A 144,179-nucleotide genomic window follows, 5' to 3' on the forward strand; every position below is an offset into this window, starting at 1 on the left:
AAGCTGTCTTTAAATGTCTTGGCCCTGTCTTCTTACCTATGGAAACCATAAGGAATGTACATGGCCACCACAACAGGCATCATAACGATCTGCGCAACTCTACAAAAATGGTGCAAGGAACGCAAGAGGGGGGATGGCCAGGTAACAACCCCAGGCCAGCCCCTCTTATGATAAGACCTTCCTCTCCCAAAATGATTCGTTTTGGACCCTGCTGTAGTTCCCACTTATTTAACCTGGATCGGACATGGTAGCTGGCAAAAGAACCGCCGTAAAAGTAGTGTCAGGACAGCCAGGAGTTTCCCTCTCTGCTTCGGGTTTTCGGAAGAGCATTCGATCAAATAGGGATCGGGGTCGAATTCAAATGGGAACGACAGTCGTATAATCCGATTGGTGATTCATTTTATATCGTAGTGGGAATGTCCCCAGGGTGTTGAAAGTGCTTTGAATACACTTGCATCATTGACTCCATTTTTCTTCCAAGTGCTGACACGTGTGAGCAACAGAATTTGAAGAGATGCAGATAGATGCAGTTCCATAGTGTGAACAACAAACCCGGAGTGCATGAGTGAGATTATTCACACAGCCATGCTTTAAAAAGTGTAAATGACCTCCTTTGTAGTAAGTTTCCAAATGACTGGTTATGTCAGCCATGGCAGCAAAAGCAGAAGGAGAATAGACGTAACTGTGGTAGGAATTTGATCTGGGTCCAGGTTCCTATCTGAGGATGATACCCTGCTTGCAGCACTTCAAGTGCACTTTACTCCAAAGATGGACTCTCAGGTTCAACTTTGGCAACTTGGTGAAGGCCTACCTGGAGCACTGTTCCCCCTACTTCTATGAAAGGTATTAAAAAGTGATTAACTCTAAGTGTCAAATATGCTAGGTACACAACTAGTCCTTGGCACTGTCCCCTGCAACATCACCAGGCCTTAGATCTGGGCTGTGAAATTTCAGAGCCTGGCAATAACATATTACACATCCAGAGGTGAATGGAGCAAAATCTCACTTCTACCATTCTCTGTGTTTCTTCAGTAGCATCCCTAGACTATTACACACACCAATACAAAAAGCCTGGTTCAAAGCAGATGGGAAAGGAGCAGAGCAACTGACCCAGCTTTTCCACCAATTTGAAACATCTGCAAAGAGATTTGTTGCAAATATCCTCTCTCGATAATTGGACTGATGTCCACATTTGAAATCCACTTCCTCTCCTCTTCACAGATGCCTTCTCGGCCCTTCTGTTTCTTTCAAGGGATCAAAAAGAGTTTAGAAGAAGAAGACTTTCAGTAGCTTCAGCAGTCTGACTCCTGGTTCTCCTGTTGTAAAGAAAGTGCTTTCCTGAATGCACTATGAATAAAATTTTAAGTGCTTTTAAGTGCTTTTATCTTTCTTAACTGTATTTTATTCTTTTAACTGATCTGATTAAAAAACCAGTCTGTTTTAATATTAGAATAGTTTAATTCTATTCAATACTCTCTTTAGTATGTTTTAATTGTGCTGTTCTTTTAAATTGTAAGCCACTCTGAGTCCCATTTTTTTGGGGGGGAGTGAGATAACAACAACAACAATGATGAAAAACAGTATTTTAATTTCAATGTGAATAATCCCCTTCTCCCAGATCTGAGTAGGCTGGGTAAATCATATATCCACAAGCCTTCATTTGGTAGTTTAATGCACTTGGTTAATTCTCTGTCATCCCACTTTTTCTGCTGCTTTTAAAATGTCCCATTTCCTCTCTTCTTCTCCCATTTTCTTCCTTTGTTCTGTCTTATTTCAATTGCTGCAAGATGAATTCAGAGTTCAAAAGCAGTGTATACTCAACTCAGCAGGGAAAAGGAGAGGAGGGGGCTCAGGCAAAATCAAGCTGCTACATGTGTGTTCTTTTTTCTCAATAACTTTTGTCATCTCCGATCCATATAGGGAGAGGCGGGAAGATAGAAATAAAAATCATCATCATCATCATCATCGTCGTCCCCATACTCTGACATCACGTGTCCCATTTTTCACCTGTGAAATGTTGAAGGGTATGAGATATTCTGCCACTTGATCAAAGTTTGATCTTGTTATCATTTTGGCCCACAGTTCCCAGAATCCTCGAGTCAACATGACAAGTGACTATGCTGGATAGAGGAGTCAAGTAGTAGTAGATTTTAAACAGCACTATTTCCAAGCGGTGTCCTCAGTGATAAATGAGCCATTCATTTTTATGTGCTCTCACATACTGTTATGGAACATATGTTGTAAAAATGGGCTCGGAGCAATGACTGAGATTCCACCAAGAAAAAGAAAGGCATGAAAGGGCTTGAAAGTACTGAGAGATATGTTGTAGCTGGCATGTGGGCACAAATACACCTAACTTTACTTATGAAGACATGCAACAGCCTGGATGAGTTTTAGCTCCACTGGAATCTGTATTCCCATGAATCCCTTATTAGTTTAACAAAAACAAAAACAAACAAAGAAACAGAAACCCTATAAACGACCAAAACAATAAAGCCCTGGGTTATCATAAAGAATAAGAAGCATAGCATGTGCTGGATAATAGACTTCATCAAATATAACTAGTGATTACAGTTGTAAACCGCTTAGACACTGCTAGTTCGGTATGAAGCGGTATATAAATGAAGCTGTTTTTTGTTTGTGATTGTTGTTGTGTGCCTTCACGTAATTTCCAATGTATAGTGGCCCTAAGGCAAATCTATCATGGAGTTTTCTTGACAAGATTTATTCAGAGGTGATTTATCATTGCCTTCCCTTGAAGCTGAGAGCATGTGACTTGCCCAAGGTCCCTCAGTGGGTTTCTTGGCCAAGCTGAGAATTGAATGCTGATCTCCAGAGTCATAGTCTAACATTCAGACTTATGCCATGCTGCCTTACACTACTAATTAAATAGGCTATAAGTAAAAAAACACTCACACCTTAATAAATTGTTAGTTTTTTAGACACTGCAAGATTTTCAGTTGTTTTTGCTCTCCACCCAATAATGCTGCTGCTGCTACCCCCTGTTTACAGGCTGCCCTTGGCCTCTCCACAGTGCTACTCCCCCTTATTGCTTTCAACTGGGGTGGACTGCTCCCATTGCCCTATCCTTGATATGACATTGCATCTGCTGCTGTTGCTGGGAGTCAGTGGCATCAATGGAGGTGGTGCAGTCTGCACTGGGTGACACTCCTGAAAAGAGGTGACACTCAATCAGGTCCTCCTCCTGTGGGTAGAAAGGGGCAAGTGTGCCCCTCCTGACTTTGCTGTAGTGGTCAGACCTCTTCGGGAGTCTGCTTGCAAGTAAGTTGTGGGCCCTGTTCATGAGTAAGGGGATCAACTGGAGAGTAGGGCAGGGCTACTCGCAAACAAGAGGTCTACCCATGAATAAGGGGGGGTCTTCAAGTCAGGTGGGGTCTACTCATGAGTAAGAGGGGGTCTATTTGTGAGTAAGTCAGGGTCCTACCCATGAGTAAGTTGGGGTCCTGTTGCGAATAAGACAGGGGGTCTACTTGGAAGTAAAGTGGGGGGGGGGCTATTTGTGACCACCAAGGTGAAGGAGAAGGAATGAGCCACCCTTTTGGTCATCAGGTGACACAAGGTGTGGGGACGCCACCGCTGAAAATATCCCATTCAAATAAACAACAGACAAACCACCTGGACAGCATCTACACTGTAGAAATTCTGCAGTTTGATACTGCCTGAACTGCTTTGACTCCATCCTACAGAATCCTGGGATTTGTAGTTTGGTGAGGTACCAGCACTCTTTGGCAGAAAAAGCTAAAGACCTTGTAAAACTATAGAACCCATGATTTCATAGGCTGGCATTGCAGCACTTTGCCCTTTGATTCCAATAAGGTTCTATCTACTCCACTCCACCTCATATAGTATCTAATCAGTGATCTAGGGACAAAAGTGAGTGTTGAAAACAAAATAAAACAAACAAAGAATGCCATTCTACTCATTCTGTCCTAAATCATGCAAGTGCCCAAGAAATTATGATATAACCTATTGAAGTAAGCAAGATTTTGTCACGAGCCTGATTTTTAAACGTGAGCAGTTTGATTCATAATTTCACAGAATGGACTGAACTAGTCATGTATCCCTTCAACAACATTTCAAAACCCATTTTGGCAGATGCAGTTTACGTATGTTTCCATGAGACAGTATCCAGAGGATGCAAAGAATGTAAACCTCAGTTTCTGCCTGTGCTTATCAGGGTGAGGTTGATGGTAACCATCTGCCACAAGATGAGATTTAAAAACTTCTGCAGCAATAAGGACACTGCTGGCCTCCAAGGCTACAAGTATTGTGAAACATTTTTACTTACAGAAGGTTTTCTGGGTGTTTCTGAATGAGAGATAAACTGGAGAATAAATGCAGATTTTTGAAGGAAACCAAAAGGGTGCATCCAGAGTGCAGAAATAATTCAGTTTGACATCACTTTAACTACCATGGCTCAGTGCTATGGAGTTCTGGGATTTGTAGTTTGTTGTGCCACCAGAGCTCTCTGACGGAGGAGGTTAAATATTTCATGAAACTGCAAATCCCAGAATTCCATGGCATTGAACCATGGCAGTTAAAGCGGCATCAAACTGCATTATTTCTGCAGTGCAGATTAGACCTGAGTATTAAACAGGCATCCCACACTTTATTGGGCTCCTCAGTTGCAAAAAAATACAATTGAAGTACCACTTCAAAATGGTGTTTGTGTGTACAGTGGGCCCTCCGCATTCACTGGGGTTAGGGGTGCAGAACTCCTGTGAAAGTGGAAAAATCGCAAATAATAAAAACACATTTTTTTTTACTTGCAAGAACACCTCTCTAGGAATCTCTAGGACTAAGAGATTGTTTGGCTAAACAAACTTATTACAAATCATTGATCTCCGCCAATGAGAGGCGCCCGCAGCATTTGTTCTCCATCTTCAACTCGTTGCTTAAACTTCCCTCTCCTCCTGTCTCTCCATCATTCTCTCCTAATGACTTTGCTAATTATTTCGTCTCTAAGATTACCACCATTCGCTCTGAGATTGTCCCTCCTGATTCCTCTTCTGCTCATAATCTTCTTTCGCCCTCCCCTAAAAAATTTTCTGTGTTTCCTCCTGCTTCTTTGGATGAACTCTCTACACCTCTGAACTCTTGCAAACCTGCAACCTGTTCTCTTGATCCAATTCCTACTCTTCTTCTAATCTCTATCACTCCCTCTTTTCTCCCCTCGCTTCTCCATATCTTCAATCTCTCTCTCTCTAAAGGCTCCTTCCCTTCGGACTTCAAACATGCTCTCATTTCCCCAATTCTGAAAAAACCTTCCCTTGACCCCTCCTTTCTGTCTAGCTATCGTCCGATTTCTCTTCTTCCTTTTCTTTCTAAGGTTTTGGAACGGGTTGTTTATTCTCGCTGTCTTGAGTTTCTTGAAGCCAACTCCATCCTCGATCCCTTTCAGTCTGGTTTCCGCCCAAGGCATTCTACAGAGACAGCTGTCACTAAGATCTCCAATGACCTTTTACAAGCCAAGGCTAATGGCCTTTACTCTGTTCTCATCCTTCTTGATTTGTTTGCAGCCTTTGACACCGTTGATCACTGTCTCCTAGTTGACATACTCTCTGACCTTGGGTTCTCAGACTCTGTTCTTGACTGGTTTAGATCTTATTTGTCAGACAGATCTTTTGCAGTGATTGCAGGTGGTCAAACTTCATCTCCTGTTCCCTTATCTGTTGGAGTTTCCCAGGGCTCTGTTTTGGGTCCCCTTCTGTTTTCTCTCTACACACTGTCCTTAGGAAAACTCATCAGCTCTTTTGGTTTTTCCCACCATCTGTATGCCGATGACACCCAGCTGTATCTTTCCGCCCCTGACCTTTCTCCAAGGCTTGAACAGCAAGTCTCGTCTTGCCTCACAGCCGTCTCGTAGTGGATGCGTCATCGGCGTTTGAAGCTCAACATGTCCAAGACGGAGCTTCTTGTCTTTCCTCCTAAGCCCACCCTTCAACACTCCTTTTCTGTCTCTGTGGACAACATTTCTATTTAACCAGTCCAGCAAGCCCGCAGTCTTGGTTTTATCTTTGATTCTTCTCTGTCGTGTATTCCTCAGATCCAGACCACAGCCAAGGCTTGTAGATTCTTTTTGTACAATATTGCTAAAATCCGACCTTATCTTTCCTCCTCTACTTCCAAGATCCTGGTCCATGCCCTAGTGATCTCCCGACTTGATTACTGTAATGTCCTCCTGGCTGGGCTTCCTCTTTCTCACCTCCGTCCTTTAATTTCTGTCCAGCATTCAGCTGCACGCATTATCACATCTGCCCACCGCTGTGACCATATCTCTCCTGTGTTGGCATCCCTTCACTGGCTCCCCCTCCCTTTCCACATTCAGTATAAGCTCCTGCTGTCGACATTTAAAGCCCTCCATGGACTGGCCCCTCCTTACGTATCAGACTTTATTTCTCCTCACCTTTCCACTCGGGCCCTCCGTTCTGGTAGTCAAGATCTGCTGTCCCAGCCCAGGATTTCCTCTGCCCCATCTCAGATTCGCCCCTTTTCACTCGCTGCCCCTCACTCCTGGAACCTTCTTCCCCCGCGAACAAGAACCATCACTTCTTTAACCAGCTTCAAAACGGAGTTGAAGACCATCCTGTTCAGGGCAGCATTCCCAGGCATTGCATAATTGTCACTTGCTATTTAATGTTCTTTTGTTGCCTGTTTTATTGAATCATTTCCTATACTGCTATGTATTTTATATGTATTATCCTACTAGAGAGGCCCCTTCCCCACCACCACTCCCTTTGTGTTGTGTCTTTTTAGATTGTAAGCCTGAGGGCAGGGAACCGTCCAATTAAAAAGATTGTATGTACAGCGCTGTGTAAATTTACAGTGCTTTATAAATAAAGGTTAATAATAATAATAATAATAATAATAATAATAATAATAATAATAATAACCTCCAGCACAACTCTGTGGTCAACATCTGTCAAACGTTGACCCTAGAATTGCACTGGAGGACCTACAAAATGTCTCGAGAAATGTTGCCTCTAAGAATCTCTAGGTCTTCCAGCATGGCTTCTGGTGGACCTTGACCATAGCGTTGCACTGAAGGAACTAGATTCCTATAGAGAACATATTGATAAAATCTGTGAATAAATCAAATTCTCAAAAATCAAAGCCGCAAATGTGAAGGGCCAACTGTACTCACAAAGATTACAGATGCAGAAAGCAAGATAGGAAAGATATGAAAGTCTCTTGTGGTTGTAATAAGGATTAGCAGCATAATCCAGTTTAGGATGGGGCACAAACCCCTTCTCCTGCCCCCAGAACCCTTTTCTGCCAACTGATCTCAGAAAGCTGGCAGAATTGATGTGCTGGCAGAGAAGCCAAAAAAGGGGGCAGAGAAGGAGTGAGGTGAGGAAAGAGTTGAATTATGCTAGATCCAAGCCTCCTTTAGCTCAGGGATCCAGTCACAGAGGTGGCACAAACTTGTTTGTGAGTGAGTACACATGCACCTTCAAGTCAGCTTTGAAAGCTTTGAAATTATGAATTTTGTGCATTTTGCTTGGCCCCTTAAGGTACCACTGTTTGGTGATTTTTGGATGAAGTTAGGCCAGCAGGTTGGTAACTAAAAACATACAAGTCACAAGTTGAGTCAATGCATCATTTATTGCTGAGTCGAGTCCAAGTTGAGTACAGTGGTACCTCGGGATACGAAATACCCAGGTTACGAAATTTTCGGGATACGAAAAAATCCCATTGGAAATCATTGTTCCGGGTTACGAATGTTTTTTTGGGTTACGAAGAAAATTTTTGGTGCTTTTTTCGGCTTTTTCGCACGAAACGCGGCTTTTCCCCATTAGCGCCTATGGCAATTCGGCTTACGAAGGCTTTTCGGGTTACGAAAGCGGCCGCGGAACGAATTACTTTCGTAACCCGAGGCACCACTGTACCTGGAGTGACTTAAGACCAGTCAATTGACTCAGGTCTACATCACTTCCTATTATATGGTTTTCTTTGCAAGATTTGTCCAACAGGAATTTGTCTTTGTCTTTTTCTAAGGTTAAGAGAGTATGGCTTACCCAAGGTCACCCAGTGCAATTCCATGGCCGAACAGCAATTCAAACCCTGGTCTCGAGAGTCTTACTCTACACTATGGAGATTCTCCTGGTAATATATACTACTTTTGAATGTGGAGGTTCTATTATGATTAAAACCTCCAGTAGATTGTTTCCTCGTTAATTTCCTGGTTTCCAGGGTCTGAACAATTCACAGTGCAGCATTTGATGGGGGCTTTTAATCTCACTTGCTGTCATTGAATTAAAAGCGTTTGCTCCCTCCTTTTCATAAGCTTAAAGAGTAATTAGTGGGGAAAAGAACAACCAAGAAAACAGTGAAACTCAGTGTGCCATAAAAAAGGGTTGTGAGCCAAGATTGTATCCATCGCCACACGCAAGAAATCTTTGATACTGTCTGTGTAATTCTCTTCCATGTAATTACATACCTGACTTGAGTCCATGATTTAAAAGGATCAAACTACAGCTTTTGGCTAGGCTCTTAATGGGGTTTTTGTTGCAGTCTCGATCAGGCTGAGTTAATAAAGTTACTGGCTTGAACACTGAATACTTCAGTAAATTCCATTGGTGCATATTGGGAGGGGGGCTCTTAATTTGTTTTGGCAAAACTGGAACAGGGTGATCCCATGCAACCGGTTACTCAGAAGTAAATGATGCAAATTTCAGTGGAAATTAACATGGTAATAAATATGTTTAGGATTACATTCCTAGGAAGAAACTTTAATTTGGAAGCACACATAATACATATGAACTGCTGCTTGTTCTTAATTAATCTTCTTTCATTGTGCAAAATATATCTGGCAGGCTTTCATAACTCAAAATGCCTTGTTGTTCACCATCTTCTAAATGTGCTCAAAACTATAGCTGCTATTGTACAAAACAGGTGATTTAAGGACTCCTTAAGAAATTCGCATAAAATGCAATTATTTTTTCGTTACATATTTTATCCCAAAACTTCTTCAAATTAACATAGCCTTGGGAGCTTAAGCAACTGAACAATCCATCTGACTACCCCATAATAAGTCAGAGGAGACATGTAAAATGGCTGCATATATTTGGACAACATCTAACATATTCACAACAGACTGATGGATCTAATCCAAATGTGATCAGGCTTTCTTCTCCTACCTTTCTGACCTCCCAAAACTGGAGAGAATACCACACAACCCTTTTCTCCTGTGCTAGACATGGGATATAAACTTTAATAGGCTGATTTTATCGCACACCTCCGTGCCCAGGAAGAAGGCATCCCGTACTTGATCTGGGCATCTCCTGCACCTTACATTGTATGGGAAAATCCTGTTCTTTTCGAGTTTCCCGGTTTCTCTCTTTTCATCCCACTTTCCCACCTTGCCCACAGCTTGTTTCAATTGCTGCAAACTGAGTTCAAGGTACAAAAGTTGCTTGCACTTGATTAATTCATCAAGGGGGAAGGGAGAGAAGGAGGGCAAGATCTTGCCCTTTCCTGAAGGATGGGAACACATGTGTCAAAGCATCAGAATATGGACAAAGTTATGAATGAGCAAGAATCCACAAGCTAAGAGATGCTGCAGCAGTTTGCTTCTGCCTCAGCCTACAGGGAAGGAGAAGACTCCACCTTTCCTCTCCCCTCTATTGAATTAATTTAGTGCAAACTACTTTTGCACTTTGAACTAAGGGCCGAAATAGACAGGCCAAAATAAAGCTGCTTCGGATCACTTTGGAGGTATGTTGTTTAAATGATACAGGCATCTTAGGAGACCAGAAGCTATGCCCAAGTTGCGCTTTAGTCTTTAGGAGTGGAGTGTGGCTTTAACATGGCTTCCGGCCTCTTAGGACACATGCATCATTTAAACAGCATACTTCCAAGTCCAAAGTAATCCAAAACAGCTTTGCCGCGGTGCCAAGCAGCCTCCCCCTCCTCCCGGCCTGGGAGGAAGCCTAGGCCGGCTCCCAGGCCGGGAAGGGCGCGGGGAAGCAGGTGCCGGGCTTCCTCCCCCTCCTCCCGGCCTGAGAGGGAGGCTAGGCCGGCTCCCAGGCCGGGAAAGAGGCGGAGGCTGTTCCTCATCGCGGCGATCGCCGCGGTGGGAAGCGGCCTCCTCCTCCTCCCGGCCTGAGGAGAAGCCTCGGCCGGCTTCCAGGCCGGGAAGGAAGCGGGGGCCGCCCCTCATCGCAGCGATGGCCGCAGTGGGAAGCGGCCTTCTCCTCCTCCCTGGCCTCGCGGAGGCCTTGGAGGCCCCCGCGGCTGGAGCTACGACTGCGGAGGCGCCTCAAAGGCCTCGCTGGGGCCCGGGAGGGAGCGTCTCCGCGGCTGGAGCTCCAACCGCGGAGAGCCTTCCCAGGCCTCAGCAAGGCCTTGGAGCCGCCGCGGGGGCCGAGGTGGCCGCGGTGGGTGGGGCCATCCCGGTTTGGGCGCCAAACCGGACCGGGACCGGGACGGCACCGCCCAAACCAGGATTGTCCCGCCCCCCGGCGGGATATGGCAACCCTAAGTCCAACTCTCAAACCACTAAAATTAAAGAAACCAATAAATACAGGTATATAGTTGTTCCCTTGTGCCTGATGGGATAGAAGATAGTCCCTACCCTGTCCTATCATCGGCGCATCTTTTAAATGGATAGTAAATTGACTGAACCTTGGGAATGCCTAGTTTTAAGGCACACTAAAAATACTTAGAGGAAATCCCAAGGGAAGTGCTCTTGACCAGTACTTTTTCATTTCAGTAGGGGCTTGTGTTGGTTAATTTCTCAGTGAACTGAGTTCCATGGATTAGAATTGTTCTGTCTTTGGTTTGACTACCTTTAATGGACACTATGGGGATGTGGCTAAGAGGGAGAGGACAAAAAAGGGAAATTGCTCTCACCAAATAAGAATTCCGTCTTTGCAAATAAGATTTTCCTTCTGCCTCCAAATTTCTAGCATTGCAGAGAATGAGAAATTGAAAATCGTTTGTGTCTAGAACTGTGACTTAGCTGTGTTCGCATTCCCTTGGCGACTTTACTTGCCTCGTTTCTTTGGCCACCTAAATTATAAATGCTCAACTGAAATGTTAAATTATTACAATGCTAGAAATTGGGGGACTGGAATGGAAATTTAATGGGTGGCAGAATTCTTATTTGAGAAGGAATGCTTTCATCCCTTTCCCTTGTACCTTCACATTCTGCCTCATCTTACTTTATAGGCGGAATGCTGAAAAATAACTTTAACCATGCTGGGGACACTGGACCATGATTGCTACACATCATGTGTTTGTGTGTGTGTGTGTGTGTGTCATCTCTGGTATGGGGCAGTAGGATGCGTGCAGTCCAGAAGAACATGAGCTTTAAAATTTAATCTTGATTCAATCCTCTTTTTTTAAATTAACAAATAGTATTTAAAGATTTTTTAAAGTACTTCCTGGTTTTCTTGGGGTGGGCTTTCCACCTTTAAGTCCAAGAGACTCCTTCAATTTTCTCTAATTAAACTGTCATCTCAATAAAATCTTGGCGAGGCACCAGGATATGAGAATCCCTGGAAATTAATCTTTTTAGAGGATTAGGGCAGATCTAAGCTGCATTGTTAGATTTAAAACTTCAGCATACCTCCCAAGCAGCAAGAAACTTATCTGGTTTATTGAGAGAGCAGTGTTAAGCATTGTTAAGATTATTGCAAAGTTATAGGATTTCAGGAATTTTTCCAGAAATTGTAAAGAGATGGAAAGCCTTTTTTCTTTTCTTCTCTTTTTTCTCTTTCTTTCTTTCTTTTTTTGTAGTATGGATGACTAAAGGAACAGTTAGTATTATTGATATTGCCACTGTCACTGCTACCTCTGCCTCTGCCTTCCTCCAACTAAAATTTATCATTCTCTTGGCTTCAACATTTTAGTTGAGGTCATCAAATATAGCATCAGCCTCCCAAGGCTGCCAATTTTTGCCTGACAAAACAGTTTATCAAACGGGAGGAATTTCTCTTAAATTCGAATGAAAAGAAAGTGGGGCCAGAACGCATTCACTTAAAGTCGCTAGTTTAGCACAATTACGTGAATACGCATTGCGTTCAAACTGGCTCCCCATTGCCTGAAAATAGCATGTCATTGCCCGAATTTGCATGTGGCAGTCGTGAAACCACATGATTGCGTTCCGATTGCCATTGGATTATACTTCCAATTTCCCTTGTTTGATAAACTCCAAAGATTCTGTCCCTTTAACAGCCCTTCAGGCAGAAAAGTATCAGATACACATATACACAGAATGCTAAACCTTGTGTTTAGAAGTGAACAGTGATGTAAGAAAACCCTGGTCCGGGATTCTCTTTTGTCCAGGGACATTTGCATTAATTGTCCAACCATTCTCTACTTCCCTTCCCATTCTTTCCGCCTGGGAAATCCAATTTAGTCACAATTCTGCCCAAGGACAGATTTATATATATACTGTATTCCTGTTTAGGCACACTCAGTTTGGTTTCCCTTAAGGTCAGACCATCCCCATTTGTCTGTATCTCACTTGACTCCTCAGGTTGCTAGCCATGCCATGAACCTTAGGCAGCTTGCTGATCCACATTCACATCATGGTGTTCCTTAATTTGAGTTCCACTTCTAGATCGGTACAGTATTACCTTCTGCAACCTCTCAGTTTTGCTGCCTTCTACCACACACACACACACACACACACACACACAGAGAGAGAGAGAGAGAGAGAGAGAGAGAACTTTATTGCACACCTTTTTCCCACCGTTATGGGAACTGGAAGGGGACTCTCGGGGCCGTGCGCAACCTGCAAAAATGGATTTTATCGCACAGTGAATCGTCCTCAAAATAGCCCCGTTCTGTCCCCTGTCACCAAGCCGTCCCTGTTCAGTGCTGAGGGGCGCCATTTTCCTCGGTTGGAAGACATCCGACCAGAACATTTAACGCCCCTCAGCACTGAATGGGGAGGATGGCTTGACCTAGTGGAAACAAACAACATCTGCTGAAATTCTCTCTTTGTCACAAGCATCAAAGGTACAGGAACTCTCTCTAGTTTTCACTCTGGAAACCCTGTGTATTGATTTACAAATCCTACTGTCTTGAACCAGCATGCTTGCTGGCCATGCAAGCTGGAGATGATTCAGAGTTGTTGTGTAGTAGGTCTGCAAAACCCCTGGTTGGGATACAAGGAGGTGATCTGTTTGTATTTTCCTAGCTGAGCCCCCTGATCCCAATCTGGAATCAGGTTTCTCTTCACAAATGCGAATAATCTTTTGGACAATTGTGGTGGTCCTTGCCAGAGAAGGGAATGAAACCTTATTAAATCCCCCTTCCCCCCTCTTTTCTCTTTTCTCAGTTGCTGCAGAAACACCAGTGGGATCTCCATGGACCAGCCACTCTCTTCTCAGCTTCTCCTTCCTTATACATTTGCTGCAGAAGTATGGTAACATTTAACACTGATACTAGATTTTTAGAATATCACAAAGTTTATTAACAAAACTCCCCCTGCCCTTTCTGGAGAATATCCTTGATCCATAGGCAGACCTACTATTAAATTGTGTCCTGCAAGGCAATAATAAGTTTCCACTTCTTTCTCCCAATTGGCAAGGCCTGCAGGCAATGGAACTTTATAGCCACATTGTTTGGGTTTATATGGTGTTTAGAAGTCCTGTTAATTATCCACAAGCTGTTAAAATGCCCAACCCTTGAAAGACAAAGCTGGCCATGAATGGCCTGGGGACCACCTTTCTCTTCCTAAAAGGGATGTCTAAAAGTTTCCTCCTCTTCTGCTTTTTGAATCTTTTTTATTGTAAAGGGAGGCTCAACATTTTCACAACTCTGTAGTCTCCTTTGATCTTTCCTGGGACATTGGGCACAAAGACATAAAGGGAGTTTGACTAGTCTGTGATGAATATAAATTGGTTTTCTTGTATTGTGACTTTTTTTTTAAAGACATGAACTTTTTGGTGTGAGTGGGACAAATGCTGTCCAGAGGTTCCACCCTACATTGAGGACATGATTCAGAACATTCCATAAAGGAAAGGAACATGATACAACACTATCAGTATGAACATGTATGGCAAAACTACCTCCTATTTGTCCCAGTTTGGCAGGGACAGTCCAGATCAATCCTGTGTCATCCCAGTCTTTCAGCTGTTTTTACAAATCTCACTCTTTCTTCTCAGTGTACTTCAGTTGTTGCAAAACTAAGTATAAAGTGCAAAGGTAGTTTGCATTCATTTAACTAGGCAGAGAGAAAGGAAAGAAGGGTGCAGAATCTTTCCCTTCCCAGCAGGCTCAGGCAAAAGCAAATTGCTGCAGCCTTTCCTAGCTTGCCTGTTAGAATCACAGAATCATAGAGCAGGAAAGGCAACTGTTACATGGATTTGTAACTGGTTGACTGGCTGAACCCAAAGGGTGCTCAACAATGGCTCCTCTTCATCCTGGAGAGAAGTGACCAGTGGGGTCCCACAGGGGTCTGCCCTGGGCCCAGTGCTATTCAACATCTTTATCAATGACTTGGAGGACAAAATTGGGGGCATACTTATCAAATTTGCAGATGACACCAAATTAGGAGGAGTAGCTGTCCAGAGGACAGGAACAAAATTCAAAATGACTTGAATAGACTAGAAAGCTGGGCTAAAGCTAACAAAATGAAATTCAACATGGAGAAATGTAAGGTACTGCATTTAGGGTGGAAAAATGAAATGCACAGATATAGGATGGGCGACACCTGGCTGAATGAAACTACATGTGAAAGGGATCTAGGAGTCCAAGTAGACCACAAGTTGAACATGAGTCAACAGTGCGACGCGGCAGCTAACAAGGCCAATGCAATTTTAGGCTGCATCAATAAAAGTATAGTGTCTATATCAAGGGAAGTAATAGTGCCACTCTATTCTGCTCTGGTCAGGCCCCACCTGGAATATTGTGTCCAGTTCTAGGCACCACAATTTAAAAAGGATGTGGAGAAACTGGAGCATGTCCAAAGGAGAGTGACTAAAATGGTGAGGGTCTGGAAGCCATGCCCTATGAGGAATGACTAAGGGAGCTGGGGATGTTCAGCCTGGAGAAGAGAAGATTAAGAGGTGATATGATAGCCCTGTTTAAATATTTGAAGGGATGTCATATTGAGGAGGGAGCAAGCTTGTTTTCTGCTGCTCCAGAGACTAGGACCCGGAACAATGGATGCAAGCTACAGTAAAAGACATTCCATCTCAACATTAGGAAGAACTTCCTGACAGTAAGAGCTGTTTGACAGTGGAACAAACTTCCTTGGAGGCTAGTGAAGTCTCCTTCCTTGGAGGTCTTTAAGCAGAGGCTGGATGGCCATCTGTCGGGGATGCTTTGATTGTGATTTCCTGCATGGCAGGGGGTTGGACTGGATGGCCCTTGAGGTCTCTTCCAACTTTATGATTCTATAAGAGATCCCAAGGGCCACCGAGTCCTACCTCCTGCCATGCAAAAATAGAAAATCAAAGGACTTCCAACAGATGGCCAACCAATGCCATAAACTTGCCACCTACAAAAGACCTTGCTGTTATACTAAGCATCAGATAATGTAGAATCCAGCCATTTAAATTAAAAATATACTGTCAGTCATAAGCTTTCTGCAAGAGCATGCGACTTCCATGTACCCCTGTTTTGGACATAGATCCCCTAGTATTAAACCACAAGCCTTACAAATGAGCACTCACCTTTAACAAAGGTTCTTCCTGGTTTTCACCAGTCCTGAACCCCCAGAATATCTCTACACATCTCTGCTAATACAAAATATCTTACCTGAATCCTGATACCAGGGGCATCATTAGGGGTGTGTGGGCTGTACTCTGACGTGGGTGATATCACTACTCCCCAAATGTCTGCAGAAATGGGTATGGTATTTATGTTCAACCCCTTAAAATGCTGGAGCTCAGTGGAAGATATAGTGTGAGTGGGGCAAGGCTCAATGGAATAAATTCTTCTTTTAAAATTCTTTTAAATCTTTTAAATCACATCACATCGTACCACATTTTCACTTTAGTGCGATTCTAAAGCTGGTCCACTCATCTGATCTCAGGCTCACTTAGACCCTGCATACATTCTTCAAAATGTGGCCTGGAAGTACTTTTCAATGGCCAAGCCACAAAAGTCAACAGATACGGTTGCTTCAAGTGCATTTGATGAACATGAAGGTATTCTTAACTTTAAAAATTCTTTTTTTTGTTTTGTTTTGTTTATCTGATTTTGGAAAAGTTGAACAAAAATGCTGACGCACAAAATGATAGTCAGTCACAAAACATAAAATATAAAAGCATATACAGCACACAAAATACTGTATATAGTTATAAAATATTAATATACTTGCAATGTGCCGGATGCAGGGAGAGAAAAAACTTGAAATCTATTGTTCCAAAATGTTACTTCGAATTTGTATTGAGGAGATAATTAATTATTTGGTGGCCATCAGATAATAGGCTTTTTACACTGCTGTCTGCTATCAAAAGCCTCTTTCCACTCCCTTCCCAGAGAATAAAAGCATGATTTTTTTTTATCTTCCTTATGCTTGCTGAAAACTCAGTTTAGGTCACAGTTACATGCCTTTTCTTTTCCCAGAAAACACAACAGTCATGGGCCATGAATTAAGAGGTCAATTGTTTTGTCACTGGGGCTGAAAATCACTTCCCTGAGGCAAGGTATTTGAAACAGAGCCTTTAAAATGTTTTCAAGTCTCTGTAACATTAGGACTTTGAAAGGAATGTTTCTGATACTTATCAAGGAAGAACTATCAGTGGTGTGTTGAATTATTGCCATCAGTAGATGTTCTTTTTCCTGTTATTTGTTAAGCACAGGGACAGGTGTACTATGATCTTTATCTGCTAACCTAAGAAAGATTCAGACTTTTCAACCAAACCATGTTATGGTAAGAGATGCAAGAAATCTATACCTCCTCTAACCTCTTGAAAGACAGAATATATTTGCATTGTTACAGCTCTGGCCTACTATTTCTCAAAATGATAGAATATTTTCATTTGAACTGATAAAACAAAAGACTTTGTAAATATATACAAAGACAGGGATACACACTTTTTATTTAAAAACCCACTATTGTTATTTCATTGTGGTTTCTCAGAGTAGTGGATGGTTGGTTTGGAAGGCAACATTAAGCAGTTGCCATATATTTGCACTCCATGGGTTAATAAATGGCTCATGAGAGTACACATGCCTGGGGTACAAGGACTATTCATCCTGAACATCCCATATCAGGCGGTAGATTTCAAAGATACAGTTGTGTTAATCTGGGAAATCAGTGCGCAAAAGGATCTTGTAGCACCTTTGAGACTGAGTGAAAAAAGTGATAACATGTGTTTTCATATACTTGAGTCAACTTCCTCAATCTCCTGTATTCCTAAATGAGTGGGAGATTTCTACACAGTTATTAAGATTTACCCAAAGCTGAGCCCACCAAAACTGGAGAATTTGCACCCTTATCTCTTGCCTGGAGATGACACACAAAAACTAGAGACCACACATACAAAGGGTTCTCACTACTCAGAGTCAAAAGGCATTGCCCAACATTTCTTCTCTTGAATTTTATTAAACTTATTTATGTTTTAAAACATTTATATCCCACCCCCACTTTATTGTGGGATTTTAAGTCACAGTACAGATATAACAATAACTAATTTAAAACAATTCCGGGCTAAAACAATTAACCGCTCTAGCAAATGGGGAAAACATTGAACATGTCACCCTGTCAAAACAGCTGTAACTCCAACAAAAATTAAAACCATGTATATGTACATTTAAAGTAAATTAAGCCCTAAAGGGTTTAGTAAGACTTTTTCTTTGGTAAGCAAAAAGGCAGAAGAAACAAAGGGAAACACAGGGAGTAAGGATTCAACTTGAAAATGACAACATCTGTTCCTCTCATAAACTTCTATAACAGGCAAATGAGGCAGAGTGAATGCTGAGCAAAATTCCAGGAAGAAAGAACAGAACACAAAAGTGTAATGTTTCACCAGAAGCCCTTTCACTTTATACTTGGAGTAGAATCATAGCATTATAACTGTGTTGTGTGAATGGAAGAGTGTCAGTGGGGTGTAGTGGTTTGAGCATTGGATTCTGACTTTGGCGATCAGGATTTGAATCTCTACTCAGCCATGGAAACCCACTGGGTGACCTTAGGCAAGTTACGCTCTCTCAGCTTCAGAGGAGGACAAAGGCAAACCCCCCTCTGACAAGAAAACCCTATGAAAGGGGCAACTTTGATGGTGATGTTGACGATTAATAATGAAATATGTCTGATGAATGAGCAAAATATATATGCCCATTAGGAATATGAAAGTTGAGCTTTAAAAAAATGTTTCCCGTATCATAAATCAATGAACTTTTGCTTAAAAACAAATAAAAAAGTGTTAATTCCCCTACGTTTTTTAAAAAAGGTCACCCCCCAAATCAAAAACTCGTGTTAGAGTATTATTAGTGCATGTGAGGTATATTATGTAGTGTAGTATATATTGTATAACTGCCATTACATATCTCCTGCTAAAAAACAAGCACAATTCTTGGGCACCAATGGGTTGTTTTTCTTAAAGAAACTGTTTCCTTTTCATTCTATCTGGGAAGTAATATAGTCTTTCTCCAGATATAAAGGCAGTCATCTGTAGTCAAATGGATAACTCTTTTAATAAAGCCCTGGGATAAGATGCCTGTCTTCAAAACATGTAGAGCAAATCCTTTATTTATTTCCAAAAGGATTATCAGTGGTCATCCTATGTATAAGCTTTGGTTATTATGTTTAGATTAGATTCCAGCACTAGCATAGAAAACTTTGATCTTAAATTATCTGACCACTGAATCTATCTGCTATGCAGAGATTTGATACCGATTGAGTTTAGAAAAGTTACTTTTTTGGGCTATGGCTTCTAGAATCCCCCAGTGACCATGCTGGCTAGGTGACTCTATCTGGTGCCACACTGCAGAAATAAGGGAAGTTGATACCACTTTAACTTCCATGGCTCAATGCTATGGAATTCTGGGATTTGTAGTCTGATGGGGGCACCAGAGCTCTCTGACAGGGAAGGGTGAATATTGCAGAAAACTACAGATCCCAGTCGTGGAAGTTAAAGTGGTGTCAAAATAATATATGTTTTGCAGTGTGGCAGCAGGCTGTAGTCCAAAAAAGGATCTGTTCCAAACTCTGCTGATTATAGGTTTGTAACTGGGCCATCATTTGAAACTGGCCCACATGACTGGGTCACCCAGTGGCACCCCACTGATTCCAGTCTGTAGTTCCTTACAGTATTTGTGGCTCAATCAGGGATTGCGGTATAATAGAGAACAACAGGTGACAGAAGTGGTAGAAATGTGGGGTGAGCTGGTCAAAGTCATTGCAATCTGTTTGGCAATCTGTACCTTAAAGGCCCTGGATCTTGTCTTAGCAACTAAGCAGGCCAGCCCTGGTTAGTTCTTGGATGGGAGACTGCCAATGAATACCAGTTGTTGTAGGCTATGTACCGGAGGAAGGACCTGGCAAACCATCTCTGAGGATTCTTTGCCTAAGAAAACCCTATGAGATTCATGGGGTCATTGTAAGTCAAGAAGCAACTTGAAGGCACGTGCGCGCACACATGCACAGAGAGGAGGAGAGGTAGTCCTGGTGCAATGAACGAAGAAGAAGAAGAAGAAATGGGTGGAGGGAGTGCTGGGTCTCTGCCAAAAAAAATTGTTCAGTGTAAACACTTGAAGGCATCTTTAGAATGTCCTTATCGTAGAGAGCACTGAAGCTTTTGTATTCTGGAAGTTTTCAAGCCAGCAGCTGTCTAGCAGACAGGATGGCAGAGACTTTTTAATGTGGATGTTTAGTACAAAGAAAAATACAAGCAAGCTGACCAGAAAGACTGGAATTTCAGCTCCCAGCCCACCTCCTTGGATTTCTTCCTCTCCTGCTCTCTCTCTCTCTCTCTCTCTCTCTCTCATTTTGCAAGTCCTTCAAACCAGAGATTATTGGGTCAGTAACTCTCATTATCCTCCTCCAGCTAGTGTCTTCTTTTGCCAGAGCTACAGAAGGAATGCCATCACCTGTAAGTACTCTTTCCTTTATCTTCTTTCATACCTAACTTGATGTATGTATAGTGCATGGTGCAGAATCCATGCTTGTGCAATAATGTCATGCCATGGTCTGTGAATGCTGTAAGGGTTCCTAGTTCCAGGAAAGCTAGAGGTTTTTCTAAAGCATGAGCTCTGAGAGGTTGTTTAGGAGAGGGATTTATCTTTTTTATTTGTTTAATATGCTGCTTTTATCCCAGATTGGGACCCAAGGAAATATGATCCTAAGAGGTGACTAGGACAAAGCACTAAGTTCTGACAGTATCAGGAACATTGCAATTCTCTGTAGGTTTACTTAGAAGCAAGCCACATTGAGTTCATTATGTTTTATTCCCAGGTACATGACTATAGGATTGCAACCTAAAAAAATCAGTTAATTTTTGTTACTTGCTTGCATCATTTCCCTTCGTCAGAGGAAGGCAATGGCAAACCTTTTCAGAACAAATCTTGCCAAGAAAGCCCTTTGAAAGGTTCGCTTTAGGGTCCCCATAAATCAGAAACCACTTGAAGGCACACAACACACACACACACAGAAATACACATGCAGAATCCCTATTTGTATCAGTTTTTTGACCTAGCTTCTTCTGTCTTTATCACAAACTCTGGTCCACTATAGAAGTCCCAGAATCCCAGAAGAAGCAACATAAGGACTTGTTCTTCTCATACTGGATACATGGGTGAAATAAAGACAAGTATTTTGGAGTATCTAACACTGAGCAGCATTGTATCTATTGTTTTTGTTAAATGAAGTTTCAAAGAGAGCCAAAAATGCTTAGTAATCTTTTTAGGGCATACTGTATTTCTGTTTACTAGCAACAATTATTTAAATTACTGAGTGGTTTATTATCCCCCAAGGAGGTAGCGGAGGTGGGGAGAATGAGTAAAAACTACAAAAAACAGTGTAAGGAGGGTTTTTTTTATTAGTCAAGAGCAACGATCTCTTATTTTAGCAGTCACAGCCACTCTTGGAAGCATTGGACAGAACTAACAGCAAATGGATCTGTATGCAAAGGGATCTTGTAGCACCTTTGAGACTAACTGAAAGAAGGTAGGCCCTGTACAGATGGGCATGTTTTGGCGATATTAGGGTTCGATAGGGCTGGGCATCCAGACACACCCAGCCCTAGTGACATCATAGGTGCATGCGCCCATCCAAATGGCAGGCGTACAGACTGCCTCTCGGCAGAAGCGGCTTCATATGGCTGCATCACAGCCCTTATGATGCTGCAAAAAAAGAGCTGCCTAGAGGAGTGGCGTTTTGCCGCCTGTGTGTACCGGGCTGTAGTTGGTGGCATTAGCTTTCACAGACTTGAGTCTACTTTCTCAGAGTGGATCTTTAGGGATATGTATGTAACCCAACATGTGATATGTCTGAGAGGTTAAATTCACTCAGCTTAATCAATATGTCCTTTATTATCAAAACAAGAATGAGCATCAGTCCAGCATACAGACTGTTTAGTACTTCACTTTGCAATTCCAAAGCCATTTAGTATGGAGTGACCCATATTGAGTTCATTGTTGTATATCTTCAAGACATTTCTAACTTATAGGGACTGTACAAAAGTGAAACGTGGCTCCTATTTGCGTCCTAGAAGGGGCGCCATAAGGGCCGTGGTACGGCCTTATGACGCTCCTTGTACGCAGCACCATTTGGATGCTGCGCATGATGGACGTCATCATGGCATGAGATGTCTGAGTGGGCGCATGACAAGATGGTGCCTGGGCGGCGGACTAGGGTTTTTAAGTGTGTAAATACTCAGCCCTTATCTAGCCCTAGTCCATGTACAGGCTGGCATAAAGTGCCGGTCTGTACACCCCCATAGTAACCCTAAGGTGACCCTATCATGAGGTTTTCTTGACAAGATTTCTTCAGGGGTTGCCTTTACTCTCCTCTGAGTCTTGAGAGAGTTTGACTTGCCTAAGATTTCCATAGCCAAGGGGGAATTCAAACCCAGGTCTCCAGAGTCATAGTCCAGCACTCAAACCACTACACCATGCTGGGCCTCTCAGTAGGATTTACTTCTGAGTAAACCAGCTAAGGATTGCACTTCATTTCACCCAACCTAGGTAGAGTATTGCTATATCATAGTTCAGAAAAATTTTTGCCCATTTGGAAAGATCATTCATTGCTGTCAATTTACTTACTGTTGTTTTCTTACTTCATTTCCTCATTTTGGAAAAATGGGACCCTCCACAAAATTATAATATTTCCTAGATATATTGTACTGAGTAACAGAGCTTAGATTTTAGCAGAGCAACCTATGATTTACAGGGGCCATCTGGGGGTGAGACACAGAAACCTCTGCTTAATACATTATTTCTCTCTAACATATTAACTGGCTCCCAGATAAGTCATGCTCATTTAAATTCTCCAACATTTAGAAAGAGCAAACATTTAAATTAGCTTGTTAGGCAAAACTGGTTTTTCATTTGTATTTTTGTGGCTGCGATCCAAGATCCTCTCAGGGGTTCCCACAAAGATATCTGCCTTGAATCCCATTTTGGGAGAAAGGCGGGATATAAATCCAATGAATAAATAAATGCTACACCAGGTCTACACAGCTCCCATACAGAATAGAAACTTTGCATAACAAATGGCAATAACTGGGTGCCACTGTGAAATCCAAATGTACAGTGCGCCCGCATCATACTATATGCGGTTTTCAGCATATGCTGAATGCCGCTCGGGGTGCAAGGGGCGACGCGTCCACCACCACATGCACAAGCCCCATTACTTTCAATGGAGCTCGAGCATATGCACTTTTTTTAACGCGGGGGGGGGGGGGTCCAGAACGGATCCCCCTCGCCCTTTGTTCAATTCCCAATGCACAGTGTTGCTTTATGTGAACCCCTGCTTCTGACACTGTCAACAGAAAACTTACTTATTTACACATGCATATGTCATTGACAGGTTGCCAGCCATAACCCTGGTGGCACAGTGGTTAAATGCCTGTACTGCAGCCATTAACTCAAAACCACAAGGTTGCGAGTTCAAGACCAGCAAAAGGGCCCAAGCTTGACTCAGGCTTGCATCCTTCCGAGGTCACTAAAATGAGTACCCAGACTGTTGGGGGCAAATTAGCTTACTTGCTAATTAGCTTGCTTGCTGTTCACCGCTATGATCTTTGGAATAGCGGTATATAAATAAAACAAATTATTATTATTATTATAACAGAATTAACATTATGATTGTTTTCCAATTTCTGTGAGCATCTTGCTCTTTTCTTAAATAAATAATGAAATAGTTTATTAAATAACGAAAACAAAAGTATTTGCAAAGTTCTTTAAAAGACTGTGGCTTATCACTTTCTCTGGAGTTTGGTTCTGTAGATATTATATCAGAAACATCTTTGTATAGTCCTTTGTTTCTTCAGTAAAGCATAAGACTGACTAAATAAGAATGCAAGAGGCATTTAGTGAATAACATTGCCCCTGTCACAGTTTTGGGTTAGGATTCAATAAGAATTAATGTATTGAGTTCTGGGTTGGTTGAGAACTTGTATAGCTCAATAGTATTTACTAGAAGTATTTTCTTCTTTCTACAGGCCATCTTTATGGATTACTTGGACAGTCTCCAAAATCCTCCAAAGAAAATGAAAAAATAGAAACAGTATTTCTATTTTTTCATTTTCTTTGGAGGATTTTGGGGACTGTTGCAATGAGCACATGTGCAAACCAATCAATTCAGGACCCAGGCATCCCAAATACTTTGTCTTAAAAGCAGTGGTGCTCCTACCCCTGATGTCAACCGATGCAGAGGCAGGCTGCCAGTGGGAGGGTGGTGGCAGCCAAATGGGCATGCTTCGCTCTCTCCTCTGCCATGGCGGTGAAAGTCTCCTTATAAGAAGGCCTCTGCTGCAGCAGGAAAGGCAGGACAGGATGCTCAGTCCTCTCCTTCTCCACGGCAGCAAAGGTCACCTCATAAGGAGACTCCTGTGGCCATGGTGAAACCATGAGGGGTGCAGTGGGAGGAGGGCCCAACCAGATGTCACCCCTCTTCTGGGGTGTCACCTGGTGCAGGCAGCACTCCCCACACCCCCAATGACACCACTGCTTATAAGAGGCATGATTTGTATGTGACAGCAGTAAATTGTTACAGTACAATTGTGAGCACTGAAACTATTGATGACCTTGTCCCTGCTTATCAAAAAGTCCCGGAGCTTCAGCCTTTGTAGCCCTGGCTCAACTACAAAGCTAATTGGGAGGTATGCTCATAATCCCTAAATAATAATAATAATAATAATAATAATAATAATAATAATAATAATAATAATAATTTACTTATACCCTGCTCTTCAGCCAAAAGGCTATCAGAGCAGCTTAGAAATTGTTAATTAGACATTTCCCTGCCCTCAGGCTTACAATAGTTAATAAATGAGGTGAGTTGGGCCATCATTTCCTTAAGTGATCTACAAATGTCACATGTTGAATAATGAGTACATTTGGGAGAAACAAAGACCACAGTTGGCTTATATAAAAATATTTGCCTGATTGCAAACATGGCCATACACTGGAAATTTGTGGCTTTGCTTTACCACTGTCCTCTGTGTTTTTTTGCTCAATGTGCAGCATGACAACTCTCTTCTTTATCCACTCTCTTTCTTGTAGTCTTGATACTAGTAATGCAGTTAAGCTCCTCTAAGCAGAACTTGGTGGTAGAAATGCCTTCTCAAATGGCAACATGAGCAAAAGATCTTGTGGCCTATTGTTCGATGAAGTGAAATCTCTAAATAAGCAACATTCAAGAAGGTTTAAAAAAACCCACTTACTAATGAAACATCTTAGTGTAGGCTGCAACTGATGTTGCAACAATGCCTGCGGCAGCCTTTCAAAGCCTTCTGAAAGCTGGCTGTGAAGGTAAACTGTGCCTGTGTTTCCTCTGATCTTTAGATAAACCTTAACTGCCTGAGTACATGAGGCTGACATAGGCAAGATAAGGGGATCAGTGCTCTTTCACAAAAGTTGTGTATGTATAAAAAGCAAACACAGCCTTGACCTGTAAATGGATTGTAAATAATCCTTTTTTTCTTTTAGAAACATAACATTTATCATTTTTCAGAAGTTAATGAAAATGTCTAATAATAATAATAATAATAATAATAATAAGTTTATTTGTATTTTCCCACTTCTCCCAGTGGATCGAAGCAGGATTACAACCAGAAAAATCTCCATACAATGGCAATTATATCTAAAATACATATCATAAAAACATCAGACTATATAAAATTTTTATTATAACAACAACAAAGCATCGGTCGGATTATGATGTTATGAACTATAAAGGAGGTTATCTACAGTTCTTCACAGAAGGTCTGGTGGGAATGCCTGCCGGAAGTGATCCGTCTCTAGTGCCTTCTTAAAGGCATCTAAGGTCAAGATGAGGCGGATCTCTTCCAGCAGATTGTTCCATAACTTGGGGGCCATAGCTGTGCATGCTCTTTTGGAAGTAGCTGTTAATCTGACCTTTGGATAATCTAATAGGTTCTTCCCTGTTGTCCTGAGGGTGCGGGGCGGATTGTGTAGGGAGAGGAGTTCCCTCAAGTAACTCGGGCCCAAGCCATGTAGGGCTTTAAAGGTAATAACCAACACCTTGTATTGCACCTGGAAGCTAATCGGCAGCCAGTGTAAAGATTTTAAGACAGGTGTTATATGGTCTGACCTGTAAGTCCTAGTAATTAATCTGGCTGCTGCGTTTAAAATTAATTGAAGCTTCTGAACCTGGTTACAAAGGTAGCCCCATGTAGAGCACATTACAGAAATCTAAGCAAGAGATTACTAGTGCGTGTACCACCGTTTCAAGGTCCTTTCGGTCCAGATAGGGACGCAGTTGGCATATCAGCCTAAGCTTACCTTTTACTTGTTGTTGTTGTTGTTGTTGTGTGCCTTCAAGACGTTTTGAACTTATTGCAACCCTAAGGCAAACCAGTGTGGTGTAGTGGAGACCAGGGATAAATTCCCATTTTGGCCATGAAACCCAAGGGTGACCTTGAGCAAGTCATATGTTCTCAGGCTGAGGGGGAGGCAAACCTCCTCTGAACAAATCTTGCCAAGAAAACTCCATGATAGGTCCATAAGACAGAGGGCACACAACAAAACAAAAGTGAATCTATCATGGAGTGTTCTGGGTCTGGGAATGTGTGACTCGCCCAAAGTCACCCAATGGGTTTCCATGGCGAAGTGGAGAATTGAACCCTGATCTCTAGAGTCATAGTCCAATGGCCAAACCACTACACCACTCTGGCTCCTTTTACTTTTACTTTATTTTTAGTAACTTTTACATACTTTTAAAAAACTGAATGCAGCAGTAAGATGCACAGTGTATTCCTGTACCTGAACCATTTTACTTTACCTTCCTGCCTCGTAGAGAGGCCATACTCCTGTATGCATGGGGAGATCTGCTGCCAACAAAGGGAGGGAGGTAATGGTGCTCTGGTAGAGGAAGATACAGAAATGAGAGAGAGCTGCACCATCCTGGGGGAAGAGTTCCCAGTAGGATGTTGGTCACCTCTAAACTGAACCCCCTTCCAAATAATCTGGATAGCCATGGCTGCAGTCAACATGTGTTGAAAATGCTGCTGCTTGATGCTAGGTCAGTGAATGGTAAAAATGCCATTCAGGACTTTATCCTGGATGAAAATTTTGACCTGGCATGTATTACAGAGACCTGGTTTTATGTGGTTGTTGAGGTTAATCTTTCCCAGCTTTGCCCATTCTCTGTGCAGCAGCAAGCAATACCTGCACTGGGTCGGGGTGGAGTTGCAGTGGTCTTTTGGGATAATATCCCTTGGCCAGGTGCTGTATCCCTCAGTCATCAGGGTTTGTGTTTATTTGAAGATGAGTGGCCAAGACAGGTTAGGGATTCCCTTGGTTTACCGCCCACCCCGCTGCTCAACAGTCTCCATACCTGAGCTAGCCAGGTGGTCTCAGGGATAGTGTTGGAGTCCCCACGGCTGGGGGACTTCAACATTCATGCTGAGGCTATCCTTTCAGAAGTCTACATGGGTTTGTCCCAAGTGATATCTGTCTCATTCATGCTGTAGGGCACAGTCTAGACCTTGTTTTCTAATAATGATGATCTGGGAATGGAAGAGCTTTCTACTGTTGTTCTTTGTTAATTGTTGTTGTGCCCTGCCTCAATCCATGGGGAGAGGTGGGTAAGAAATAATAATAATTATAATGATAATGATAATCATTGTTATTTACTGTTCTATTGTCATGGACAATTCACCTCTTGGTCAGATTTAGTTTTACTGGATGTTGCAGCATGCTGATATGGATTTCCTATAATTGTGATGAGGACAACTAGTGATATGTTTTATTTCAGCAATTGAAATAAACTTTTTATTTCAACAACTCAATCACTTTATTCTCCAATTCAAAACCAGAATTCAAGGCAACAATTTCATTAACCTATGCAAATATAATTATACCACAGAGTGTGCTCAGTCTGTTGCTGCTGTTAGCTACAAGTATTGCTTAATGTTTCTAACTCAGTATTAAGTATCCTAGGAGAGCCAAAGGAGAGTGTGGAGGTATGGAACACACTGGGTGAAACCTCAGATAAGGATTGGTTGTTCACCATCCGTCCCAAGACACCTGCTGACCATTCCACCTTGCTAGCCAAGGCATCTTGGCCATCCATCGGCTGTGGCTACTGTTGGGGAGTGGAGTGTTGCTGCTGCCTGACAACCTCTTCTGGATCTAGCAGGGCTGCTGGACAGGCTGGGAAAGTGAGGTGCGGGTGACAACAGCAGTGACCATGAACTACTCCCCTTCCACAAGGAAAGGAATCTGTGGCCGCTCCTGCCACCATTGCATCCCTTTCTCACTTAGCAAGCAGCCCCACCAGACCCAGAAGGGGCTGCAGGGTGGCAGCAGCACCCCATCCAGAAGGTGCTGCTGCTTCTCAAAAGCCACTGGTGGGAAGGGTCTGGCCTCCAGGTCTGGTGGGGCTGTTGGCCAGTTAGGAGGCACCTCCCTTTCCAGCTTAGCCAGCAGCTCCCCCATACCTTAAGGGACTGTTGAGTGGCAGCAGCACCCCACCCGCATCATGGCAGAGGAGGCCTAGCTGGCAGAGGGGGCCAGCTGGGGTATGTGCCAGTCAGCCTGGGGATGACAGCTGAGTTACTGAACTGGGGCAACACCAGCTCTAGTAACACCACTGTAGTACCCCAACCTAACTTTTGTTATTTCCACATGTGGAACTAACTGGCCCAGATAGTTTTGCTGTTGAGTAGGGGATTGGACTTTGCCATCCTAATAATAATAAGATTTATTTATATGCCACTCAATCACTGGGAATCTGGGTGGCTTACAACAGAGGGGATAATAGACAGTTCCCTGCCCTCAGGCTTACAATCTAAAAAGACACAACACAAAAGGAGAAGGGAATGGTGGAGGGAAAGGGGATGAGGTCCAGTGGTTTTTCTTTCCCTCTGAGGCCTGGACCAAGGCAGATGGACTGGAGGGAGGGCTCTTTTCTTAATCGAGGCTGGGCCTGATGTCGTTGGGCCTGTCCTTTCACTCCCTCTAAGGCCAGAAGATGACAGTTGGAAGGAGGGAGGGGAGGGCTCTTCCAATGTAGGACATTACAAAGAATGAATTGCAACGTTGAAACACAAATGGATTAAAAGCAATTTAAAGCATAAGGAAAGTAGAAGCAATCAATTTCCAAAATCCAACCAAAATAAAATAAAATAACATATTGGCAGTGCTGTCACTAGGGTTGGCATCACCCAGTACAGTAACGCATGGTGTCACTCCCCCCATTGACCTGCTCCCATACCACACCATACAGAATTCTTAGGAATTTTTTTTTGTATTGATGTAACTCACAAATTGAAATTCCCATATTTCACTGACTTTAATGGTAATAGTTGTGACATAAAGAACTAGCAAAATTAAAATTATATCTTTAAATTACAAGATCATACACACAGCCTAAATGTGATTCAAGTGAAAAAAAATCAGTAAAATGTGATGTTTCTGAAAGAAAAAATTAATAGAATAAAAATGCTTTAAAATTTTAAGAATTTTAATTTTTAAAAATTAAATTTTAAGTAATAATAATAATAATAATAATAATAATAATAATAATGCCCTTGAACTTCCCTTTTCTCCTCCCACTGAGCTTCACCCCATTCATGCCATCTCTTCAGCATTTTAAAGAGGCACAGTCAAATGCCACAGCCTGTTTCTGCCAAAGGCAGATCGTACTGCAAAAGGAAATTTCTGGTCTTAAAGCTGTTATTGAAATGTTAGCAGGACTTGTAGAGCTTAGGATTTTGACAGTAGCCAAAGGCAGATGTTTGGGGAGCAGTGGGGTCACCCTCTCTTAGGGCGTCACCTGGTGTTATCCTCACTCCATGCATCCCCTTAATGATGCCACTGCATATTGCACTAATGATGGAAGAAAAAGGACATCCAGCTTCCTTTTAAAGCAAGTTCCATTGCCTGGGAACAATCCCATGCTAGCCTAGCTAAATAGGCTACCTGAAATAAAATACAGTTTGTGGGATGTCAAAGCAAATTGTTCACTTGTGAAAACTTTTCCTTCCTGCTCTGTCTCTGTTTTAACTCTCCTTGGTTTTTGGAGAAATGTATTGGTGGTTCCAAATGCTGGACTTGATCTTAAGCTGAGTCCTCTTTATCCACTTTTCATTATGCAGGACATGCTTAACAAAACATACAGGACACCATTGCCTGATGCCCTTGAATAGATGTTGAAGCTTCCCTTGCAAGGACAAAGAAGCCACCTCCCCTTCAACAAGGTTTTCTCCTCTGCTAAAATGATGGAGAACAGCAGGCTCCTTTTGCTCTTTGTACTTCATCTGAGAGGCATCTGCTCCTCCTTTGTCAATGTCAACCGTGGGATGAAAGTGATGAAGGGTCAGTCTGTCTTCCTGTCACAAGAGGACTTGCAGTTTTCCATCCCCAAGGAGAAGGATGCTTGCAAAGTAGAAGTTGTGATGAACGAGCCAATAATGCAGAGAGTTGGGAAGCTAACCCCACAGGTATGTGGATTTTAGAATTAAAATTTCATGGGATGGCCAGGATTCTCTCAAAAGACATTGATGTGAGAGGGAGACAAAGAAGGAGGAGTGCTATCTGAAAGGACAGTGTGGCAATTCTCAAGTACAGTGGAGCCTTGCCTTACATGGGGAATCCGTTTACTAGTGAGTCAATGGGTCTACTTGAGTTGGGAGGATCAATAGCATTTAAGCCAAGCTCTCCAGATGTTGTTCATCATCCAGGTCTCCAGATGGTTCCTAGTATCCTCACCTAAGCTGGCTAGAACTGCTGAGACTTGCAGCCCAACAATATATCGGAGGTTGCATGATTTCCACCCCTTAGGCCATTGTGAAGAAACCTTGACTGTTAGTTAAAACTGGATATAGGTCTGGGAAACCTATCCACTCAAACCAAAACAATTATTAAACTAAGAATAGAGTCTGATATACACATTGAAAACAGAATGGCCTTGTATCAGATTTTTCCCCTCCACTGTTGGTGAATGAAAGAGCACTTTACCCTCGAGTGCTTCTTTTAATCATTGGGGAATTTATTCTGTTTGGTTTGTTAAGAACTACCATGAAGTATACTGGCTTCTTGTTTATATACACTGTGGATAGCCAATGCCTCCAGGGCAACACATAGTTGTGTGGAGGCCTCTACTGTATGTAAGGGCTCCTTTTAATTACTGGCCTTGTGATAATGGCATGACTAAAAAAATATAAGCGCACAGCAGACCATGTTCAATTCCAAGAAAAACCAACAGATGATAAATATACAACAATCTTTATCTCTTTTGTTCTGCCATGTTGCAATAGACATGTTTCGCATATCACCTTTCCTCTTCCTTTTAGCCTAGTAAACTTCCCATCTGGGTTGACTTGTGGGAAACTATTAGAAGGAAGCACTATTTGACTGAAGTGGTTACAGTTAAAAGCAGACCTTATCATAATGATGTGGTTGTCTGGTTAGTGCTGAAAGCAACCACCTGGCACCTCTTCCTCCTTCTCCAGTCTGGTACAGAAAATAAAATGTGTGAGATGACATTGTACTCCTCAGAGTTTCCTTGCCTGCAGAACATGTTGTGCAAAGCCCACAATGTCTATTTTTGTCTTGAAATTGCTGTGAAGGGGAAAGTATGTTTCTGGTGATGTGGATACAATTTCCTGGACTTCATATAAAAGGCTAAATCTCATGCTGTCAGTTCCCAAGTGACAGGATTCAAAATGGCCTATGCATTATAACTGCTACATGTAAAAATGGTTCCATGTATTTTTGTAAGTGTATGTGTACATGTGTGCTTGAACAGTGGGCCATTGGTATCTGCTGGGATTTTATTCTAGGACTTCCCGTGGATACCAAAATTTGTGGATGTGCAAGTCCCATTAAAAGCAATGGCATATTGAAATGGTATCCCTTATATAAAATGGCAAAATCAAAATTTGCTATTTGGAATTTATACTTGTTGAAAATATATACAAGCCAAGGATGCTTGGGTTCTCCCATATCCCTACTCAACAGCTTTCTCAGACACTACAATCAAACATAGAAGAGCACAGAATCATAGAGTTGGAAGAGACCACAAGGGCCATCCAGTCCAACCCCCTGACATGCAGTCAAAGCACTCTCGACAGATGGCCATCCAATGGATTGGGGGGGATGGGGGACAGATGGATGGACAGACGGACTGTAGTTTACTGAGCCTTTAATTCAAAATAGTCACCCAGGCTTGTTACAGACTGCCAAAATAAAGCTGCTTCAGGTCTCTTTGGAGGCATGCTGTTTAAATGATGCATGCATCCGAAGAATCCAGAAGCTGCACCAAAGCTGCACTCCAGTTCCTCCGGGCTCTTAGGACCCATGCATCATTTAAATAGCATACCTCCGAAGAGACCCGAAGCAGCTTTATTTTGGCAGTCTGTAACAGGCCCCAGTTTTCCTAATTGTCTTTGTTTGTTTCACTTATTTATAGGCTGCCTTTAAAAGTACAAAGCTTCCCAAGCTCGCATCTAAACAAGAAAATGCTTGATTTTGCTTAATTCTCTATCAGGTTGGCAGCAGAGTAAAGCATATCCCAAAGGACAAGATTAAAATCAGTCATAACAAGACTTTCTAAGGACTTTAGGATCAGGAATAGGAATGTTAAGCCTTTCCAAAAACATCAAGAGAAGGGGTTTGGTGGCTGGACCTCAGGGAGCAGATTTCACAGCTGCAATGCCTCTTGCCTTCTGGCAGCTGCATGTCAGCTTGTGATCCAGGCTGAATTTGAAACATTTATGTAAAATAAAGTTAATCAGGATGGTGTATTAATACTTTATTCATTATGTTTCAGAAAGCAGAGGTCATCCTTTCAGCAAAATAATTTTCTTTATTAAGTTTCTTATTTTTGGCATTGTTTTCTTTTTTTCACTGTATATGGAAAATGCGAATTATGGCGAGTAAGGCTGAAAAAATAACTTTAATGGTTGAGTTGCAGAGTTTTGGGAGGCTCTAGCCATAAATGAGGGCAGGGCTGGTCCAATCATGAAGCCAAGAGGAAGACGATTGAGAAAAGGCAATAAAAATTGTACAGTGGGTTGCTTTATTTGCTTCCATGGGTGTGTTAGGAAGTTTCTAATTAGGGGATTGCTTAATTAACTCAAATTGCTGAGAGGGGGGTTAATAATGCCCTCGCAAGACCGTGTCCCTTATTGTATACCAAAGGGCAAAATAATCCCTTAAGAGATGACGCGGAGACAGACTTCTCCAATTGAAGTTCAAATATTTAATAAAGGGAAAACAAACATTCAGCAAAGGGCATACACACACAAGCACACACACTCAATGTTCAATGAAAGTAAAGGAGGGAAATGTGGGAATAGATTGAGAAAGGCAGTACTATGGGTGATACTTCTGAAGGCTTCTCCGGGAATCCCATGCAGATGTGGCTCATGAATGACATGGGGAATGTGGGGGGGAAATGGCCAAGGGATCTAAAATCAAAGTCCAGTCTAGTGTGGAGCCAAGCTCTATTCTGAAAGTAGCACACCTGATTGAGCAAATTTAAGGGTTTTTATAGGCGAAATCTAGCCTCTAGCGATGAGCTTAATGATTTGGCTGAAACTTAGACAAATGTGTTTAATCCCCTGGGCTTTGTTAAGCCGAGGTGTAGGATAGCCTGGTCAATGCAGTCAGGTCTTGACACAATCGGAGGAAGACCAACAGGTAAATGGGTGGGTCATTGATTTGATCCCTGGCCCATTAAGTGTGAGACTGAGAACAAACAGTCAGTATTGTGTTGGTTTTGGAGGTGCTGGCTCCCTCATTAATAACTCTCAAGCTACCTTTGGGGAATTTCCATGTGCTAGGGATCCTGCCTCTTCCCTGGCAAGCTGCCTCCATGGTCTTCTTGCTTCGGAGAAATGGCGGCTCTGCTAGGTGGTCAGTTTGAGCTCAGAGTGAGCTCCACACTCCAAAATTTTATAAAAATAGAGTTGTTCTAACAGGTGCCGGGAAGAGGAGGAGGCATTAAAAGGATTTTTGAACAACAATCATTTCTCTAAAACGCACAAAATAGTAACAGAATTAATAAGGAGTTTCTTGCACTGCTAAAAAAAACCCCAGTTTACCTCTCCTGAGTTGAAATCTAATTCAGGAGGCAGCCAGGTTCTATCGCATGTAATTTGTCGCTGAATTCGCCAGCAGAAAACAGCCCGGATGCAACCCAGCTCCCAGGAATGCTTGGGAAGTTGCTTTTCAAAGTCAGGAGTTTTCCGACTTTGAAAAGCGGCTTGCTGAGCGCTCCTGAGACCTGGGATGCATCCAGGCTGTATTTGGTGGCAAATTACGTGTGATAGGACCTGGTTGCCTTCTGAATTAGAATTCCACTTGGGAGAGGTAAACTGGATTTTTCTAGTGGTGCAATAAGGTCCTAAACTATATTACTCAACAAAAATAAATACTACTGTTTCTCCCCGCATATATGCCCTGATGGATATATGCCACTATTTTTCTACTTCCTCATATATAACAACATATTTATGGCTCTACAACCTACCAACACTTTTTGTTTTACAAAAACTAAAATTGATTTGTATCCCCATTGATATTGCAAATATATAATAGACAATTCCCAATTAAGATTTTTTCAAAGATTTCTCTTTGACGAACATTGTCAATTTGGTCATTTCAGCAAGTTTAGTTATCATCAAGAGCCAATCTTCTTGGCTTGGTATGTCGGTGTCCTTACTTCTCTGAGCACATGTTATTCTTGCTACTGAAATCATATATTGTAGTGCCCTTTTATATCCCCCCCCTTATTTTGATCAGTCAGTATTTCAAGCAGAAAAACATCTAGTTTCATATCTATCTTGATATGTCCTCTAGCACTGAATAAATTTGGGTCCAATATTTCTGTGCCTTAACATAGATCTGCCACATATGAAAAAAAGACCATATCTTATGTTTACATTTCCAATTTTTCCAAAACTTATTTTCCAAAACAAAAAAATTGTTTTGGCCTAATTATTTTTTTAATGGAGGAAGGTTACAATTGCTTCATGCCACCTGAAGGATATCCAAATACTTCTCTGTGTCATGTTGGTATACCATAAAATATCACTCCAGTATGGATAGGCCATTGAGAGAGCATCATCACCTGAGCAGCCTTCCCCAATCAGACACCTCCAGGTGTAAGACCTACTACAACCCCCATGATCGCAGGAAGGAGATGATGGAAGTTGTAGAACAACACATCTGGAAGTGCCAGGTTGGGAAAACTGAAATAGAGCAGTCCTTGGAGTGAAAATAATTGGAACCTGCCCTTGTTTAGCTAGAGGTTGTTAATTTAACCAGGAAAAGCTGCATTATGCAAGAGCTTCTCCTATGATCTCGTTTGTTGTCATGAAAGTGAGTAATGTACTAGGAATGTGTGACAATTTAATTACAAATTGTAATTGAAAAGTAGTTGAAGTGGAAATAAAAGCAAAGCCCGACATTAATTAGGAAAAGATTTAGCTCTCTTTTGTTGTACTTGTTAAATTTATGGACAATTATGGCTGCCTGTTCATATGAAAGGAAAACATATTAAGAAGCATAAAACAGATGTTTCTTTTTAACAAAGCAGATTGTGTCTACTTTATAATCACTGGCAAGAGTCCTGTGGAGGAAAAAGCTTTCATTATTTATCTCCCTCATTATCAATTAAGAGGAGGAACTAATGATGTCTTATGGATTTTTTTTTTGATGAACATTATTACCATTATTCTCCCATGGATCACTTAGCTGATACTAGGTTATACATATCTCGTTGTGTTACAAGATGGTAAATTCTCACAGCAAAAGTGTTTTGAAACATGGGGTTTAAATTGCCTGTGAGCCTCCCTCTTGCCATTCCTGTGAGCATCTGAAGTCATTGCCCCACGTGGGGCTTACAATGGCTTACTTTTACATCAGCCCCTAAAACAAATGTAAACGTGCGTTGACTAAGAGCAACATCTGTTTTCTTTCAAATTTCTTCCTGCATGACCAGCAGTCATATGTGAGACAAAATGAATGCTGCATTAACAGCATTTATACCGCACAGTCAGAGAGGCACAAATGTGCTTCTTATTGTCTTTTTCTCTTTCTTTCTTTCTTTCTTTCTTTCTTTCTTTCTTTTTCTTTCTTTGAGTGGGAGGAAAGTATGTGAACTCAAGAGGAACAGGCTGTCCCTATCATTAGGCTGAGGAATGCTGGCTCCTTTGGATAACAGGCCATGAGGTATAATTAAATGGAGCAAAGAGAAAATTATGTAGAATATAACATTTTTGCCACCCATGATGGTGTGTGTGTGTATCTTTTGTCACAAACATGTTATGGGTCAGCTTTGAATATAGAACATATACTAAAAAACAGATGTTTGTAAAGGAACAGATGTTCTAGCATAAATAAATAAATAAATATCCAGTTGTAAGTACTTGGCTGGACAGGAAATATGTATACAATACACACACACACACACACACACACACACACAATGCAGTGTTTATTGGTTACCCATTTATTTGTAAGGCACAATGTTCTGTTTAAAAACATTGTGAAGTATATCATTATGCCATATATGATCATGAAGCACATTTATCTAAAGTGTGCAAGAGACAAACAGGCATTTTGAAGATGTGTACATTGGTACAAGAGGCTTGGACACACAAAAGGATAATACAGTTGGCTTGAGGTCCCCATCATATCTGTATTTCCCAAAATATATCACTTTCTCTGAGGCACTTATGATAGAGTATTATTATTATTATTATTATTATTATTATTATTATTATTATTAACCTTTATTTATAAAGCGCTATAAATTTACACAGCGCTGTACATACAATCTTTTTAATTGGACGGTTCCCTGCCCTCAGGCTTACAATCTAAAAAGACACAACACAAAGGGAGAAGGGAGTGGTGGAGGGGAAGGGGCCTCTCTAGTAGGATAATACATATAAAATACATAGCAATACATGAAATGATTCAATAAAACAGGCAACAAAAGAACATTAAATAGCAAGTGACAGTTATGCAATGCCTGGGAACGCTTCTCTGAACAGGATGGTCTTCAGCTCCGTTTTGAAGCTGGTTAAAGAAGAGATGGCCCTTGTTTGCAGGGGAAGACGGTTCCAGGAGTGAGGGGCAGCGAGTGAAAAGGGGCGAATCCGAGATGGGGCAGAGGAAATCCTGGGCTGGGACAGCAGACCTTGGCTACCAGAACGGAGGGCCCTAGTGGGAAGGTGAGGAGAAATAAGGTCTGATAAGTAAGGAGGGGCCAGTCCATGGAGGGCTTTAAACGTTGACAGCAGGAACTTATACTGAATGTGGAAAGGGAGGGGGAGCCAGTGAAGGGATGCCAACACAGGAGAGATGTGGTCAGAGAGGTGGGTGGAAGTGATAATGGATAATGGAGAACATTTCTTAAATAGGCACCTGAAATCTGTAGGCAAAGCTGTCTTGTAGCATCTTTGAGATTAACTGTGCTAAAGGAGTTGTAGCATAAACTTTCGTAGACTGGGTCTACTTCCTCAGATGCACATCTCCATGCTACAAAATCCTTTGCATACTGATATTCCAGACTAACATGTCTTTGAATTTCGTGCCTGAAATCTGTTTGCAAAGAAGTAGCCATGTTACTTTCTTGCAGCATAAAAAGGAGGAAGGAAAGGGGAGGGGAAAATGAACTGTGGTAGCACCTTTAAGACTAATTGGTTTTCTTTTTTTCATGAGCTTTTATGTATATAAACCCACTTCTTTGGATTTTGTTTTTGTTGTATGCCTACAAGTCATTTCCAGATTATGGCAACCCTAAGGTAAACCTATTGTAGGGTTTTCTTGACAAGATTTGGTCAGATGGGGGTTGCCCTAGCCTTTATCTGAGGCTGAGAAAGTGTGACTCACACAAGGTCACCCAATGGGTTTCATGGCCAAGATGTGAATTGAATCCTGGTCTCCAGAGTCATAGCCCAACATTCAAACTACTACATCACACTTGTTCCTGCTTTTTTGGATACCATTCATTGCCACGTGATACTGCATCTGAAGAAGTGGGTTTATAGCCATGAAAGCTCATGCGAAAATATATAATGGATATACCTTACTTGAGAAAGGAATTACAGCCATGACATAACCACAGCAGTGTGGGGCCAGCACATCCTTCAAGTAGTTCAGATTGTTCAATATGTGATTTTAGACATTTCCAAAGGATATGATAAAAAGGATCTTAATTCTTCTCACTCTCAATGAGAAACTGTCAGGATATATTTTTACCCTATGTATTTTGTGCATATGGTTGGTACTTTTCTCCAAATTATTTCTAATTTTCAAGACAAACAAAAATGAGCTGAGAGGGCAACATTTACCCACACTTTCACAAAGTCTGTCTTTTACAGGTATTTGATTGCCATTTTCTTCCCAACGAAGTCAAGTACACTCACAATGGGTGTCCAATTCTTGATGAAGACTTAGTCCTGTTGAGGCTATACAGGTAAGTGACAAATGTGATATTATTAATCAAGGATTGTTTCTAAGGCAAAACAAGAAAATTTCCACAATTTATTACAGGTTTGAGTCTCTTTTTTCCAAAATCCAAAATTTTAGGAGTTACAACCCAAGTAGTGTAGTCTGTACATTTGCGAGGCTGGAGAGAGATACAGTGCTGGAGATGACTGTTTAGAAGGTCTCCAGGGACTGCTCTACATACCTGCTTCCACCTGCAGCAGCAACACTTTTGGTCATTCTTTTGCAAGGCAGAAGCAGGTGGCTGGCACATACCAGGTCCCTAATATAAGATAAAATGGTGTAGTATTTGGAGATGGCAGAGAGACATGGCTGTAGAGAGCAACTTGAATTTTGAGCTGGCTATCATTGTGGAGGCCACTGCTGCCTCAAAAGATGCTCTTCCTGGGCTTGTTGCCTGCAAACATATGGATTACATGCCTCCTCCCAACCTGTCTCCCATTGCCCTCTTTTGCTATTGCCACATCAGAAAGTTCACTTCATTTTCATGCATTTCCCCCCAAAAGCAGGTTTTTGAAATCTCCTCAAGATCTTCTCTAGCCACGTCTCTGCAGAGTTGTGCCACTCTGTAGCCTGCAAATACTACACAATTTATTTTATATAAAGGAGGCTGATTAATGTATGGTAGACTTCTGGAGAGCCCTCCAGGCATCTGCTTCTAACTTCAAGGTGGCAGCAGTAGTCGTTCATTCTCAAGGCAAAAGTAGACAGCTGGGCATTATTCCAAAATCCCCAAATATCCAAAATCTGAAACACTTCTGGTCCCAAGCATTTCAGTTAAGGGAAGACTCAATTTAAAAAGCAAATCTAGTCCAAGACAGCTTGCTGCCTGAAGTGTATACAATGGTGCTCCCTACCCATTTAATGTACCTAAACCAAAAGGACTGGCAGGTAAACCTGTCCTCAACACTGAGGAAGGGACAACACTGCAGACTGCATGTCACACAGTTCTCTCCTCCAATGTATGCCATCTCTCAGCATCTGCTGTCTTAGGTGACTGTCTTACTCTTACCTAATGGTAGGACCAGCCCTGATAAAATGGGAAATCTAATTTTATCCAAATGGTTTATTTCATGAATTATTTTTAAAATCCCCGTCTCACTGCGTAGTAGTGATTAGCTGTACCAGAGGATCTGTGTAACTTAACAGTTTATTCTCTTCTTTAGTATGCCAGTAAAATGGTGGATCTCTGTCTTACCACCAATGGAAGCAGCTGTTGCTGTTATCATCAGGGAACAACACTGGTCCCAACAACGCAGTCTCTGAAGGCAGTAGTGGCTTCTCTGATCTTGATAGTTCCTGGCCAAATTCTTTCTTTCTTTCTTTCTTTCTTTTTTGGTGTGGGTGGTGGTGGTGAATGAAAAGGGTGACAATGAGAAAGGTGAATGAGAGAGAGATAAACAGGTTCCTCCTTTTCCTAATGTCCTTGTCCTACTTCCTGAACCCAACCCTCTCTTTTCCCTCTCTCACCCTCATGCCTCCTTTTGATTTTTAAACAATCTCTCTAGAGTCTTAGTACTACAGCAATAGGCTCATGTGCAAAAAAGGTCAATCTCTTCTCACAAACTTTAGTAAACTTGAGAATTCAAATGGAGGAAATCCTTCAGTGATGGCCTCCAGCCTTTCCCAGTTATGAATGCCTACCTTCAGCCCTAATTGAAACTGGCTAGCTTGTGTTTGGGAAATATATTTTCTTGAACACAGGGTGTAGTGGTTTAGCACTATGGCCCTAGAGAAAGTTATAATAATTAAAAACACCAAAAGGAGATACTGGAGAAGGCAGAGAATGGAAATAGGGCAGAGGGGAAAGATTTGCTGAATTGTGATAAACAGCTATAGGCATGCTAATTATAATTTATGATTATCTATGGGCACTGATATTATGTGTGGGTTATATTAGTTAGTATAATGCAGGTCTTAAAAATGCATGCAGTAGCATGTGCCATGGATAAATCGAATATAATGGAGGCCATATCTGGTGCATATCTTTTTATTACAATTTGTGAATTTCAGCATATGCAGATATTTTTCTACAACAGCTTCTTAAAATTCTACTATTTTATTTGCTTGTTTTTCTTATCCTTTGCAGATTTACTGAAACTGAAACATACACAGAAATATTCACCCTTCGTGTAAAGTTAGTGGAACCAGATTGTAATATTATCAAGATGAGCTCTATTGCTCTGGAGGTTTCTGAGTTTCACGGCCTCTCTAACGTAATTAACAAGAATGTAATTAATTTGGACTACAACAGGAATATTAACTTGGAGTGTACTATAAGCCTGAACTCTGTAGAAACTTTCCTACCATCCCATGGCCAGCTTGTTACTGGAGAGGTCAAGGAAGAAGAACCTCGTGGAGATCAACCTCACAGTTTTTCCCCATCATCTGGTAGGTCGTTCTTAATTTTTATACCTGTGTTAGCACACCCTCCAATTGTCCTGATTTAGTAAAGAGAGTTCCAGTTAATCCTCTGTTGTACGACTTTTTCAGCAGCTTTTAAAATGTCCCAGTTTTTCTGTGCTCCCCCCGATTTCCCCTTTTGTCCTAAGATTAATTCAGTTGCTGCAAACTGAATTCAACTTCTAAAAGTAGTTTAGACGTTATTACTTCAGCATGAGGGACGGTGGCATCAGGAGTCAGCACCCCCATTGACTTTCTCCCATACCAAACCATACAGAATCCTTAGTAATGTTTTTTGCACTAATGCTACTCACAAATCTTTATTCCCATATATCACTGAATGTAATGGGAATAGTTGTGACATAAACAACTAGCAAAATTAAAACTAACCTTTTAAATTACAGTATCATATGTAATGGGATTGTGGCTCCATTGAAAAAGAGGATGAGTTTTAGGACCCTATCATTTCCAACTTCTAAAAATGGCTGTGGAAGCGGCTTAGACGACCCCGGCTGCATCCAGGATGGACTTGGGCAGCGATTTGGTAGTGATTTAGGTGTGATAGGAACCAGCTTTTTAAACCCTATTATCCCCTCTGTTGTAAGCTGCCCAGATTCCCAGTGACTGGGCGGCATATAAATAAATCCTATTATTATTATTATTATTATTATTATTATTATTATTATTATTATTATTATTATGTGATAGGGACCTTAAAATTGAACAGCAAACAGAAGAGTCACACAGGTCAACATTACAATTTTCTCTATTATTGTGTGGCATAGTGTCTTTCTGTATAAATTATAGTGCACATAGTGCTTAAACAAACTGTGCGCAGATCTGCATCTTGTTTTCAGTGGTGCAGAAGTGTCTACTCCTGCATCTAGCAAAGATGGTATATAAAACATTATTTGCAGCCCTGTGAGATAAAACTCAGATGACACAGCTATTTCTGACTTATGTTGATACATATTCCAGGAAACCCAGCTGGTGTTTATGAACTATTTGATCCCTTGGTGGTTATTTTAACTTTTCTCATGATAATTGTCAACATGATCACCGTATAATGGTATTTATTGAAGGCTTCCCTTCACAATATTTTTCAGTGTGGCTTTCCATGCAAATTTCAATAGATAATTACAGTAAGATATACAATAGTGATCAATAACACAGGCATAAACAAGTTACAGTGCTTCCCATGGATGATTAAAACACAGGATGGGTGACAAGTACCTGACTGAGCGTTGCATTCCAGGCTTGAAGACCATTCAGAACATCAAAGTGAGCTGCCAAGATTTTCTCCTGATGGGTCTTAGATACCAGCATTTGGATCCTCCTTCACCCAGCATTGATTACATTCCCATCAGACTGGATCTTACGGATCGCAGAAGCAAGACTGTGTACAAGGTAAATAGAGTCTTACACCCATGCACATATTTCTGGATTACCTTATCTTCTGAATAAGATGGGCAGCCATCATCCATCTTAAACCCAACAGATATCCATGCCCCAGTGGATTTTAAAGCACAGATGTTCTGCTACAAATAGTCTAGATCTGGGGCATAGCTTTCCACAACACTTACTCTTGCCATTTCCAGCAGACTTCACAGCAGGCATTGTGGGTAAGAGAAGAAAGGAACCTTACGTCCCTGTGAAGCTTGCTCATTGTGAGAGAGCCCATTACCAAGCTACCAGTCTGCCACTCACTGTATCCCTTCTTCTTAGCCCCCTTCTTAGCCCCCTCTTAACCTAATTCTTAGCCTCCTAATAAGATTATCTTTAAGTGAAATAAATTGACCTCCTAAAATGACCAAGCATCTGATGGTGCCAGAATCTAGAAAGTCTCTTGACAGAATCATCTCAGAAGAGGCTAAACACAATCAAGAAAAACAGATGATTTTTATCATTAGGCTTCTCCATAACATAAAACTTATTGGATCACTGGTCCTAGTCATTACAGAACAATTCTTATCTTTCCATAAACATCCCTGAACTCTAAACCTACTTCCACCTTCACACCTTCCTCTCAGATGGCCAAGTTTCTCACTAACTATAACTGTGGACAAGTCTACACTTAGGGGAAACGTCTGAATGGACTTTCTATCTTTTCCACCCCTATACCACTCTGGAACCTAGCAGACTTGTAATCAGGACTCAGTGTTTTGGTTCCCTTCCTCGAACTGCAGATAAAGAGGGCATATCAAATTCCAGCATGGCATAGTGGTTTGTTGAACTATGAGGTTTGATTCCCAGCTCGGCCATGAAACCCACTGGGCGACCTTGGGCAAGTCACATGCTCTCAGCCAAGAAAGCCCCATGATAGGGTCACCTTAGGGTCTCTGTAAGTTGACAACAACTTGAGGGCACAGAACAACAATCAAATAGCGTGTAGCCCACTAAACACACTTGTTTGATTATGTTCCTCTAGGTCACAACGTTTCTAGGTTTAATCTCATGTCATTTTCAAGCACCTTTCCTGAACAAACCGGGCAGATGATGGAATTATCTAAGAAACTGATCCATGGAGGAAAACGTTACATCAAAACGCTCCAATTAATCATGGACAGTCTAGTGTATAGTTTTGTCACTTGATTTGTTGCTTCTTTCTGTTCCACAGTCTGAGCATGCTTGGATTCCTGTTCAGATCAGAGGAGCTATATCTAACCAGGCCCCACAAGCCGCTTTCATGGCTATGTTCATTCTGGAAGCAGACCAGTTCATCTTGAGCCCATTGTCAACAGCTATACTGGATGCGGAAGATGGTGAAACACCCAAATCTCTTCTTGTCTTCAACATTACCAAGCCACCCCAAGAAGGGTACATCACTCACCTGCAAGATCACACAAAGCCTGTCTTGTCCTTCACGTGGAACAGCCTCAATGATATGCTTATAGCATACCAGCCTTTAAACAGGAGTCATACCGAGAGGAGAAATTATGAGGTAAATGAAATGAGATGGGTGTCCCAGCTCTTTGCAGCTGAGAATTTCACATGCTTTGTGCAAACATGATATACAACATGAAAGGGAGTTGCCAGGCAGAGCTAGCCCCACCATTGAGTGCAGTGGGGCAACTGCCATGTGTGAATGTACTCAGCCATTCCATTCTGGGTGTATTCACACTTCAGAGTTAATGCAGTTTGGCACCACTTTAACTGCCAATGCTCTATCCCACAGAATCCTGGGATTTGCAGTTTGGTGAGGTACCAGAATGAACCAGCATGGTGTAGTAGTTTGAGTGTTGGTCTATGACTCTGGGTTCAATTCCCGGCTCAACCATCTAAACCCTCTAGGTGACCTTGGGCAAGTCACACTTGCTCAGCCCCAGAGGTTGAAATGGCAAACATCCTCTGTACAAATCTTACCAAGAAAACTCTGTGATGGGTTTGCCTTAGGTTCACCATAAGTCGGAAGGTAGTTGAAGACACACAGCAACAACAACGAGGCACTAGAGCTCTCTGACAGACCAGGTTGAATGCTTCATTATGCAGCAGTGTCAAACTGCATTAATTTTGCAGTGTAGATGTAGCCCTAGTGGCTTCACAGGCTGTTTTGCTCACAGTGTTCTTTGGCACAGTAATATCAAGTAATTAAATCATGAGAAAACCAGGTGAGCCTTTGCTTGCAGGTACATGGGAACCATCACTGCGCTTGAAAGTTTTGCAACTGTTTTTAACTGGATGAATTAACTGATGAAAGCTTGCTGCGCCACCAGAAATATTTCCCACATGACAATCATACCCTTATGGCAGTTTTTAAATAAGTAGCTGTGCTAGTTTCTTGCAGCATAAAAGGGAGGAGGGGAGAGGAGAAAAGAAATATAGCAGTAACTTTTAAGATTAACTGGTTTTAATTTAGCATGCACTCTTTATTTTAGCTGTAAAAATCCCATGGAAATAGAAATAGTGCTCCCTCTTGTGGAAATTGAAATAAACAACGCAGAGGGTGATATGGGGAATGGAATGAGATATAGGCTTTTGGTTTAAATTAAGTGGGCTCTTCAAATGTCCTTGTGTAATTTTAATAAACAGTATGTCTTCTTTTTGTATTACAGGTGGAATTTGAAGTTCATGATTTGTACTTTGAGAAGAGTTCACCAATCACTCTCTATATATCTGTCAGAACAACAGATACAAATGCTCCTCGGGTTTCATGGAATACAGGTGAGGATTACTTTCACACTGAACAACATTATAATACAACATGGAGCTGCAGGAGTCAAGTACAATAAACCATGCTCTGTACACTATAATAAACTTGACTGCTGTCCAAAAGTACAATGGAGAATGCCAGTGTGGAAGTAATACTATCTTGCCAGTACTATTACCTTCTGTATATGGAATGGAAGGAGACAACTTGTCCTTTGCCCCAAGCAGGAATATTTATTGGGATGATCCTGATTTTATGGTAAAGGTAGGTGTGGAAGCTATCACTGAGTTTGTCTTTGTCTTAATAGTTACAGTTTGTTTGTTCTATTCTGAGAAGGCCTGGATGATGTTGAGGATCTGGGCTTCCAGCTCACATGATTTTCCCATTGCATCCACCCTCACAAAATGCACAGAGTATCCTGGGTTGGAATCATATGGAAAATCTTCATATGGAAGTCTGGAAGTCTTGGCCTAAACTGATGTTTACTAAAATGCTTAATGTTTTAGATCAGGAGTAGAGAATCTATGGACCTTGATATATTCCATCTCCCATTGTTCCTGACCATAATCTATGTTCACTGGGGCTGATGGGAGGTGGACAGTATGAGGGGTCAGCAGGTTAGTTTCAGGCAGTAATTCAAAGAGCTTCTTGCCTAGACCAGATAATAATAATAATAATAATAATAATAATAATACTTTCTTTACGTAATAGATTCTAACTGCTTGCTCACTTTCCCACCAACCTCCTTAAAGCATGCCTTTTCAGAAGAGCCCTGCTGTGTGAGACCACGATCCTATACAGTCTAGCATTCCATACAAGCTGTGGCCTATGGGAAGCCCAAGGGCAGGCATTGAGGGCAATAGCATCCTCCTACTCATGTTCCCAGCAATTGATATTGCTTCCTGTCCTTGTACTGTTTATGATCATGATAGCCACATATAGTTTTACTCCCATGAAAATAACCTTTTGATAGCCCACTCATCCTCTTATTTTCCCTCCTTAGGTCTTGATCTCTTGGAAGGACAGTCACGACCAATAACATGGAAGCATTTTCAGATTGTAGACAATGATGATATCAGTGGTGTTCGGTTAGTCACTGTTGATGGTTTACAGCATGGACAGCTCACTGTAAGAGGTATCCTATTCTGGGTGATGTTTGTTCACAGATGTCACTATTTATTCATTTACTGTAACTAAAGTACATTGATTGATTCACCCTTACTGCTGCTTTGACAAGAAGATTTTAATTGCATGCAGAGATCACTATTGGGTTAATGAGTGGGCAGTGGTTATGCATGTACATATTTATGAGAACTGTACATCACTCATGTGGAAGCATAATTTCTGACAAACAACATATTTGGGTAACTTCTGCACATCTTTCAGCGTAAGAGTGGTCTCCGCATTCTCCTGAATCAAGGGAGAGGAGAGGCTGCTGCCATAAGTATGAATTTACTATGGTGCATCAATATACTTCTCAGATCTTTAGAGGGAAGACCATATGTCAATAGAGCACATGCAAAAAGTTGCACACAGAGACTAATCTTAGGCATTTTCAGCCAAAATTTATTGGGCAGATTATATAGGAGGAGGGGTCCTGTAGGTAACCTGGACTCAAACCATATATAGAGTTCTACCTATTATAGGTTATATCTCTAGGTTTTCCAGGTCTTAGGGCCTAGACCGTCTTCTCTAGTCCTCAGAGCAAGGATACTGCCTTGAGAAGCAAATGCATGTATATTTTCTTCCTTTGTTAGACTGAGTATTTTTTATTTGAATGGCAAACTCTGTGCAAGTTGATGCTTGATGAATTATGTTTAATGACATCATGGGGGATACCCCTTATGACCTCATCAGAGAATCTCTCTGAGTCTCATGTTTTGGCCCTGAAAACGCTAGTTTTCTCCAACACATTGTTGACTTCTTGAGTGAATTTGTTGGTGTCCGTGGCATTCCTCTGTCTTGTGACTCTTGATGCAGCTCATTGATCATACCAATAAAGTTTGGTTGATATCTCTTATGAACTTAACCATTTCAATTCCTGATCTTCACCTTGACCTCTTATACAGTCTCACCATTTTGAAAACAGAACACCCACAAGACAAGACTAAGGATGATTTGTACATCCCTATTTATTTTGTACTTCAAGGTTTTAATGTTTATTTGTCAACTGGTAGCCATGCCCTATGAGGCGTGTTTTCAAAAAGGTGAGCCTGGAGAAGAGGCGGTTAAGAGATGATATGATAGCCCTGTTCAAATATTTGAAGGTATGTCATATTGAGGATGGAGCAAGCTTGTTTTCTGCTGCTCCAGAGAACAGGACCCGGAGCAATGGATGCAAGATCCAGGAAAAGGGATTCCTCCTCAACATTAGGAAGAACTTCCTGACAGTAAGAGCTGTTTGAGAGTGGAACCCACTCCTCTGGCATCTGGTAAAGACTCCTTCTTTGGAAATTTTTAAACTGAGGATGGATGGCCATCTGGAAGGGCTGCTTTGATTGTGTGTTCCTGTATGGTAGGGGATTGAACCTGCTGGCCCTTTTGGTCTCTTCCAGCTCTATGATTCTATATGACTATTATGAATTACCGTCTTTCAGGAGAAAAGGGATTCCTCTTCACAGTCTCAGACCTTAAGGCTGGTGTTGTACGTTACCATCATGATGACAGTGATTCCACGAAGGACTATATTGTCTTTAGGATCTTTGATAATCGCCACAGTAGCCGCCACAGGTTTCCTATCAACATTCTGCCTAAAGACGACAGTCCTCCATTCCTGATTAATAATGTGGAGATAGAGGTTCATGAAGGACAAGTGATTCTGATCCAAGGGTCAATGCTCCAAGCCTCTGACATGGACTCCAGTGATGACTACATACTCTTTAATGTCACCAAATTGCCACAGGCAGGAGAAATCATGAAGAAGCCTGGACCAGATCTTACTGGTAATATATTAAAATGGAAAAGCCAAAAGGCTAATGTGGTAAAATGCAATAACTCCATTTTTTGAATTGATTTTCAAGGCCAGTATTATCCTTTAACCTTGAATGTTTTCAGGTTTATTTTCATTTCCATTTAATTCTTGTGATAACTACTGGTCACACCTTATTAACTCTACTGTTGTCTCATTCTTCTTCTGTGGCTCTTGGCTTGAAGATTTTTTTAAATCAAATATACAAATTAAAGTCTGTGGATTGAAATGGATTTGCTTGCATTTAAGAGCACATCATGGTTGTACCAGTGTTTAGATGCTAAACCTAAACAAAACTAAAGTCTGTAATAAAACAATCTCTTATGTGTGGGTTCTCAACATGAATTTTGAACTGCATGTATTCTTGGCTTGGATCCTGAGCCACTTTTGTGAAGTAAGGCTGTCATGGCTTTATATTTAATCATTCTTAACATGGAATCAGAGTTAGACTGAGAGTATAATTGTTGTATACAGTTATAATTTGGTTGAGAACTAATTCCTTTCTGTCTTCGAGTCAACAGGTTATCCAGTCACTAAATTCCTTCAGAAAGATCTTTTCAATGGAATAATTTACTACCGTCACTTAGGAGGAGAAATATTTGAAGATTCAATTGAGGTTATTCTCTGTGATAGCCATGAGCCTCCTAATCTTTCAGAAATTCAGGTATGTGGATTGTGGGATGAAGGAAAAGCCTACACCGATCTATAGTCAAACGCTTATTTCATTTACTGTTTACTAGGAAAGTACCAGTGAGCACTGTGAAGTGTTCCCCTAAGCAAACATCCATAAGGATATACTGGAAATGTATGAGAATTCAATTCTAACAATCAGATGGGAAAGGTACATACCAGACTGAGTCGCCCTTATCTAAAATGCTTTGGACCAGAAGTGCTTTTACTTTATTTTTTGGATTTTGGAATACCTGTATTTGCACATATGTATATAATGAGATATCTTGGAGATGGAACCCAAATCTAAACATAAAATTCATTTATGTTTTGTATACACCTTATAAATGTAGCCTGAAAGTAATTTTATACCTAATATTTTTAATAATTTGCGCATGAAACAAAGTTTGTCTTCAGTGAATCATCAGAAAGCAAAGGTGTCACTACCTCAGCCACCCTTGTAGACAAGTTTGGATTTGGAGCATTTTGGAATTCTGTATATGGGATACTCAACCGGTAATATTAATGACAAATGTGTTTAGCAAGTTTAAAGGCTGTCTATAAAGGGTACGCATCTTATGGCCCACTAATATTTTGTTGTACTTCATTTCCCATGATCCCTTACCATTCACTAGGCTGACTAGGTCTAATGCAGATTGCAGTATCTACAAGACCTAAACTAAAATTTTCATTTCACTCAGCCAATAAAGGGTGGTAGTGGAATGAAACGTAGGTAAACATAATGGTGGGCTTTTTGTGTCCAAGCTGGCTAGAGATAATGCAGTCCAAGAATAACAGGTTAGGGATATCTGGTGTACATATTTAAATATAGCAGTCATTGGTCATGGACAATTCTGAAAGTATGCTTTTATAACATAATGTAATGTGTTTATTCTTACTGAAGTAAAATTGATTATGGGTCACTTATTTTAATTATCTGCTCTTTTGACATGTTTCTTCCAGTGAATGCTAAAAGGTTGTTTTCTGAGAGACAGAATATAAAAGCTTGCCATAACTGTGTAGCATTTGAACTGCAATAATTAGCTGCAATAAGTTGCAATATATTGCTTGTCAGTATATCATTTTTGCCCCCAAACCCTTTTACTAGGTAATAAGAGTGCACATAATTCCTGTGGATGATCAGCTTCCCAAAGAAACTTCCGGAGTAAAACGCCATCTGACTGTCAAGGAAACAGAGATTGCCTATTTGACAAAGAAACACCTCAACTTCATAGACACAGAAGCAGAAGATAGAGAGCTCATCTATACAGTCATTTCTCCTCCATTCTTTTCTTCATTTCATCAGTAAGTCTGGGTAAATGTCCACTCTTCAAAAGAAAAAGATGCGTTCTCAGCATGCATTGGATGACAGCTGACTACCAGACCTGTGGAGGGAGACAAGGATTTGTATTTGGTTCTCTCAGATCAGTGAGGTTATAGTATTTTCAGGAAACCCATGTAGTAGAAATCCATTTTCTTGTTTGTTTTTCGTTGCCCAGATATTGAGTATTTCTGTTGTCAGCCTTGCTAGGTGGGCTGCCATTTTTCTATGCCAGAGGTGTAGTGGAACCATAACTTTCCAGGTTGGAGTATGGTGACTTTTTGTGTAGCAGGCTATGTCATATCTGCCATACACATGCAGAGTGGCAATAGATTTTTTCAGCATCTTATATTGTTGAGATGTGGTGCTGGAGAAGAATGCTGAGGATGCCATAGACAGGCAAAAAGACAAACAAATGGGTCCTTGAATAGATCAAGTCTGAAATACTCCGAGAAACCAAGATGATCAAACTGAGGCTGTTATACTTTGACCACACCATGAGAAGCATGACTCATTAGAAAAGAAAATAATACTGGGAAAGGTTGAGGGTAGTGGAAAGAGAGAAAAGAGATTATCACACAGAGGGGAAGAACGGGAGCAAAGCAGATCACTCCCATCCTTATCCCGTCTTATTCACACAATCGGTGGAAAGATTATCACACCTTGCACACTTATCCCATTCTTCTCCCATCTGTGAGGTGTAATGGACCCGTCATTTGGTATTAACAAACTCCCGCTAAAACCATTACACTTCGCAGATAGGAGAATAACGGGATAAGCACGTGGGATGTGATAATCTTCCCCCAATCATGGAAATGAGATGGGATAAGGACGGGAGCAATCCAATTTGTTCCCATCCTTAACCTCCATGTGATATTCTCCACAGACTGCATGTCAGATCAGGGAGGTCATGAGCATGAATCGACAAGATTTAGAAGCTTATTCCACACCTCCCCCCTATTATGGGAACTGGAAGGGGACGTTTGGGGCCATGCGCAACCTGGAAAAAACGGATTTTATTGCACAAGAAATTGTCCTCAAAAGGGCCCCATTCTGTCCCCCGGCACCAAGCTGTCCCCATTCAGTGCTGAGGAGCGTGAAATGTTCTGGTTGGAAGTCTTCCGACCGAGCAAAATGACACGCCAGGGGACAGAACGGGGCCCTTTTGAGGACAATTTGCTATGTAATATAATCCGTTTTTTCCAGGTGGCACGCGTCCCCAAGCGTCCCCTTCCAGTTCCCATAACAGGGGAAAAGGTATGCGATAAGGTTCTATAGCAGAGCAGTGGATGACAGGGACTCTTGGAGGTGTCTCATCCACAGGGTCACCATGAGTTGAGGTCAACTGGAAGTCAATTAACAACAACACCAATCCCTGTTATTCTGCCAATTATTCTGAGGTAGTTTGTTCTTGAAATGGCTACCAAGAAAAACATCAGTTTGCCAAATGGCGTCCTCCTCATGAAGGTGAAAAGGAATAAAACTGGCCTGTTGATATGAATCAGTGTGGCTGCCAGCATTTTTGGATTTTCCCTGAAGGCATGACCATGAGGAGCAGCACAATGAGTGCCCGCACCTCTATGTTTACTAGTCCATGACTAATGTCCATACAGATACAAAAAAGTTTGATGTTTATAAACTATTATGGTAAGATGCAGCAGTGGCAATGGAGAATAGGAGGTGGAAGGAAACCCCCAAATGGCAAACCTGCTGTGGGAGATAATTTCAAGGTGAAGATCTATTCTGCATATTGCTTTCCTTTCCTGAAAGAACAAATATACTCGAAATACTTGGGTACGCACCTCAAGGCATCAGTCCTACAGTCAGTTTACTGATCAGAGTTTTTACTATGTCTGTTTTTCATACTATTGATTGATTGATTGCCAAAATGACAGGAAAAGGTGCTTTTAAAAAAACTAAATAGTTAAATACAGGTGGCCCTCTGTATCCACAGATTCTACATCCTGCGGATTCAACTATCCACAACTTGAAAAAAATCCAAAAAGTAAACCTTGATTTTGCTGTTTTATATAATGGATACCATTTTTCTTCTGTATATAATGGGACTTGAGTATCCATGGTTTTTGGTATCTATGGGCAATCCGGGAACCAAACCCTAGTGGATACCATAGGCAATGTACCTACATTTCTAAAGTATATTTCATATCCTAATTAATCATGGAATCACATAATAATAGAGTTGGAAGAGACCGCAAGGGCCATCCAGTCCAACCCCCTGCCATGCAGAAAATTCAAATCAAAGCATGTCCGACAGAATTTCATCCTGTACTGTTTTGGACAGTACTTTGGGGCAGAGGACCTGATGGCAATTAACTTTTTGTGTAGTTCAGGGGTAGTAGTGCAGCCCTTCAGACCTTGCTGAACTGTATCTCCTAACAGACGTAGCCAGCATAGCCAATGGTGAGGAATGCTGAAAGTTAACATCTTCTAGAAAGCTGCACAATTTCCACACTTAGTAAAGCTAGTAGCATGGGAATCAATTCTAGAATGCAAGTTTGTTTTTAAGTTTTCTGTAAAAAGTTGTTGGACTTCTCTTACAAATATGGCAATAATTTTATGTACAGCTACACAGATGCTGGAAAATTGTTTATGGTAGACAGCATTCCAAGGCTGATCAAGGATCCTGCTACTCCATCACTGAGATCATTTACTCAGGTTTGTTTTCAAGATGTAAATTTTCCTGGACTCCCAAGTATCCTGTTTTCCAATAGCCCCACCCTTTAACCTTCTTGATCTATGAAGCTGAATCAAAACTCTGCTCACTGAAACTGTGCAGAGAAAAAAATGCCCACCAAATATCTTATATTTGGGGTAGGGTTATTGGAATAAGTGTGAAATGGTTTCTGGGGCCCAATTGGGGTGTATTCCCATCTGAAATTAAGCCCCAAAGAGTATTCTTCTAGTATAGCTGGCCATGTAGAATATAATGAAGTCTCAAAATACAATTAATGGCTTTATGCTGTGTGCAATGATTATATTCTTAATCTTTGTACAGTGGGAGTAGTGACACTCCTGGAAAATAAAGAAGATAATGGGGTGGGTGGGTATAGACGTTTTCTACTTGCATCTTTAAGATGTATTTATTTCAGCATTAACTTTTGTGTATGTTGGTCCATTACTTCAAATGAATTGATAGAGTTTAGTATTAAACCCACTGGTATTTAAACTAAGGTCCAAAACACACTGAAGAAACAATTCAGTTTGAGACCACTTTAATTGACCTGTCTCAATGCTAGGGAATTCTGAGAACAGTAGTTTTGTGAGACATTTATCCTTCTCTGTCAGATAGCTGGTGCCACAACAAACTGGATTATTTCTGCTATGTGTTTTGTACCTAAGTTAGAGTGGTATCAGTTCATGATGAAATACATAAATTCATCTTACAGATTCTACTAGACTTCTCCCCTCCACCCCCATTTTCCTTTTTATGCTGTAGTAGACTACCATGGCTATCTCTTGGAAAACTGGAAAACAGAGTTGAAAATATCTGGAAAACTGCCTTTTTAAAAACAGTATATATTAGCACAATATCATACTACATTTTTATAGTGCTATTATTCCACTTTAACTGCTATGGCTGTCTCCTATGGAATTCTGGGGTTTGTAGTTTAGTGCAGCCTAAAAACCTTCTGGCTGAGAATTCAAAATACCCCTTCCTACACTACAAATCCCAGGATTCCACAGGAGGCAGCCATAGCAGTTAAAGTGGAGCAACAGCACTAATAACAGAATAGTGTGATACTGTCCTTAGTCTCTTGCTGAAACAGTCCACAGGAGACACAGACTTCTTAACTGAGCACTGTTGAGTTAAATGTGGTTTTTTTTTCCACACATGCAGTGCAAGTTGTTCTCACAATTGTTACTACCACCATTACGGAGTTTATCACACTATCGAGATCCCATGGGAAAACAGGAGTTAAACAAGATTTAAAGCAAAGAGAACCCGGAAATGCCTAAAGTTTATCACATGACGTTGCAATTAACGTGAAATAGCGCGAAATTAATCCAAATGCAAAGCACAGAAAAACGGCAGCTTTTTACTTTTGGAACAACCCGAAAGTAAAAAAGCTGCCAGTTTTCTCTGCTTTGCATTCGAATTAACTTTGCGTTATTTCACTTGGGCAGTCCCCTAGTGTGATAAACTCCCCGAATTTGCAAGTTTTGTTTAAATTCGAATATACTTTAAATCTTTTTTAATTCCCATTTTCCCACGGGATCTCGCTAGTGTGATAAACTCCTACGACTCATTCTCAGTTTCTTTCTCCACAAGAGAAGACTGCTCTAAAAGTCCTCACTACATCTCGAGCTAGAATTGGATCATATCCTGAAATTATACAACTTTCTGTCAGAATGTATGACCAGAGTTAGTAATGGTCTTGAGACCACATCACATGTGATGCCACAAATATTTGAGGATTGAAATGTAACTGCAAACCCACATTTCTGCATGACCCACAATCAAGTTAAAATCTGGCTTCCTGTGGATTCAAAATCACAATAAAGTCATGTAATGAGGATTCGGACATCATGATGATATCTGTTGTGCCATGTGTAAAAATAGGATTGGTCTCCCTTTGCAAAGTTAAACTATATAAATGTGGGCATGGATTGGGAAGATAGTTTAGTTAAATTAGAAATTGACAACTTTCATGCTAGTGGAATATAACTCCCATCAACCTTATCCAGCATAGCAAATGACAAGAGATGTTGGGAGTTGCAGACCGACATAATTTGAAGGGCCTCCATTGTCTATCCTGAGTTAAAGGCTCAGCTTGTCTGATTTGTAAAATGAAGACACTGGTGACAAACATGTAACTATAAATGTATCATTATGCAGAAAAGGCATTTGGATTTGCTGATGAATGGCTAGGAACATATGCTTTACGGTTTGTTTGTTTGTTTGTTTGTTTGTTTACTGTGTGCCTGTAGCATGCCATAAACCACATGAAAGTGGCATATATGCCACCTTTACAAGATATTGGTCCTGAGCCTCAGTACATCCAGATCAGATTCTCAGTCAGCAATCAGCACGGTGGAACTCTGTATGGCATCTGTTTTAACATTACTATTCTTCCTGTGGACAACCAAGCTCCAGAGGTAAGGCTATAATGCTAATAGGAATGGGATAAAATAAAGGGTTAAGCATGGTCAAGGGTTGGACTTACATGAGAGAAGAAGTATTTTTTTTAATATTAAGAGTTTAATGATTTTATGTTTTAGTGTTAACGTATCTGAGAATAAGGTTATCAGAGTGAAAACTGGTCAGAGTGCCTATACCTTTAATGGTTGCAAAGAAAAGGAAATTTCTGCAAGTGTTGCATGTTACCTGGTTGCTTGACAAGCAGCACCTCCTGAAATTCCCTCTTCTACACAACTATTAAAAGAACAGGAGCCATAAACATTGTCCAAGCTGACAACCCCATGCCACCTTCCATCCAGTTTTGTTCTCAGTTGGGCTTCTTCTGACTTCAAAAGCTTGCTTCAGCAAATGCAAATGGGAACAACTCAGGTCATCCTGGGGGTTTCCCAGAAGACAATGGGTCATTAATTAAATGGACACTCTTGTTGTGCTGTGCAATGACCTTTGGTCAAAAGCAATAAAGTTTGATTTGATAAATGGACACCCTGAGGCCTTTCCATTCAACAACAGAGCAATACACAGATTATCATGTAAATTGCTTCTTCTCAACCAACAGTATATATACCCCGCTCCCTTCCATACCAGCATTCTCTGAAGATGCCAGCCACAGCTGCTGGTGACACTTCAGGAATACATTTTACTAGAACACGGCCTCTTAACCCGAAAACCCCACAAAAAACTATTTTCCAGCAAACTTTAAAATCAAAACTAACTATATGTACATATGCATGAAACAACTAAGTCAGTAAACCTTGAACAAGTAAAGGAAAAAAACCCTTTGAACCTTTTTGAAAGCATCTTCCAAAATGCATGATTTTCTTTTTCTTTCACCAGCCTCCATTTTTCTTATGATTCCCATTTTGATGGCCAGACTTACTGATCTATTCTTTTCTCTTTTAAAAAAGCATCCTAGGACTTTATCACACAGTGGCCTATGTGCTTCCATCGCCAAAATGGTTAAAGTGTTGGCATCCTGGAAAAGCAAGCAAATTCACTAATGCTTATCACACACAGAGCACAACAATCGGTTAAAAGCACATTAGTTAGGCAAGAAAGGTGGTGGAAAGCAAATTTGGGTGTCAGATAGATGATGACAAATCTTGTTGCTAGCTTGGAAATAACTTTTTTGCACATGCTCCAAACTGTCATTTCCACAAGTGCACACACATGCTCCAGGGAGAAAAGGAAACTGACGAGGAAAATACTCTTTGCCCCAGAAGCTGTTTCAGAGGAAGGCAGGCTAAGTTTTCCCTTTGGAAACTCCCATAAAACCACACACACACACACACTACAGAGAAAGAAGAGGTGGCTAGTCCATAAGAGGTGCCTGATTTCAGCGAGGGCTGAACCTCCCAGATGCCGTCCTTTTCCAGGACATATCCTCAATTTCTCCCTCCTGTACAGGAGGAATTCCAAAACGTCCTCTCTCTTGCTCTTCCACTAGCTGTTCCCTGCTGCAGGAGGAGGAGACCAGCCGCACGAGGGAAAGAGGTGTGTGTGTTGTGTGTATGTTCCTTTAACAACAAGGCTGCCTCCCTCTCCTCAGCACAGTAAAGGAACCCTGGTAAATCTGGGAACAGGGGAAATCCAGTAGATGGTTTTCAGACTGCTGCAATTACGAGAAGAAAGTGAATTAGTGAATGAACTGGAAATGAAAACCCACTATTTTTGCGAAAATGCCTATTCCATGATTCACCTCACTTTCTGTTTGGATTCTAACTGGTTTGTACGCAGTGTCTGAAAAGTAATTGCGAAGTTGTCCCTAATGCCCTGGATGACCCTGCATTGTGACCAGTTTTCCCCATATGAAAAGGTCCCTAGAGGTAGCTGGTGGGGCAGACTACAGTGGTGCCTCGGGTTACAAAAGTAATTCGTTCCGCGGCCGCTTTCGTAACCCGAAAAGCCTTCGTAAGCCGAAATGCCATAGGCGCTAATGGGGAAAAGCCGCGATTCCGTGCGAAAAAGTCAAAAAAAGCACCAAAAGTTTTTTCGTAACCCGAAAAAACATTCGTAACCCGGAACAATAATTCCCTATGGGATTTTTTCGTATCCCGAAAATTTCATAACCTGGGTATTTCGTATCCCGAGGTACCACTGTAATCTGTTTCCCCCTTTCCTTTGTTTTGCTGTGCACAGAAATGCATTAAGGGATTCTGAGTCAGCTGCAGTTTATCTTGCTGCTATAAGCTACAGTAGGATCAGCTAAAGTAGAATCCCATTCTTTCCCATGTCAAGATTTATTGCAATGTTTACTGCAGACACGCTGCTACATCCAATACTGAAAGGTTGTCTTTCTCCTACCATCTTTCACCATCCTTTTATTGCCAATGCTGCTAAAAACACAGTATATCTAGAGAGAGAGAGAGAATGAGGAGGAAAGGGGCCTTCCCAGCTATATGAATACATTGTAAAAAGGAACTACTTTATCAGAGGCTTTGTTAACTGAACAATTCCTATATTTCATTCTGCCATCATATGTGACACTTGCCAATGTAAGCATACATCAGAATACCAAGCAACTGACTCAGAATCTTTTACTAAGCTTCTCTAAACAGTGAAACAAGGAGAAAAGGAGAAAGTACTGTAGATAAAAAGCATAGATTTATTAGTCTGGCCACCAAAATGGAAATCATAAGAAAAATGGAAGGTCATGAAAGAAAAGGTCACCCTGGATTCATTATGGAGGAAATTTTCAAGTTGTATCTAGAAGGTTCAGATTATTTTGTTTATTTAAGCAATGCTTACCTGACCTGGTTGTTTCATTTCACATGTGTATATTGGTAGCTTTGAATAAAAAGTTTACTGAAATTTGAACTGTTCTTTTTTGTGGTGCAGAAACCTCTTGTTTCAATGATATTTCTACTTCTGCTACCAAGTTTTCTAGAAAAGAAGTAACACTCAGGAATACATCTACTACATTTTCTGAAGGATAACAATATTAGTTCTTTAAAATCTTTGGATTACTTTAGTCTCCTTTTCTTTTTCAGTAAATGGCAAAGTAATGACTTTCCCCCAAGGTGCAATCCTCCAGGACCTCTGGGCAGATCTTTTTGTTTTGCCACTTTGGAGTTGGTTTAGTGGTCTGTGAAATTGCATTGTATTCTGTGAAATGGTCAGAGCATGCAAATGTAATTTTTCTGGAAAGAATTATCTCAACAGTTAAAGATCAGCAAAAATATCTGATAGGAAGTTGCAACTGGTCTCTCTTTTCTTTTGCTCAGGTGTTTACAAACAACTTGAAAGTACAAGAAGGAGGGTTCTCCACCATTACAGAGAGGAACATTTTGATTTCTGACGTGGACACCAAACTGGAAAACATTTACATCCACCTCCTAAGGCCACCTCTGTATGGGACTGTTGAATTAAGCGGAATTCCCACAAATGAAGGAGACCAAATGACCTGTGAAGACTTACGCATGTCCAGAGTCAGGTTAGAGGAGACTATAATGTTGCTGTAGATCCTGGATGCTTCCCGATGGGCACCTAGGACCACCAGTCAGAAGGCACTGTTCCCAAACTTTGGTCCAAACTTCAAGCTGAAGTTGTTGTTTTGAACTTTAACTCCCAGATGCCCCAGCCAACCTGCGCTACAGTCAGGAATTCTGTGAGCATAAGTCCAAAACACTTGGAAGAGCAAAGTTTGGGAACCACAGTAACTGTTCCATTGCTTCCTCCTTAACTGCCTTTATGTGATGTGGAGAAAATGCAGAAAAAGTGATAGAAAAACAGTGTCATGAAAGAGCAAGAAATTCTTAGTTGTTTCATAGTTAGATGGTAATTCTGTAGTAAAAGCCAATATGTTGAAGTCTTTTGAATGTTGGATTAGTCCCCTGAGTGGCCTTAGGCAAATCTCACACTCTCAGACTATGTTTGAAAAGCAATGGTAAACTCTCTCTGAACATATGTTGGCAAGGTCACCTAATGATAGGGTCTCCTTAGGGTTGTCCTAAATCAAAAATGACAAGAAAGCAACAACAATACTATAGAAATTGTTAAATGCTGGTGGATACAATACAAACTTTTCATATAAATTAAGAATTTTATTCCCATAGGTATCATCACAATGGATCAGAGGTTCCTCAAGATCATATCCTCCTTGCAGCTACAGATGGTGTTAATTCCTTTGAGTTCATCCTATACATTAAGGTTGGTGCAAAACTCATCAGAACAAAGGTCTATTGGAAAATTAAACCTTTCAAAGGAATTTGTGGTCTTTTCAAAAATTGTTGGACTGAATGAGCATCTATTTTACTTTGGAGATTTATGTGACAATAATGGTTAGACAACAAATTTGGCAGGTACTACTTAGTAGACATCTGCACCATTTCCAGTTTATTCCCTGTTGTCAGGAACAGATCCACTTAGAATTAAATGATGGACATGCAGTGGTTTGCAAGAGGGGTTTTGTTTCCAATTCTACATGTTTTATACTCAAGGCAACAAAAGCAACTGTAAAAAAGCAAAGCCTATGCTGTATTTTTGTACATTTTATTCACTCTCACATTGCAATCTTCAAAAAACCAAAACTTTGATTCCTAAAACTCAGGTTTTTGAAAATCTGACTAGATACATGATTTGGAAAACTGGGTAGATTTTCATGTGTTGTTAGGGATGCTTGCTTGCAGAATATTTATTTCTACAGTTCTGGAGCCTGAGACAGGTACAAGCAATTTCAAGCAAAATGGATCCCCCACGTAAACAGAGGGCCGACTGTATAAGTTAAACAGAATGGGAAGCCTGTTTTAGGGGCAGTGCGATAAACTTCCTGGTTATGGGATCCAAACAGTTTTGATTGCCATGGTAAATGACCTATGCGGGAACCTGGATGGGGGAATGTGTCCCTGTCGGTTCTGCTAGCCTCTCATCAGTGTTCACTAATACCAACCAGGGTATCTTTCTGGGATCGGACTTGGAGGCATTGTTTTATATTGGTTCTGGTCCTTCTTGGCATGGCTGATTCAAAAGATGTCACTGGGGCATTGTTAATTTGTGGCATGGCTAATTTAGAAGGTGTCACTTTGGCATTTCTGCTTGATGCCATGTCTATTGGCCTCTGGGGTTCTGCTGGGCTTCTCATTCTGTTTAACATATACAGTTGGCCCTGTTTTTGTGGGGATTCGTTTTGGACCCTCCGTGAAAACGGAAACTCGATGATAATCAATAGGCTTGAATGGTGGTGTGTGCCCACTGGCGCAAGACCCATTATGTCCTTTCTCTGTTTGCCACTCATGCATAAGAGAGGGCACGAATTCCAAGGCCACACAAACGGAGAGGCGACTGTACATGAAATTACTGTCCGGGATTATCTGGAATTTGACGTTACCAGTATGCTGATTCTATTTCGCCTTTCTATCTCATTCCAAGGAAGTTGTTTCAGTACTAAACCAGTGTTTGCTGTCAGTATGGATGCAGTGAAACATTCACTACTCCCCTTTCCCTCTCTGGTCAGTCCCCCTCTGTGTACTTTTAAGAACCAGGAAGAGCAAGTGCCTTATAAATATGTGGTAGATCTTACTTCTCCAAGGATCCTGTCCATATCTTCAGGCTGCACAAAATGAAATGTATTCAGTTGTACCGAACAAGCAGGAGCTAAGGTTTTATCCACTGGCATCAACTATGTAATCTGAATCAGAGCAGATCTGAACACTTTTTGTCTGCACAGTGTCTTGCAAATTCTTCACAGTCGACGTGCCTAATAGTCTGTATTCCCTTTTTGTGGGACAGAGTGTAAAAGTTCACTAATCACTTGAAATAGTTCTACTGGATGAGGCTGTGCAGATGCAAAGGTGGCAGATAAGTATAATTTCTTTTTTGCCACTGTTGCACGGCATTGGTCTTTCAACGGGCTTTAGCCTATGTTTGGTCAGACTTTCCCATGGTGTCACTAGAGAATGTGGGCCACATTAGGTGATACCATCAGATGGGAGTGGTACACCAACAGGATTGCTCTTCTGTCCTGGCCACCAACACTCAAGTGCAGCAGTCTGTGGGATGGGAATCTGGTGAGGGAGATAGAGTCAGGACAGGGTACTGTAATTCTTACTCCCTGAGCCCCAGCCTCACCTGCTGCTGTACAGAAAACCTGGCTAACCTCCACCAGCTTCATCCAGTCAGGTCTCTGTAATACAAGCCAGATCACCATGCACATCCAAGATCAGGTCTTGAATCACTGCAGTTTTCCCATTTATTGATCTGACATTTTCAAGGTCAGAGGGGTCTTTTGCCAAGGCTATTTGGAGTATTTAAAGTCTGTGGACAACTAATACCCCATATTTCCCCCCTCTCCCACAGTGATACAACTGCCTACTCATTCTGTATCTCCCCTTTTCCATTACCATTGCAGTGGCTGCTTTCTGGTTTAGTTCCTCTCATGTAGAAGAGTATAACTCATCTTTTTATCTTTTGCAAAGAAAAGGCAGTCTGTTAAAAAAACAACACACCGTACATGTGCAAGTAGAAACTAACTTCCTTCTGCTCCTAAACAGGGACAGGCTTGCGCTCCAACTCTTTCAAAATGAATAGATTGCTCCTGGGACAGTCCATCCATAAACCAATATTTATAGCCATGATTGTTGGTAATGTCTATATTGGAGTGGGCCAATGTAGCTCTGGGACTATTTATTCCTCCCAAGGTTCTCCTCAACTGGTCCCAACTCTCTGGCCATAAGAAAGGGTGAAATTGCTTCTTCTGGAAGCCTCAAGGAATGTCAGCTCACCTTTTACCAGGCTGTAGTTCCCCACTATTTGTATTTTTTTTCCCTTTGGGGTTTTGGACATTTTTCTCCAGGGGCCCTCAGGCCCAATACAATTGCCCATCCCTGGTCTATACAGTTTATATTTTCATCACCTCCTTTTTCTCCTCTTGGCCAGTTTATCATTTTCCTATATTTAAAATGGTTAGCACTGCCAACGTACAGATTGTATGCAACTCCAGTCCTACTGCAAGTTTTTCCTTATCTGAACTGTTGTCACCTTGCCATGGCTTCTGTTCTCTGGCTTGTATATGCAAATAGATGGTCAGTGTGGTTTTAACATGATGCTCATTTATTTCCCTCCTTTCAGGTGATTCCTATAAATGATGAGCCTCCAATTATGCATAACAACCTCATTCCCATCATGCAGTGTCCAGAGGGTCAGACAGTGTCTATAACTTCAGCGCACCTTTATGCTACTGATGCAGACAGTGAAGACATGCTGCTGGTGTTCATACTTGCTCGACATCCTAAATATGGGGTTGTGAAGAAGGATGGAATTGTGGTTGACCGTTTTTCTCAAGCGGCTGTCATTTCGGGAACAGTAGCATATGAACATACCAGTAAGAACAATGTCTCAGTCGTGCATAGAGCAAATCTTTACTGCTATGCTGATAAATGATGTTACTTTGCAGTGCCATTATAACTCCTTATGATCACATCAAGCAGAAAGATAGCCCAGGTTTGTTTCAATCTATCTTTAGGGTGATTTTTGTTCTTATGTTTTCCCTGCCAAGAACTTGAATTTTTCATTTCTTGAACTTCAATTCCCACAGTCCCTGAGCCAGCATGGCTAGTGGATTCTGGAAACTATCATACAAAACTATTATATTGAATATAGTTCTGCTTAATATCCATTAAGTCTGGAAGTTTATCTCAGATACAGGCTACCAAAAAGCACCTGGTGACTGTAACATTCAAAAGGGTGGCCACTATACAAAATCTAAAGTGTAATAGTCCTATGAAGGTACAATGCTATGTCAGAAACTCCATGTTTGAATAAGCTCTGAGAACTCATCAGTGAAACGATCTAAGGAATATTTCTCACAGAGAAGGAGAAAAATGTTAGCAGTTTTCCTCCATATCTATGGTTACATTATAAAATGTTTTAAAGACCTTTCAAGTGAATAGATATGACTGTATTTCTAGATATATGATGTCTTAGGTCAATATAAAAACACTGCAATAGTCTAGTACTGAGGTTACCAATTTCCAGGGTCACTATGGCCAAACAAATTCTTCTCGGGAATGGCCACAGTTGCTATATTAGTCAGTGCTGGTAAAGGATACTTCAGGACAATGAATTCATTAGGATTTCAAATGCCAAAGATGAATCACACTTAGACAGAGGGAACTCAACCCTGTCCAGAATATTTTAGCCTACCAGATGGTCACTCACAAAACCATTATCTTGCTAAAATTCCACTTTGTTTTATTGGTCCTTTTCCAATCTATCATTGTACCAGGCCCTTGTTACCACAGGATCCAGCCCCCAGTCATTCCTCTTTAATCAAATTAATATCAAAAAGGAAAGTTACAGGCACCCAGCACAGGAAACCAGCCATATCCATATCAGGAAATCTGTATGGCTCAACAGGGGGGAAGCCGAGGCACTTAGCTGCAATAGGATCACTCAAGATCCGAATCAGCAAATCCCTTCACCAAGGAATGTGATGATGGGTGCTGGACCTGGAAATTGCTTGCATACAAGAAAAGGGAGTTTTCTTGTGGGAATGAAACTCTTTTTGTTTGCGGACATTCACACTGATTGCCTGGTCAAATTTTGTTCCAGTCTTCCCTCCTGAGAAAGTCAGTTATCTCCTGGATAAACCATTTATCTCCTGAAACAATGCCCGAGGACCTATTTCTTGCTATAAATAATGTGCCTGAACAACAGCAATTTGAAGCTGGACAGAATATCTGTTCAGTTTCAGCAGGACACCTCAGCTGGCCACTGCAGGCGGTTACTGAGCCACCTTCATTCCAGTAACCCCACCATCAGAGTTATTCTTCAAGATTGGTATAGTAGTGCCTCTTTACAACCCTGCAACTAGTTGTCTTTTACTACCTTTGCATAATTAGTTCTTGTGTGTGTGAGAGCGTGTTTGGTGTATGTATTGTTTAATAAATAAGTCAGACTAATTTAAAACCTGCTTCTGGAGTTCTCTAGGTTCAGAACAAGTATACAAAGGCTTAAGATTTCAGATTTATGTTACCAAAGCCCTCTCACTGCTTCCTATTGAGCGAAATCAATTTCCCCATTGAAAACAATATTTGAGTATCCTCCCAGGTCCCTCACAATTTAGGTAACACCCTGATCCAGGATCTAGCTGCATCTGGTTCATATTCAGAGAAATAGAACTTGGTGCTCCTGATTTCACCCAGTAGCTTTATAAATAGCACTGGTAATAAGATGACCATGTCACACAAATTTTATAGGGCTTAGAAACAGTAGCCCAGTACCAATCTCTGGCACCTGCCCTTTAGGTTGGAATCTCTATACACTGAAGCAGTCCGGAAGAATACCATGGTCAATAATATCAAAAGATCCTGAAAGATCAGACAAGAGGAGCAGGTTGTATTTCCTCATCCCTTTCTAAACAGAGGACATCCATGAAGGCAACTGTGACATATCCCCTTTCCAAGCTAGGTCGTATTTACCCTATTTCTAGGATATCTTTTCCTGTCTGCCCCCCCCCCCCCAACATTCCCTGAGCTGTGTGTGATTGACGGGCACCAACCAGGATTGCCCAGCTCCCAGCTTCACAGTAACCAAAGCTGAATCCAGGCCTGAACCCAAACTAAAATCGATCTACCATAGATAATTAACATCATTCCAAGTAAGCTGATCTTATACACCCACAACTCTGTCAAGAACTTGGCCCAAAGGACTATTTGTATCTGGGCAGTAGTTGTCAAGATCTGTTGTATCAGCTTTATAGCCTAACACATCTGGAGGGCACTAAGGCTGCATCCACACTGCAGAAATAATCCAGTTTGAGACCGCTTTAACTGCCCTGGCTCAGTGCTAGGAAATCCTGGGAATGGTAGTTTATTTGTGGAACTAGAGCTCTCTGACAAAGAAGGCTGAAGGCTCTCACAAAACTAGTTACCAGAGTCACTAGCACTGAGACATGGCAGTTATGGCGGTCTCAGACTGGGTTATTTCTGCAGAGTGTTAGGGAAAGATGATATCAATGGTGTAGTTCATGTTTGTAGTTATTTCCCCATGTTGGTAACATTTTCTAAATCCAATTTGTATGACAAATGAAAGATGAATTTACAGACTTTTTATAGTCTTGCAATTATCCCCTATAAAAAATAATGCAGCATAGTCGAGAAATTTGGCTTATTTCTCCTGAACATCTTTTTTTACTCATGATCTCTGCTGCTACTGCTGAAAATATTTCACATCTCTGCATTGTATATAAATTGTTTCCTGTAGACCTTTTAAAACTTGTGTTGCAAACATTTCATGCTTTATCTGTAGTTCCTTTTTCCAGGTGGAGAGATTGGCTTGGATCCTTTATTTGATATCCTTACCTTTGTTGTCTCGGATGATGAAACGGGTCAAGACATAAACGCCTGTTGTTATGATGGATCTCCCTTTTCTACTGAACCTCTCCATAAATCTTTTCCTGTGTATGATATTAACATCACAATATTTCCAGTGGACAACCAGGCACCATCCATATCCACTGGTAAAAAAAATAATCTTGATTTTTATATATACTTAAGATTAGAGAATTGCTGGATTATGCATATTATGAATTGGCTACTTAGTATTTGTAAAACACCCCAAAACCTTCTAGGTTCTGTACAAAAATTTAAGAAAAGGACCTTCCCTTCTTGCAGGCTTAACTTTAAACATTTTTGAACTATGGATGATAACTGGATTCCCAAAGATGAAAATGTTTAGCTAAGGAGAATAGACCTCTTCTGGTGGAGACCCTGAAAAAGTCCTCAGTACAACAATTACCTTTGTTTTTTACTAGGCTCCTCATTCATTCCTTAGTGCAGTAACAACAAATGCTTTTAAAATAAATAAATAAATAACTGATTGGCATTATACAAGCTAAAGCTATTTTGTCAGTATCAATAGCAGTGTCGTATGCATGCTCACTATTTTGTACGAGTAACTTTGTGATTTGCTGTCTATCACCCAAGCAATGTTCTGGAAATGAAGTATTTTCCCAGCAGGGAGATTAAGCACCGAAGCATGAAACATGGTTCATTATGAGCAATCCATAACAGCTCTCAGGCAATTAATGCTATGACAAACGGGGTAACAACTGATCTTGAGCAGCACATAAACCATCCTTAATAGATTATCAGCAAAATAGTTGTGCAAGTGTTCTGCCTCCCACACTCTTTTTTTGCTTCTCGTTGGTCGGAGACTGGAGTCTTTGATTTGTTGTTGTTATGTGCCTCCAAATTGTTTCCGATTTATAATGACCTACAGCGAACTTATCGCGGGGGTTTCTTGGCAAGATTTGTTGAGTGTTTGCCTTCCACTGAGGCTGAGAGAGTGTGACTTGTCTCAGGTCACCCAGCGGGTTCCCATGGCTAAGTGGGGATTCAAACCCTGGTCTCCAATGTTGTAGTCTAGTGCTCAGACCATTATACCATGCTGGCTCTCAGTCACTGGTATCACTGGAAAACAATTGTTTGTTCAACAATGACATTCCATGTCAATCGGTAACAGCATTTCATATGTCTGAAATACTCCTAGAACTGAAACAGCTTAAGTAACAATACTCATTTGTGGTTTTTTTTGCAGGTGCCATATTTATTGTGGATGAGGGCTCCAAAGCTACAATTACAATTAACCACTTGTATGCCACAGATCCTGATACTGAAGATGACGACTTGCAGTTTGTTTTAGTATCTCCTCCTCAGTTTGGGTATATAGAAAATATATTACCATCCCCCGGCTTTGAGAAAAGCAACATGGGAATAAGCATAGGTATGTGCGCATGCATTAAAGTGAAAGACAATTTGTCTTTAAATGGAAGAACACTGACACTTGCTTTTTCTTATTTCTGATGAATTATATGGTATTATACTAGCATGTGTCTATCTGGACTTTTTACATGAGCTGCTTTCCAACTGATTGTAGATACTACTTTACTTGACAATGTTTTGTACAGGCATTAAGTATGCAGTGTCTTGGGAGATCTGTCTATGGTGGTCATAAAGAAAATAATCATCATAGCTTGTTGTTGTTAACAGCCCTCAAGTCAACCTCAACTCATGGCAACTCTGTGGATAAGACATTTCCAAGATTCCTGTCTTCCACTTTTCTGGTCAGGTCCTGCAGGCTCAGACCAATGGCCTCTCTGATTGCATCCATCTATCTGGCATATGTCTTCTACTTTTCCTAGCATTATTGTCTTTTCCAGTGATTCATACCTTCTCTTGATGTCGCCAGAGTACGACAGCCTCAATTTAGTCATCCTGACTTCAAGGGAGAGTTTGGGCTTGATCTGTTCTTGTTTTTCTTCTTGGCTGTCCCGGGTATACTCAGCACTCTTCCCCAACTCAGCTGAGTTGATTTTCTTCCTAACTGCTTTCTTTACTGTCCAGCTCTCACATCCATACATGGTGATGGGAAATATGATGGCTTGAACTATCTTTACTTTAGTGCTCAGAGATCTCTCTTTACATTTTAGGATCTTATCCAGTTTTTCTTAGTTGCCCTTCCCAATCCTAGCTGCTCTCTAATTTCTTGACCATAGTCTCTTTTCTGATCAATGTTTGGTCCAAGATATAGGAACTCTTTGACTGTTTCAATTCTCATTATCTAGATTGCTGTAGATAATGGTTGAGCTCCTCCGTGGTCATTATTTTTGTTTTCTTAATGTTCATCATTGAGCCTACCTTTGCACTTTTCTCCTTGACCTTCTTCAATAATTGCTCTAGGTCTTTGTTGGTTTCTGCTAATAGTATTGTGTTGTCTGCATATCGTAGGTTGTTAATGCTCCTTCCTCAGATCTTCATTCCTCCTGCCTCTAAGTCTAAGCCTGCTCTGTGTAAGGTATTTTCTGCATACAGGATGAATAAATAAGGTGATATTATTATTATTATTATTATTATTATTATTATTATTATTTATACCCCACTCTTTATAAATGCTTTCAGAGTGGCTTATACATTGGATGCAACCTTGCATGACCTCTTTGCTGATTGGGAACCATTCTGTTCCTCTGTATTCAGTTCTAATTGCAGCCCCTTATCCTAAGTACAAATTTCTTACCAGGACAATGTAGTAGTACTTCTATTTATTTGTAAGCATTCCAAAATCTTTTGTGATCTATGCTGTAGGCTTTGCTTTAGTCAGTAATACACATGAACATTTTATTTTCGAATTCCCTGTTATTCTCCATTATCCACCATATGTTTGCAATATGACCCCTAGCACCTCTTTGCTTTCTGAATTCAACTTGCACTTCAGGTGTCTTTGCTGCAGAATTTTGGGCATTACTTTGTTTGCATGGGAAATTGGTACAATAGTCATGTACAATAGTTACTACAATCCTTTGTGTCTCCTTTTTTTGTATATAGGAATATATTTTGATTGCTTCCAATCTGTGGACCACTGCTTTGTTTTCTATATTTATTGGCAGATTTTAGTTTACACTGCAGTTGATTCTGTGTATAGGGATTGTAACAGTTCTATTGGTATATCATCTGTTCCTGGTGATTTATTCTTCCCAATTGCTTTAAGTGTGGATTTCACTTCACTTTCCAAGATTTTGGGTTCATCTTCGTAAGTTTCTTCTTCCCAAGTGTTATTAATCCTTTCACATTTTTATATCGCTCTTCTGTGTACTGTTTCCATCTTTTTAAAAAATTTCATCATGGTCATGTATTATGTTCCTCTTCTAATCATAGAGTATTCCCATCCTTGGTTTAAATTTCTCTTAAAATTCCCAGATCTTGTGGAAGAGATTTCTTGTTCTTCTTTTCTTCTTGTCAGCTTCTATTTGCCTGTATTGATTGTTGTACTAATTCTCTTTGTCTTTGACCACTAATCTCTGGACAGCATTCATGGTTCTGATTTTGTTCCTGTTTCCCTTTTCTTTAGCTTCTTCTCTTTCTTTAGCTACAACAATAAAATGTAGGCTTTCAAAATATGAGAACTTTTTGAATTGTGGTACTCTAAATGGGATCTCACATTCTTCGGATATTAAAATTGGCCCTAATTTTTGAAGGAAATTACATAGGTCTGGACACAGAGTTTTCTTTAAGTAAATGTCATTTGTAGATGTAGTTTACAGTGCACATTTATTCATTTCTTTGGACAGCTGTGTTCAACTCAGATGTGAGCAACTGTCATGAGTTTGGAGATACCCCCATTTAACCATGGAAAGCTAGCTGCCTCCATTTTTACCACCCACACTCTTTACCCAACAAATTTGTAGAGATGGGTTTACTTTTAAACTTCCTAAATGGCCCATGCTGCCATTCTCCAAGAAGGGATGATGTTGTCATTTGCTTTCATTTGCACTACCTCACCTGTTCCAGACCCATAGGAACTTTCCCCCCAATGTGGTGTTTGCTAAAAGGGCCTCAGTGTGCCTAAAAATGTGGAAGCTTGGGGCACTACTGGACATGTTGAGGAAATAAATGGAATTGGTGATTGAATCCTTCCAGTTCATAGGCTATACTTTGCTGATCCTTTGTCATCATGAATGCATATTCTATTAATTAATTTCTATCTAATGGAGCCCTGGTGGCGCAGTGGTTAAATGCCTGTACTGCAGCCATTTACTCAAAACCACAAGGTTGCGAGTTCAAGACCAGCAAAAGGGCCCAAACTCGACTCAGGCTTGCATCCTTCCGAGGAGGGAGCTAAAATGAGTACCCAGACTGTTGGGGGGCAAATTATCTTACTTGTTGTTCACCGCTATGATCTTTGGAATAGCAGTATATAAATAAAACATATTATTATTATTATTATTATTATCTTATTTTGGCTGGGAAAACAAATTATGTATTTTTCTAATGGGTCTACTTCTTCTTCTTCTCTTCAAATGTCTAGCCTCTTTCCACCTGAAAAATGTGAAGGCCCAGCATATCAACTATGTTCAGAGCAGGCACAAAAGGATTGAACCAACCACAGACCAATTCATGCTTTATGCCAATGATGGAAAACATCGTTCAATGACAACACCATTTTATGTCTTAATCAACCCAACCAATGATGAAGCCCCAGAATTCATAGCAAGGAATATTACAGTAAGGAAGGACACACAGTATCTCCAGTGTCTTGTTTGTCCAAAGACAGTATAGCTGGTTCCTAACTTTGCTTTTTCCCCTAAAAATTACTTCCAACATGTTTCATCTTATATGCTTGTGTATTTAGCCATGTCTTAGAAAACCTGTGCAGTATGCATATGTTCCAAATGTCTTATTTGCATTTCTAATCTTGTTATATCCTCTAATCCACTGGTTCATACTTCAGGTCTCTGTTTCTTTCCGAAATCCATTATATGCATTTACAGTTGTGCCCTGACTTGTCCATGCATACCTCAAATTTCCATGGCTCATCTTACTCCCAGTCTGATGCAAAGTCAACATTGACATTTGTTTGTGATCCACTGCTGGAAGAGCTAGAGAGTCTTAATCAGGAGGTCTTCAACATACCTGTTTCTTAACTGCATGGCTCAAAAAACAAAGGAACAATGCCTTTCTTGTTGAGCTGGCATCCCAATGCCTAGTTTTTCTGTCCCTCCCTCACATTGTGCCAATGACCTGTGCCTGCACACCCTAGTCAAAATGCTCAGTTGAGTCTCTGTTCTCCTCACATAGCATCTCTCACTCACTTGTTCTCTCGTTCTTTCTCTATTTGTTGGTCTGTCTGCCACTCTTTGTCTGGTCAGGATATCAGATAAGCTTGCATTTTGTTCAGCTGTGGAAACTGGTGACCTGAACAGGGTTGTTGATGACCAGGGTTCCTGGGGGTCTCTCATTCATCGGGTTGATATAAGTCAAAGTCAACCTGATGCTAGATAACAACAAAAACTGTTCATTTGGAACAAGGGCAGGCAAAGGGCTGTCAAGAGTTGCATGGGGCCACCAGTGCTGTTTTTGTGGCCCTCAAGCCCTGCAGAATCTCTCACGTCATTCTTTCTCTGTCTAGAGACAAAAATGTTGGATTGCCCCTTCCTGAAAACTACCAGGAGTCACACTTCACTTTGCACAGCTTCCCTGGACTGTTTAACATTAAATATTTTTCAATTTCCTGTTTTGTTTTGCTTTGATTTCCCCCCCCCCCCCCCATTTTTGGCTAACTTTGTACCCCCTTGTGATCCTAAGGGCAGTAAACTGACTCACAGCTATTGCCCATCTCTCCTTTAGAAAGAAGGGATCTATTGCTTTACAGTAAATTCTACTAGTATTTTATTGGAACAGATTAGATTGTTCTCCATAGGCGTGGGGAATCTCATTTCTTATAATTCAGTTCTGCAGAAGAATTGGCATTTGCTTTCCTTTGGCTATTCAGGTGAAGGAGGGACAAATTAAAGAACTGGATCCATCTGTAATAAATGCTGTTGATATGGATGTACCTCAAGATGCTCTGGTGTTTACTGTCCTTCAGTCGCCCCAACATGGGCTCCTAATTAATGGGAAGTACAGCAACAATATTGTTGGCCACAAACATAGACACCAGCATCATGAACTTCCTGTGGAGGGATTCTCTATGGAGTTTTTAAAAAATGGTAAATTTTGTTCTTTTTACTGCCCTGTTTATTATTTGAAATTATTAGCAGATGGAGGATAAGAAGAAATATTCATGTTTTTCCACTTGGTTCAAAAGCTGTCTTGTTTTGCTATCTGTAGCTGAAATAGCAGATGAAACCTGTTAGTACTAGTATCCCAATTGGAACAGACCCATTGAATTAATTGTTGAGTGGTCAATGAACACTTATGTAAATTCCATTTATCCAATTCCTCTACTTTAATGGGATTAACAATAGAATTTAGGTCTCAAAGTGTTAACACCTTGTATCTTCTTCTGGAAATAAGTCCTATTAAATTAAGTGGGTTTATTTTTTAAACTTGACATACTAAATTCAAACTAGAAATCAGTTTTAACATACCTAATAGTGCAGTTCTCAGATGTTCACAAGGCACTGACACATTGGACCACAACTTCCATCTTCCCTAAAGGGCATGTAAGATTTGAGTTGGAGGCTAGTAAATTGGGAATGTGTCAAATTGAGGGAAGCTATGTGTCTGTTCAGGGGCCTTTATTCTAACAGCTATGAAAAGTTGCTTGTTTGGATCATACAACTTCCAGAAGATTTTGTGGCCTCATTTGCACTGCACAGCCATGGCCCAATGCTATGGAAGTGTGAAATGTGTAGATTGAGCTCTGGAGCCACAAATCCTAGAATTCCATAGCCCAGTGCATGGCCGTTAAAGTGGTGTTAAATTGCATTATTTCAGCAGTGCAGATGAGCCCAGAGAATCATAGTCCAAATTGTGATTTTTTCCCCTTACACTGCTACAAAGACTGGGTTATTTAGAAAATATATTACCACAAAGGCAGGATGATAGAAAGTTTATAAAATTATGCATATTGTGAATTAAATTTATAGAGAGTACTCAACCCAGATAACGCTGTCACTCAGAGTCATTCAGTCAAATTGACAGGGAGCAAATTCAGAAGAAAATGAAGTACTTCTTTACACAGAGCAAAATGAATTTACAGATATTGTGAGGGCCACTATTGTTGATAACTTTAATGGGGGAAATTGATGAAAGGTAAGTCCATCAGTGAATCCCAATCTGACAGTGAGTCATGAGGGGTGTATACAACATCTGGATTTCAGAGTCAAATACCCCCAAACTGTGAGAAGCCTCCCTGAAACATAGCCATTTTGTTTCCCTTACCCCCATGGTCTCCCAATCCCACCCCTAAATTGGCTGAAAATTGATCCAAACTGGAGGGGACATCATAACACTTCTAGCCTGCTGGATGTACCTGGTACAGTTGCCCATGCTCATATAGACTTTATAGCTTGCCTTTCCCCCCAAACTGAGACTCAAGGCAGGTACAATGAGCAAGGACCCTTTGTTGTATGTAGCTGTTTCAGAGCATTACTCCTTTCTGCACTTCAAATACAACACTGTCATCAGACCAAATGGTCCACATTGGAGCTGCTCCCAACATTTCAGTGAATAGCATGAAGGGGGATGAAATGTGGTTAGTATTTGTTCTAAAGAGGGAAGAAAATTTAAAATTTGGACATGAACAAGAAAATGAGCAAAGAAATATTGTCCTTTGAGGGAGTGAGAAGAATGGAACATACTGCTTAGAAAGCAAAATGTAATATTTGAGCAGGATATGATAGTGGCTTATAAAAATAAAAGGTGTTCAGATGGATTAATGAACAGCAGCTGTATTCATGGCTTATCCTATGCCAGTTGAAATAAGCTGACTGTGGTTAGTACAGATACATGGGTGTCTGAGGTTGGATGGAAACTAGGACATGATGTCAATTAGAATTTTGTGGTAACAGAATAATCTTTCTCTTTCTTCTCTCCTTCTTTTGTAAATACCCCATTCACCCCACCTTCCAGGAATGCAGCTGATGTATATGCATGATGACTCTGATAGCCTAGCTGATGGTTTTTCTATCCAGCTATCAGATGGAAAACATAAAGTATCAAAAACCATTTCAGTAGAGGTCATTCCAGTTAATGATGAGAAACCAGTGCTGAGCAAGTAAGCCACATGTCTTTGTTCCAAATTGGTCGATGTGTTCTAACAAAATGATTCAGCAGCGATCAAAGCAGCAAATTAGAGATTAATAGAGCTCATCTCCTGTAAATAACCACAGTCTAATGCCAATGGTGTTCCACAAAAGCAGCCCTCAGTGAAGGACATTCAGCTATGATCAATGAGAGGAAAAGATCCAAATCTAAACCAGAGATAATGATGTATATAGAATGCAGGTCTTACATGTGCATATTAAGATATATATAGACCAATTTTATAAACCACAAATTTATTGTGTGGACCTCTTTGGGAAGATGTTACAATCATGATCTTTGCACACCCTCTGCTGGTCAGTTCACATCTTGGGTTAGGTCCCTTTCCTCTTTTATATTTTGATCTGTCATCTCCAAAAGGCAGAAGAGCATTTTGAGTGGCCAATTTAGACCAGCGATTCTTTATTTAAATAAAATGACATCAGCAACCAAAGGCAAATTTGCCAAATTCTATACTTTTTACATGTGTGCATGCATACATAACACACACACAAATGGTCTCTTTACAAAATAAATACAGCAAGTTGCAATGACCAGTTATGGAAGCCATGAAGGCAAAGAAGGAAAAATACAATGACAGAAAGAAAAGGGTTAGGATCAAAAATGTATAAACCTCTTCCAACTAAATCTCTGAATTATTTTAATTCATAATTTTGAGTGTTCAAACGAATGTTCAAGAAACTTTGAGAGAGTTTTCAAATATTAAACATGGACACTCAAGTAGCTCAGGTTCTCACCTACCTTTCTTACAAGGTTCCACCCTTAATCTTTTGTCAAGTCAAAAAAGCTTTACCTTCAAGAAAGAGCAGGAGAGAATAGGCAGCAGAGGACTCCTGTACAAAACAAGCTGCACAAGATCTTGTCTTGTTTGTAAGTGATGGACAAATTGGTGTTATCTGGCATCAAGTTGACTTATGTCTCATAATTCCATAGCATTCAGCCATGGCAGTTAAAATGGTTTCAACCTGGCTTATTTCAGCAGGGCAGATGCAGCCTAAGACTACTTACAAGTGCAGGGATAGGAACAATGCAAATATGACAGCCCTACTCCTTTGTCGGTTCAGATTTTGTAATGCTGCAGTTTCCCACATGGGCTGCAGACCTGCCAATGATCAGGCTCACCTGAATGAGATGGAATCAAGAAGCTGGAAAAAGTGTAGGATTGCAATTGTATTGTATAGGACTGAGCCCAAATTCAGTGCTAATAACAGACTGCTTCTGTGTATTATTTTAAACCCTTTATTGAAAGTTTTAGTATAATTTTATAAAACTTTATAAATTTCAAGAGAATAAAATAACATTTACAACCTGACAGCATTTCTTAACAAAACATGTAATACATATGCAAAACATGCAAAGGATGCAATATATATGCATACACTTGTGTTTCTAGCCTTCAGATTAAGATATCATTCCAAAGACTGATATGAGAACTAGGTGGATCAAGAATATCTTTGTTTCTATTAATAATATAAATAAACCAATGCGTAATAAAAGGGTAATCATGGGGTTTATTTCTTCAGTTTTGTCATTTCCATGAGAGCCAGAGGCCACAACAGCCCAAATCTAAATTGTGTAGGCCTTTCCATTTTTGAGCAAGCACCATACAAATTGTTAGGCTATCTATCTATCTATCTATCTATCTATCTATCTATCTATCTATCATCACTAGTTAATGGTTTCTTTTCTTCTATAAACAAAGGCAGTAAAACCAATGTTGGCAAAACTTTCTATTAGTTATTGTTCCCATTTACTTGAAAATCTCCAACCAAAAACTTTGAACATTTGGTCAGCACTCCACATCAGAAAGAAAGTACTTACAGCATTGCAGTTTCTCTGTCATTTTGCAGACATTTGCTTATTTACATAACTGTGTTTCAATGAGATATTATACCTCCATTTTGAAACAATATTAACATATTTTAGATGAACTGGATTTTAATGGAGATGCTTCCCATAATAAGGACCATAAATCATCTTCCCAGACCACTTTTGAATCCAATACATTACCATAAATGTTGTTATCAAGATAGAGTAGATCGTTTAAATTAATCCAGAAGATCCAGAGCTGCTTTGAAACACCAACGACTCAAATTTAATTAGTGCACAATTAATTGCAAGCTTAACATCAGGATAGAATATAATATATAAAACGTGGCGAATTTTAAACCATGAAACAAAGACATTACCTAGTTGTTTTATTTGAGCCCTGATTTGTTGTTGTCTTATAAAGTAAATAAATTGTAAATGATGTAAGTTTTTTATAATTTAAAGGAAAGTGTAGGAGAAGGAAGAATTTAAAAGAGATAAAGAAATAATAGCATCAAATAATTGTATATATGAATGATGAGTATAAATATGTTGAGAAGATAAGGGAAAGAGGTGGGGTCAACAATAATAAGAATATTATTTTAAATATGATCAGCAGAAGAAAATTAGTTAAAAACGTATCAGTGGAGGATGGACTGATGGAAGTCATGTTAATGTCTGGAAGATTGTTAAGTGTAAGAAATGAGAATTTTGTAAGGATGGATATTAATTGGAGGATGTATTGTCTTGTTGTACGTATTGTTTATTGTTTATAGTGTTTGTATTGTTTGTTTTGATAAGAATATGTTTTAAATAATAAAAGAGTAAATGATGTAAGTTTTAGGTTTCTCAGTCCCAGTACACATGGGTGGCAAAACGTTCTAGGTGGCTCCTTTTTGGCAGCATCACAAGTGCTGCGACACAGCCTTATGATGCCACTTCTGCCAAGAGGCGTCTGTACGTGGCGCCACAGCTACGCAGCTTTGGCACCTGCCATGTGGATGGACGCGCACCCCTGTGACATCACTAGGGCTGGGCGCATCTGGACGCCCAGCCCTATTGAGCCCTAATATCGCCGCAAAGTGCCCATCTGTACCGGGCCTCAGTTCTTAAATTGAGAAAATTTGTTTTAGCAAATAGTGGCATAGGAATGGTAAAAGTGGTTATAACAATGGGATCAAATGTTTTTCCGCCAGCTTTTTGATATTTGAAATACATTGTTCAAAAAAGGATTTTTTTTAAATATTTCAAGGTTTTTAGGTTTAATAGGTATGAATGGTAGCTGTCTGACCTAGATTTTAATAATCTATTTCTAGTAAAAACCAAGACTCTACATTGAAATTTTCTATTTGTCTCAACTAGCAGCATACATAGTCTGTCTTTATACAAGGAATTTCAAGTTCTCTTTCTTTTGTTTTTTGAAACGATACTTTAAAAAAAACTTTGGGACATTTATGCCTACGGGTAAAGTCCATAATTGTACTTTTGCCATGACAGTATTATATGCTGTGGAACACTTATTATTTGAACGTTGTAACTTAGGTCGAATGTTAATCATATGCACCAAAATTCTGTCCAACCAAGCTAGATCTACCTTTTCACAATTCTTCATTGTATACATAACAGTCTAATTAAAGGTTTGTGAAACAGTCATTTCCAGAGAACTTGGAATTATGCTGCCCAAGTATTTTATATTTGCTGTATTTGTTTGAATACTTATTATGCTAGAAAGGAAGTTGCTAGTGTCCATGTTCAAACATTCTATCTATATTTAATCCAAACTAAGCCTTACTGAGTTTATAGTTGCACTTACTCCCAATAAGTATAAAAATGCATGGTTTATCTGTCTCTTTTGGGTGTGAAGAAAGGAATCTGTAGAGTTTATGCCCTCTCTTTTTCAAAACTAAGCTCATGTGCACCAGTGTTAGCTTTCTGGAAAACTGATCATGTCTGTTCATTAACAGGAATCTCACACAACTAGACATGAGAAAAGAGAAATCAAGACGTCAAAATATTCCTACATTCTTCATCCTCATTCTGTTGTGTGAACTGTCCTTAATTTAAGATTTTATTCTGTAGTTCCAGAACAAAAGTCTTAGTTGCTTGTATTTAAACTCTGTGTGTGTGTGTGTGTGTGTGTGTGAGAGAGAGAGAGAGAGAGAGAGGTCCAGAAAGTGAGCAGCAGAAATGTTATTTTAGTAATTTTTTTCCTATCAGTATCTCAGTGATTATCCTTTTAAACAAATACATGAGAAGTCCTTTGTTTGTTTGTTGCAGGAAGGGTAAAATAGAGGTGAACATGGGGGAAGCCCAAATTATTTCTGGTGCTGTTCTGTCAGCGAAAGATAAAGACACCCCCAGGGAACAAATTTATTATTTATTTGAAAGAGTCCCAGAAAATGGACATCTTCAGCTCAAGGTCAGTCTTTGTATGTCAACAAAATAAAATAAAATATTGGGGAAAGGGACACCAGTGTTCTTGGTTTAGAACAGCAGTGAGTGTAATCCTTCTGTTTTCGAATGTCTCCATGGACTTGAAGCAGACTGCAGAGCCTAAGATAATTTCTATCCTGATACTCAGGAAAATCTAAGGATAGCTGCCCCATTTGCATCAGAGGAACTTCTGCCAGAAGAGCTCCTTCCAAGGCAGTTGTTTGTATGTTCTGGAGGCATCTGTCCATGCATTCTCACTATGTTCATTGGTTAGATTTCTCTGTCCTTTTTCTTATAACGTACAATAACTAAGAACAATCACTTGTAAGGTCCCATCGCTACCAAAATCATATAATGGGTTCAAAAGCTGCAGTAGAGCAAACGTGAGCAAAATCGTGTCTGGATTATAAATGGTATATTATTTGTTTAGTGACAGTTTTTCTTTCTAGGTAGGTCGTGACTGGGTGACACTTGAGAACGGGATGAATTGCACCCAGGAGAACATAGACATGAATATTGTGAGATACATACACACTGGTACAATTGGCTCAAAGGAACAAGATAGTTTCATGTTTTGTCTCTGGGATGGAAACAACCGATCCCCTCTGGTCATTTTTCCTATTACCATTAAGGATGTTGGAAAAGGTAATTCTGTTCCAGATCTTCTCATTCCTTCTGTTTGGTCTAGGGGTGCAAACCCTCATTTTGCCTTCTCGGATAGAATCTTGGCCTGCAAGATGGCCAAGATACTTTCTCTTGATGCTGAGAGCTTAGGCATTTCCAAGACTGTTTTTTTGTTTTTTGCAAACTGTATAAATTTGCTTTGAATTATGTAAACTGTGAAATTTGTGTAGCTAAACCATGATAACTACTGCCTTGTTATATGGTGTTTTAAGCATGCTGATTCATTCACTGTCATTCATTCACACAGCCCTTATATTGGTTTTGATGTCCATCCTGTTCTTCACACTGAGAAGAGGGAGATGTATATCAGTTCTTCTTGAAATATTATAAATTCCTTGTTTAAAAAGGTGCTTTAAGACAGTGGGATGTAAGCATTTGCTTGTTCTGAAAGTGGGCTGAACTCGAGTGAATATGGAAGAGATTAGATTAATAATGGAGCTTTATGTTTCCCATGTTCTGTAGGAAACATTGCAGTTTTCATGAAACCCCTCACTGTGTTGAAGGGTGACAGAGGCCTATTGATGACTGATGTCCTCCTTGCAGTTGATGGCACTGAGAAGCCAGAGGAGCTTCTCTATGTGATCACTTCCCCTCCGCAGTATGGGCAGATTGAGTATGTCAGCTATCCTGGAGTTGCCATTACAAGTTTCAGCCAGATGGATGTGGCAGGTCAGGCTGTCTGTTACGTCCACAACAGCAAGGCAGCTTCTCCCAGAGATATGTTCCGGTAAGCAGTCAAGAATTTCCCCCCCTGAAATAATCAGAACAGCCAGTGCTTACATTTTTGTTGTTAATCGCCTTTGAGTTGATCCTGACTCATAGCAACCCCGTGGATGAGATACAGTGGTACCCCGGGATACGAAATACCCAGGTTACGAAATTTCCGGGATACGAAAAAATCCCATAGGAAATAATTGTTCCGGGTTACGAATGTTTTTTCGGGTTACGAAAAAATTTTTGGTGCTTTTTTCGGCTTTTTCGCACGAAATCGCGGCTTTTCCCCATTAGCGCCTATGGCATTTCGGCTTGCGAATGCTTTTCGGGTTACGAAAGCGGCGGCGGAACGAATTAATTTCGTAACCCGAGGCACCACTGTACTATATCTTCAAGTTTCCCTATCCTCCTCTGCTCTACTTAGGCCCTGTGAATTTATTCCGTTATATCCATCTGGCATGTGGGCTTTCTCTCTTTCTACTGTCCACCACCTTTCCTAACATTATTGCCTTTTCTAATGAGTCATGCCTTCTCATGATGTGGCCAAAGTACAACAGTGCTTACATAGCAAGACACATTAATATAGGGAGCTGCAACTTGTGGATCCCCCGATTCCCATTGATTTTAGACTGCACAGCTACTGTTGAGGGATCATGCAAATTGCTGTCCAGCAACATTGGGTTGCTGCAGTTATCCACCCTTGCATAAATACCAACTGACTGTGCTTGAGCTAAGATTAGGATGAGACAAGAAGCTGAAAGATTTATGGCCATAGAGAACATTTCTGGTGTAATGTGAGTTGGTGTCCATGATGGGAATGTACAATATTAAAGGGTCTTGTGGAGAGCTTAAAAGTAATGTGTTGCAAGGAACTATGCTATATATAATCTGCTATGGGAAACTAATGAAGGCATAACAATGTTTTTTTTTCTAAAGTAATGCAATGGCTGGAAATGTTATTATTCTTTTGAATTCTGAATTATGTATATTCCTAGATTTTAGTCATTTTTTCATCATTATTCTACTCATTGCATTTACTTATTATATGGAAGGAGTGCTTTTGAGGCTATTTTGAGGGAACATTTTCAAGGTTTAGATTAAAAAAACACCCTGATCTTTAAAGGGGGTCTGGGACAGTGAGTAACAACACCTCTTTTTAGAATAAAAAAGATATTTTCCAGGTTCCAATTGTGTTTTGACATGTTGGTTGTTTTCTAAAAGCACAAATAATAAAAAAAGATCTCATTGAGCTCACTATTTCTCAACAATCATCAAAACCAAGCCTTCCTAACAATTAGATGAGGCTAGTTGGACATGGTGCACATTTCAAATGTGATGTCAATATTATTCCATTAAAATATTCTTTGAATATCAAAAGCATTTCTAGGGCAATTGTGCCCTCTCTTTTGTACTCATGTCTTGCTTTCTAAATCTTTTATGATTGTTATACACCTCTACTGAATCTACCACCAATTCTGTCCAATAAGTGTGTGCCCTGAAATGACTTTTACTCTTATGGTAATACTTTATAGTCACTTTGATCATTGGACAGTATGCAGAATCTTTCAACAGGCAAACATTTGGCCATAATGAAGCAGACAGAAATGTAGGGAAGATTAGGGAGATTTCTTCCATTGATCACAGGGTCAACTGCCACCCACCTTATGTCCTGTGAATGTATAGATGGCATCAGGGCAAGACTGTGAGACCATTCCTCACTGCTCAGACTAGTAGCTTGTCATGGCTACCCAGAGTTTTTATTTTGCAAAAGAAAGGGGAGATAAATTTCTAAGGGGAAATAAATAAATATAATATGACTATTTTTAAAAATGCTTTTAGTTTAATTTTAGCCTAGTTTTTCACTTTTTCAATACTGAGATAACTCTACTAAATATTGGAATAAAGGTTGATATACATATTCAAGTCACAAGTCTGCATCTCAAGTTCAAGTGCCAGCTCTTCCAATTTTAAAACTGCGATGAAATCTAAAATAATAAATGGGCTAAACTTAATGTTGGCCATATCTTAGAAGACCAACTGAAATCAATGGAACTTCTTGGCCACTACTAATTGAAGTTCCATTTATTTGAGTAAGTCTATGTTCTATGGAGCAGTTAGCCCAATATTGCTACAAACAATGGGATTTCGGAGTTAAAGCTGATGTGCATGCACAGGAGAACAAGCTATGTTTCATACTACAACCCATTTTGATAGGAAAGGGGGGGGAAAGACAAAAGATTGCAACATCTTTTGCAATGCCAGCACCTAATGTCAGTTCACCTTTTCAGGATATCTATCTACATTTCAAATGTAAATTCCATGCAGCTTGAGGTTGTACTCATTGAAAAAGTGACCAAGCACAAATAAATCTCTTTAAATACTATATTTCAATATTTTTCTAAGAACAAACTTGCATAATTAATTGGTTAATTGCATGATGGCCACATGGAAATTTAATTCTTAATTCATATGTTGAAAAGTTTGTGTCTTACTTCAGGTAACACATTTAAAACAGCTCTTCCCAAAAAGTAAAAAATGTTTTCTCTTTTGTTTCAAGACATATTTTCATTTAATATATTATAATGAGATATTTTAATACATTTGGAACCCCTTAAGTCATTGATTATCTGGTTAAAAAGAAGGATGGCTAATTAATAAAACAAATCTGTATCTATTGACAGTTCTGTATCAATTTGCTCTTCTCATCTGTGATTTTTCTCTTTTTAATTAGTAAACGGATACCAGCCAGATTCAGAACACACTCCATTTTCCCTTTCATTTTAACTGCTATAGTTAAATAGGTGCGTTCACATGCACGAACACAAGATATGGGTGCCATTTGATGTGCCTACATACCTGTGGTGAAACTGTTGTAACTCTGCATATAGGGAATCCAGATTATTAAGCACAAACCAGACCCATTTGGTCTGGTTGTTTTAATGAAGCAGAGATACACATGTCTGTTTTAATCACCATAAATGATGTTCCTGGCTATTAGAATTTGGCAAAGTATTGGGTTATATATTGAGATATAAATACTGTGGCAGATTATTAAAAAATAAAACACCAAGGGCTGGTGACATTTAATTAAATGGGGTTTTTAAATGATCAGATTTTTTACCGTCCGTTAAGGTACTTTATTCCATCGTAAACCTCCCAGCATTGTTTGATGCTGATGGCCTGGAAGAGGGATTTGGCAGTGCTTGTTTTGGACAGATGACTTCAAGTGATTAGCAATCTGACATCAGACGCTGGCAGCAGGATGCTAAAAGAACATGCTAATGTCCTCCATTTTGACACGGTGGATCAGTTTTGTAATGAGCTGGCACTATCTCCAATTCCATTTTTATATTTTAAATGCCACGACAGATGGTAAGTTCTGCAGCCAGCTCTATCGCCATGAACTGCAGAAAACATGAAAATCTTGGTAGTGGTGAAACCAAACCATGTGACTTGCCCTCCTCGCTAAGCTTGAGAATTATCCCCCCTCAAATTTCATCAGAGTGATGAGAATGTTGGCGGTTTCCCATTCCTGGGGGAAACATGGAGCAGAACTAAGCATGAAATAAACAGTGTGCTGGAGGATAGGCACATGGTCTTTTCTTGAAACAAACTCATTGTCTGGGAGAATCTAATAATGCACAACATTTGCATGATAATTATTAGTCTTCCTTTGACAGCACAAATAATCTATCCACATGTCCTAAACAGTTTGCTCTAGCTCTTTTACTCATGTGGTTTTGGAATGATATCTCTGTGGCCCTTTCTAAAGTAGGAGGACAATAATTTTTCAATATTGCTATTTTGTCCTGTTGGCCGCGGTAGGCCCAACTTAATATGCAGGTAGTTCCCTAGACCATCAGAATTACAAGAACCGCTAGAGCCTTATTCAGGAATACAGTAGAAGCATTAACACTGGTATATAAGTAAGGGAGTGTTCTAGATCCCCCCCCCTCACAACCAAGGAGAGTGACAGTTTAAGATGAGAGCCTTCTTTGCAATGGGAAATTATCCACATGATTAGGAGCCATGAAAAATCAGAATTCCCAATCACCTGGACAAGTTGCATGCATAAAGGATGCTGCCCTTTTCAGACTGTCACTCTCCAAATGTGGGGAGCAATAACAGAGAAGGTGGGGCTAACATGTTATCTATTTACGACAATATCCATTCTAGTGAACCTGATCAGACTTAAAATTACCAGGGGTGGGTGTCTTTTTCTAGAAAGAATTTGTCCCGCTGGCCTTTGAACAATATGGTCTGAAGTAGGAATGGGTGAGGATTCTGATTTTTAAAATATAAATTTCCTAAAGTTTCCATCCTCCCCCATGAATTCAGCAGAAAGAATGTGAGATTTTTTTTTTTGAGCCAGCATGGTATAGTGATCTGAACATTGAACTATGACATTAGAGACCAGGATTCAAATCCCAGCTCAGGCATGTAAATACACTAGGTGACCTTGGGCAAGTAACATTCTCTCAGCTTCAGAGGATAGCAATGGCAAAACCTCTCTGTAGAAACCTGCCAAAAAAGCCCCATGATAGATTTGCCTTAGGGTCGCCATAAATTGGAAACGACTTGAAGGCACACAACAACAGGGTTTGTCTTAACATTGCCACAAGTAAAAAATGACTTGAAGGCATGCACCAAGAAAAATGTGGACCTCAGACAAATTATGCTTACAATCAAGGAATGGCCCTTCAAATGTGTGGTGGTCGTGAGCAAAATAAAATATTTTGTCATCTTAATGGCAGCTTCCTTCTGCATCCCTCAGAAGGTTGTTTGATATCCTCTGGAGTTCTTTCATGCCTGCTGAAGATCTGACATAACTAAACTGTTGACAGGACATCAGTTTTACCATTGGCACAAATGTTAGGTCAGTACAGACAGCTGCTGCCATGTTCCCAGATGGGAATAGTGTCCTTCACTAAATATATTGCTTGCTCCTATAAACTATGTGGCCGGCTTGCTCTCGTTCCCATCTGTTTGATGGCATGATGCATACATATAAGTTAGTCAGACTCATCAGATCAAGTGGAAGCTCTTGGTTTTGGGGGGACAGTATCAGCAGTTTCTCTGGCCAGGAGGTCACATATTCTCCCAATGGATGTAATTAAGCATCAGGCACACGGTCCTGCTGGTATAAAAATGTTTCTGACTTCAGGAGCAGAAGGTCTGACCTTCAGCTCTAGGGCTAAGGTGAAATGAGTGTTGTGAATATTTACTGTATTAATCTGAACAAAATGTCTGCAATTCTGAGTAGACCCAAAAGACCCAAAGGCTTAGGAATTCATTCTGTTTCAGGGGAATTCAGTAGGGCTTTCAAAGACCTCTGCCTATGACCTTAAAGGCTTGCTGCCTCCGCAAATTGTACTGGGTTGGATGGTCCATTATCGGTGTCAGTATACAAAAGCATGGTTCTTTGGGAAACTGATTGGCTGACACCTGTAGTCTTAAAATTAACATTTCTAGTAGAGCATTTGAAATTGTGCACAGTAGAAGCAAAATACAGTCTTCAGTAAGGTTATTATTGTTGAGAAAGAGGAGCATGACTCATGTATCTGAACAATAAATTCCTAAGGCAAATTTCTGATCATTAAGATTGGACATATGGAACACATTTTGCCAGTCTAGAAACAGCTTTGCTAACTGCAAGTTAGTTCCCAAACATTCTTTGAGGGTTTAACTTAAGGCCAGGATGTGTCAAGGATCATCTATTTCATACAAATCTTCCTTAGTTTTCGCATTTTCATCCAAATATACCTTTGTGGGTCTCTGCGCAGCATGTGGTGAATATGGTAGTGGGTTTGGCTCAAGACCTATCCTCTCATAATTGCTCCTCAGGGAATCACCACATAAAACCTTGTTAAAAGTCACTCTGACTTGTGAGGATGCTTAGTTTGGTTAGAGATGCTGTATACTTACATAGCAATATATAAATGCGATGAATGGATAATTTAATAAATGCTCCTTCCATTTGGGCAACTGAAAAGAAACAGAATACTGAAAAATGGGTGTAAAAGTATGTACACATCCTTTTAACCGCCATCATAATTTGTAGTCATTTTAGAGTTGGTTTGGTCATAAATCTTTCAAACACTGTCTGCATTCGCAGACTATTAGGACTGGCACATAAGAAAAGTCAGAAAATGTTCCTGTAGTATGGTTATAACCATCTGAGACCACTTTAACAGTCACAACCCCATCCTACAGAATTCTGGGATTTATAGTTTGATCTTCTCTCAAAAGGAAAACAGTAGTGTACCTAGGATAAAATGGAGCAGATGGTGCAGCTGGGGAATGCAGCACAGCCTAGATAAAGGTGCTATAATTCTGGGGAGCAGACCTGAGTTCTCCATTGCAAAATTCTAAGTAGATCGCCAAACACAAATTCCAATATCATACAGGATAGAGCCATGACAGTTGATCAGGCTGTTTTAACTATATACTGTAGTGTAGACACAACTGAGACTGGGATCTAAAAATGTATTTCAAGGTGACTAAGAGGGAAGCCCTTTAGTAAAGGTGTCTTATATTTCATTTCAGTAGATGGTGAAACGAGAACACATGCTGAAGACTGCCTTGCCTCTTTTTGCCAGATTCATCATCAGCAATGGACTAAGAACTAAACATGGAGAGTTTGAGATCATATTGGAGACAGTGGACCAAGCCTTACCCACCGTGACCAAGAACAAGGGGTTAAGATTATTGGAAGGTGGCATGGCATTCCTTTCTCCAGATGTTCTGCAGCTTTCAGATCCAGACACAGCTCCACAAAACCTTTCCTTTCTCCTAGCTCAGCTCCCACAATATGGTCAGCTCTACAAAAGAGATTCTGGACTGTGGCAGCAGAGCTTCAGCCAACAAGATGTGGACACTCTGAATGTTGTTTATAGGCATGGAGGCGGGGATTCTCAGATTGACAAATTTACCTTTGTTGCGACAGATGGAGTGAATCAAGGCTTCATTGTAAATAGCAAGGTTCAAGTAGAACCCTTGGCATTCATCATTCAGGCAAGTTCCACACACAAATGCAATACGTACACACACATGAGTGTGGTTGTATGCTCAGCTTCCATCTGCATGCACAGATACGTACTTTTGGCAAGTACTGGAAAGTTTCCCAAGGCTGTTTCAAGTACCTTGGCTACAAAGGTCTAGATTTAATTGTTAGTCTCAACTACTATATACTCATTGAATCAGTGGAACTTTATAACTGTTGACTTTCCAATTTTTAATTGATTCAGCGTAGAGTAGATTCAGCCTACTCTGAGATTAATTCTTGGATTCATGGCCAAATTCCCAGAGTGCAGCAGACCATCTGTTCTGTGGTTTTGTTTACTTGGGTGCTGCCCCCATTCCAAGGGAAATTCTAATGTAGATGTTTCAAGTTTTATACAGCAGTTTGGTGGGGGGGGGTTATTTGGTCCTTTTTGTAAACTATCTTTGCTGCAAGTAGAGCTGAAGGTTGAAACATATGTTCTAAATATATATTTTTTTAATGGAAACTCTGTGTGTCCTGTGTTCCGTTAGCTTTTCAGTGTTTATATTTCTTCCTTTCTCTCCTTTTAATTTGTATCCTAAGATTCTGACCAAAAAAGGCAGTTACTGGTAATAAAATACACAATACAAATGCTCTCTTATTTCAGACAGAACATAAAAACAAATAAGTTAAAATACAATTAAAAATATAAAAAAGAAAGACATATATCCAGAACTCAACAAGTAAGACTTGCCCTTAACCCAAATAATGAGGAATTCTTAAGCTACTTTTTTTGCAAACCCAAATATGTATTTGTGGTATGGAAGGACCTTAATAAATCTGAGGCCTGCTACAGACTGCAAAAATAAAGCTGCTTCAGGTCTCTTTGGAGGTATGCAGTTTAAATGATGCATGGGTCCTAAGAGTTTGGAGGTCGCACCAAAGCCACTCTCCATTCCTAAGGACTGGAGTGCAGCTTTGGTGCAGCTTCTGGACTCTTAGGATGCATGCAACATTTAAACAGCATACCTCCAAAGAGACCCGAAGCAGCTTTATTTTGGCAGTCTGTAACAGGCCTATGGATCATTTTCTCACTTGCAGTTGCATACACATTAGATGTGGACCACACACCCCACACCCTCCTAGAGACTCCCCTGCTGGGAAGTGACTTGTGCATACAGGCCTCAAAGTATTCTGGAACCCTGATAGGGAAGACATCTAAAATGTGTGGGAAATGAAGCTATGTGTTTTTTCCCTAGACTTTGACATGTAATATCAATATTTAATATTTGTTTCAGGTGGAGAGCCCAGCAAAACCAGCGCCAAAAATTGTCCACCTTCGTTGTGCTTCAGATGTGGAACTGCTGAAAAATGGCAACTATGGTATTTATATTACTGTCCGGTCACTGAAAGCCACAGATTGTGACACAGATGATGGCCAAATCATATTTAGGATTTTGCGAGGACCTCAGTATGGCTACTTACAAAATATAACAACAGGTATCTTTTCAAGGTAGCTTATATTGGACAGCAATACAATTTGGATTTGTACCTTAACTAAGAATTAGAAATTGTGCACTTAAGTATGCCAAACATGAACAATTCCTTTGGACAAAATTGTCAGGAGAGGGTAATGCTAGTCAAGAAAACAAAATGAAATATATTTAGAGCTCTGCAGGAAAATGTAGAACCTGTGTCTGAATCAGATACTGCTGTAGTTCCTTTCATGGCTGAATTATTATATAATTCTGTTTCGTTGCATAAGGTCAGAGTAGGCATATTACATTATTACAGTTGGTCAATAAATAGCAAAAATTACCAGTTAACTCGTGAATATGCAAGCATATTCAATCTAATTTTTACAGAATTCATAGCATGGTGGCAGATGTGAAACTGTGATGGTATACCATTTGTGGGAGAGAGGGGTAGGGAGGAAGGGCTATGAAATTGTAGAATGCAAAGATTGATGGAGGAGCAGAGAAAGTACTTTTTAGAAATAGATTATCCCCAACCACTTTTCCTTCTGCCCTGCCTACGTTGCTATTCTAAAAGGGAGGAGGGGCTGATACAGACCCTGGCATTTCCCATTCAATATGGAAGTTCCCAGGCTTGATCCCTGCCATCATCAGACAGGCATGAGGAAGTCCAAATTGGAATCCTTGGCTGCACACCTATGAAACCTGAAATCTATGTAGACCAGCCTCTCCCCTAAACTAGTGCCCACCAGATTGTTGGGCTACAAATCTATAACCCCAGCAAGCACATCCACTGGGATGGTGGTTACTGTAATCAGTACAGCTAAAGGACACTGACTTGAAGAACTGTGATGTGCACAACATTAGATGGACCATTGGTTTCTGGTGTTCCTGTGCAAATAAACCTGTTTTGCTTTAATAGGCATTAAGGGTGGGTTCTACATTAGTATTCTCAAACTTCTCTCTTATCAGCATGCAAGAGAGACCATTAGAAATATCATTGGCAAACAAGACCACTAGCAAGGTAGTTCCTTTGAAGGCAGCCTGTAAGTGCAGCTTTCTATTTCAGGAAACCTTTTCAGTCACTCCAGGCATCTGCACTGTAGAAACAATCTAGTTTGACACCACTTTAACTTCCATGGCTCAATGCTATGGAATTCTGGAATTTTGTTTGTTGTGGCACCAGAACTCAAATAGAGAAGACTAAATGTCTCACAAAACTATGAATCCCAGAATTCCATAGCATTTAGCTGTAGCAATTAAAGTGGGTCAAACTGGATTATTTCTGCATTGCAGATGCAGCCTTTAGAAGGTTTTTGGGGCTTCTGTGGATTGTGGAGTCCCAGGTATGTGTCTAATGTTCCAACTGTACACAATTTTTTAAGGTGTTGTGGGAGAGAATAGTAATGCTTAAACAGGTTGCAGGTAAAGTAGTTGAAGATATAAGCAGTGCTGCAGACCACTTTTTTTCTTCCCATCTGTGGCTGGATGTCATCTCCATGTGATGAGAGTCATCTCCTGTACACAGAAGCTCCAATATCAGCATAGTATAGTAAGTTTTATTTGTTTCTCAGGAACAGTGCAGCTGTATTGTATTGCTACAGTAGTTTCTCTATTGATCAACCAGTAGAATGTTGCTATCATTACAAACTGTATAGAGAACTACAACTTTTTTAAAAGGATATATTTTTTGCGTCTCCCATGTTTTCTCAGGTGGATTTATTCAAGAACAATTCAGCCAGAAGGATTTAAATAGCAAGACCATACTGTATGTTATTGACCCTTATGAGGAAAGGAATTCAGATAGCCTGGAGATTCAAGTTACTGATCCTGAAGGAAACTCTGCTGACCCTGAGAGGTAATATATGAGCTTCCTTTTAAAGAAACACTGTGATTCCTTGTTTTCATCTTCTGTTTGCTTTCTTCCTTAAGCGGAGATCCATTGCACACAATGTGATCCATTCATTGCAGAGATGATGCAATGGATGGATCACAGTTAAAAAGAAAAATAATTGTAGCCCCATTAAAAGTAAGAAACCTTGTGTTTCTGGACAGTAGTTGCTGAGTTGATTCAAAACAAATGAATGTTTGATAGCTTTCAAAGGCCTTTGCACACATTATTGTAGTTAAGTGCCATCAAGCTGACTTCACCTTATGGTGACCCTATGAATGAGAGCCCTCCAAATCACTGTCATCAAGAGCCCTGCTCAGGTCTTGCAGATGCTTGCCTGTGGCTTCCTTGATCAAGTCCATCCATCAGTAATGAGGTCTTCCTCTTTTCCTACTGCCTTCTACCTTGCTAAGCATTGTTATCTTTTCTAGTGAGTCGTGTCTTTTTATGATATGTCCAAAGTATGACAGTCTCAGTTTAGGCATCTTGGCTTCTAGGGAGAGTTCAGGCTTGATTTGTTCTAGAATCCACTTATTTGTCTTTTTAGCAGTCCACAGTATTTGCAAAACTCTTCTCTAGCACTGCATTTCAAATGAATCCATTTTCTTCCTGTCCGTTTTCTTTACTCTCCAGTTTTCACAAACATACAAAAAAATAGAAAATACAATGACATGGACAATCCTAACTTTAGCATTCAGTATTAAATGCATATTTGTACACTTCAGGATCTTGTCTAGTTCCTTTATAGCTTCCCTTGGAAATCCTAGTTTTCTTCTGATTACTTGACTGAAGTCTCCATTCTGATCATTGACTGAGCCAAGATATGGAAAATCTTGAACTATTTCAGTGTCTTTATTGTCTGTCTGTCTGTCTTTCTGTCTGTCTGTCTCTCTCTCTCTCTTTCTAAACCTCTGGTCATTATTTTTGGTTTTTTTTTAATGTTCAACTCCCTTTCACTTTTTCCCTCAACTTTCTTCAGTAGTTGTGCCAGTATTTTCTACTAATACAATGGTGTTATCTGCATATCTTAAATAGTTGATGGTCCTTTCTCCAGTTTTCATGCCTCCTTCCTCCAGGTCTAATTATGTTTTATGTATGATATTTTCAGCGTACAAGTTAAATTTGTATCCCGCCCAATCAGCGAGGAATCTGGGCGGCTAACAACAATGGAAGTAACAATAAAAATACAATAAGAAACAAACTAATAACTTCCTAGCCCCCCAGCGATATAAAGCAGACAATAACAATAAGCAATATCACTACAGTGGCAATCAATAGGGTTTCTATGACCAAATGAGCATTCAAACTGACTCCAGAATCAGTCCAGTTTTCAAACCACTACACCATAGTGACTCCCATTGCACACATGATACCATTGTAATTTTCCAAATCTTGGAAAAAATTATTCTTATGGACTACTGCTCTCAAAATTCCCATGTCAGTTAGCATGGCTAGCCAAATTTTGTATTGTGAGCCATAGCTACAGAGATATTTCCCAATGCTTTGGAGGTCCCTGCAGATCCCTACTGTAGAGCAACCTGCCAGAGAAAGAGACCTGAGTGTATTTCTACACACGCACACACACACCCGTCTTTCTCTACAGCAAGAGAGAAATTTCCTCAGTGTTTCTCTGTTTTTAGAAGAAAATCTTTTGGTTCAAGAAAAACTATTGGCTTTAATTATTTAGTTTCTCTAAAACTTAAAATCTTGCTATTTCAGAATGAGGGATAAAAGCAAGAGATAATTATTTAACATCTCTATGCTCAGCTCTGAAAGATGTTTTCATTTTTGGATCATATGTGGAACATTTGCTGCAATGACAGGAAGCTGTAGGTTCAGAAGAGCCAGCGTAATGTCCTCCAGTTATGTTGGCAACATCTTCCAGAATCCTTTGTCCAATGTTGATGGCTGAGGGGTGACAGAAGCAGTGGACCAGCACATTTAGAAGACACCAGGTCTGGGAAGGAGTCCCTTGAACATACATTGTCAGTCTTTCTCTAATCATGCAAACATTGTGAGTAACAACGAGGATTTCAGCATCAGAAGATTTTTTCCCCCAGACAGATTTTAGTTGTAGCACTTTATGTATTTACATTTGGAAAATAGCCTACAATTAAATATCTACTTCTTTGCATAAAGATGCACTGGATTGTGACTTCAAATGAATCAAACTCATTTTCATAGTATATACTGTACATCCATTTAAACATACCAAGACTATGACCCTAGAAACATTTACATGGGAGTAAGTGAATTCAGTGTGGTTTATGTCTTATGTAGGACTTGGCCTTTTTATTCTCTTTTCCTATTAAGATTTGACTCTTCTGCAGTGTTGTGATTCTGGTTCAGAGACTTTGGAGGACATGCACTTTTTCTGTTGTCCAATATGATGGAAATAATATTGCTAATGGCACTGAATAATTGCGTCCCTGTGAAAGGAGAGTAAGTTTTACTCTAAATTAGACATTGAGGCAAATTCCACTGCTTAGTAGTGCATTGAAAAGTTGCACTGAGATGCATCTTTTAGCAGCTAGAGGTCGCTCTAGATCTGAGTTGGTAACAAGTATATAGAATAATTTTCTATACACATGTTTTAGAATTTCAAGCAGTAAGAATGTAATTGAGATTTGGAAAGATCCCTTTAAATTATGACTTTTACTCCTTCTAATGGTAATTCAGTAAGGGCCATCTGTAAATGTTTAGGGAGTCACAAAGAGGATAGCACTGCAAACCCAAGTACAGGGGTACCCCGGGTTACGAAATTAATTCGTTCCGCCGCCGCTTTCGTAACCCGAAAATCTTCGTAAGGCGAAAAAGCCATAGGCGCTAATGGGGAAAAGCCGCGATTTCGTGCGAAATAGCGCCGAAAAGCACCAAAAAAATTTTTCGTAACCCGAAATAACCTTCGTAACCCGGAACAGTTTTTTTAAATGGATTTTTTTCGTAACCCGGAAATTTCGTAAGGCAGCGCATTCGTATCCCGGGGTACCACTGTACAGCACAAAGTTACTTAAGTGGGTGTAGGAACAGTATTTGTTGGTCTTGATGCATCCTGAGTTGTGTTACATCTTCGTTAGTGGATCACTGGTTTGTTTCAATGTCCCCGTTTTCACTCTTCAAAATGCAGCATCTGTGTTGACTAAAAGAGGCATACTTTTAACATTTGTATCCTGAAAGAGGAATTGCTGCTAAACATCATTCTAGGTATGTTTTTTCTTTTTGCTTAAGAGCATGGAAAAGTTACTTTTTTGATTACAACCCAGAGTCTGGAGATTCTGGAAACTGTAGTCCAAAATAAAACCTTTTAAGCTGCTGGTTGTTGCTATAAGCTCTTGGAATGACAGGGCAGTGTTCAGTAAATACTGTTTCCAACACTAACATTTGTTTGTTTATGGGATTTATATCCCACCTTTCTCCTAAAATGGGATTAAAGGCATTTTATTCTAATTGCCATGTGTTATATATCTATGCTGTGGTAACCAAAAATAAATTTGGGGAATATTTGTGAAGAAAGGCTCATTTAATAAAATTAAATACTTCATTTTTGACATCCTGTATTAAAAAAAGCAAATAGACATCTAATAATAATTATAAAAATAGGGGGAAATTCTGGTTTATGTGTGTGGCTGGGTTTTTTCTTTTTTTCACTATTCTTTCTTGGCGTATTAGTATTTGAAATAATATGAGAAGGCATAAATCTATAGGGTGCTGAAGTGGAAATTAATAGTAGTAGTTGTAATTATAATAATAATAATAATAAACTACTTTTACTACTACTGGTAGAATTCAAAAAGGTAGCTATGTTAGTCTGTAGAATCAGTATGTAGAGAGATCTTGCAGTACCTTTGAGACTAACTGATAGAAGTTGGCAGCATGTCCTTTCATAGACTTAAGTCTACGAAAGGTCATGCTGCCAACTTCTTTCTTTTAGTTAGTCTCAAAGATGCTATAAGATCTCCACATACTATTACCACTGCTGCTGCTGAGAGAAGGATTAAATAAACAGAGTAAGTGCTGCAGTGTCTTGTGCTGATAGAACTGCAGTTGACAGTTTAACCCAGTCACACGTTAAACCTGAAACCACAGTAACAGGAAACTTGCTTCTGTTGAGCCTTTGTGGTTAGCTGTTTGTGTGCTGAAAACAAGAGTGACTTGAAGAAGCTTAGATATGATGCTAAAACTGTATTCCCAAATAGGTAATGAATATTACGAAGTTGATTGGCTTATGAAGTTTAGGGGAGATTCTACAAAGTGTGTGTTTGAAACTATATATGCATGCTTGTCACTGCATGGAGGTGTGGTTGTTTATCATAAAGCTCTACCTATGTGCATGTACAATAAAACTGGGTTTAGGTTGATCCTCCATGTCACATCTTCAACCACCAAGCAAAGAGCCCTGTGAAAAGGGTCCTGAGCAAGGGTCCCACTTCAGTATAACTTTAATCAAATTGAACCAGAGGGATAAAGTGAATGGGTCTAAGACCTCAGTCATATATTCAGGACTTGGAAACGTTTTTGGACTATAGCTGCCAGAATCACCTAGCCAATAAGAAATCCTGGAAGTTGTCCTAAAGTGCATTCTTTACAAGCTCTGTGTCTCTCATTATCTGCTTTGGTTTTGAGCACATGGATGGAACCTGTGGAAGGATGTTACTTCAGTTCCATGGTTGAGCACTAGATGTTGCTGTTTTCAGCCTTAAATAACAGCAGCTAATTTTTCAAAAAGGCACAGTAATTTTACACTGAATGGCTGGAAATGTTATAGCCATTCCAAATGTGGGATGGAGGTGTTATTTATGCCTTACATTTATGCCACAGAAGATGCAGCCAAAGAGCTTTATAATCAGTGGAGTGCCATAGCCCTTAGGTAGCCAAAATGTTTACAGCAGCTCAGCCAGTAGTAGTACTGTATGTACCTAACACTAGGACACTTTTGGCAATGGTACCCATTTCCTGGATCAGTAGGGGGAAGGCAAAAACACCACTTTGGGGCTTTTGTGGGTTGATGCTGTGAACTTGCATGACAGTAGTACCACAGACCTGTAACACATTTGCCCAAAGGACTGGCTAAAACTTTCACAGATTCTATCAGATGTGGATTTTTCCATAGTTAAATCTGTAAAGAATAGAAATGTAGGAGGAACCACCTGCCATCCAGAGGCAGCATGGGAAAAAGAAACCCTGGTTGTGGCTGCTGCGTAAGGAGATGAAATAAAATGGTTGCTTTTTTTTTACTTTTGTAGACTTTTCTGGAAGGATCAGAAACATTTTCTTATTAGGTCCAAAATTTTAAACAGTTTTTATTATCCACAATTGTGTAGGCTGAAGCTAAACAGAAGACTGTTTTTGTTTTATCTTAAGTGGGAAAGCCAGGGTCAATCTTGTTTGGTGAAGCTGCCTCAAATGTCAGGTGTTGGGGGGGGATGTGCAGAATGCAGTCTGCCTAAGTGAAGTGGTGAAAGTCTGCCTCCGTTTACACCTCTATTCTTCCATACAAAATCATTCCATACAATGTTCAAATGCAGATGCAGAAGGAAGGTTTCCTAATCCTAACCCCACCTGCAACCCCTTCTTCTGGCCAAAAAAGAACTGAAAATGCTACAAGTTGAGTCTCCCTTATCTGAAATGTTTGGGACCAGAGTTGTTTTGAATTTTGGTATACAGTACCTGAATTTGCATATACCTACATAATGAGATAGCTTAGAAATGGGTTCCATGTCGAAACACATAATTCATTTATGCTTCTTCATATATACATTATACACATAATCTGAAGGTAATTTTATACAGTATTTTAAATAATTTTATACATGAAACAAAGCTCATGTACATCGAACCATCAAAAAGCAAAGCTGTCACTATCTCAGCTAGCCATGAAAAATGTTTTGGTTTTTGGAATATATTGGATTTCAGAATTCTAGATAAGAAAGTCTCAACCTGTATTTGGAAGTGATGTGATGTCATTTCTAGTGTGCTGTGCCAGTACAGCCTAAGACCAGAGTAGTGAAAGTGGCGTCCATTTCCCACTCAGTTGCCCAGCCCTGCCCTCAACAACTACCATGGAAGACTTCTTTGTTTGATTTCCAGTATGGAAGTAAGGTTCCATGGTCAATTTGTCAGATTTTCTGTCTGGAATATGGGATGCTGCAAAATATCTAGAGCTAGCCCCACTTATTATATAGTATTTTTATGTCATTCCTACTCCAGCGAGTTCAAATCAACATAAATGCTTTACTTGGTTTGTTTGTTTTTTATTTTCTTGGCTAAAAGAAAGTGACATTGTTAGGTAGATTAGGCATCATCCCTAATGACAGATATCAAGTGTGCATCATGGCTGGTAGGATCCTGGGGTGTAGCTATTGGGGGTGGTATAAAATGAGAGAACTGCCCCCCAAATCAAAATTTTGTTCGTGAAAATGAAATTTTTCCTTCAGTCCCCAAAATTTTAGCAATGCAGAGAGTGAAATATTGAATGTCATTCCTACCTAGAACCCTTATATTTGCTGTGTTTGTATTCCTTTGGTAACCTTGCCTCTACTTCTCGTTGGATACCTCAATTGTATTTCTCAGACTTCCACTGAAGTTTTAAGTTGCAATGCTAAAAAGTTGAGGAATGAAGGAAAATTTCATTGAGACAGAATTCTTATTTGAGGGACCTCCCCCAGCTATATCCCTGGCTAGGTTTCCTAGTGCAAGGTTAGCGTTTTGTCTATGTATTGCCTTCACATCAGATCCAGAATATCAAAAGTGAAATTTTCAAATGGAAACCTTACAATAGCCTGAGTAACCTAGCTGGCCAAAGTACTATTTCTCTTCTTCTTATGATGTTTCATGACTTTTAATGATCAAATTCTTAGTCTGATGACTCTGACAAAATATTAGTAACCTTAAAGCAGATTATTGTGGCAAATACAGCTGCTTTAAAACTCGGGATGCTGGCAAGCATCCCCAGAAGTTTTATTTTAAATGTCCTGGTTCCAAGTAATAGTCACTAAACCCACTTTAAATGCTTTCTTTAAAAAAGAATAAATTACTCCATTCTGGCGAAAACATCACCAGGATTCAGATATCTAAAATACCTACATTATTTATTTCTGTTGACTTTCTTCTGCAAGGCTACAGATATCTAGAATATCTACATGATTTAGATCTGTTGACTCTCTTCTGCAAAGCAACTAAGAAAAATAAAAATAAATAAATTAAAGGAGAATTTTCTAAATTGGAAAAGAGAGAAAAAAATCATTTTTTTCTTCTCCCAAGGACCTTCTGTTTGGGTGTGTATGTGTGTGTTTTAAGACACTGTGAAATTAGATTATAATCAGGGATGGATGAAGAAAAATAAATTATTTTGTCCTATTTATATTACACCTCTTATAGTATCCTAGAAATAATGTAAATCAATTGGTGACTGATGCATCATCACTGACCCCTCTGCAGTTAGTATTCTTTGATTCAATATCATCACTATTCTAGCTTGATCCCATGCTTTTATGTAGAAGCTTTGAAAGTTACCAAATGGAGAGGTTTTGGTTTTCACTTATGTGTATGCACTACATAGGGCTCTAAACATCCTTAAAACATGGGAACAGCTGTGGCTACTCTGTCGTGTGGGAATTGTATTCTTTGCCTGCTCAGACACTTTTGTTTCCATGAATACACATTGCAACTCTCAGACAATGCCTATGTGTGAAGACACATTCAGCGCTTAACTCTATTAAGTTTGTGCTCAAATTAAGCTCTTTTCAGATCAGTTTCCTCCAATTAGTCAGTCTTTAAGATGCCACAGAGCTCCATCTTTCTATAGTAAAACAGACTAGCATGACTCACTCTTTCTGTCTGTGAAAATCCCTAATACAACACTTTGGTAGAAACACTGTATACTGAGGACAAACTGGAAGGAGATTACACCTGTCTCATATCCTCAGCCCCAGGCATCTTGTTTGGGATTCCTATGGAGATTTCCTCACTATGGTGTTTTCTTTCTCTCTCCTTCCCCCAACAGACTGGAACTGAAATGGTCCAAAATTGAAATGCAACAGGATACTTATGAGGTCTGTGAAAATGTGGGGATGCTGCCTTTGAAAATCAGCCGATCAGGGCACACTGCTGATTCAGCTTTTGTGGCAGTTAAGGTAATATTATCATAAATGAATAATAATTAGTTGAAAAGAGAGCATGGTTTCAGGACCTGTTTCGTGGTTTGCTGTGTTTTTGCAGCATTTTATTAACTATACACACACGTACACACACTGTCAGTAGTAAAACCCACTGAGTTCAAATAAACTTTGTTCCAGGTTAGCGGCTAGAGAACTGCAGGCTAGTTTTGTGACCTGCTGGGGAGATCTTGCCCACATCAGTTGCTAGGTTGGTCTCTAAGGTCTGCCAAAAGTGCATGGCTAGAAAGAGACCATCAGGCGGGATGGAATAAGCAGTGGAAGCTATCCGATGCACTACCATACCCTCCAACTATCCTGATTTGCCAAAGACAGACCCAATAATCCACTTTCCCAGCTGCTTTTAAAATGTCCCAGTTTATCTTCTTTCCTCCAAGTTTCACCCTTCACCCTCAATTGCTACAAACTGAGTTCAAAGACCAAAAGTAGTTTGCACTCAGTTGCCTTAGCAGTGGGGAGAGAAGCAGCAGAATCTTTCCCTTCCTCATAGGCTCAGACAAAAGCAAACTGCTGCAGCCTCTCCTGGCTTATGTGCTCATCTTCATTAATAACTTTTGCCATCTTTGTGTTGCTTGGCCCTATGTGTCCCAGTTTTCATCAGTGAAATGCCAAAAAGTATGCACTACATTGATGGGTCCTTCAGACCATCTGAGGGCCAGAGCTTTCCAGGGATCAAAGAACATAGATAACGTTTTTCCATGGGCAGAAGTCCAAGGTTCCCAAGGCCTACTGGAACATTTCCAGCTATTTTTTTGTTGTTGCCTCCTTTGGTATAAAAATAGTGAATTGAAATAGTAGATGCACTTTTAAAATATATTTCAACCCCTCCCTACCACCGGTATCATTTTTACTATTAAAACTCCACTCCTCCCTCCCCATCGTCAAGTACATTCTAGTTTTATTCCCCCTCTCCATTTTTCCCTTCAGCTCTGTATAGCTCTCATTGTAAACTGGGGAACGCTTGCCTGTCCATGGTGTTGTAGGAGAAAAGGGGAAAACAATGTACTGGACTGTCAGAGAAGCAGAAAGTCTTTGGTGATAGAGTCATTAGGACGACATGTCTCCTAGTCTACAATGGTCTGTTTGAAAGACTGCCCTGTTTAAAGGAACCATAAGACGAGAGTGTTTTATCTTTGCCCATCAACAATTACCACCTGAATCAAGTCACCTGCTCCCAGTCTTTCCTACTGTGGCAAGTTAACTATCTCTCTATAGAAATTATCACAATTATTTCTTAATACACACCTATATGTACATATAAATTCACAAATTCAAAATTAACAAACTTTTTTTGCAGTGAATAAATAGTCGTCCTGGTATTTTAATAGAAAAATTGACATCTGAGCTTGGAATACTGGGAAATCCATGCCTAATGCAAAAAGCATTTGATGTGTGGTCTTGCAGTTCCACAAGATGATTGAGAATACAATATTTCATTAAGCAAATGGCTTCTCATCTTAGTTGTGAGGAAACCGGTAGCATGTGGTCAGTGGTTGCCTCTATGCAATCCCATTTCTGCAGTGGGAATCTTTGGCATATTACACAAAATTTTAACTTGCAGCAATATACTGTAATGCAAACTGCAGTTTGTATTTTTTTAAGAACAGAATTTGTCTGAAAGCTTTTTTTTTAAAAGAGGTTTTGCATAACACTTCTGATGCAATCCTTTCCAGAGTCCTCCATTAAGTAGTGTGTGAGTTTGATTTGGAAACTGGACATTTAGGTTCCTATACCATCTGTGATGGCACAATTGCATGTATAGCAGGAGCATCCTGCAAATTAAAGTTGCTGTAGCATCTTGGGAGTTATCTGTTTCAGTCTTTCTTTGTGTTCTCATTCCATTGCTATCAACAGAACAGAGTAGGCACCAATAATTTTCTACTCAAGTTTGGCATAATGTGTTTTCAGTGAACTGCCACAATAAATGGTGTCTAGTTCCTGAAGATGGTGATGTGCTGAAATGCATTGAACCTGATCAATGCTAAGCTTTAGCTCCTGATGGAAATATTTAGAAGTCCTGTCTGAGTTCATACAGTATTTTCTAACCTTTCTATATTAGGTGAATGAAATGACTGCTTTGTCAGGAAAGGATTTTACAGTCCCTTCTTCCCAACTTATTCAGTTTGATCCAGGTAAGCTCTGGCTGAAATGCTCTAGCTTGTTTGGTTATTGTTATTTCATTTTGTTTTAAATGAAAGAAGTTAACAAAGAGATATCAATTTAGCTTGGAAATGTCATTTCTCTGACTACTGCTCCCATAATCCTTAGCCAGCCTGATGATTTGTCTTGCTGGTTGAGGGATTCAGGTAACTATTGTTGAAAAAGTAGCCATCTCAAGCCCTGAACTGCAGGCAGCATAGACAAAAAAGGATTGTGGTTTCTGCCTGTTCCTGATAGGCTTGCAGACATCCTTAAGAACTGGCTGGGATGGCAACCTGGAATAGGACTGGATCGTGGCTTTGGCGCAGCTTCTGGAGTCTTAGGACACATGCAACATTTAAACAGCATACCTCCAAAGTGACCCCAAGCAGCTTTATTTTGGCCTGTCTGTATGGGGCCAAAGATACCTAGTTACTTGCACTCTGATAATATTGATTAGAACAAAGCATTGTACATTGGCCTGCCTTTGAAAACTGTTGAGAAGCTTCAGATGGTTCAAAATACTGCAGCCAGAATGTTGGCTGGGACCCATCTCTTCAGTCTTTCTTTCCCAATTTTGAATTGACTGCACTGGTTTCAGCTCCTCAATTCAATGTGTTTTTAAGTCAAGAAACAGTCTGTGGCCAGAGTATCTCATTCTCCCTGATGAGCTTTCCTGATCCATTCATTCTTCTTTAGAGGATCTTGTTTAAGTCCAGCTGACATCAAAGATGAGGTGGGTAGTGACTTGTCCCAAGAGGTTCTTTTGGTACTGAACCTCCTCAGTGTCATGTAAAGCCCTTTTTATTTGTTGAGTGTTGACATGAGTTAACATTTTATTATGGTTTTTACTGACAGAGATTTTAACATCAGCTTTCTCTTATTACTATTCTGCTGCTTTAATATTTTAACATTTATGATTGACTGTTTTCATTTCTTAGCCTTTGCTTTGGGAACATCTCAGGGTTGATAATCAGATTACAAATAAATACATCAATAAATCTATTTGTATCTATAAATAAATAAATGGAAATATAATGATATTGTTTGTATAAATAATACATATAAATGCATGATGTGCATTAAGCTCACTTAAAAATTACCCTTCTGAGACAATACCCTAAAAACTTTACATTAAAAAAGACATCTATATTTAATGTGAAAGGACATGCCTATATCCATCTTCCCTTTCTTGTGACTGGCTGCAAAGGTGCCTAGAAAAGCTTCTGAAAACAACAACTGTCTTCTGGGAGGTCCATGTGGCTGCTGTAACATAGATAAGTGATGCACCACATGAGTCTTCTGCTCTATGACATAGAAAGTCTGTGCCAGTTTAGCACCTTTCTGAAGTGCTGGCACTGGCATGAGGTCTTTCCATGTGGTACAGACCAATCCATGTGTTGCGTGTTTGCATAAGCCTTACGGGCATTGACTATGCAGAAGCGGTTTTCAGCAGCAAACCAGGCCTTAAGGGTCTCAGAAGAAGGGATGCCTTGTCCAATGCTGTTCAGGAGATAACTGTAGCCTTTTAGCCTCCTGCATTGAGATGTGTGGTGATCCCTGAGAAATGTTTGTGCCCTGCCATTTATGTACATTTATTTGTTTTGCTTCATATTCCTCTGATGTACCAACCAGGTGAAAAAGTTAAAAAATTGTGTTCAATTTTTGCATGAGCATCTAGGAGTGGGTATAGATGGGAAATAGCTTCTTCCCCTGAATCCCATGAGGGGTGTGCGTGAACCCCCTCTGCTATTGAAATGTGGTGCTGTAAAGGTATATAAAACAACAGTAGCAGCAAGCTAAAATGTGCTTTTAGCTGCAACTCAGTGACAATTAAGCACCTTCCAAGACATTTGATTTCCTTTAAGATGTTTTGCACAAACAGAAATCTCCAAATTTGCCTTGACTTTAGCGTCGGGTCTCCTTCTTCTGTATTTCATTATTCCTCAAGAACTCTTTTCAAGTGCTGGTGTGTACAATTATAGCATCTCCCAGGCAATGAGATGCTATGAAATTATCTGAATTTTGGAGACAATGGTTTTGTATCAAGGTGCTTGACAGACATGTCCGCACCTTGAAAACAGAATGAGTTGTCATAGACGACTGAAATGGCAGCATTCCAAAATGATAAAACAATAGTGGATTCACTGCGATTAAGATTTCAAGATAAAGAGTTAATTTATTTTAAAAAATGTACACAAAGACCCAACCTTTCCTTCTCCCTGAATTGCACGCTATTAATTTCCTGACAAACCCCCCCCCCCCAAATTTTGCCATAGAAAACAGATCTTTGTTACTATGTGAATGGAATCATCATTGCTGAAGAACAAATTTGGTCTCTAGTTAGTGTTATTTGGGCAAACCACAGGAGTCCAATCAGTGGGCAGGAGTACAATAGCTCTACAAGCCAGTCTGTTGTAGATGTAGACATGTTAATTAATATATTTTTCGACACCTAGGTTGATTGAAAAAGCAATTAAAGTGTAATTAAAATGTTTACTTCTGGTAGGAATGTCAACCAAGATGTGGAATATAGCAATTACCTGTGATGGATTAGAGGAAGATGAGGAGGTCTTTGAAGTGGCTCTGATCTCCCCTGTGAATGCTGTTCTTGGCACCAGGACAAAAGCTGTAGTGAAAATTTTGGACTCAAAAGGAGGTATTCACTTTTGATCTTCCTAATAAAATCTGGAGCAGTCTTGGCTGAGAAGTGACTTATTTCGCAATCTACAAATATTGTGAATACTTACCTTTGGATCAAAATCCTTCATTTCTTTAAAAAAAACAAATAAAAATGAAATAGACTTGACAGTCTGAGGTCCTTTCCCTTCTAGCCATCTGCATTCCTCTTCTGCTTAAGGAACAGTAGAGCATGACACAATCAACTACCAACCTGCCACCAAAAGATCCTTTCCCTATGGAATGAACTTCTGTTGCTTTGGCTCATAACACTATTATCAGAAGAAGGTCCTTCCTGCGAAATTAGTAATATGCCTTGCTCCTCACCAATACTGTCTGTTGTATGACAACTTTTTAAATACTTGTGAAGAGTTCTCAGAGGGGAAGTCCTTAATTTTACTACTACATAACTCCAAAATGACATGAAGATCATCACCATCATTTTCATCATCATTATTTTCAAAGAATGTGGGTAATAGACCTTATCACAAGTAGTTATCATTATTTGTAAAGGTGTTGTAGCAAAGCCCAATAATTTGGAAACATCACCTTGAATACTTGCACATTAGTCATATGTAGGGGCTGGACTGGGAACAGTTTCTTTGCCTAGTTCATAACTATTGGATTAGTAACAGAGCTTCAGTTTAAATACATATCTTGGTCAGTCAGTCAGTCAGTCATTTTACTTATATCTTTCCCTTTCCTTCAAGAGTGAGAGTCAAGGCAGTTTACAAATTACAGCAGTGGTTCCCAAACACTGCTCTTCCAGATGCTCTGGACTTCAACTCCCAAAATTCTTGACTGTTGGCTAGGCTGGGAGTTGAAGTCCAAAATTCCTGGAGGACCAGAGTTTGGGAACCACTGGATTACAGTAAAAAGAAATACTAGTAAAAACTACATATAGCTAAACATACAAAAAGTGAGAGCCAGTGTGGTGTAGTGGTTTGAACACTGAAGTATGACTCAGGAGATCAGGGTTCAATTCTTGGCTTGAGTTTAAGAACCCACTTGGTGACCTTGGGCAAGTCACACACTCTCAGCCTCAGAGATGGCAATGGCAAACCCCCTCTGAAGAAACTTGCTGATAAAACCATATGATAGCTTCGCCTTAGAATAGAACTGTCTATAGAATTAAAACTGTATAAAACATTATTATAAAAGCATAGATTAAAAACAGTATGGCACTAAAACAGAAAACACATATTTTTAAAAATCAGATTCTAAATGCTTGTTGGGATAGAAAGTCTTCTCTTGACAGGGAAAGGACAGCAAGACAGAAGCTAGCCTAGCCTTCCTAAGCGTGAGTTCTAGAGTCCAGAATTACCCACAGAGAAGGTCCTTTCTTGCATTCCTACCAAAGATGTCTGTGAATGTGGTGGGATTGAGAGAAATGTCTCCCCCAAAGATTTTATGCAAGTTCATATGTATGTTGTGATATACATTGAAAGAGAAAATGTTAGCTGTCATTCATTTATGAACTACAGTCCTCCCTCCATTCTCACAGTCTTCAGACTCGCATCCCTCGCTTATGTGCGAAGGACAAACAGAGAGGGAATGAATGTGGCACGCACCTGTGCTCCTGTGCCAATGGGGCTTGAATATAAGTAAAACTCAGTTTTTGCTAGGGGGTCCGAAACAGCTCCCCCGTGAAAAAGGAGGGGCAACAGTTTAGTATTTATCTTGCAATGGGGATGGACATGTAGATTCTTATTGCTCTGTATCTGTAATTCTAGATGAATCAGAGGCATTAATTGAAGTTCAGAACTCTGAAGCATCTTGCTATTTTGTCATTGAAACTCTTTTGGGATGGGTCTGTTTTCATACCCTTGCCTGTTGGCCTAAAGATTGTTATCCATTTTATGGGGAGATTGTTTTCAATGGCACACTATAGATTCTCCTGTCAAATTTCATATGCAAATGCAACATCATTGCTCACTTCTTGGGGTGGTGGGGGTGGTGGTAAGTTCCATTCAAACAGTTGCTAATTATTTATTCAATTTATTCAGTTTTTATTCCTCTTTTCTTCCTATTCCCCATTTTTACCCTCACTTTAACCCTGTGAGGTAGATCAGACCAAGAAATAAGTACTGGCCCTTGGTCACCCAGTGAACTACACAACTGAATAGAGATTTGGGTCCTGTTCTCCATTTCCCAGAGACAGAAAAGTTAGTGTGACGGTTTTTTTTATGTTTAGTCACCAGAACGCTTAAAACAAACAAAAACTTAAACCATTTACTTAGGGGCTTGACAGACCGCCCCGAAAGCGCGGGCTGGAGCCGTCCGTTTTTAGTCCTAACGGAAGCTGCACCAACCAAACACCATGGCCTCCATCAGGACTAAAAAGAACACACTAAAAGCGGGTTCTTTTTAGTCTGCGTGGCAACACCATGAATGCACCACTGGCACACTCATGTGCAGCAATGATGCATGCGAGGTGCCACGATGTTTAGATGCTGTGCCACTCTTGCGTCATTATGGCAGCCCCCATGTGGATGGGGCCGCACTATGATGGAGGCGGCACCGCCATGCAGCAGGGCTCGGGGGCATGCGGTTGCTCCGCAATTCCAAGCCCTAAAATCAGCTCCAGACCGCCACTTTCTGGCAGTCTGTACTGGGCCGTAGTTACATTCATCTTGAAAAGATTAAGTTTATATCGCTTAACATTAATTTTACACTGCTGTGTACATTTATGCTGTTTTAAAACACCTTGTCACAATGAAAGTGTAATATCCCATCTATTATTACCTCTCTCCCCTCAAACTTGTCTGTGCATTTAACTTGAGGAAGAAGGAAACAGCTATATGAATTTTTTGAAAGCTGGATTTTTCATGCACTGAAAGGGAATGAATGAGATTAACATTAAATACAGACACAAAGAAAAGATGCAGGAAACAAAACTGTTTGTCTATAATTTATATCTAACTTCTTTCCTCCTCCTCATCTTCCTCTTTGCTAAGACCCAGACTCCACTTCATCAACAAAATCTAGGAACAGATTTTTTCTAATAGTAAATTAGAGATAGGAAAATGTTGAGAATTAAATATATTACATACAATCCCTCCCTTAATTTTCTCTTCAGCTGCTCTCTTTCCATCTCACATTCTCTCAGTTCTTCCATTGCCTCCACTAATCGTTTCCCCTTCTTCTCTCTATGCCTTCAACACTCTTGCCTTCCTCTTTCCTTCCTACATGTGTCTTCCTCTACTTCTTCCCTCGTCTCGTCTATAACTCTCAAACCCTTCCATGTATTTTTAACCCATTAGTCTCAAATCAAGGAAGAGTGACAGTGTAGTGTATCTAAACAAAAAAATATTAGAAAATGAAATTGCCTACATAATTATGTTTTTCTTTCTTTCAAGTTGAGCAAAACTTTCAGTGTTCAGTCCATCCCATCCATGCCCCCCCCTTTCTTTTGCCTTCTTTTCTGGTTTATACCGTGAAGTGCTCCATCAGCAATGCCATAGGTTTCCTCTTCTTGTTCCTCCCTCCCTATTGTTCTTCCTCCTGATACCAGCACCTTCGCTTTGTTTTCAACAACTACCACAACTCTCAAGATGATGTTGGGAAGAAAGCAAAGGGGAGAAAAATAGCATTGCAGTTAAAATGCTATTCCCCATATTGCTCCCAGGAAATTTCATACAATGACACTGATTACATAGAAAACAAGGGACAGAACAACTGAGTGTGGGAAACAACTTTGCAAATGAAAACATTATTACCCATGTAATTCTTGAGAAAACACCATAAATTACATTGAATCATACTGAGAGGAAAAGGTATGTTTTAACTAAAGAAGAAATAAAGATAATTCTTTAAGGTAATTTATATCAACATGTTGGTCTTGATCTAGATTTAGTCCAACATTCTAAACACAATAGTCACACTGCCGGGTAACAAGGCATAATTAGCTCTTTTTAACTCATTGGAAGGTTTTAAATTATGCTTTTGTTATTGTACACTGCATTGATAACTATAAATATGTTAATGAAAACAGAAACACGCTTTGGAAGTATTGGGTGGGAGGTTTAAAACTTTCTCTAGCTCACTCTTCAGGCAAAGTCCAAGAACTGCTTTTCAGCTGGGAAATCAAGTACAGAAATGAGAACTAGTTGGGTTTTTTTTAAAAGAACAAATGAACATCAGATGAAAAACCATCTTGCTTCTAATGACAAGCTGTTTCATCACCCACATCAATGTGACCATCTCTCTGATTTTATAGAAAAAAGGACTGACCATCTGCCATCTTGTTTGCTTTTCAGGTCAGTGCAGTTCATTCCATTCCTCCAGCCAAAACAGTCGCGACTTATGGATGAAAGGAACATTGCTTCCAGGCTCCTCTTCATCTTCCAGGCATGCCACTGCTCACTTGGAAGGAATCCCGCTGCCCCCATCTAAAGAGACAGTAGGACAGAGAAGGGATGAGCTACCGCAGTTCGACTCAGTCAGTCTTGCAAGGAGCAGGCTCAGGGCCATTGGAAATGGCAAAAGAGTAAGGATCACCCTTTGAACAGTGGAAAGAAGGGAATTGTTCCAAAGTTGCAATTTACTTGCCTTTGTATGAACAATGTTTTAATAAAGGTGCATTGCCCTTGAGCAGACAGCTCTTTAGATGGTGACAATAGTGGAGGTTCCTCGACTTAACTGCTTAACATATAGATGTTTCTTTTGTCTTCTTATTGTGTTGACATTTTTGAAATGTTAAAAAAAAAGAGAGAAAAGCTATTTGATCTGAGATTTCAGTGACTCGGACATGCTCCTTATTAACAGTGACAATGACCTTGTTGTGTCATTGTCATTTCTTTGTCTTTAGCTTAACACAATTAAAAGTCCTTATGAATGGATCTAGGGACAGAAACATACCATTTATTCCCACAATAAAAGTAAGGTCACCCCAAAATGTTTTGTTGCCTGAGATGAAGATAGTTCTTTTGTCCCCCACTCCTCATGCAGTTGTGGTCAAACTCAACATACTGTACAATATAGAGACAATTAAAAATCAAACTAATTAGAGGTAGAAGACTAAGTAATGTGGACTTCTGTGAACCTGCACTCCAATAAAAATAATAATTAAAAAACAGTTTGTAGGTGGAGCTGATAAACCTGTATATGGATGATACAGTGGGCTCTTGGTATCTGTTGGTTCTAGCCCCCCTCCCCCCATATATTTTAAGTCCCATTAAATACAGAGGATAGTAAAATGATAACCCTTATATACAATGGCAAAATCAAGGTTTGCGTTTTGGAATTTATATATTTTTAAAAATATTTTCAAGCCGTGGATGCTTGAATCCATGGATATAGAATCCATGGATACGGAGAGCCGACTGCCCCCTCCCCCAGGGCCTATTGCCTATTGCTCTTACGCATTTAGGTAATCATGTATAGATTTCACTTTTAATGCCTTAACTGTAAGGGCTCAGTACTTTGACTCAACAGCAGCCATTAGAGCATTTCAGCTTGTGCTTAAGGCACACTTTAGATTGCATAGGCTCTTGTGAGGAGACACCAGGATCATTTTATATTACTGCAGTGGATGACAACAGCAGTCTAAACATTTCTGCTGCTTGCAGGAGAAGGCCCATCACTGTCCACCACATTTGCAGCCACACACAGGCCACCTCCTTATCTTGCCTACCTTTCTGCCTCACCCTAGTGGCTCTGCATGAATACATGCCAGCAACACTGAACAACCAGTTCAGGAGCAAGAGCTGCTGCAGTGGGAGACCAACTGAGGGAAAGAGGCAGGAGTGTGGCGGCAACGGAGTTGGAAGGGTAGTAAGGAGGTGAGGCAGCAGTGGCAAGGAACCTCCTAGTGGGAGTATAGCACAGTTCATTGCTTCTAGTATCCTGTCTCCTGAGGCATCCACGTCACTCTGCTAAATGATACAGTCACCTTGCTGGGTAGGTGATGGGACTGACTGGCCCTTCCCTGCTGTATGGTTCTGTCCACACCACAGCCGGTGTAATTGGGTAGAGTTACAGTGGACCCTTGTTATACACTGGGGTTTGGTTCCAAGATCTCCCGTGGATAACAAAATCTGTGGATGCTCAAGTCCCATTAAATATAATGGCAGAGCAAAATAGTTCCCTTATAAAAAATGGAAAATCAAGGTTTGATATTTGAAATTTATACTTTTTTTTGAACATTTTCAAATCGTGGATGCTTGAATCTGTGTATAAAAAAATCCGTGTATAAGAAGGGCCGACTGTACATTGATTGAGGATATCAGCTTCCATTATATGGTTGGATAAACTCTAATCAGTAAAGAGTTAAGAATACTGCAAACACATCAATAAAGTAAAAACATTGTATTTTGCTTCGCCTTTTCAGATGCACTGTGAATATTTCCATTTTTCCTTCCAGGTCCATCCTTCTTCCATCTTCAGAAATGGCAATGATACATTTCTTCAAGTAAGAATAGTATCAAGTTGCTTTCACCTTTGTGTGGTTTGTTTTTACTACCTGTGCAATATGAACAGCTGTTTTGACAGTATGTTTTTTTTCCTGTTAAAAGAAATTGGAATCTCATCTCCCTTAATTTTAGGCTCAGATTAGGCATGATTAGGTGAGTTGCGCAGTAAGCATGCCTGCCCACTTTCCCTACACCCAGGATTTCCCTATCAGCCAGGCTACCAGCTGTGAAGTGAATCCAGATGGAAAAAGTGAGAGGGAAGCTAAGTGTGGAAAAGAATCTAGCAATTCCCATTACCAAACCTGTTTTGTGCTTAACAGTGGGTTCCAGCTTCCACTTTTATATACAAATACTGGAAACCCAAATTTAAGCCAGAGCTAAGAAAGTGACTTTTGGAAAATAATTATTACAGTTAAAGTTTAAAAACCCAAGTAATAGTTGGTAACTACTGCAGTTGAAAAATTTTAAACAGTCATATTTTACTTTCTCTGTTTCTCAAAAGTAATTGAACCTGTTACTTTGGATTCCCTCTTTTTAAAAAAAGCACCATTAGGCACAAAGCCGGCACTTAAAGCATGTGGTACTCTTCCTTCTGCATTTATTGACCCTCTCATAACTGTAAACATAACTATATTTACAATTATACCATAAAAGGAGTAAAGTTATTGATTATTAAGCTACTATTTTAATGTAGTTATGTCACTATTGAGGGAAAAAATTAATTGAATGTACTTTTATATACTCATGTGTAAGTCTAGAGTCAGTGTGGCATAGTGGTTTGAGCATTGGACTAGGACACTGGGAGACCAGGGTTTGAATCCTGGCTCGGCCATGTAAACCCACTGGGTGACCCTGGGAAAGTTAAACACTCTCAGCTTCAGAGGAGGACAAAGGCATCCCTGAACAAACCTTGCCAAGAAAACCCCGTGATAGGGTTGCCATAAGTTGGAAATGCTTAGAAGACACACAGTAACAACAACAAATAAGTCTAGATATTTTAGTCAAAAAATGGGCTAAAGAAACCTGAATCAATTTATCCATAAGTTTCTACTCAGAGAAGGGGATGAGAGTTAATACAGTAAGAGCTGAAAAGAGTTAATCCTGTATCTTAACCCTTACCTTTATATCCTTTTTGACATGAGCTTATTTTCTTAGCCCTGCCCATACCTGGTCACACACGCATTGCAAAGCTACCATTTACCAAAGCTCCCTTCTCATTCATCCAGCCCTTAGGGTGAACACAAACACTTATGCCTTCCAGAATTTTGTAAGTTCTTTGGCATCATTTTCCTTTGCTTCATCTTTTACATCCTTTGTTACATGCCCCTAGGTTTTATCCTCAACCTATCCATGGATCATATCAAAATGTATAACCTGCCCTTGACTTATACCTGAGGTTGACTAACACATGAGAATATATGTGGACTAGTTAGTTCAAGCCTGGCTTTGCATTTTGCCTGCCGTCTCACATATTGTCCATTTTAAAAGGTATCTGTGTGTTTGTGTGTGTCTGTGTTTTAGTTTGTTTAAAACCTTGGAGTTACCTAATGTGGGATTATGCTTTTTATCCATCTTTTTGTTGCCATTATTATTTATCATCAAGTACCATGGGATGGCTGTGCTAAAAGTGGAGGATGACAAGCCTTTGCGTAACAAGAATGAGATGGCAACAATGTCAGGAATTAATCAAAGAAAAGTGAAGAAAAGTGTGGTTTCTCTCAAGAAAACACAAGTTCCACAAGCAGATTCCAGCATTCTGGTATAAAAATTTTTTGTTTCCCATTTGGTTACATAATGTGACATATTTTGAAGACATTTAAAACCAATTAGAAACCTCATAAGACAGTATTCAACATTCTGTACACACAGACATGCATATTGCATTAGCCCTACAAACAGAAAGAACTACCTTGTAACATTGGTTTATAAATATCAGAGATGGAGTCTCTAAAATTAAATGAGCTACATTCTCAAAATCCCTTTTCCCCCCAGGTTCAGAGTTTTTCCTTTCCAAATAGATGTACACCAGATTTGAAAGGTCTCTTGCATTTTGAAGAAAACACCAGGAAGATGTATCAGTGTGATGGTATTTCTTGGGCCATATGGAATAATACAAACAAGGTGCCAATCTGCTCTTCTTTGTGCATGTGTCTGTTTTTAAAATTACTTCATACATATGTATAATAAAATCAATTTTGTAGATCGATGTTTCCAAACCTGTCAGCTTTTAGCAAATGTCTACACCTTTGCTAACAACCGATGGGTTTGGTCTATACAGGCAGACAGAATGTTGGGACATATAAACTGACTTTATGGCTGTTTGGTCACAGTTCAGTCATCCATCTGTCTCATTCTGGTTGACTACGTTGGTAGAATTGCTTGCTGCCTGTAATGCATGATTTACTATCAGTTTTATTTGTTCAGCATAGTAAAGAGAAAAGTAGAAAATGGACTGATCACCCATTATGGACTGTCTCAACCCAAACCACTTAAGGACCAGATCCTTTCTCACACTCATGATGGAGACTCATTCCTCCTCCAGAGGTTTGATCACAAAGAGTTCACAATACCTGAAGGCTAAAGAAGTGCCTGGAAGGAGAAAAGTGGATTCAGGACATGGAATCATATTAAATATTATTTCAAGCATGACTTCCTCTCACTGGAAAATGAGAGCTTCTCAGGGATGGAGCAGACTGGCAAGAAAAAGCAGCTCAGTCCATCCACATACGTGGCATCAAGTCGTGCTGGGTGGTTATTTCTTTTGTCGCATCTGTGCATCTGTGTGCTGAATGATACACTGGGAAAGCACAGTCATGGAGACCCCTCATACATGCCCCCTTCACTCCATGCCGCCTGTTGAACTGTCTTAATTGTATTACATCCATGACATTATTGACGATCACGTTTTTGCTTTGCTGCAGTCCCATATGGGTGCTGGGCTGTTTATATACCGTACTGGTGCAATGATGTACATTTTCCACCTTGAGTGGAGTATCCCATCTTCTTTCTACTCTGGTTTTTAGCCCCAGACTGTTGCTTTGTTTTGCTTTTCACCCGCTTTCGCCTCATGCATCGTCTAAACACCCCACTTTCAAAGCTGTTAGAACCTGCTTTATTTGGCCTTTGTGGACTACCCTTCAGACTGCATTCCCCTAAGTGGTATGGAGAGAACTGCTCAAAGGAATTAGAGGAAGAGCTGACTACATATCTAGCTGGCCACCACAACATTTTAGGACATTACATGCAATTGAGATATGATCTAACCCAAGATGAATCATACCAGGCCCAGCAGTTTCATTTTGGTCTACCTTGGTTTTAAGAGAAGTGGGTGGGGGGAGGAAGATGGAGATATATTTCAGAAAATCAAAAGGGGCCCTTTGTTTCAGGTTTCAGTTCAAAAGGTGGATCCTTCAGAGTGTAGCCAAAATGGCAAAAACCATTGGTCTTTATTTGAGGATCAGAAATTGAGGATTCTTTGTTCCAGTAATTAATTGACATTAGCTTACCCTCCAGCATTCCACAGATGAAAACCAGGACATGTGTGGCCAAGCAATCTCAGAGTGTAGCCAAAATGGCAAAAGTTATAAATGAGAAATAACACACACAGAAACTAGGAGAAGCTGCAGCAGTTTGCTTTTGCCTCAGCCTCTTGGAAAAAACAAGATTCTGCCCTTTTGCACTTTGAATTCAGTTTGCAAAAACTTAAGGAAGCTAAGTACAGTACAAAGGGGGAAAGGTGGAGGAGGAGAGAGAAACTGGGACATTTAAAAACAATTGAAGAATTGAGACATCGGTAGATTAGTCCAGACTGTCTCTGTCCTATCAGGACAGTAAGAGGGTATACAGTAAATTAAAAAATCATTGTAGAAACCATTTGCCAGATTAATCCTTGAGAAATTTGTATGGAAATTGAAGTACAATTTTCAGATAATGATGTTGCTCAGGCCTATACTCATCTGGCTCAGAATATAAACATCCAGATTATTGTTCTTCTTCAGCTAGGTCTCTTGCCAACAGTAGCATTGTAACTACTTGACTGCTGAGGACCTAGGGAACTGTGGTTTTCTTTGATAACCTTTCATGTAGACTACAAACCTCATACTACAAACCACCAAGGTTTATATTTGTGTTTTAGGATACAGCTGAACTTGCTGGTATCTGTATTAAGAATCTGTGTACCCTTAGAAAACTACATTTCCTAGAATCCCTTGTGCATAGAGCTATTCTCCCTTAAAAACTATTAGAAAGGGAAAACTGAAGCTCTCTGAGAAACATGCAGTGAGTGAAATGCTGCTATTGCCAGGGAAGAGAACGTAGATTGGAACAAGACACAAATCCTTCTGAGAGATGCTGGGGCTGTACCCATCATTGCTGCTTGTGGTGTCTTGATGGTATTGCAAGTGCAATAAAGATGAAAATTTTAGAATTTACATCAAACAATAAATTGGATTGATCAAATTAATTAAGTGGAATTATTTAATTCTAGGGTTCTATCTTAAAAACCTGTCCTCATGGATGGAGTCACCATGATGGAAACTGCTATGTTCTGATCACTGATCCAAAATCCATATGGACTGTAGCTGCCCGAAACTGCAGGAGACAGTAAGAAGCTTTGTATTTGTTTTTATGGACCCTATCACATGGGGTTAAAACCCTGTCTTACCTTTCCCAAATTCAGTCCTAATTCAGGAGGCAGCAAGATGTTATCATAAAGAAATTGCCACTGAATTGTCACCCGGGTCTGGCCTGGATGCAGCTTGGGTCCTGTAAGGCACTTCGGCAGCCATTTGTAGAAGTTGGAAGCTTCTAAAATTGGCTGCCAAACAGCTTACAGGACCCGGGCGGCGATTCGGCGGTGATTTTCTTGCGGTAACATCCGGCTGTCCCTGAATTGGGACTGAATTTGGGAAAGGTAAGCCAGGGATTTAACTCCATGTAATAGTCTCCCTTGTTTGTTCATCTCTTCTTTCATATATTTCAATGTTACACTTTTGCTAAAATTAGACCTGCTTTTTAAAAGGTGAAGTCTTATAGACATCTTGTCACTTGCACTCTTAGCTCATAATAGCACTTTTGAAGTCCTACCTCAAATTTATGTGTTTGAAATTTATTCCATCCATACAAACGTATGCATATATTTAATGCTCATTCTATCTAAACCAGCGGTTCTCAACCTGTGGATCACAACTCCTTTGGGGGTTCATCTTTTCCAGTTTCATGCATTTCTTGTTACCATAATTGTTACACGTTACATTTGGAATATTTCATGTGAAACTAATAAATTTTTTTTAAATGGTGCACCATCACCTTCAAGACAAAGTGCATAACACTGAAGGGCAGGCCAAGTTCTTTTAGCAATTGGGGGGGGGGGGGGGGTTCCTATGAGTAACTCTTCAACTCCCTGTCAATAAACATACTGTATAACTAGATTAAATAACTCTGCTGTTGTTTCCTGACACCCCAAAACATCCTAGTGGCCCTGGCTAAATACCCCAAAGACACCAGATCCTGTCTGATCTTGTAAATTAAGCACAGAGTCTGACCTGGTTAGTACTTCTGTTAGTACACCTCTGAGCATTCCTTGCTTAAGGAAACCACATGAAATTCATGGAGTCACCATATGTTGACAGGCAATTTGAAGGCACATGTATATACACACACACATGGCAAAATTGTAACAAGTATACTGTATTAATAAAAAATGTACAAAATAAGGTTATGCAAATGAGCAATATGGGAAGAGTTTATCAGTGGGCAAAGTGTGGCAAAGTGGATCCCCTACCATTTTCAGTGTTTTTGTCTTTGCCATTTTGGACAGTCCACGTGCCGCCCCGCCCGATGGACTAAGGACATGAAGTTAGCTTCCAGAACAGTAGCTCATCATGCTCTATGCTATTTGATATCTAAGCCATTTAGGTATTAATAACTGTGAAGCTGCTTTTTCTTCTTAAGAGATAACACCAATAAAAACAGAGTTAGTCTGAAGTTTAACATAGGTTGAGTCTCCCTTATCTAAAATGCTTGGGACTAGAATTGTTTTGGATTTTGGAATACCTGGATTTGAATATACTGTGATATATTCAAATTGCTAAGATAATGTGGTATCTTAGCGATGGGACCCAAGTCTAAATACAAAATTCATTTATGTTTCATGTACAATCAGCCCTCCATGTCCACAGATTCAGTGATCCATAACTTGAATGTATCTATATCTATACATTCCAAAATTCTATATAAAGGATACCATTTTACCTAGCCATTATTTATAATTGGACTTGAGTATTCAAAAATTTTGGTATCCACAGGGGGTCCTGGAACCAAACCTCAGCACATACTAAGGGCCCATTGTATACATCATACACATAGCCTGAAGGCAAATTTATGCAATATTTTTAATAATTTTGTGCATGAAACAAAGTTTGTGTACATTGAACATAATAAAGCAAAGGTGTAACTGTCTCAGCCACCTATGAAACAAGTTTTGGTTTTGGAATATTTTGGATTTCAGGATTCTGGATAAAGGAGACCAGCCTGTAGTATGTGCAAAGAAATAACTTGTTTCATTTGTAAAACAAACGCAAATTACAGATCACTTGTCACTGGTTTTTCAAAAATCCATCTAAATTAACATGTGTCAGAATTAGCCAATAATTACAAAGCCAATATGAGCTATAGCTGGGTTATAATCAGAGCATGGAAAAGTTATCTATTGACCACCCTACCCCAAATCTTCCCGCTATATTCCAAGAGGTTCTTTTAACAGCTCAAAAGGTGGCCCATTATAATCCATTACCATTAAATAGAAATTACTATAAATACTAAAAATGCGAATCAACTTAGTTTAAGGGATAAGGAGCCAGACACTGGCCTTATAACATGTCTTGCACTTTCACTGAATCTACACAATGTGAACTACTGGTGCTCAGAAACAATACCTTCATTAGTGTGTATTGATCTGTCCCCCTGTCTTCAGTTTATCCTGTTAAGCTTTGTCTATCTGGGAGGTAATGCCTGATGCCTTGGCAATACAGGCTAATGTTAATTGCATTCTGAACTAACATGTTTTCTCAACCAATGTATCTAGAACTCAGAATATACTTAGTGATTAGAAGGCTGAACTTTCTTTTTCAAGCTTAGTTTTTAAAATTTTCTTATCATTTGCATCCCAACCTTAAATTACATTCCATTAAAATTCCCAAGACTTTTCCCCCAGATAATAACAGAAACAATATTGGAATAGAATTAAGAATACTCTGTTGGAGCTAAAGGAACCATAGTGTAAACAGAGGGCTCTTATTTGTATAAGTGGGGCAGAGATAGGAAATACTATACATTTGGGGGGAGTATGAATCACAGACTGCAAACAGTGATGTCCAACGGCCACCTGGCTGAAGGATTCTGGGACTTGCATTTATTTATTTATTTACTATATTTCATTTATATGCCACCTTTCTCTTGGAGGGGGACCCAAGTTCACAAAACCTTCTCAAAACCTCTATTGTTATTTATTAATGGATTGTTTACCCCATAAACTATTCATGTTGCAGTAACTATATATATATTGTACTTTAATCAACAGAACAGATGCTACTTCTGACTATAAAACTATTCTCTTGAGCCTAGGTACCATGGCAGTTTAGTCAGCGTGACAACTACAACACAGATGCAATGGCTGTGGGACCTCAGTGGAAGGAAGCCTTTTTGGATAGGTATGTATGAAGCAGAATGTCATTCTGAAACCATTACCTCCAAAGCTGGGACAGCAAGGATAAAATATTTTCCTCAGTGTCCTTTAAGACAATAATTTCAAAATGCTATTGTTTTAAGACACTTTGCACTTAAGCTCTTAACTCATCCATGCAAGGTGGATTCCTGATACTTCAGGTTTCTGGCACTGAGCTTCCAAGCTCACCAGCTCTGTCCTTGGAGCTTTTTTTTGGTTTGGCCTGTCTCCCGACAAGTTCCATCTTTCTGGAGAGTTTCCCTTATTCCCTATGAGCTTATGGCTCAGGTTCATATTGAATCTTGTGAGGAACAGGTTTTGACCAGATGGTTTCAGGGACTGGCCAAAGGTCAGTGGCTTCAGCCATTTGCTTCATTTCCTTGCTACAGGTACTAAATCCATTCTGAGAGCATTTCCCTAGTCTAAACACAGTATAGCATTAGTTTTCACAATGGACCTTCCTAAAACTAAAACTTATCTGCACGTAGAGTATGTTCATCTAAGATAGATAGTGATAGAATAGTTTTCATTTAAGAGAATTGCCATACACATAATCAGATAACAACAGCTGAGAGAGACAGCAGTTTAATTAGAAAGGAATGCTTGATCATTTGTATGATGAACAACTCTATCTATCTATCTATCTATCTATCTATCTATCTATCTATCTATCTATCTATGCATGCATCTATCAGCCATCTATTTTAATTTATTTTAGGCTTGAGTGACCACAGAAATCCAGGTCAATTGGCATGGAATGATGGAAAACAGATTACTTACACAAACTGGAGAAATGGCCCACCTCGTCTTTCAAAAAAAGGCAAGAACTGCTTTTTAGCACAACAACAGGGAAAATGGCAAAGAAAGGACTGCAGGAAGAGCAAAGGCTATAGCTATATATGCTCTAGGAAACTGTAAAGAAAAAAATGCATGTCTAGTCTTATTTGCATATAATAAAATATATTTATTTGCAGCTGGAGGGACTGGAAGGACTCAAAACTGGAGAGCAGCATGACTTATTTGTAATGAACTTTATAGAGCTGGAGTGATCCAATGTGAAAAAGTCTGCTCCGTTGGAGTTTTTTAAAGCAGAGGCTGGATGGCAATCTGTCGGGGGTGCTTTGACTGTGTATTCCTTCATGGCAGGGGTTGCGCTTGATAGCCCTTGAGGTCTCTTCCAACTCTATAAATCTATTATGATAGAGGAAATGTTTACACTGCCCACTCTTCCTCTCCTTTTGCCATTGTTTATGGTATGTTGGATATGGGTAAAAAATGAACTTTTGTTTGTTCCCAAGTTTCTCTCTATCATGCTTCATTCAAGAGGTGCAAATAGCTAGACAGAGAAGTGGAGAAGAAGGGTGGGTGTAAACAATATGCCACATATCCTATCTACTCCATCATTCCAGGAGAGAACTCTCCATTACTCACAACACAAAAGATCCTTAATTTTGAAAGGGAAACTGAAGAACCTCCTGATTTTCAAAAGATGTATAATGTCTATGGATATTTCCAAATTTGAGGTTAAAAGGGGTCAGAATTAAGCCCTTCCTCCATATGTAATGACACACAGAAGTGGAAGACAGGAGCAGAAAAAACTGTGCTTCATTATATGTCTGATCTGGTCACCATTCTCTACTAATTTCAGTGTTACAGAATCCTAGCAAAACTGTATAAAATATTGACTACTTTTTATTGACATACTGATATACCTAAGCCAGAGTTGAAGGAGATGTCTCTTTCCAGTTGTTGTTAGTTTCCCACTAGCCTTAGCTAGCATAGGGATGGTAGGAGTTGTAAAGTTCAAAGCTTGGAATGGTTACCTTTTCAGATGATAATTCTCAGTGGAAGAGAGTGTTGTGGGAGTTATAAACAAAAAAAAAGTTACATTTTTGCCTCAGCACTTCTTCACTTTCTCTTTCTATTAATAACATAAGGTTTGTTAGAATTTTAGTTTGGGCAAGGAAAAACCTGATTCCCACAATGTACATATTATATTTTCCTTCTCATACAATGGATACACAGTGTGGACAGCAGTACAGTTAAATCTACACCAAACAACATTACTATCTGGAAGGTAGCCAAAATTGATTGAGTACCCACAGTCATTCCAAAGTACAGCTTATATATTCATTCTATATAGACACGCATTGCAATCTTATGGTCATCTGTACCATTTTATTAAGATGTATGGCAATTTTATCACACATCAAGTATCAATCTGTTGTCCAAGGTACAGAAGGAACAAAAGTATCTGTTTGGGTTCATTAAGAAGACATGGAGATGTGTAACTGTTCTGATGACCTTAAAAAAATAGGACCGATAACATCACAACACTTAACATACCAGTTCTTCTTAATACAGAGTTAGGTGCCCTCTAGATGTTTTGAACAACAATTGCCTTTAGCTCCAGTCAGCATGCCCAATACTCTCTGATTATGGGATTTAAGAGTTTGAAGCATCAAGTGATTTATGCTTGGTCTACTATGTAAGTTTCAAAAGGACAACAAATGGCCCACAAATTGGAATAATAATGTGATTTTGCAGAAGAACCCATTTTTTTCCTCTGATAATTGTTAAATATGTGGTTGAGAGTTTTATAAATAATTATCAGTTATATACATAATTCTTTGTCCTCTTAAAGTATTTAAAATAAGAGGATTTTGGTGTTGTTGTTTTTTTAAAATTGTATATTATTTTCTGAAATGTACTGAAAACTATATTTCTATGAATGCTGTGGTATGGTTTTCTTTAAATTTAAGTGACAATCTACTTTTGTACCCTCCATAGCATGCTACTTGTGCTGTTATACCTAAATACCTAATAAAAATACTATCACAAATGATAAAAGCATTGCATGAATGTATTGTTTCAATTCTTCAACCTTTCAGAGTAAATGTTGTTCTAAAACAGTACTAACAGTCACGTGAGAACCCTGGTTTCTCTACTGCCAAGTGGGGAGACTGTGAAACTGGGGGCCTTGCTTAATCTTTGTTCTGCCTGCCACCTCGCCCAGTTGCTTTTGCTCAGCTGGATTTTCCAGGTGCATGATTGCAATTTAAGGTGGGCAAAACAGCTGTATGGAGGGAGCTAGAGAGGACGACAAATCCCTTCTGAAGAAACTTGCTAAGAAACCCCCATGATAGGGTGGCCTTAGGGTCGCCATATGTCAGAAATGACTTGATGACACATAACAGCAGCAACAACAACAACAACAAAGAGAGGTGAAGATCTAAGCATCCCACCAGTGACTACTTTCCACTGCAAGTGTCTTCTATTCCTATCAGTGTGCACTAATGAAGCACAGTAGGATCTAGCTCTCTATTTGCAACCAATTTTTGTTGTTGTTGTTGTTGTTATGTGCTTTCAAGTCATTTATGACTTATGACAACCCTAAGGGAATCTATCATGGGGGGGGGGGGTTGGCAAGATTTGTTCAGAGGAGGTTTGCCATTGCCTTACCCTGAGTCTAAGAACATGTAACTTGCTCAAGGCCACCCAGTGGGTTTTGCTGCAAAGCTGGGAATTGAACCCTGGTCCCCAGAGTCATAGTCCCAAGCTCAACCACTATGCTACGCTCTTTCTTAGATATATCCTAAAACCACAATAGTGGAAATGTCTTCCCTATAGCAGCGTGTGTTTTCTGTGTGACTGTTCTGTTAAGTGGAATGTTTGGGGACTTCAAATGTCTGTTGGTTTTAGATTACCTTTCTGTCTGCACTAAAATAAAAATGCTGTGTGTGTATGTGTTAGTGTGAAATCGACCTGAGAAAGAGAGACTGGAATTTTACCCTGTCCTACCTCCTGTTTAAAGTGGGTGGTAAACTCCCATAGGAGGTACATGCATTCTAACGTTTTTCCTATGATCCTAATGTGACTCAAGCCTCCCCTCCAGGTATTTATTGTTAATAAACCTGTTGTTTGTTAATTATTAATAAACACTGTTAATAAACCATGCAAATGTAAGCTTAAATAAACATCATGTGTACTTTGGCCTTAAGTTTCCTTCCAAGAAAGCGTGTCTAGACTTACTAGTTCCTGTTTCTTCTGAAAATAGGGGCTAGTTTTCCTCGTGCCCTTTATACAACCAGTTTGGAAATGCTACCTTTTTGTACTATAGCTCCCAGAATCCTCTAGCCAGCATAGACTATGTTGAAATTGTAGTACAGAAGAGTAACTTTTCCAGGCTCTGGTCCTGTGTTACCTCAACATCTACATTTTATTATGGTATTAGGGTTTCATGGCTTAGAGACCGATACATGACATGCGTCCTCCACTGTAATAATATGCATGCACTTCCAAACCCTAAATGAACAGGCACAGAAGAAAAGATCTATAAATAGTGGGACTAAAAGACCATAGTTATGGAGAGACATAGAGTATAGAAACCATTGCAAATGTTGTATGCCCTTTCCTACAGCATTCTCTGAAGTCTGCGCAACTTGCTTTTTGTTGTTGTTGTTGGCTGATAACCAGGTTTACTTTAATGTCTGAAAGCATTTTTTTCAGTAGGGTCAGACTGTGGATTGGCATTACAGAATGTGATTGAATGCAGATCATGTTGGAGACCCTTAAAAATGAGAGACAAATGAAAATAAGCAGAATGCCCGGAAAGAACAAATACTGTAGTATCATGAATACACAAAAAGCTGTTTAAATAGATACAGCAAATTGGATGAATCAAGGTAATGTAGATTTTTCCAGGAAGGGATCATCCTGATTCAGGATCATGTTCATTGTTCAGTTTCCAGTGTGTTGTTGGAGATTTTACATTTTAACTTTGTATCCTAAGCACATTTTTAGCTCTGCAGAATTCTTTCCTCTTTCATTAAATTAAAGAAAATGAAAAAGAAAATGGTGCTCTCTATTTTATGTTTTCTCCCAAATACTATCTAAAATAACATCCACTCACCCATCCCAAGATTGTATCAATGAGGAATTTTATATGAAGTGATTGGAAGGGTTATTTAATTTTGTGTGAAAATAAAATGGCAATGTTTTATCATAGCTGAATCTCTGTCTAATGTGTCCTTCACTCATACTTGCTTTTGGTAGTACCCTGATGAATAAGAATTGGTTTTGGTTAAGGAGTTTGAAGCTGTTCTATATATGCAGGAGCAAGCCTTTCTATGGCAAGATTAATAGAAGCATGTGCTATGTATAATGTTCATCTACCTCTGCTTATCACACTCCCCAGTGGTTAATTCTGAACATTAAATTGTTGCTGAATCTAATTTTTGGGTTGGGGGAGTGAGGTATGGTTACTCAGAGGTTTTATCTGTAAATGTCTTGGTGCATATTCCTTTATTAGAGTTTATATGTGCTATATCTTCTCCCCATGTCGAAAACAGTACATTGAACCCAACGTTGGTCACCATGTCTCATGCTAAATCTCATGCTTACACCCTCTGGTGCTCTTAAATTATGTTCAGTTTGAGGAGGGTATTAAGTGGGATGGCGGACTTTATATGTACTACTTTATAAAAACAGGGCATGGGCTGGGATGGAGAAATTGGTCACATTTGTTTTTCATGTCAACAGTAGTAATCTGATATACGTATAATGTTAACACTAGTGATCCGATTGGATATATATGTTCCTATGAAGTTATTAACTATTTTTAATGCAAAATCACAAACTCTGTATTCTGTATTCTCTGTAAAGCTACATTTGTTTAGAAGTTATCTCAGTGTTACTTGAAGCCAAACTGTCTAATGAACACTTATAATCTCCCTGAGGTTTCACATCTTGCTGAGAAATGGAATTCAACCTTCCCAACTGTACCATGCTTACAGGCGTTCTCTTTTTTGTCTTGTTGAACTACTGAATTCCTCTGAAATGCTTTCTTGGGAGACAAAGTGTGACGAGAGTGTTTTAGGCAAGCGAATACACATGTAGAACTTCCCACAAAGCCTAGACAACAGCACAACAATTTAGCCAAATATTTAAAGTCTCCCTTTTCCTGAGGAAAAGAGCTTTTCTGATGGATACAAATGCTGAATACACATCCAAGAGTGAAAACAGGGAGCAGATAATGTTATCATAATTAGAGTCTACAGTTAATGGGTGTTAATGGCATCGCTTATTGGCCCTCCTCTTTGTATCTCGATTTCTTTCTCTCCCCGTGTTCAGCAGCTGGAATCTAAAACCCTTGGCCTTGTTTATAAATGTAGCAGCCTTTTACCTTTTTTGAAAAAACGAGGGGAAGAGGAACAAGTGTTCTGCAGAACCTTAAGGAATAAGCCATTGCAGACAAGAATTGCTGCACCATGTATGTGTTGCTGCTTCAGACACTACTGATTTCCTGGCTTGGAACCACAGAACAAACTGGCGGACTGCAAAAGAAAAGGAGGAAAAGAACTCCACCTTTCTTGTCTCCAGATATACTAACAAAATATCTTTTGGACTATGAAGGAACTCTGGAAGAGCCCAGTTTGTTTGGGACACACCGCTTGAAAGAAATGGAGAACAAGAAGCAAGACGGACATCAAACCTCTAAATCTATTTTACCTTATATAGGTACACATGCAACTCCGGATTTGGGAAGCTGGGTTCTGCCAAGTCCATTCCCTCACCCTCATAATCCTCTTTCCCACCCTAAGAGGAGGAAATCAGAATCTTTCTTCCGGAAAGATGCAAAGAAGTTTTGGGATATTTTTATGTTGAAAAACAAGTCAAGGTCTGAAGAGGTTGTCCTTCCCATCAAGACCAGCGAAATGTACCAGGACATCTGCAGTGCTCTCCCTTTTTCTCAGGTAATGTTAAATCTCAGACTCAGTCAGTATTTCATGGAGGGACATTTCGTACTCAGGAATGCAAGGAACCTTGTAGCACCTTTGAGACTAACTGAAGGAAAAAAGTTGGTAGCATGAGCTTTCGTAGACTTGATGCATGCAGAATCCGAGTGATATGGGCCTTATGTCATATTGTTTTTCACACACACACACACACACACACACACACACTATTTCACTTGGTTTTAGTACGAGGAAAAATGTATTAAAATATATGTATAATGAAATATGAATTGGAGAGTCAGTATATTGTAGAGGTTTGAGTATTATACTAGGGCTCTGGGAGACAAGGTTCAAATCCCTGCTTAGCCATGGAAACCCAATTGGTGACCATCCTCTCAGACAAATCTTACCAAGAAAGCCCCATGATCGGTTCATGTTAGAATGGCCATAAATCAGAAATTAACTGAAAGGTTACAGCAAAAGAATTACAGAGGGCCCCATACAGACAGGCCAAAATAAAGCGGCTTTGGGTCACTTCAGAGGTATGCTGTTTATATGTTGCATGCATCCTAAGATTCCGGAAGCTGCACCAAAGCCACACTCCAGTCCTGGGATACATGCATCATGTAAACAGCATACCTCCAAAGTGACCCAAAGCAGCTTTACTTTGGCCTGTCTGTATGGGGCCAGAGGATAGTCTTAATGGTGTCAAAATTTGCAGAAGTGAGAAAGAGTAAATGACTTGATTTCAAACCAACTTTTATGTGTAATGGATAAAGAAATTATTCAGAGTGCTGTTATTTTTTTTCTTTGATGACTGTCTTCATATTGACATGAATGTTAACCAGTGGTTATCAACACCTTTAATCTATACACTCTTCTGTAAATCCACTTCAGAAATAAAGCCAAATCCACACCAGTCTGAACAAAGGGTAGCTTTGACTTCCATTAAGCTGTTAATACTAAGTATTGCAAACCTCAGCCAGTTGCAAAACTAAAGTTTATAAACCCACAGCCAGCAACAATTATTCCAACATTCATTTGTGAATGAATGCACACAAATAGTTTACAAATGACAGAGAATATTACAAAGAAATACAAGGCCAGTGTGGTATAGCAGTTAGAGAATTGGACTACAATCCTGGAGACCAGGTTCAAATCCTCATTCAGCCACGGAAACACATTGGATGACCTTGGGCAAATCATACTCTCTCAGCCTCAAAGGAAGGCAGGACAATTCCCCTCTGAATTAATCTTGACAAGAAACTCTGTGATAGGTTGATAATTGAACATCAAAGGTCATATAAGCCTACAAAATTTGGCACCATGCAAATCAAAACTGTAAAAGTTACTTTTTCAACTATTTTCCCCAGATCCTACTGGTCATGCTCTTGAGCCGATCCTTGGGAGTTTTAGTCCCCGCAGAGTGACTTTTCCAGTTTCTAACACTTCAAGTGCATGATTCCCATTTTACATTGATGAAGGTGTGACAGACTTAAGGCTTTAGAAGCTTAAGCAGAGAAATAGTTGTGCACTGAACTGAGAAGAATGGTTGACCCTAGAGGTTGACCTTAAGAATTCTTAAGGCTCACTTCATCTTTGGGGAAGTAATTATGTACTGTATATTTTATCTGAAATCTAGTATAATAATTAATAAATTTTGTATTTTCTATTTTGTAAAGGGAATAATATTTTATATGGAGTTACTGTAGTAAAGTAATTAAGCACATAAGATATGAGCTCCAAATTCCTGATTCAAACCTCTGCTTGGCTATGAATTAAAGGACAGCCAGAGTAAACCACTGTTTTTCATCACCCTATTTTCAATATTCAAATAACTCTCATCACCTGCAGGAAGGTTCTGAGGATTACTAAGATTTGTTTAAAGTATTCAGCATTTTTTAAAAAGTCATTTATACAGATAATGAAGAGTAGTTCAATGTGATGGATTACATTACCACATAATAAAAGTAATTATAGTTTTCTGATTAAGCACCATAGCAAATACTTTAATATCAGTGTGTTTTCTTTTAGAGCATTACGCATACCAACTGTGAGAATCTGGTGATACAAAACAAGCTGTGCTTTGGGAAATGCAGTTCTTTCCATGTTCCGGGTCTGGAAGATCGCCTTTATACCTTCTGTTCTCACTGCTTGCCTACCAAGTTCTCCATGAAACGTCTGGAGATGAACTGCACAAGGGCGGCACCCATCATCAAGGTGGTTATGATTGTAGAAGAATGCAGATGTGAAGTTCAGAGAACAAATACTCCTGAAATAGGTTTTCTACATTCCGATTTGTATGAAAACGTCTATGAACACAACTGAGGCTTTCAAAAGTACATGAACACTTAGCAAAAGTCAAATTTCACTTAAATGCCATCACAACATTTCAATTCTCTATTTATTAAACTTGTGAAGCAGTGCATTTGTATATACCCTCCTCCTCCAACTATTATTACAGAACTGGGTTAATATTTCTTGTAGCCTGTGCTGTTTTAAGGGACCTTTACACTATACATATTTCTTTTTGGTACAAACGTCAATTTTGTGTGTTAGGATTGGCTGCAGCTCCCTACTGTATGTACACATAATGGCAGATTAAAGTATTGTTGTTTTTTAAACAAACAAAACAAAGCAAAGCTTTTTTATGGGTCCTAAAACATCATGGCATCAAATGTATGAACTGTACAATGAAGAAATGACCACAGAGAGTAGTGATTTCCTATGTAGTTCCTATGTACAAATCACATACAGATTCACCACCAAGACCCTTCTTTCTTTGTTTCTTGGGCTTAATTTTATATTACTGTGGCTCTCTTGTCATCAATATGTCTCCAAATTGCTTTTGTTTGCCTCTCTGAATGATGGTATCATAAATGGTTCTTCATGAAACATTGAAGAGTCTAGTCAGTGGCACCAGAAGTATCTCCAACTGCTGACTTTGTAACTCCAACCCCAGCAAGCTGAACTGATCAGTCATTTCACAGCATTGTTGTACTTGAATTTTGTCTCTTAGATCCAAACTATGTGTGACATTAAGCAAGAGTTTTTTTGGACTACAGCTCCCAGAATGCCCCAGCCAGCTTGACCATTCTGGGAGCTGTATTCTAAATAAGTAATTTTACTGCTGCAATGACCACATGATTTAACATATTGTTTGCACTTTACCTGCAAATTGCAGTTAGAGAGAACCCCAGTCAGAAGGTGGCAGGGTGTGTTGGAGGAGATTGCCCTTTCTTTCTGTACGACAGTTCTGATTACTCCCCTGCTCTCACCAAAACACATAGGTGATACCATAGGAAGGAATTCTGCCTTCCATGTGATATACAGTCAGCCCTCCATTTTCACAGGGATCCGTTCCAGACTCCCCCTCCCGACAATGGAGACTTGCTGATATTCAAACCCCATAGGCTTGAATGGTGAATGTGCCCGCGAACGTGTGCGGAGCACATGCCACAGCTGCATGTTCCATTGAAAATAATGGATGTTGCCCCTCCGCGAATATTCAAGACAACGGACCTCAAGTCTGAGAGTAAGGAGGGGCGACTGTAGTTGCTTGGGGGATGTTTTGTGGATTCCATCGCTTAGCACACTATAATACCTGTCCTCATGAGGTCCTGGTGCCAGAGCTAGGAAAGCTACATCTAGAAAGTAATTAATTGCAATAAACTTTCCAACCATAGGTTTAAAAAATATTTTTCTGTTTCTTTAACTTTTTAAAAATCCCCTAAAGACATAAGAATATAAGAAGTGCCATGCTGGATCAGAGTGAAGGCCTATCTAGCCGAATGTTCATTTCAGACAGTGACCACTCAGTTGCCCATGGAAAGTCTGCTTTCTTTGGCTGCATCCACACTGCAGGAATTATCAAGGTTGATACCACTTTAACTGCCATAGCTCAATGCTATGGTATTCTGAGAATTGTAGCTTTGTGAGACATTTAGCCTTCTCTGTCAGAGAGCTGTGGTGCCACAACAAACTACAATTCCCAGAATTCCATAGCATTCAGGCATGGCAATTAATGTGGCATCAAGCTGGATTATTTCTGCAGTGTGGATGCAGACTTTATCTTGCTTGCACTTTGCAGCAATTGATATAGAGAGTGAGTACTATCTCCGATAATGGAAGTTACTTATAGCCATCCTGACTAAAAATCATTGATGAACCTGTCCTCCATGAATTTATCCACCCTTTTAAAGCTATCCTCATTGCAGTTTGCAGACGTTAAGTTCCAGTATTTAACTATATTCTGATTAAAGAAGTATTATTGTGTCTTTACAGTCCATTTCTCTTAAAACTGTTTTGATCATTGAACTGTGTACCATCCTAGCAAAGTTTTAAAAGAAGAAAAATGTCAAACAAGAATTTTTCGCTCCAAATGTGTACATTCTTCCATCCTCTACAATGCAGAGCAAGGTGGTTTGTTCTCCTTTCAAGCTCTAAATAAAGCAGCTCAAACACATTTTTAAAACTTCCTCTTACCAAGTGATGCCATTCAGATCAAAGGGAATTCTCTTTCTAGCGAAATTGTGGGATCGGGCCCTAAGTGTGAATATGCACCATTTAGAAAGGACGTGTAAAGAGAAAACAGCAGCTGTAGTAATTGTTAATTAGATTAGTGCCTTAGCTTTAGAGGGTGAGTGTTTAATTAACCCAGCAATGATCAGCTGCATGTAATTAACACTGTATTCTGTTATATCAAGGATGTGTTAATTGGATCTGATTTTCAGAGTCAACCTCTATATTCAGAGCAAGTTGAGCCCAGGTGCTATCAGAATATTGCTCCAAAAAAGGGAGGGAGGGGAAAAAATATAGAACCAGAGGCTAGGGCTCTTATTAAGACAGCAGGGACTTTAAACAAGCCACATTTAAAGGGAAGGGGAGGGTGCAGTTATTATATATACATACACATACACACACATTTATCTTGATTTGCAATAGGGGTTTATTTCAATTTGCAGGGTTTTAAAGGGTCTCCCGAATGGCAGGAGCGATGGTGATGGTGGAGACAATTAACAGTTTCCAATTATTGCCAAGACAGTTAACTTTAGCATACAGTAGTTAATTGCCTGCTCCCAGTATACATGTGTCCCCTGTTTCAGAAAATCAGATTACTCACCACAAATATCTGTACAACTTCGTATTACCAGTAAAGTCTCTAACAATGAACAAAGCACTGCGTGTTGTTAACCCTGTTTCTAAAGACAGTGGGTGGGAGCCAGCTGTAATAACATCTTTAAAATGCACTGTTCTTCTTATGAGTCCAAAAACCCTCTGAGTGACATTAACATCTGGATTTCATCAACAGATGCTGAAAGATCCGTGGTTCACAACAGGAGTGGGCTACTAATATACTACATGCCCTCTTATATTCCCAAGATGTCCACACCTTCTGGACAATTTTCAGATTGATTTCTGCTAGCTGTTACAATTATGTTGGCGCTTATGTTTATCAAGCAATAGAGTAAAACTTATCTGTTTGCTGGTTATCAAAAATCCAAAGTGGTTTGAATTAATCGGTAGAGTCTCTATGCATGTATTTGCTTGCTTTGTGACACACAGTTAACTATATAGCTATGTTGCTCCTTGTCCCAATAATTTCGTATGTTTTATTTACAGCATTATCATAAACACATCTACTGTGTTCAGCAGGTCTCATTCTATATCAATTTCCTTTGGAAGTAATTCCTGTCAATCTCAGTGATATTCTGAGTCGTGATGCATGGGACTGCATCGTTAATTTCAAGCGTATTTTTTTCCATGTAAATACATGCCAGTTTTCTGTATCTGACCTTAGTAAAAATAAGGATTACATGGTTCAGGGGCCAGCATTTTGATTGAACTCAAAAGACCCTTAGCACAGATAAAATCACATTTATGGATAAGAAATGTTTGTATATGTTTAGGTAATGCTGTGCATCTTATTATTTCATGACTTATCCCTTTGTTGTTGTCAACTGCCATCAATTTGACTTTGATGTATGAGGGCCCTATGAATGAGAGACCATCAAGTTACCCTCTCATTAACAGCCCTTCTGAGGTTTTGTAGCTTCAGGGCCATGGCTTCCTTGACTGAGTCCACCCATTAATAGTGTAGTGTTTCCTTTTTCCTACTGCCTTCTACCTTAGCAAGCATGATTGTATCTTCTAGTGAGCTATATCTTCTCATGAAGATACGGCCAAATTATGACAGTCTCAATTTAGTCATTTTAGTTTTTAGGGAGATTTTGGCCTTGATTTGCTCTAATACCCATTTATTTGACTTTTTGGCAGTCCACAGTATCTATAGAACTCTGCCTACTTCTCTTTAAAGTGGTAAAGCTATGTTTGGGTTTGTTCCATTTCAGAGCACATGTGTGGAACATGGAACATGTGCAGGATGTTCCTTTATAAATAAATGCATAAACAGAGCCAGCATGGTGTAATGGTTTGAGTGTTGGGCTATGATTCTGGGAGATCAGGGTTAAAATCCCTGTTCGAGCTTAAAAACTCACTGAATGACTTTTAGCAAGTCATACTCTTTCAGCCTCAGAGGAGGGCACTAGTAAACCTCCTCTGAAGAAATTCAGCTGAAGAAACCCTATGATAGGGTTATTTTAGGGTCACCATAAGTAAAAAAAAAAAAAATGAGTTGGAGACACACAACAACAAAATCTCTCTCCACATAGAAAACTAACAGTGAGATGGCTAAGCTAGAATGCTTCTCTCTCTAATTTTCTATGTTCAGCAATTTGAAATGGTGTAGCTGAATCATTGGCTTTCCATTTTGGTAGGAATATACTATGAAAAGTTCATATGGATATCTGAAGAACCTTAAGAGAAAATAATTCTTGAGACCACATGAAGTGGTATGTTTCTAGTAGTGCATTTCTTTCTAAAGGGTCATAACTTATCGTTTCAAACATTCAGTGTTAGATGGGACTGGATGAACTCATCCTTCTTGATTTCTAGTGAAAGTCAGTATATCTGACCCTCATTTCTAAGAATGGAATCCTGTATGGGAGATAAGTACATTTACATAGTTATGAATATGATGTAGGGTGCTGGCCAATGATTTCAAAGTAGGTTGTAAATTTTTAAGAACTGATAAGTACAGCAGGCCCTCCATATCAGTGGGGGTTCATTTCCAGGGGGTCCTGTGGATACAAAAAACCCACAGATGATGACGCCCCATATTATTCAATGCCGATAATGTGACTGCGCACACTTCAGTATGCGGTTGTCCATTTTGCCACCATTGAATAATATGGGACGTGGTGGTCAAAATCGCTGATCAGAAGCCCACTAATGGGAGGGTTGGCACTGCAATAATATGTTATGTGGTACTGGTGGTAGTGATAATTAAAATAACAGCAGCGGACCTTCTGCAGTATGTGGTCATTACTGCACAGAAAATGTAAAATAGTTAAACTCAAATGTAAATAATCTTGTAAACATATAAAAAGATCCCAATATGAGAAAAGACTGTGTCTGGAACCAAATCTCACTTATTTCAAAGGCTCTATTCTAAATAAAAATGATCAGGATATACCCCAAGCATTGCTTTCACTTCCTTTTTCTTAACAGATGCATGTCCTCATCTGTGTCTTGAGCAAGGATGGGAATCATGTGGCTCTCTGTGTTCTTGGACTGCAGCAATCTTCATAATTGGCTGTGTTGGCTAGGGTTGCTGCGACTTGCAGTCCAACAACATCAAAGGGGCAGACCATTTTGACTCCTGGTCTTGAGAACCAGGGGTCTTCCTTCGTGACATCTCCATGTCTGTCACTTCAAAGAATCTTTGGACCTAAGCAACATCAAACATTTTTCTAATTGCTTTGTTGAATGCAATGAGAACACCATACACGTAAGCCAATTATAACAACTACTGGCGTGTATCTTAAAATATAATGACTATATATATATATATATATATATATATATGGGTTACTAATGACACCTAAATGCACTGGAACGACTGGAACCTGTATTAGCATTGCAAAATACTATCATGAAGTAGGAGGCTCCTAGACAACACAGGGCTGTTCCTTCTCTTGCAGGCTGCCTCCATAAGAGAGCATCAGCTGCTACTGCACATGGCATGATTTTAGCATGCTGATTTAATATTTACAGAGTGCCAATAAAATTTTGATGATGACAGCTGGTGGTTCCTGTGGCAATTTATAAACAACAACATAACACAGACATCAGGGAGCTCTGAGGAAAGGTTCTGCCTGACTGTACAATATTTAGGGGTCTCCGATACAAGGTTGTTTCTTCTTCAGACAAGAGAGAATTTTTTGTTGTTCTTAGTGTTTTGCTTTGTAGGTTTTCAGGGATCATTGCAGATTGCTAGGAGTCAGAAATTCAAGCTAACTCTGTACGTAAGATGACACTTTGCTGCCTTGAGGCAAAGGGGAAAAATGGCAACTTCTCACCTGCTTTCCCCACTTCCATGTAGGCAAGGTTGGTGGATCGGCAGTTGAGTCTTAGCTCAAGGTTGTTGTTCTGTACCTTCAAGTCATTTCTGACTTGCGGTGACCCTAAGGGGTTTGCTTGGCAAGATTGGATCAGCAATACAGTAGTTCAATACATACCTTTGCTTTTATAACATTAACAAAAGAAACTATTTTAAAATATTAGAGTTCATAATGTTTCCTCAAGAGTAAGTTTAAGGAATTGAAGTAAATACGTATTATATATTAAATATGTATTATATAATTATATTTATATATAATAGACAGCATAGTATAGTGGTTTGAGTGTAGGATCCTGACTCTGTAGATCAGGGTTCAAATCCTTGCTTGGCCATAATAACCCACTGGGAGATCTTGGGCAAGTCATTTGCTTTCAGCCCCAGAGGAAGGTAATGGCAAACCCTCTTTGAACAAATCTAGCCAAGAGAAATACATAACAGGATCACCATCGGGTTGCCATAAATTAGAAATGACTTGAAAACATACAACAACACTAACAATTTTATAGTACAGTACTCACAACTTATCTATTAAGTACCTCTTTACTAAATGCCTATTACTGTGCATGGTGATAATCTTAAAATGTAATCTGTTTCAACCTCTGTTTGGACTTCTGCTGCAGGGCAGAAGTCAGACTAATTCAGAGTGGGCATCATGCCATTCAAGCAGATGGGGGTGACTTTTCATAGCCAAGAGATTGTGGAGGCACATCAGTTATGGGTGCTCAAGGCACAATTCCCAGCTGGGAGCAGTGAAGCTGCTGCCCACAGTGAGCTGCCTATGGCGGTTAGCCATCATTGATGGTCTCTAGCCAAGATGCACTTTAAAATATTCCTCTAAAAATAGCTATACAAAGGAATTCACAAGACTGTGACAATCTGCTAATTATTTCTGCTTATTTTATTTCTCTTACTTTTTTTAAGAATAAAAACTTTGTGAAGGTGGAATGAGACTTATAGACTTGTTTAATGGGGTTGCTAATATTTTGCAATCTAAAGTCCTTTTATTAATACCCTAGCTAGACTGTGGTTACATACTCAAGACTGCTGTATAGACTCAACTATAAGTCAACATATATAAGTTGAGGACAGTTTTGGGGGCCAAAATTATGGATTTTGATATGATCCATGGATAAGTTGAATGTAAAACCTAGGGGCAGATAACAAAGGATCTAAAGGATGAAGCAAAGGAAAACAATGCCAAAGAACTTATAAAAATCCAGGAGTAATTAACTGTTTGTGCTCACACTAAAGGGTGGAGGGATAAGAAAGTAGAGGGGGACCAGTGCTTCCAAGACAGATTATGCTCTTGCCTTTCAACAGGGGATCGTTCCTTTTTAAATACAGTAAAAGGTTAAAATACAGTATTTACATTAACTCATGGATAAGTTGACTCAATTTTTGGGGATCAATTTCTATATTTATACATGGGTATATACAGTATTTATTATAAGCTGGTTAACCCTTAACACAGTTTAACCACTCTGTACTAGGAACTAACAAAAGGTATTTTACCATTCTTTCAAAGCTTATTAATGTGAAGAAAGTGGCATTGTAATTTGCATTAGTACTGATATTCACGCTGGATTAATATGATCTACCAGTATGGTGTTGTTATTGTTGTGTGCCTTCAATTCATTTCTGTACCACTGGGTTTCCTGGGGCGGAGAGTGTGTGACTTGCCCAAGGTCACCCAGTAGGTTTCCATGACCAAGTGGGGAATTGAACACTGATCTTCAAAGTCATATTCCAATGCTCAAACTACTACCATGCTGGCTTTCTATGGAATGGTGTTATCGTTTTGCATTTTGTTGTCTCAAATTGTGGGTGATAAAATTATGGTACTTACAGACTTCATCAAATGCTTTTTTGATGGTGGAACAACACAATCCTAAGCAGCCTCACTTAGAGATTAAGTTTTATTATTGTGTTTTGGATCTGATCCAGAACCCTTTCTCACCAGGGGCTATGAATACAGAAGCAAGCATCATGAGCTGTCCTGGATTAATAATCCCAGCAAAGAAGGTTATGTTTCACCTAAGGTGGTCTTAATACAACCTTCATTCCCAGGCAAGCATGAATATGTGCACCTGACATTCTAGGGCCATAATCAAACATTTGCCCAGCTATAGGCTACTGTTCAGTAGCCTACCTTCCAACATTTCACAGATGAAAGCCAAGACACATGTGGCTGAGTATACTGTAGCCTATGGCCAGGCAACAATAGAGCAAGCATTATTAAAGGAAAGAACATGCAAAACTACTATTTTAAGCAGAGAAACTACAGAAAAAGAGATTCCACCTCAACATTAAGAGGAACTTCCTGAAAGTAAAAGCTGTTTGAGAGTGGAACGCACTCCCTCGGAGGTGGTGGAGTCTCCTTCTTTGGAGGTCTTTAAACAGAGGCTGGATGGCCAATTGTCAAGGGTGCTTTGACTGTGAATTCTTGCATGGCAGTGGATTGGACTTGGTGGCCCTTGAGGTCTCTTCCAACTCTGATTCTATGACTCTAAACTGCATTATTTTCTACAATGTAGATTCACCCTCAGTGCAAGCTTCCCCCCCCCCCCCCACACACACAGTTTGAGCTCCATCTGCAGTTGGAGCACGTCCAGAAAAGGTAGACCAAAATGGTGAAAGCTCTGGAAACCAAGCCGTAAGGGGAGAGGTTTAGGGAGCTGGGTATGTTAAGCCTGGAGAAAAGGGCGCGAAACAGACAGGCAGATGAGGGCGGTCTTCTGGCTGCCCTGGGGAGTGTCCATTTGGGAATGTGGCAGGGGGCCACAGTGTGTGTTCACCGCAGCCCCAGGTTGAATGGGCTTGGAGTGATTTCTGACTGCTCCTTCCTGCCCATTTGTTTATCCCCAAGGAGGTTAAGAGGTGATATGATAATCCCATTTAAAGATTTGAAAGGATGTCATACTAAGACTTAGGGAGCTGGGTATGTTTAGCCTGTAGAAGAGAAGGTTAAGAGGTGATATGATAGCCTTGTTTGAATATTTGAAGGGGTGTCATATTGAGGTTGGAGCAAGCTTGTTTTCTGCTGCTCCAGAGACTAGGACATGGAGCAATAGATGCAAACTACAGGAAAGGAGATCCCATCTCAACATTAGGAAGAACTTCCTGACGGTGAGGGATGTTCGACAGTGGAACACACTCCCTTGTGGGGTGGTGGGGCCGCTTGTTTTGGGGGGGTTGGGGGGGGGGGGGGGGGGGCTTGGGGGGGGGGGGGGGGGATGATTTGATTGTGAGTTCCTGCATGGCAGAATGGGTTTGGACTGGATGGCCCTTGTGGTTTCCTCCAACTCTATGATTGTATGAAGATAAAGCAAGTTTGTTTTTTGCTACTCCAGAGACTAGGACCTGGAGCAATGGATTTAAACTCTAGGAAAAGAGATTCCACCTCAACATTAGGAAAAACGTCTGGACAGTAAGAGTTGTTTGATAGTGGAACAGGCTGCCTGGGAGAGTGCTGGAATCTCCTTCTTTAGAGGTTTCTAAACAGAGGCTGGATGGCCATCTTTTGGGAGTGCTTTGATGGTGTCTTCCTGCATGGCAGAATGGGGCTGGACTGAACAGCTTTGGAGTCTCTTCCAACTCTAGGATTCTGTAAGTGAAGGACAAAGGGGGGAACTGGCAGGAGAGAAAAACTGTGATACTTAAAAAAATTTTTTAACAATTAATACAAAAAATTATGCATGAATAAAAAAAGTTCTTCACAAATATTTTATACGAGGATAATTGTTGGAGAGGGGAGAAAAGAAACTAGAATACAGTAGATAGGCAGGGACTGTCCCTTCTGGGGGTCTTGGAGAAGTATGAAGCTAACCAAACTCCCCTCTCCTACTCAGCAGTAGGGCTCCCTCTTTTCAATAGGGTTTATTCCCAAGGAGGCAGGGCAAACAGAGATCCTCCTTTTCCGGGCCATGTCCTACATTTCAGCCTTCCGTCCCGGAGAAATTCCCAAATCTCCTCTGTTTTGAGCATAGCTAAGAAGCATGAATTTATATTTCTATGGCCCCATACAGACAGGCCAAAATAAAGCTGCTTCAGGTCACTTTGGAGGTATGCTGTTGAAATGACTCATGCATACTAAGAGTCCAGAAGCTGCGCCAAAGATCATGGCTTTGGCGCGGCTTCTGGACTCTTAGGACACATGCATCATTTAAATAGCATGCCTCCAATGTGACCTGAAGCAGCTTTATTTTGGCCTGTCTGTATGGGGCCTATGATTCTAGCTTTCATTTTGTCACGTCCTACATTTTTCTTGAATGCCCCCCATTTTGAGCATGACTAAGAAGCATGAATTTACATCAATGCTTTTGTCATGTCCTACATATTTCTTGAATGTCCCCCATTCTGAGCACAATTACGTATGGATTTATGTGTTTTTTACCTTTTTATTTGGTCATGTCCTCCAGTTTTCTTGACTGTTTTGAGCATGGCTAAGGACTTTATCACAAGGGGAACATTGGGGGTTTAAACAGCGCACGGGGAAATCCTATGAATGATTTGTTGCAGTTTATTGCCTGTTTATTCTCAGGAGAATGGCACTTTAATCGCGATGTAGTGTGAAAATGTTAATTGCGACTGCACAGTTTTCACGGGATAATCGCTGTTTGAACCCCCAGTTTTCCCCATGTGATAAAGTCCCCTGAAGCATGAATTTATATTTCTATGAATGTTTTTAGCTTTTATTGTCATGCCCTGCACATCTCTTAAGTGTCCTCCATTTTGTGCATTAAGCATGATCTTTTATTTCTATTTTTAGCTTTTATTGTCATGTCCTCACATGCCCTCCATTCTGAACCTAAGAAGCATTAATTATTTCTATGAATGTTTTTAGCTTTTGTGGCCATGTCCTCCATCTCTCTTAAACGTCCTCCATTCTGAGCACAACTATGAAGCATGCATTTAATTTCTACTAGTGTATGTTAATAGCTTTTATTGTCATGTCCTCCATATCTCTTAAATGCCCTCCATTCTGTGCATGACTAATAAGAAGCCTGAATTTTTATTTCTACTAGTGGTTTTAGCTTTTATTGTGTCATGTCCTCCATATCTTTTAAATGCCCTCCATTCTGAGCAATGAATAAGAAGCCTCAGTTTTTATTTCTATGAATATTTCTAGCTTTTATTGTGTCATGTCCTCCATATCTCTTAAATGCCCTCATTCTGAATACGACTAAGAAGCATAGTTTTATATGTCTACTGGTGTTTTCAACTTTTATTGGGCCATGTCCTTCATATCTCTTATGTCCTCCATTTCGAGACAACCAAGATGTGTGAATTTTTATTTGTATCTTTTAAAAAGATTTTTATTTCTGTGACCGTTTATAGCTTTTATTGTCCTGTCCTCCATATATCTTGGGAGTCCTCCATCTTGTGCATGGCTAAGCATGATTTTTTTTTTGTGTGTTTTTAGCTTTTGTTATCATGTCCTCCATTTCTCTTGAACACTCTCCATTCTGAGCATGATTAAGAAGCCTGAATTTTTACATGTCTAGCTTTTGTCATGTCCTCCATGATCTCTCTTGAACGCCCTCCATTCTGAGCATGACTATGAAGCATGCATTCCTATTTCTACAAGTGTTTTGAGCACTTTATTGTGTCCTGTCCTCCATTTTGTGTGGGGGTTGTCATGAGGCCCTCTGGCCACTCTGCCATCCAAAGAGTGTGGTTCTGAGTCCTGCCCATGTTTAATCCTTCAGGCTACAGAGGGGAGAGCTTCCCTATTTCCTCACAGGGGAAGATGGGAGGGAAGGAAGGAGGGAGATCCTCCACCTGAGGCACCTCCTCCCTCTTCCTCCTTATGCTAAATTGCAACCTCCCTGGCGCGCATGCGCAGAACTACTGCGGAAGCCGGAGCCGGATGGTTTATATGAGCAGATGAGGGTCGCCTGGGGCCTCCCTTTGGTGAGTGGAAAAGGAGGAGACCAGGGCGCCGGGCCGCAGAGCGCCGGGAGGGGGCGCTGTGGCGTAGAACCCACTCTAATAGAAGGAGCTGGGCTGGTTGAATGGAGGGTGGAATTGGGTCCAGGGAAGGAAGGAGGGAGAGGAGGAAGGAAGGAAGGGAGGAAGAGAGTGGGAGGTTGGCTTGTCCTCTGCCCTTCCTACTACTAGGGGAAGCCCAGTGTTTTCCCCCCTTCCATCTTGTCCCCTTTCTCCTCCATGGGGAGAATCCACCAGTGAGTCCCTCAAGGGCTCCTTGGGGTGCATGGCACTTGGTGACACTGCCATGGCTCCATCATCCTGGGTCACTTAGGTGTCTTCAACCAAAGGAGGACACAAAATGGAGGGCACCCAAGGAAGGAAAATATGTAGGGCATGGGCAGAGAAGGAGCTGTGGAAACAGTGGTGTTCATATACCATAAACGCATGCTTCTTGGCCATGCTCAAAATGGAGGATGAAAGCTTAAAACGCTTGTGGACATGTAAAGATTCATGCTTCTTTGCGATGCCCCAAATGGAGGACGTGACCCAATGAAAGGTCAAAATGCTTGTGGAAATGTAAAAATTAATGCTTCTTGGCCATGGACAAAATTTATTTATTTATTTATTTATGGTGTTTATACCCCACCCTTAAGCCCTAGTGGAGGATCTGACCCAATGAAAGCTCAAAATGCTTCTGGAAATGTAAAGATTTCTTGAGCATGCTCAAAATGGAGGACATGTGACCCAATTAAAAGCTGAAAACACTTGTAGAAATGTGAAACACTCATGGGAATTTAAGAATTCATACTTTTTTGGTCATGTTCAGAATGAACGACTTGACTCCAATGAAAGCTCAAAACGCTCACAGATATGTAAAAATTCGTGCTTCTTGGTCGTGCTCAAAATGGAGGACCTGACCAACATTAGGAAGAACTTCCTGACAGTGAGAGTTGTTCGGCAGTGCAATACACTGCCTTGGAGTGTGGTTGAGTCTCCATATTTGGATATTTTTAATCAGAGCCAAAATCCTGTCCAGGATGCTTTGATTGTGAGTTCCTGCATGGCAGAGAGTTGGACTGGATGGCCCTTGGGGGTCGCTGCCAACTCTACAATTCTATGAAATAAAAGCTCAGAACACTCATAGAAATGTAAATTCAGGCTTTTCAGTCATGCTCAAAATGGAGGACATTTTGGAATTCCTTCTAGACCGGAGGTGAAAATCCATGTGCTAGAAATGGAGGGCTTCTGGTCACCTATAGAATCCTGGCCTAGCAAAACTGAATCTCAGGATTGGTTGATTTATGGGGCACCAGAACTCTTTGGCATAGAAGGCCAGAGACCTTGCAAAACTACAAGTCCCAGGGTTCCATAAGTGGAGCTACAGCACTTAAAGGGAGGTCAGACTGTATTGTTTCTGTGGTGTAGATGCACCCTTGGAGCTTGATAAGAGATCTAGCTGAACTAGGTGGCCTCTGGGATGATCACCACCCTACTCTCCAGTCCCAATGTTAAGAGGAAGGAAGGGCTCTGTCTTGCCTACCAGAGCATGCCACTTGCCCATGGAAAGTGGATAGTGTCATCCTCCTCAGGCCCACATATGGGCTGGGAAAGTGGGCCAAGGGCCTCATTGGCCATTGCTTAGCCATGTCTTTGCTGCTCATTTTTACAGCAGCGGTTCTCAACTTGTGGGTCGCGACCCCTTTAGGGGTCGAACAACCCTTTCATAGTTGTTGCCTAAGACCATCGAAAAATACATATTTCCAATGGTCTTAGGAACCGAGACACTGCAGTTTTATGGTTGTGGTCACCACAACTGTATTAAAGGGTTGCAGCATTAGGAAGGTTGGGAACCACTGTTTCACAGGGAATGTGTTGGCATGTCTGTTGGAGTATCTGGGTTATAGAAGGGTTTGCCCACCACCATCTGGCCACCCTTCTCTTGTTTTTTGCAGGAAAGGGAAGTGTAGAAACTGATGGGGCACTATGGCAGCACAGTTGCCGAGAAAGTCCTGTTTTCCTTTCCTTGAGAGAGGTGGCTGTTTTTGAATTTAGCTATGGTGCAATTGTATGGGAGACTTCGCAATACAATCAGCAAACCATATCCACTGATTCAAGCATCCATGGATTCAAAATATTTTAAAAATATATAAATTCCAAAAAGCAAACCTTGATTTTGCCATTTTATATAAGGGATAGTATTTTACTATGCCATTGCATTTAATGGGACTGGAGCATCCATGGATTTTGGTACCCGCAGGGGGCCTTGGACCAAAAACCCATCAGAACCCAAGGGCCTACTGTAACCTAGTAGCCAAAGATGCCCCTACTTCCTTTTCTATCCTCAAGGATGTCTTCAGAGCATAGCCATGTTAATCTGAAATATCAGTATACAAAGGGATGTTCTAGCACCTTTGAGACCAGCTGCGTGAAAGAAGTACAGTAGTAGCATGAGCTTTTGTAGACTTGGTCTGCTTTATCCAAGGATGTCTGTGAGCCTGGTTAGTTTGCTTATGGGGAGCCTTGGGAACTGTGCCATTGCTGGCTGCCCTGGTGCCAATCTATATTCCTAGCTGCTGCCAACAAACCTTTTCCTAGGAGTTTATCACACAGGGGAAATCTTGTGCAAAAACAGGATTTAAAAGGTAGGGGGGGAAATGCAAAATCGGGTTGATTTTCACATGTTGTTAAACTTGTGTCAACCCGAAAGGAACGTAAACAAAAGGCACTCCTTTTGACTTTCGGGATTTTCCGAAAGTAAAAAGGAGTGGCTTTTGTCTACTTTCTCTCCACTTTCCGTTCAGGTTAACAATGCCGTTGTGTGAAAATCAATCCATTTTTCTTTTCCCAATTTAAACCCCTGTTTTTGCACAGGATTTCCCCCATGTGATAAACTCCCTAGTGTTGCTGCCAATCATCTCTGCTCTCCTCCATATGTTTATTGAACAGCACTTTGGGCTAAGTTGGTAAGTTGTGTAAATTGTAAGCCTACTTCCCAAAATGTAATGTGGCTTTCATATCTTGACATGCAGTGAGTCCCTTGGCTTCATTTCATACATGCTACTTCTGCCAGGTGAGCAAGTAAGTCCCCAGGAACACTGAACTGGCAAACTAGTTTGGGGCTGTGGTTGCAGCAGTGAAAGGTGGGGATCTGGTGGCAGAACAAGTGTGTTTCTGTACATCGACCACAGTGAACCCTTTTCAGATCTGTGGGCCTCAGAAATCCCTCAGTTTTGCTAGGCCTGGTGATACAGTAGCCAAATAACCGCCAACCTTTATTTCTGCCTTGATATAGGGAAGGAAGTGGAAATTGCTACACAACTATCATTGCGTGGACTGAGTTATTTGAATCCAGGCATATTTTGTACTTCTGACAACCAGAATAGCTTGTCAGTAATGGCTGTATTTCCCAGACAGAAGCTGGCCACCATATATAACTCCTGATTAAAATCCTCCTCACTGTGCTCTGTATTTCTATTGCGAGTCCTTCCACCCTTTCCTTCTTCAACATTTATATGAGATGTGCACTTACTCCTAAATTTTGACCTTCAGTTTTTTAGAGATATTTATCTGATTGCCCACATCAGCCTGGGGTAATTGTGAGTTAATTTTTACTGTGAAAATACATTTCGGAGACTCTGTTGGCTCATTTTTCCAGTCTTCTTGAAGCCTTCTGCATGCAAGAGGCCTCTTTGACTGTATGGAAGGAGGTGTTCCCGCAAGTAAGCTGGACCCAAGCCATTTAGGGCTTTAAAGGTTATTATCAACACCTTGTACTGTGCCCGGAAACTGATAGGCAGCCAGTACAGGGATTTTAGGATTGGTGTTATGTGGTCATCTTTAGATTTTCTGGCAACCACTCTGGCTGCCATATTTTGAACTAATTGAAGTTTCTGAACTAGGCACAAGGGTAGTCCCATGTAGAGTGCATTACAGAAGTCTAGTTGAGAGGTTACCAGGGTGTGTACTACCAATTCTAGGTCCCCTGGCTCCAGATAGGGTCACAGCTGGCTTATCAGTTGAAGCTGATAACAAGCACTCCTGACCATCACATCTATCTGAGCTGTCATTTGGAGAGACGAGTTCAGGAATACTCCCAAGCTGTGAACACAGTCCTTTAGGGGAAGTGTGACACCATCCAGGACCAGTTGACATATCTCCATACCCGGATTAGGGGTCTCTGTAGCAAGTACCTCCATCTTATTGATTCAGTTTTAGTCAGTTTTCCTTCATCAAGTCCATTACCACTTTAAGACATTCATTCAGAAGAGAGATGCCATCCTGAAGCATAGAGAAATAGATTTGGATGTCATCAGCGTACTGATAACACCCTGCCCCATGTCTCTGGATGACCTCCCCCCAGTGGCTTCATGTAAATATTAAATAGCATTGGGGACAGAATGGAGAAATATTAATCAGATTCTTGATGAGACGAATGTATGATCTTAATAACCAGCTAATCTGAATGGCACGTATGCTTAATTTATAGGTCAGATTGTTTCCTTACTGCCCTTTGCAGAACTTTTTTGAAAGCTTCGCAAAGTGTATTTTGAAGCTTTCTCTTCAGCATGCTTTGTGCTTGGTGTAGTTTGTACAACTAGAGAAGTTGTAGGGCTGTTTAAAGCTAGAAGCTATACAGCATGAAGGATTGCAAAGACTGTTGGTCCATTATTTAGGATTCAAGGAAGAGAGGAATTTAGGTGGAGTTCACTGACAGAATAGGCATAGCAAAAGAAATAGAGAGGAATGTGAAGGAGTGGTGCCTTGCACTTTAACTGTGACTAAATATATAATTGAATATGTATAGTCTTTCAAATTTAGATAGGGAGGAGGCTTTGGGAACAGAATGAAACACTTACAACTGCAGCCATGCCGGAAGTGTGCTAATGTAGATGCAACTTTAATACAGAATGATCCGAAGCACATTGCTTTGGGTGTGGAGGAAATTTTCTTTCATGGCATGATGGAAATAATTGTGGTCATAATCATAATTGTACTTCCCATTGGGGTTCTGGCTGGCAATAGCTCTTTCCTTCTTCAGGAGTGATGGACTCATTAACATTGTTTCATCCTGAAGACTGTTGGAATCTGATGATTTTCTGAGGATCCTCTCAAAAGACCTTTTACTTGGCATGGCAGACACTGCTGTTGAAGCTGTGTTCTGTGCAATACAGAAATGACTTCAAGCAGTTGAAATGATTGACTTGAAGCATACTTTCCCAAAGTGCAAAGCTCGATTCTTTCATTGACAAGACAACTAGAATGAAATGGATTATTGAATTGGGATAAGGGCCTTTTCTGAAGTCATATGACAGTGATAGCACATGGCAGTGATAGCAGCCAAGGGACAATATTCTGCCACTGTTACATGCTCAGAATGTGGTCTTACAAAGATTTTTCAAGCAATCTGGGACTTCCATGTTGTCTCACAGCAGATGCAAGGGGCCCTTGGAAGCACAGTGACTTGCTTACTAAAAATTTGAGTAGAATCTCTCACATTTATTATGACTTAAAAGCCACAGATTCAACAGTTTAGTCAAGAGGTGCATTTAGGGCACCTCCTAATCTAGTTTTGTAGGGTTGGTTTTAGTTTTTGCAGCCAGAGCCAGGTGAAATTGTTTGAGAGGCACATCTTACCATTTTTTTGGTGGAAGATCTAATGAAAGAAATTGCCCAACTGGGTCCAGGACATGATTAATGTTTTTGTGTGAGTAGACTATTTGGTCTGATATGAAAAAAAACTGGTTCTGAGGGTTTCCCGGCCTAAAATGGTCTGTGGGGTCCCTAACACATGGTAAAATTGCTCCCTTGTCTCCAAAGGGTGTGAGGGATCATTTTATTAAAAAAAGAGGAAAAGATGCAGTTTTATGATGTTAGGGGTTCTTGCAGCCCATCACTCACAGTTTCCCTAAATATATAACAAAAGCAGGATCTTAGCAGTTGGTGTCAATTAACTAATCAAAGACCATAAAGATCCCTATACTGTAGCACTTGGTATATGTGTTTGTTTCCATCAGAAACCAGATGGAGACATATTTTCTTCCATAAAAAAACCTCTGATTAACCTTGAGAAACTCAAAGACATCACAGGTACTTTGATAACGTTACTTGATCTTGGGCTGTGAGAAAACAGAGTCTATAGAAAAACACAGAGAAGGAACTTGATTCCTTTACAGAGATCATCCATGCTTTTGAACATAGGTACTATATTACAGTGAAGTATTTCAATTCTCTGTGTTTCTCTCTCTCTCTTTTACATTGTTTTAGACAAGGCTGCTGAACTGCTGAATCTGTGTTGGAATCAATAATGAGATATGATAAACTGATGAGTGATCCTGGAAAGATGGAGATTCTTTAGGTAGGTAGTTTGTTCTGTGGACATCATCTACAGAGCCCAACATTATTTAATGTAAGAAAGGTGGCAGCCAGGAATTGGGCCTTTTTGGTTGTGATACCTCAGTTTTGGAAATCTCTTCCTGCTGAGGCTTGCTTGGCCCTTACACAGTTTTCTTTTCCATAGCAAGCAAAGGCCTTCTTAATTCTCCCAGACTTTTACTGTATATACTCATCTTTAAGTCTAAAAATGTATGCCCAAAGTTGACCCCAAAATCTCAGGTCGACTTATTTACAGGTCAGTATGATAATGTGATAGC

General features: G+C 40.1%; 3 protein-coding genes across 13 annotated transcripts in view; all 3 read left to right on the forward strand.

Annotated features, from left to right (window-relative positions):
* Nucleotides 1-19,756: 19,756 nt before the first annotated feature.
* FREM1 (FRAS1 related extracellular matrix 1) lies at nucleotides 19,757-119,244 on the forward strand. 8 transcript variants are annotated; one of them, XM_042454582.1, is made up of 37 exons: nucleotides 19,758-20,021; nucleotides 29,715-30,059; nucleotides 37,953-38,047; nucleotides 40,169-40,470; nucleotides 41,738-41,889; nucleotides 43,100-43,423; nucleotides 44,535-44,643; nucleotides 45,633-45,764; nucleotides 47,227-47,571; nucleotides 48,119-48,261; nucleotides 49,375-49,571; nucleotides 52,173-52,263; nucleotides 54,538-54,705; nucleotides 57,970-58,178; nucleotides 58,801-58,894; nucleotides 61,811-62,063; nucleotides 65,004-65,201; nucleotides 66,281-66,466; nucleotides 69,545-69,741; nucleotides 71,009-71,225; nucleotides 73,093-73,237; nucleotides 77,371-77,512; nucleotides 77,976-78,171; nucleotides 78,673-78,937; nucleotides 85,524-85,938; nucleotides 87,205-87,406; nucleotides 89,095-89,239; nucleotides 97,275-97,404; nucleotides 99,506-99,578; nucleotides 102,095-102,244; nucleotides 106,524-106,753; nucleotides 108,629-108,676; nucleotides 110,281-110,436; nucleotides 110,670-110,798; nucleotides 113,164-113,279; nucleotides 116,301-116,386; nucleotides 117,119-119,244. In XM_042454582.1, the coding sequence occupies exons 2-37, from the start codon at nucleotides 29,766-29,768 to the stop codon at nucleotides 117,316-117,318; spliced, it is 6,534 nt and encodes a 2,177-aa protein (XP_042310516.1). In that variant the 5' UTR covers nucleotides 19,758-20,021; nucleotides 29,715-29,765; the 3' UTR covers nucleotides 117,319-119,244. The 8 variants fall into 8 exon arrangements, 7 of the variants coding, with proteins under 7 accessions (XP_042310519.1, XP_042310520.1, XP_042310518.1 ...); XM_042454583.1 differs by having other exon boundaries at nucleotides 87,205-87,289; XR_006102463.1 differs by lacking the exons at nucleotides 99,506-99,578; nucleotides 102,095-102,244; nucleotides 106,524-106,753; ... (4 more) ...; nucleotides 116,301-116,386; nucleotides 117,119-119,244 and having other exon boundaries at nucleotides 19,757-20,021; nucleotides 87,205-87,419; nucleotides 97,275-97,397.
* Nucleotides 119,245-122,509: 3,265 nt separating this feature from the next.
* On the forward strand, nucleotides 122,510-125,672 carry CER1 (cerberus 1, DAN family BMP antagonist). The gene is made up of 2 exons (XM_042454613.1): nucleotides 122,510-123,155; nucleotides 125,172-125,672. The coding sequence occupies exons 1-2, from the start codon at nucleotides 122,670-122,672 to the stop codon at nucleotides 125,463-125,465; spliced, it is 780 nt and encodes a 259-aa protein (XP_042310547.1). The 5' UTR covers nucleotides 122,510-122,669; the 3' UTR covers nucleotides 125,466-125,672.
* A 9,489-nt stretch (nucleotides 125,673-135,161) lies between these two features.
* The window catches only part of ZDHHC21 (zinc finger DHHC-type palmitoyltransferase 21), a 55,339-nt gene continuing 46,321 nt past the window's right edge, over nucleotides 135,162-144,179 (forward strand). Inside the window, exons 1-2 of one of the 4 annotated variants that reach the window (XM_042454218.1) lie at nucleotides 135,162-135,204; nucleotides 143,794-143,884. The gene's annotated coding sequence lies outside the window, so the exon portion shown is untranslated. Of the gene's footprint in view, nucleotides 135,205-137,438; nucleotides 137,512-140,411; nucleotides 140,493-141,226; nucleotides 141,283-143,793; nucleotides 143,885-144,179 lie in introns of those variants that run through there. The other 3 variants (XM_042454216.1, XM_042454220.1, XM_042454219.1) reach the window with 3 other exon arrangements.

Source organism: Sceloporus undulatus, chromosome 2 (genome assembly GCF_019175285.1).
Source record: "Sceloporus undulatus isolate JIND9_A2432 ecotype Alabama chromosome 2, SceUnd_v1.1, whole genome shotgun sequence".
Classification (NCBI taxonomy): Eukaryota; Metazoa; Chordata; class Lepidosauria; order Squamata; family Phrynosomatidae; genus Sceloporus; species Sceloporus undulatus.

Bases quoted from the DNA above. Each gene is read 5' to 3' on its own strand.
- FREM1 (XM_042454582.1), top strand. From the start codon at position 29,766: ATGTTGAAGCTTCCCTTGCAAGGACAAAGAAGCCACCTCCCCTTCAAC. The intron at 47,572-48,118 runs GTAATATATTAA...TCGAGTCAACAG, and splicing joins GCCTGGACCAGATCTTACTG to GTTATCCAGTCACTAAATTC. The intron at 110,437-110,669 runs GTATAAAAATTT...TTTTCCCCCCAG, and splicing joins AAGCAGATTCCAGCATTCTG to GTTCAGAGTTTTTCCTTTCC.
- CER1 (XM_042454613.1), top strand. From the start codon at position 122,670: ATGTATGTGTTGCTGCTTCAGACACTACTGATTTCCTGGCTTGGAACC. The intron at 123,156-125,171 runs GTAATGTTAAAT...GTTTTCTTTTAG, and splicing joins GTGCTCTCCCTTTTTCTCAG to AGCATTACGCATACCAACTG.